This window comes from Heteronotia binoei, chromosome 21 (assembly GCF_032191835.1).
Source record: "Heteronotia binoei isolate CCM8104 ecotype False Entrance Well chromosome 21, APGP_CSIRO_Hbin_v1, whole genome shotgun sequence".
Lineage (NCBI taxonomy): Eukaryota > Metazoa > Chordata > Lepidosauria > Squamata > Gekkonidae > Heteronotia > Heteronotia binoei.
In genome coordinates, this window is record NC_083243.1 from 144,722,921 (window position 1) to 144,825,800 (window position 102,880).

General features: G+C 41.5%; 1 protein-coding gene and 1 non-coding gene across 8 annotated transcripts; both read left to right on the forward strand.

Moving 5' to 3' along the window:
* Positions 1-1,864: 1,864 nt before the first annotated feature.
* Positions 1,865-96,884, forward strand: SCUBE2 (signal peptide, CUB domain and EGF like domain containing 2). Of its 7 annotated transcripts, none has more exons than XM_060261754.1 (23): positions 1,865-2,065; positions 14,155-14,277; positions 16,467-16,592; positions 21,604-21,738; positions 31,600-31,725; positions 32,842-32,958; positions 37,096-37,185; positions 38,974-39,090; positions 40,604-40,726; positions 49,732-49,848; positions 52,975-53,097; positions 53,804-53,914; positions 55,922-56,008; positions 58,669-58,773; positions 61,448-61,603; positions 61,957-62,067; positions 69,205-69,375; positions 74,047-74,214; positions 74,713-74,874; positions 86,385-86,582; positions 89,423-89,575; positions 92,095-92,174; positions 96,594-96,884. In XM_060261754.1, exons 1-23 carry the CDS (start codon positions 1,942-1,944, stop codon positions 96,744-96,746), a joined length of 2,976 nt encoding a protein of 991 aa, XP_060117737.1. In that variant the 5' UTR covers positions 1,865-1,941; the 3' UTR covers positions 96,747-96,884. The 7 variants fall into 7 exon arrangements, with proteins under 7 accessions (XP_060117737.1, XP_060117740.1, XP_060117736.1 ...); XM_060261753.1 differs by having other exon boundaries at positions 1,866-2,065; positions 61,957-62,160; XM_060261757.1 differs by lacking the exon at positions 69,205-69,375.
* On the forward strand, positions 10,273-10,347 carry TRNAH-GUG (transfer RNA histidin (anticodon GUG)). Its single transcript has one exon. It is a non-coding gene; the product is annotated as a tRNA-His (tRNA).
* Positions 96,885-102,880: the final 5,996 nt, after the last annotated feature.

The window sequence follows — 102,880 nt, forward strand, 5'->3', positions numbered from 1 at the left end:
TGTAGATGATGGAATGCAATTCTTCACTGGGGGCTCTTCAAAGCAGAAAAGGAATCCCTCTGGGGTTCCTCGTCTACCAAAGTAAACCCCCTCAAAATTCTTCAAGCATGTCTTAGACAGTTCCCTTTCTGGAAAATGTAGGCAGCAGTCATTGGAATCGCCTTTTATGCCCAAAACAAAGGCTCCGGTCCGCTCCTCTTGGAAGAAGCGGGTCAGCTCTCCATTTTTCCAACCCCGTTTGATTTTCGAAGCCTTTTCCATTAAAATAATCTATTTTTGCCCAATGTTTTCCAAGTTGTCTTCACAAAAGTAAAGTAGAGAGGGAGAGCACTGCAATTAAGCGTCCGCGATTGCCTAGCGACGCTCTGCCCCCCCCCCCCCCCCCGAGGAAAGGCATTTAAAAGGAATGTGGCCTCTTTAAATGTGATGGCTAGAACTCCCTTCATAGTTCAGTTGTGCTTGTCACAACCTTGGCTTGGCTCCACCCCCAAAGTCCCCAGACATTTCTTGAGTCAGACCTGGCAAGCCTAGTTTCTACACTAACCTTCTAAACTAAGAAGCTGTGTCTGATATATACAGAATTTGTACTCAGTATTGTAGCCTGCCCATTAAGAGTGCATTTGGCAAATATAAGTGGGCTGGGGGGGGGGGATGGAAATAGATAACTTTTGATGGCATGTATTGAATTTGAAAATGCTTAAATTTGAGATGTATTCCTAACACATTTATGAGGAAGTGAGTCTCTATGAAGCAGGAAACAGTTTAGCCTGATTTTGCCAAAATCTGGATGCTAAGCAGGGTTCACCATTATTAGTACTTAGATAAGAGACCATACAAGGAAAATTAGGTTTGCTCTACTGAGCAAGGCAGAGGTAACAATTCTATAATTCCTGCCTGAAATGCCCAGTAAATGGAGTTGGTTGTGTACTCAGTAGCACATTATTCTTTAAGCCTCCCTAAACTCTGTAGGACTTATTTCTTTGTGAACACGTATATGATTAAATTGAAAATTAAATATAGTATCTGAATAACATTTAAAGAATATTTTATTTTCATTTATAATTGGCTGACCTCACTTGGATTTAAAGCAGATTACAACAAATACAACTGGAAAACTCCAGAATAAGATAGGACTATACCATCAACATGGCTTCTTGATATAAAAGCTGGAACAAGTGCAAAAACTGCCTTGGAAAGGGAACTCTCCTCAGTGGCTATTGTGGCAAATCTGCCCTGGAATAAAATCCATAACTTCCATTTTACTCCTTTGCCATTAGATTTGGTTAATATACTATTTAAATATGAATGTACTGCTTGTAAGAACATGCAATTTGAATTTAAAAAGATATGGCAACACCTTGGCGAGAAACTACTTCAAATAGGTGGGGGATGGGAGGGTGAAATCTATCGGAAATCACTAGGTTTCAGTGGAAAGGCGTCTTTCAATGTTGACTAACTTGGCCCTTTATAGAAGCAACGATAATTGACAGGAATCTTGTAGGAATCCATCTCTGGGATGCTTATGTATACGTTGTTGCATTTGTAACTTCCGCATATACAAGCAAACATATCAATGTCTTATGATCACCTACACTGGAATTTTCACTATGTGGTGTGGTCTTTTAGAGAACAGCAGGCCCTTTACCTATACTGCGTACCGGTCTTCCTATCCTTTCTTACAACGTATCACTACTCTAAGACAAGCGTCCAGCGACTGAAGCGCGGGAAACAGCGGCGACGCCCTCTAGGCGCGTGTGCACTCTCCGCACGTCGCCCGCTGGACACCCGCAGTCCGCACATGAGAGGAGGCCGCGGCTGGGGGCAGACTCAGCGCCCTGAGGCACCGCCCTCCGTAGACGCGCGCAGCGCCGGGCCGGGCTCCAGGGGGCGGCAGCTGCCTCAGCAGCCGCAGCCGCGGCAGGCGTCGAAGCCAGCCGATCGATGGGGTCCGGCCGCTGCTGTTCCGTGGCCGAGGCGCTCTTGCTGCTGCTGCTGCTGCCTCTGCTCCTGCTATTCGCGTTGTCCTCCCGGGGCCAGGTCCGCGCAGCCGGGCTTCTTTTCCCCGGTAAGTGTCTATGGGCAGGCGGCTGCACAACTGCTTGGGCATCGGTAGGAGGAGTGAGGTTGGCGGAAGGGTCGCCTGACTTTCTTTTTGAGTTCTAAGAACTGCGTGTGAAAGTAGCTGGATTCCTAGCTCTGAGCGCCAGCTGAAGTGTTTTTGGTGACGCTGGATAGCGCTGATGTGCTGAGGGAAGCAATGCATGGTTTATACTTAGCTGATGAACATGCTGCTTCTCTGAACTTTGCAAGACTCGCTTGTCTGAGAGACGAAATTCTGCTTGCTTTAGCAAACAAGGGTAGCGGGGAAAACCCAACTCATCTGTATTTGTGATTGTTGGGAAATGACCAGTATGAATGGCAAACCAGAAGAGTACTTCTGTTTGTTTTAGTTAGAAACAATATAAGCGCAGAAAGGCATTCGTTTGGAAGCAAGGTCCATCGATTTTAGCGGGTGTCTCTAGACCCCCACCCCAAAGTTGTGTCACGTTGGAGAGGTGAATTGTCTTTTTGTGGTGGTAGGAGCTTGATTCTAATAAAACATTATGTACTTTTTGATCCTATGCAGAGTTACTCCAGTCTAAGCCAAATGAAATAAACTGGTTTAGATATGAAAATGTTCAATCTGTGCGACTTTTTAAAAAATTCTTGAAAAGGATTCAGTCTCCGTTCTTTCTAATTAGAAAGATCAGCTAATTAGCACATTTAAAAGTTCTGAGTTGTGAAGTATTTAGAATGGAATGTGTAAGTGTGTTTCAAGCAAGGGGGCATAGTACACAAATGCACTTTGTTTCAGGTATAGAAGATATAGTTTTGAACTGAGGGAAACGATCCTGATTAAAATGTGGCAGCTGCTTAGCTTAATTTTTTGGAACATTTTAGCAGATGCAGTATATGGAGTAGGCAAAACAGTATTGCAGGGGTGGCCAACGGTAGCTCTCCAGATGTTTTTTGCCTACAACTCCCATCAGCCCCAGCCATTGGCCATGCTGGCTGGGGCTGATGGGAGTTGTAGGCAAAAAACATCTGGAGAGCTACCATTGGTCATCCCTGCAGTATTGGGTCTGATCTTTAAAAGTTTTTGAATGTGTTGGCACTAGTAAAAGTAGAATTTAAGCCAAAGTAATGACAATTTTAAACTGAAATAATGAAGAAACTCTGAAATTAACAGGTTCTTTTTACTTGAATATGAAACATGGTCTTCATACATGTTGCTGACAAGCAGTCTTAATCTTTGTATATGTAATAGGAGAGAGAGCAGCACTGACAGCAATTTGATAAAACTATTTTTATGTATTAATTGATTAGTTTGTGTCTCTCCTTGGCATTTGGAGATTACAAGTAATATTATCTCAGAGCATTCATGGCTCATCTCTTGCTTCCCATGTACTGTGTACGTAAAATGTATGCAGACTATCCTTTATCACTGGGACAGGTTGCAACAGGAATTTTGGTTTATCCCATCTCTGCCTCAGTTTGTAAAGTGTGAAAGGAGGTGCTTCTTTTGAGAGGGAGACAGAGCTAGCTTTTGGATAAGGCCCTAGAAGGGGAGCTCTCATGAGATTCTTTGGTGCTGGCAGGTGGACATGGACAGAAAAGATATTTAACAGATGAATTGTTGTTAAATTGTTGCTTTGTTTTTAACTGTATTTTATTGGCTTTATTGTATTTGACTGGTTTTACTTGGTTGTAATCCACCCTGAGCCCGTTTGGGAAAGGGCAGAATATAAATTTACCAAATAAAATACGTAATAAATAAATATATCTGGTTTATTATGTGTTTTAACTGCACTGATTTTATAGTGTTTAAACTTGTATATACTTGTAAACAGCTTTGAGTCTACATCTTGTTCGGGAGAAATCTATAAAATTTCACATAAATAAATGCAAAGCTTCCTGCTGGTCTCTTCATTTTATTATTTTATTTAAAACATATCTATCCCATCTTTCCACCCAACAGTTTCTTAAAGCTGCAAACCATTGAAAATATTAAGAACAACTTAAACACAAAACATACATGCAAGAAATAACATAAACAGGAAGGAGAATCAATAAGTGAAGGACAAATGAAACCAAGGCCTCACCCACTGACAGAAGATATTCCACCACCATTTCCCCCTTTGCCAATCAGATCAGATTTTTCTGCTTCTTTTAGGATCTCAGGAATCCTGTGTTAGTGACAGTCTTAGGGCGAATTTACTTGGCCAAACTGGCATGTTGAAAACATAGCTTTAGTTGAGGTCACTTTTCTATGTGTTCAGCTTGCAAGTCAGCATATGTACCTTTCAGTATACTGTTTCTACCAACTGAATATAATACTTAATGCTTTTGCCACAATAAATTCCTTAGTGCTGCACAACTCTGGGCCACAATGTACATTTGTAGCAAAGGCTGCCAAAATGGATTGATGATTTGGCTGAATTTTGAGCTGTGTATATAGTGCATCAATAACCTTTTTCCATATGAATCTCTGCACAGATCCTTTTAAATAATTTCCTCAGTGAGTTGTTATGAACTTACTGGCCCTTCAAACAGATTTAATTCTGCCCTTCCTTATCAGTTTCTTTTTGTTTCACATATTCCCCAACTATTTTAGAGAAATCTGAATAGGTTTATTCAGCTGATGCTGGCTTGATGTTTTGCTTTCCTTTGCAACTTGAGGGCAGCAAAATATGTTGTACCCATGCTGTGGTAGTTGTAATGACAGACTATAATATAATTGCAACTGCATAAGATAGCAGAAACATATGGAATGTCTGGGAGTCTACAGATTCTAAGATTCTAAGAAGGTGGGCTACAAAAGGGTCAGCATTCAACACAGCATCTGAAGTAGCCATTCAGTTTTTAGTTATCAGCTTGATATTCACCTAGAAAACTAGTTAGTAGTTTAGAGCCACACACGTGCACGTCTTCAAGTCCTGGACACAAGGTCAGCAGCATCATAGTTTTTAGTCAGTATATAAACTAAAAAATTGGAATATTCCTGACATATCTTTTTGCTAATCCAGTGACCCATCTGCGTTCTTTCCTTTTAGATTTTTTATTTTTCATTACTGAATTTAATTTCTACAACCTGTTCTTTGCAGAACTTCAGCTGTTCACTGGATTAATTCTACCTGCTAATTACTGCTAGAATTGAGCCAATCTAGCTGCCTTTTGTGGGTTAGTTTTTGCAGTTGTGCAGATTTCCATCTTAAGCTATGCTGAACATTTTGTTTGTACTAATTTGTATGTGTGGTCTGCTGATTAACTAGTGTGAAATTGGATAATAATTACATAATTCCATAATCATGCAGGTTTTAAGATGCACACTTAATGGTATGAGAAAGATAATGAATGTATGCTAGCATACCTATAAGATATTTATTTTAGTAAAATATTTTAATCCGTTTTTCCACCCAGAAAGTTCCTTTAAAGTTGATGTTGATAATAATGGCTAAAAATAGTACTGAAAAGAACAATTAGACAGGATCAGGCACACACATATGAACAACTGACTCAAAGGGAATTTAAAAAACAACAATTACCGAAGAGAAACAACAAAATATCAACAGAAATAAGTACTCAGAAAACATATCCTGAAATTGAGAAATTATTAGACATCATGCAAGGCAAACTAATAATGAAGAATTCTATTATCTAAAAGTGAGCAGAAAGTCCCCAAGGTTGATCTTATGATGGAGCATTTCACAACTTTAGCATCACCATATAGAAAGTATTGTTTTGTGCATTTCCTCTATACCTTTGCTTAGACAAGCGTGGAACACTGAGTAAGGCCTCACTTGAACATGTAAATCAGAGGTATTGAACTAATTTGTTACGAGAGCCGGATCGGACATAAATGTCACTTTGTTGGGCCAAGCCATGCATGCCATAAAATGTAACATGAGGTACTGAGATATAAACTTTATAAAGGTGATTTCAGATCCTGATTGCAATAGCAGGCTTCATTGGATTAGGTGTGATGTGCAGAGGGGTAGTAGGCGTGGGTCTCAACTCCATCTAGGAGTATTCAATTCGGGAGAATGCAAAGAATAAATGGACATAAATCTGACATTAGAAACCACAACTTTCAGTTGTGGACTCTTACAAAGGCATATCAAAGGCAGATTAGAAAGACAGACTGCTGAATTGCAAGTGATAATGAAGTTCAAAACAATGCATCATCCTGGATTGAACTGAGACCTAGTTTTCCTGTCTCATTACCAATGTGTGCTGTTATCATTTGGCATATGAAATCACTCCACTCTCCAAGATATAAGGACCAGTCCAGCTGTTCCTAATTCCTAATCGGGTTCTTTTTGAAAGAAAAAAAATCCAGATAGAAACAGAGAAATCCAACCTTTTTAAAAAAACCAACTTTTCAGAATAAGCCAAAATAATTTCCTCAATGTATGTTGTGCTTGTCAGAAGAATCCACCCTCCCTCAAAAAAAATGTGTACTTGCATGTTGGAGGTTATACCTGGATTAAAACATTGTTAGTCTTAAAGGCTGCCATGGGATTCCAACAACTTTGTTTTCTATCTCTCTCTTTCTTCCCCCTCCCTTCCTTCCCGAAAGGGGAGGAGCAGCCCCAGAGAACAAAGCAGCTGTGTGTATTATGTGGTTGGGAAAGGCTTGTCTTTGTACCTCTCCCACATGAAGCAGCCACAGAGCTCTGTGGTGGTGAGGAGTCAAGAGGCAGGAAGCAAAGAGCTGGGGGGAAAGCAAGCTACAGTGCGGGTGCAGCTGCTTGGAAAAGGAAACTGATGGGAAATATATGTTAAATTCAGAGGCTTGGAGTGGCAATAACTGGAGTTGAGGCTTAAGCCTATCAAAAGAAATAAAGTTTACTAGAAAACAGGATAGGGTACTTGGGATAAAAAAGAAAAACAATTTAGCATACCAGCTAGTCTAACTATGTCTGCCCTCTACATGGCTACATTATACAACCCTTTGTCTAACAGTTCTGCTTCTTCCCAAAGAGCATTTCGCCAGGGAGAAGAGCAATTCAGCTTGCATACAAGATCAAAGCATTTCACACCTAACATCCTTTCTGACTAATATTGTGTTTACATCTTTCCTGGGTAAAGAAGACTCCGGCTCACAATTGGGTTTAGGTTACAATACATCACTTCCTCTATCAGGTAAACAAACAGTTAACTCTATAATGGCTGAAATGTGCATAGCTTGTATTCCAACAGAAACAGAAGAAGGAAGTTGCTTGGGGGTTTGAGCCCCACATGCTTGATAGACCTGAACTAAAGCAAACTCATTCTTTAGGGATCCTAGTCCCAACCCTGTTTTAAGGCAGTGGTCTCCAACCTACCAGCACATTTGGTATTTTGGAAAGGGTTTGTTGACGTCAGCCCAAAATGGCTGTTATGGGAAGTGGAGCCAAATCCAAATACTTCCCTTCTTACACCTCCTGGGAAGAAGGAAAACCAGAAGGGGAATGGAATTAATACGCTGCCTAAAGAAGGTGCAGGTGCTTTCCAGTCCTCCAGTGGAAAACTCTTTCGTTTGAATAAGAGTGCGAAACCATTTGATTTCATTTATATAAGAGTAGTCATCAATAAGAAGTGCTGCCTTATGATGACCCCTGAAAAGCTTGGTGGACACAAAAGGAAGTACTGGCAGACACCATATTGGGGAACCCTGATTTCGCATTTTAAAGTTCAGTACCAACACTGAATAAACTTGCTGAGAAGCAAGTTGGGAATCAGTAAAGAAAATATATTAAAGTTATATGATCCAGTATTATTTATTTAGTTAGAAATTATATATGCTATTTTTTCAGAGACCTGCTTGAGTGAGGCAATACAATAAAATCATAATATACTGGCCTCCTTTAGTACTCTAGTATCTGCATTCTGTACCAATTAGTCAAATATGGATATAACCAAGGCATGCACCAGAGTGGTCATATCGACTTTCTCCCAGGAACGATGAAAGCTGATGCATCTACATAAGCTAAACAAAAACACCCCTGCCATAGTCACCAGGTAACATCTAGAACACTCCCAAACTGCTGATAGTTGTATGCTATTAACATACTAATACATTACACCCCAAATGTTCAAAAATTTCTCCCAGCTTTTTCATGTAGATATTAAGTAGAATGAGTGTTAAGACTGAATCCTACACAGTCCCATAAACCAAAGGCCAAGGGATCAAAAGCAAAATCCCAGCAGAATTTGGGGGGACCTTCCCTGAAGGAAAGGAGCCCCATAGCGCAGAGTGGTAAAGCTGCAGTACTGTGGTCTGAACTCTCTGCTCACGACCTGAGTTCGATTCCGGTGGAAGCTGGATTCAGGTAGCCGGCTCAAGGTTGACTCAGCCTTCCATCCTTCTGAGGTCGGTAAAATGAGTACCAAGCTTGTTGGGGAGAAAGTGTGGATGACTGGGGAAGGCAATGGCAAACCATCCCGTAAAAAAGTCTGCCGTGAAAACGTCGTGATGCGACGTCACCCCAGAGTCGAAAAACGACTGGTGCTTGCACAGGGGACCTTTCCTTTTCTTTTTTCCTTCCTTGAAGGAAGGAATGGCTTTATGTACCTTCTCCAAGAATGGTGTGTTGGTGACTGGTTGATGATCATTCAAACCAGTAAAGCCTTACAAAGATGTTTTCATTCAAGTTATTGAAATTTCAAGGAGTCTCTTTTTTCTTTTACCTTTCCCATCCATCTGATTAGTGGCCCTCTGGCTGCTTTAATTAGCAGGTGAGAGAGAGAGTAACTGTGCAAGAAGATATGAGTTTCACTCTGATGTCATGCATTCTCAGAGCTTGTTTCCAAGAACACAAATGACTACAGTATTGCTAAAGAACCAGGAACATGATGGAAATCGTATTGTGTGTGGGGGCAATCATTTTAATCAATAGCAATGTATTAGCAAATAACAAAAATATTGCTATTGTTTGCCTGAGTGCCTGACATTTGCTGAAGAATTTATCCTCTTTGACAAAGGGATTTTTGTAGTGAAAACAAACACTGTGACAATTTAGCACAGCATTAGTTACCACATGTTATTTCTGTCCTATACAGGCAGGGTTGTCACGTTTCTCCCTGCTATTTCCTGTAGCCTATATGACTTCTTCTCTTCCTAAACTGTAACTTTTCTATCCCTGTCTTGAAATTTCCACCTGAATCTCTTAAATGTGAGTGTGCTTCTGTATGTTATTTCTTGGAAGGTGACTCCTGGCTGCCTTATCCAGATGTGACACTTGCTTTTCATTTTAAAAAGCTAATTTTGGAACTCTTAAAAAAACACCCTTGAATAACCATCTGTTTAATGGAAAGTAGAAGTTTAATGTGTCTGTGGTTGTGATTCTGAAATTCTTGACCTGCCGTAAATGCTTATTTCTATAAAACCCTTTTTGTTAGTTTTTAAAAAGGTTACGTTTTATGAAAGTGATATCACAGTAATAAAGCCTTATTTTTTTCAGTAACTGGCTAACATACTGTAGTTTAAATTTCTAATCACCCTTAGCTTAAACATATCTGCATGTGTGTTCTCTTTTTCTATGCTGAACTGTGGCCCATTCTCATAACCATAACTTCCTCTAAGCTGTGGAGTCTTGTGAGCAAATATTCTGCTTTGTGAGCTACTGGCGTTAAAGTTGTGAGCAAGTGATTTGGCTACTGCATACATTAGTTTGCTCTGGGGCCATCCTTCCTGAGCTAAGACAGAAATTGTGAGACAAAAGCTAAAAAAAACTGTGAGCTAGCTCACACTAATTTAGCTTAGAGGGAACGCTGCTCATAACCATTTGGCCTATAGCAGTTGCTTGACAATCCTGCATATCTTGACTCCTTTGGAATGGCTAGTTCTGTACAGCTGCTGCCTTGTCTCGCATTAAACTTTTTATATGCCCTGCAAAAGGCTTTTAAACAATTTGGTGATACAAATAAAAGCTTTATCCTGTGCATATTGTTAACTCCATGTGACTAGTTAGCTACATGCAGGAAATTAGTATGCCTATGAATCTCAAGCAGCTGTCAGGAACACTAGTAGTGATCATGTAAATTGCCAGTAGTCTGCAATTCCATATGGAAAGATTACTGATTCATATAAAACAGCAATAGTCAATAAAAAAGCAGATAACGGTATATGCTGGCTTCATGCAAAGATCTAGCCAGTAATGTAACCACAGATATTCTTGCATACATAGACTTATATCTGGATGTAATATGTTGATGTTATCCATTCTTATGTGTATAGCTCCATGATGGGGAGGGATGGTGGCTCAGTGGTAGAGCATCTGCTTGTGAAGCAGAAGGTCCCAGGTTCAATCCCTGGCATCTCCAAAAAAGGGTCCAGGCAAATAGGCATGAAAAACCTCAGCTTGAGACCCTGGAGAGCCGCTGCCAGTCTGAGAAGACAATACTGATTTTGATGGACCAAGTATCTGATTCAGTATAAGGCAGCTTCATATGTTCAACTCCTTACCAACCCTTGAAAATGTGAAGGACTGAGATCTGCAGTTTCCCCTGGTTTTGAAGTGTCCATCTTGTTGTCCTCTATAACTATGAACAAGGTGCAGAAAATAAAGTGTTGATTAGAAAGCAGATAGTTCCTCAGTCTTAGAAAATTCTAGAAAGCTGGAGTTTTAACAGGAAAATTTATCTTTCCCCCAGCCATTTTTGAGAATACCATAATTCTGCTGGGAGTTTAGATGGTGAAGGGCTTTGTAGGAATCGCTCATTTTAGCCAGCACTGGAAAAATATCTAAGATTATTGAAGTGCCACCCATTGGTTACCCTAACCTGAATAACCCAGGCTAACCTGATCCAATCAGATTACAGAAGCTGGGTCAGCCCTGGCTAGTATTTGGATGGGAGACTTCCAAGGAATATGAAGGTTGTGATGTGGAAACATGCAATGCCAAGCCACCTATGATGTCTCTTGCCTTGAAAACCTTACAGGACCTCCATACATCAACTGTGACTTGATGGCAAAACAGACAAACAAAGAAAAATGCACTGGTTGCTATGATTATGGAAAGGATATGCTAGTTGTTGCTCACCTTTGTATGGCCACACTGATTCTTAATTTTTTTTCCTTCTAGATTTGTGAGGCAGGGTGGGCTTTACGCTTTTCTTTGAGACATGTTGCTTGGTTATTGTACAAATAGTGATGCTAATTCTCTAATTGGTTGTAATGACATAGAATCAGTCATGGGTACCAACGTGAATTTTTTACGCAACCAGTTCTCTGGACTTTTTCTAACACTCATTTCAATTACACCATATGTTTTTTTCTGTAGATAGCTAACATGTTTACCAACCATCTACTTTAGGGCTAGTGTATATCCTGCTGCTGCCTTAACACCTGCACCCGGGGTGCACCTCATATGGCTCATGGGCCACATGTGGTCTTCAGGAGCATGTCATGTGACCCAAAGCTCCTGATGATATCTATGCATACCCTTCCTGAGAGAACTAATCTGAAAGGCATTAATCCCCCCAAGGGGGGGACTTTTAGATGAGTCTGAGTATGCTTACCTTTGCAACTGCAGCATTTCAGCTAGCTGTACTTGGAGATCCATGTTCTGACTGGGGCTTACTGTAGGGCAGGGGGAAAGGATGCCACACCAACTGATTGGTACTGCTTTGGGGTGGCTCTGGGGATTCAGAGGCTGGGCACCACCAGTTTGAAACTCCCCTTGAAGAACAGGAGAGGTGCCGGAAGATTAGAGGTGGGCGAATGTTGTCCCCATCTTCAAGAAGGGGAAAAAGGAGGATCCAGGTAACTACCAACGCATCAGCTTGACGTCTATCTCTGGAAAAGGTTTAGAACAAATAATCAAACAGTCAGACCTGGAACATTTAGAAAGGATGGTTGTGATTACTAAGAGCCAGCATGGTTTTCTCAAGAACAAGTCGTGTCAGACTAACTTTTACCTCTTTTTTTGAGAAAGTTACTACCTTGCTGGATCAGGGGAATGCTGTAGACATCATTTATCTTGATTTCAGTAAGGCTTTTGATAAGGTTCCACATACTATCCTTGTTGACAAGTTGGTAAAATGTGGTTGGGATCCTGTTACCATTAGGTGAATCTGTAACTGGTTGACAGATCGCACCCAAAGAGTGCTTGTGAATGGTTCCTCATCCTCTTGGAGAGGAGTGATGTGGAGTGCCTCAAGGATCTGTCTTGGGATCTGTTTTGTTCAACATCTCGATAAATGATTTGGATAAAGGAATAGAGGGAATGCTTCTTAAATTTGCAGATGATACTAAATTGGGAGGGGTTGCAGATACAATAGAAGACAAAAACAGGATACAGGATGATCTTGACAGGCTGGAAAACTGGGCTAAATCCAATAAAATGAGTTTTAACAGGGATAAATGTAAAGTTCTGCATTTAGGTAGGAAATATCCAGTGCATGGTTATAGGATAGGGGGGATTTGTTTTAGCAGTAGCATGTACGAAAAGGTTCTAGGGGTCTTAGTGGACCATACGCTGAACATGAGTCAACAGTGTGATGTGGTGGCTAAAAAGGCAAATGCAATTTTGAGCTGTATCAACAGAAATATAGTGTCCAGATCATGTGAAGTGATGGTATTGCTTTATTCTGGTAGACCTCACCTGGAGTATTGTTTTCAGTTTTGGGCACCACATTTTAAGAAGGATATAGACAAGCTGGAATGGGTCCAGAGGAGGGCGACAAAGATGGTGAGGGGTCTGGAGACCAAGTCCTATGAAGAAAGGTTGAAGGAGTTGGGCATGTTTAGCCTGGAGAGGAGGGGGCTGAGTGGTGATATGATCACCATCTTCAAGTACTTGAAGGGTTGTCATCTAGAGGATGGTGTGGAATTGTTTTCTATGGCCCCAGAAGGTAAGACCAGAACCAGTGGGTTGAAATTAAATCAAAAGAGTTTCCGGCTCAACACTAGGAAGAACTTCCTGCCTGTTAGAGTGGTTCCTCAGTGGAACAGGCTTCCTTAGGATGTGGTGGGCTTTCCTTCCTTGGAGGTTTTTAAACAAAGGCTAGATGACTATCTGACAGCAATGAAGATCTTGTGAATTTAGGGGTAGGTATTTGTGAGTTTCCTGCATTGGTTAGGGGGTTGGACTAGATGACCCTGGAGGTACCTTCCAACTCTATGATTCTAACCTACTCCCAGCTGGCACATGGGTGTTTTTTTTTAAGAGTTCCTTCTCCAGTATGTCAGGCTCCTTGACAGGGAGTGGGGTCTTCTTGGCCCCTGTCACAGACAGAAGTGTTTCATAATACCTTTCAATCCCCGTGATCTTTATTTATCTGTTTATATCTAATTTTTCTCCCCAGTGAGGACTCAAAGTGCCTTACAACATTCTCCCTTAAAACATTTTATCCTCACAAAAATTCTGTGAGGTGGGTTAGGCTGAATGTGTGTGAATGGCTGAAAGTCAACCAGTGAGCTTCCGTGGTGGAGTGGAGATTTGGACGCACATCTCCTATATTCTAGCCCAACACTTCAACCACTGCACCATGAAGCCCATCCAGATTCTCTACCCTCTTTTTTTCTCTTTAAATTACCATTCTGATCAGACTATAGGTTCCATGCATAACCTCCCTGACAAAGGAGAAATCAACTTTTCAGTAATAAAGTAATATTCAGTTTATTAAAATGTAATCAGTAACTGAACTGTATTTTAACATGTGAGTCTATTAAAATGCTTCAATTGGTGAAACATCTAATTATTGATAAATGTATAGCTATTATGATCTGGTTTATGTGGTGAATTTCAAATAAACAAAACACTGTGGTAAGTTTATCTCAGTAATTTTTGCAAGACCTCCCTAAAGTAGGTCAGTAGTTTTATCCTCATGTTGTAGAAGCACTACTGTATTTTAATCTGATGACGTCATGGAGTGGGGCCCAGCCCAGAGCTCCAATTGAAGACCAGTCTGGCCCATTTAACTTTCTGTATGTAAATTGGCCCTTGGATTGGACAGAATGGTTTGCATCAATTAGTTCTATATTGGGTAAGTATACTAATTTAGTTAAGTAACCACCATCCCTTAATTTCATGTTCAAGTGATGTTTCTGAATGTCTGCTTTGATTGTTGTGGGCACAGAGTACTGTATGTAATCACCACTGCGCATGCCTCACCTGTTTTTTTCAGATGTGGATGAGTGTGCCCAAGGGCTTGATGACTGTCACCCAGATTCAATTTGTCAAAATACTCCAAAGCTATACAAGTGCACCTGTAAGCCAGGTTACAGTGGAGAAGGAAAGATATGTGAAGGTAACTGCACTGTGGCTTTGTGCATTATCCTGTGCTAGTTTACAGAATGCTCCCCAAAAGTATTTATAGTATTCACAGTTCAAAGAGGTATATAGATGGAGCACACACCTATGCAAAATTTCTCAGCACAATGGCAATCAGTATAACAGGCTAAGTGCATTTATCGTAGCACAGAAGGTAAGCACAAATATAGCGCTCATTGGCAACAGGTGGAATGTTTCTTGTAGACCTTTCTGGTTCTGTCATTTTAAAATGTTTATATTCTACATTCCAGTGAGCCAATATTTGCCAATGAGCTCTATATTTGTGCTTCCTTTCTGTAATATGGTAAGAGCACTTAGCCTTTTGTACTGATTGCTGTTGTGCTGCGAATTTTACTATTGTAATAACTAATCTTTTGCTGGGTCTTCTTTTGTTTTATCACTGTATTCTGATTATGAGTTGTATCGGACCACAACTCTTTGGATAAATTGTATCATCTCTTGAGAAATGAACACCCAAAACTGTGAATATCAAAATACTCCAAAGCTATACAAGTGCTATATACTCCAAAGCTATATATAGAGAGAGATACATATATAGAAAATGGAATAATTGAGACAGATTCATATTTGGCATCAGCAAAATTTATTGGGGGAGAACCCTCAATACAGTTCCTGATGTGGAAGATTTGAGCATGAACTTCTTCTAGAAGTCCTTATTGTTTACCGGACTCTAAAAAAATTCATATTTATATTCATATTATTATTTTTGGTATTACTGGCTTTATTCTACTTGCCCTTGGGGATTGTGTACATTTGTATAGTATTGTACAATAGATTACTTTGTTCATATTTGAGAGGGGGGAGTTTCTGTTTTTTTCCTGGTTGTCTTACCTCCCTGCCCTGTGTTTTGATAATAGTTTACAGGACATAGCAGAACAAGTACATACTGTAGCACCTTGGATAAAAATGCCCAAGCTGATCGATATGATTTTAGTTTTTTTTAACTAAAAACTATTTTATTTTTTGAAACTAAATGACAGCATTTGCTGTATTTGAAAACTTCATATTCAGTGAAATATGCTGCTAAAGCTCCAGTACTGTAGCTATGTTTGTGTGTGATTAAATCAATAGCTGGTTTTAAAATGATTCTCTCCCTACTCTTCATTTCATAGATATAAAAGTTTTTAATGTGTTTTTGCCAGATAGTTTAGAAGAGAAAGGGAGTGGGAAAGCCACTGGTAGGCATTTTCATTTTCAGTAGGCCTTGCAGAGACCTCCTGCGCAAAACTCATTGCTGAGAGGCAGTATTTGGCAATTAGTTAAGTGTGATTGCAATTTGCATAGATGTGCACATTCAAGTTGGCAAAGTAAAATTCCAGAGTAATGTGTTCATTTACTCTCCCAAATGTTCAGCTGAGCTATTCTCCATGTTTTTTAAAAATGGTTTGTTTCTCCAAACTTTGCTTTGTAGTTTTTGCCAGTGAAAATTCTTACAAACGAATCAGATGTGTTTGCTCCTTAGCATGCTCAGTTACGCAAGCCTTGTGAGAAGCGTCATTTTGAAAGTGGGGAGGGCAGGAGAAAGCAGACAGCTGCAGCCATTCTCTCCAAGTTATAATTTCAATTTAGTAAACTGTCTGAATTGAGGCTTAAATGATGTCTCTTAGCTTAATGAGGATGCCTTTTGGCAAATGATGGACTTCAGCTTAGACAAGTGATCTTGCTGTGCTGTGGATGCCACTGAGTTCAGTTTGTGTATATTAGAGAACTGAATTAGGCCCAGAACCTTTAGTTTATAACAATTTCTGTCATTTACATTACATGCTAAGCTGGTATCAAGAAGGATTTACACCCGATCTATAGATTTATTCATGAGTTTACTGAACATAGTACAAGTAGAAGAAAAGGAAGCAAGGCAAAAAGTAACTATGAATAGTTAACTCTTCATAGCATTGCACTGTTAAATCAACAGAGTGCTGTATGAATTACCTAATGCATTGGATACTGTTGTATAAGTATGATACTGTTGTATAAGTATATACAGTATACTATATGTAAGTAGTTTCTTAAATTTGATTTATTTGTAAGATATGGATGATTTAAGATACCAGTTACTGTTAGCATATATGTAGTATAATCATGTCATGGCCTGTCTTTTGCAAACAAGCAGGCATTCATGATATTGACTTTTGCTTTATTCCCTAGACATTGATGAATGTGATAATGACTTCAATGGAGGCTGCGTGCATGAATGTTTCAACATTCCAGGCAATTATCGCTGTATGTGTTATGATGGCTTCATGTTGGCTCAGGATGGCCATAATTGTCTAGGTAAGGATCGTGCTGCAGAATGTACCAGCACCAGCAATAAATGCTGATAGTATAAAGCACTTACATTATTCATCAGTGCTCTGACCTTCAGAGAAAAGGCAAAGTTAGTCTAATAATGGAATAGGTGGTTCTGTCATTTGGTGTTTTATGTTTGTCATCTGTCAGATGTGGGTTCTGATGTTTAAATTTGAATACCCAGGGCCACAGTGGTAGAAAAAAGCAAGTCCCGTCCCATGGCCTAAGCTGTATTCACAGTGTTCAGGAGGCTTTCCAAAAAGTTTGGAAAGTTATGGGTGAAATGTGTCACTTTTATAAAGCAGGCATACTGCTTTTTTGACAAGTTCTTACCTGAGATGGTGCCTAACATAAGAACATAAGAGAAGCCATGTTGGATCAGGCCAATGGCCCATCCAGTCCAAACTCTGTGTCACAAAGCGGCCAAAAAAAACCCCAGGTGCCATCAGGAGGTCCATCAGTGGGGCCAGGACACTAGAAGCCCTCCCACTGTTGCCCCCTCAAGCACCAAGAATACAGAGCATCACTGCCCCAGACAGAGAGTTCCATCTATACCCTGTGGCTAATAGCCACTGGTGGACCTCTGCTCCATATTTTTATCCAATCCCCTCTTGAAGTTGGCTATGCTTGCAGCCACCACCACCTCCTGTGGCAGTGAATTCCATGTGTTAATCACTATAGGTGAAGATGTTCTTCCTTTTATCTATTCTAATCTGACTGCTCAGCAATTTCATTGAGTGCCTACGAGTTTTTGCTGAGCAGTGAGGATAGAATAGATAAAAGGAAGAACATCTTCACCTATAGTGATGAACACATGGAATTCACTGCCACAGGAGGTGGTGGTGGCTGCAAGCATAGCCAACTTCAAGAGGGGATTGGATAAAAATATGGAGCAGAGGTCCACCAGTGGCTATTAGCCACAGGGTATAGATGGAACTCTCTGTCTGGGGCAGTGAGAAAGGGAGAAAAGTAGTTCTTTCTCTACCTTCTCAGTCCCATGCATAATCTTGTAAACCTCTATCACGTCACCCCTCAGTCAATGTTTCTCCAAGCTAAAGAGCCCCAAGCGTTTTAACTTTTCTTCATAGGGAAAGTGTTCCAACCCTTTAATCATTCTAGTTGCCCTTTTCTGCACTTTTTCCAATGCTATAATATCTTTTTTGAGGTGTGGTGACCAGAATTGCACAGTATTCCAAATGAGTCCGCACCATCGATTTATACAAGGGCATTATGATACTGGCTGATTTGTTTTCAGTTCATTTCCTAATAATTCCCAGTATAGTGTTGACCTTTTTATTGCATTGTACACTGTCTCAACACTTTCAGTGAGTTACCTACCATGACCCCAAGATCTCTTTTTCTTTGCATTGGGAGGGCTGCATTGAGTGCACTGGGAGGGCTGCAGGCACTCTGCCTCCCTACTTGGTATTCTACCAGTCATTCTGCCCATGTTCCACCCTGTTTAAGAAATGCTGAACTAGCACTATTTTCTGGATTGCTGTCTGTTATGGTCCTGAAAGCTCTGCCAGAAGGGAAATGGTGTTAACCCTGGTGGAAAGCATATTTGTTTGGGAAACAAGGATGTCTGGTGATCTGAATAATAGGTCAAGACTTGGGAGGTCCGTGTTCTCCCTGAGATTCTATTAATTTCATTGCTTCCTTTTTTCTCCTTGCTTTGCAAGGATATTTTGAAAGCAAATACAGTATAACATTGTGGCTGCTTGTAATGGCATGCTGCTTTGGAATTGATTGCATGCCAGACCCTAACGTTTGCCACAGCATCTGTGGCCAGCAACTTCCAGGTGGGAGGCAAGAAGGTGTGGCCAACCACTTGTGGAGTCCTGTATGTGGAAATCTCAAGAAACATCACTGAAGTTTCAGTGAGAATGGCTTAAAGCATGTGTTGAGAAGACTTAAAGCTTGTGATTTGGGGAAGACAAGTAGAACATGAATATTTGTTTTCTCTTATTCTTTGCTCACAGAACTTTGCATTGAATCGGCTTTATTATATTGAATTTAGATTTCTGCTAATTTCAACTTTCATGTTAAAATGAAGAGAAACCTTCTTGCACTCATCTTACTGATTTGTGGTTGAAAATGTGCAGATAATATGTGTAAAAGATCAGAGTGGAGCTGATAGGTTTCTCAGGGTGATTTGTTTCTCTTCTTGTTCTCCACATGGAATATTAATTTTTAGATTTAAAATATATATGTGCCTACTTTTCCCCTGAGCACCTCAAGACCCAATATGAAAATATGAAGTCCTATTGATAGGATTTCACAGATCACCAGAAAAGTGCTTGATACAGTAGAGTAGATGTAGCACATGTCCTTTTCATATATAAAGCCAAGTATAACCTGGGACAATCCCACAGTCTCTGTGGTAGCCAGAAACTCCTGAGTTTAGCCAGACAAAGCAGCCTCATCATGAATGTTGAAGTCTCCCAGAAGGTGGATGGTACACCAGGAGAAACTCTAATCTGCGGATTGCTATCCATCACAAGGAAGATTGAATCAAAACTAGCCATCAACTGCATGAGGTACCTGCAGAAGGAGAAAGATACAAAGTATATCCACTCCAGTCTGATGTAAAAATAGAAAGCGTTGCAAAAAATGAAGGGCTTGAAGTCAGGTTCGTAAAAAAATAAATAAAACAATTGAGAGGTTTCACAAATATATTTGTCATATAATGTGATGTCTTCCAACATACAAGACACTATGTATGGAAGACATCACATTATATGACAAATATATTTGTGGCAAAGTTTTGGAAGGATTTTAAGTCTCCTACTTAGGAGACTCGACTTTGGTTTTGTACTTTTATTGTATGAATAATATTCTTATTGTTTATATGTAGCTTTTTGTATGTTGGAAGTGGCACTGATTTTATGAAGAAATGTGGAGGATAAAGATTCTATGTAAATATAACTGATTTTTCCAGTGATGCTTAATGTTGCTTCTTGGAAGACATGTGGCCCATTTGGCTGAGATGGTGCTTCTGATGTATTTCTAGACAATATAAAAGGACAAAAATGGTAGGGACCTAACAGAAGCAGAAGAGATCGGGAAGAGGTGGCAAGAATACACAGAAGAATTATACAAGAAGGATCTCGATGTCCCGGACAACCATGACAGTGAAAACGATGATCTTGAGCCAGACATCCTGGAGTGTGAAGTCAAATGGGCTTTAGAAAGCATTACTAACAACAAAGCGAGCGGAGATTATGGTATCCCAGTTTAGCTATTCAAAGTCTTAAAAGATGATGCTGTTAAAGTGATGCACACATTATGTCAACAAATTTGGAAAACGCAACAGTGGCCACAGGATTGGAAAAGATCAGTTTATATTCCAATCCCAAAGAAGGGTAATTCCAAGGAATGTTCAAACTACCGCACCATTGCACTCATTTCACATGCCAGCAAGGTCATGTTAAAGATGCTACAAGCTAGGCTTCAGCAGTATGTCGATCGGGAACTACCAGAAGTTCAGGCTGGGTTTTGGAGAGGTAGAGGAACTAGAGATCAAATTGCCAACATTCACTGGATTATGGAGAAAGCACGTGAGTATCAGAAAAACGTCTATTTCTGCTTCATTGACTATGCTAAAGCCTTTGATTGTGTGGATCACAACAAACTGTGGCAAGTCCTTAAAGAGATGGGAGTACCAGACCACCTCACATGTCTCCTGAGAAACCTGTATAAGGGTCAAGAAGCAACTGTCAGAACGGGATATGAAACAACTGATGGGTTTAGAATAGGAAAAGGAGTTCGACAAGGATGTATATTGTCACCCTGCTTATTTAATTTATATACAGAGTACATCATGCAGAATGCTGACCTGAATGAAGCACAAGCCGGAATTAAGATAGCCAGGAAAAACATCAACAACCTCAGATATGCAAATGACACTACTCTAATGACAGAAAGTGAGGAGGATGTAAAGAACCTCTTGTTGAGGGTGAAAGAGGAGAGCACAAAAGTAGGCTTGAAACGCAACATCAAAAAAACTATCATGGCATCTGACCCCATCACACCTTGGGAAATAGAAGGGGAAGACATGGAAGTAGTGACAGACTTCACATTTCTGGGATCCAAGATCACTGCAGATGGTGACTGTAGCTATGAAATTAAAAGACATTTGCTCCTTGAGAGGACAGCTATGGTGAACCTGGGCAGTACAATAAAAAGTAGAGACATCACCCTGCCAACAAAAGTCCGTGTAGTCAAAGCGATGGTATTCCCAGTAGTGATGTATGGCTGTGAGAGCTGGAGCATAAAGAAGGCCGAGCGCAGAAGAATAGATGCTTTTGAGATGTGGTGCTGGAGAAGAATCTTGAGAGTCCCTTGGACTGCAAGAAGATTAAATCAGTCAGTCCTAAGGGAAATCAACCCACACTGTTCCCTGGAAGGCCAGATGCTGAAGCTGAAGCTCAAATACTTTGGCCACCAAATGAGAAGGGAGCACTCCCTGGAGAAGATCCTGATGCTAGGAAGAACAGAAGGCAAAAGAAGAAAGGGACAGCAAAAGATGAGATGGCTGGACAGCGTTACTGATGTAACTAACTTGAATTTGAGCAGACTTCGGAGGATGGTGGAAGATGGGAGGGCCTGACGTAACTTTGTCCATGGGGTCACAAAGAGTTGGACTCGACTGTGTGACTGAACAACAACAACAAATAAAAGGACTTAGCTGAGAGGAAATTGCTGATTTATTATCTCTGTTCTATTGATCCTGCTTTTCTTTGTATGCATTATCATGTCTTTGTAAATGTTCTTGATCATGGTCCTTCTCTTTTTTTCTTTTCTTTGCAGCTACAAGGATTTTAGCTGAAAATGTCTTGGCAGAACTGTTATTAGCTGCTGTGGATAAGCAGTATATTGACATGATAGATTCTGCAGTATTATCAAGATTAAACTTACTTCTTTTGTATTATTGATACAGGCTATTATGTGACCAAAAATAGCAGGTACAAACCTGCTTTCTCTTATTTTTCAGATACAGATGAATGCTTGTTAAACAATGGAGGCTGCCAGCATGTTTGTGTTAACACAGTGGGGAGCTATGAGTGTCGTTGCAATGATGGATTCTTCCTCAGTGATAACCAGCACACCTGCATTCATCGTTCGGAAGGTACAGCATAGCCTGTCTGCCTTTCACCTTAAGATTCCTGAATTGAGTGCTGTGCTATTTTCTTAGTAGTATATGCTTCTGTAAGTCACTGTCTTATTGAAATAAAGGAAGAACTTAATGTGGATATCCTGGTAAGTCATGTTTGATTTACATATTAGATATTCATGGATATGTTGAGATTCCAGAAATCCTTTGTCTGGTTTAAAGATGGCAGTGGGAGTTGTGTGGAGGGTTAACTCTCATTCTATATTTGTTTGGTGTCCATTTTTCCATCTTGATGCTTAAAAGGGTCACTAGTTATTACAAGGCTTCATTGACATGGGCAGGATTTGTGACAGAGGAGTACTCAGTATGTCTGTCTGTCTGTAATTAATTAACTGATTGATTGATTAATTTATATTTTAAACTGCCCTCCACCACCAAGGCAGGGCTCAGGGCTGTGTACAACAAATAAATGCATATAATCCATAATTAAAATAACTTTTAAACAATAAAAAGCACAGTGATTAACTTAAAAGATGGTGCTAAATTTCTATGGTGCCACTACCTCACAGGGAGGCAGGGAATGCCAGGAGGATGTAACTGTTGCTGTCCTCAATCAATTGCCTGGAGGAATATCTCTGCCTTTACAGGTCCTGTGGAATTGCATCAAGTCCTGTGGGATGCAGATGTTATTTGGCAGAGAGTTCCACTGAATTGGAGCCAGGGCAGAGAAAACCCTGGCTCTGGTTGAGGACTGCTGGACATCCCTCAAGCCAGGGACCACCAATAGATTCTGATCTACTGAGCGCAGCAGTCTTCTGGGGGGTATACCAGGAGACGCAGACCCAAAGATATGTGGGTCCCAGACCATTAAGGGCCTTAAAGGTCAGCATGAAGACCTTGAACCTTATCTGGTACTTGACCGGAAGCCAGTGCCACTCAAGCAGCACAGGATGGACATGTGCTGTACTCAGGGTTCCTGTAAGGACTCATGCTGCTACATTCTGAACCAGTTGGAATTTCTGGGTCAGCCTCAAGGGTAGGCCCTCATAGAGTAAGTTATGTGGAGGTGACCATTGCACGGATTATTGTGGCTAGATCAGGACAAGACAGGTAGGGGGCCAGTTGCCTGAACTGGTGCAGTTGGAAGAATACCAGTCTGGCAATATTTGTGATCTGGGCCTCAGTTGTTAAGGAGGCATCTGGGATCACACCCAAGCTCCTGATGGTTGGTGCCAGTCTTAAAGGTGCACCATCAAGAGCTGGAAGTTGGCACCCCAAACCTGAGTCTCCATGCCCCAGCCACGGAACTTTCATCTTAGAAGGATTCAGTCTCAGCAGGCTCTGTTTCAGCCATGTTACCACAGCCACATTTGCCAGGGTGGCCTCTGGCCAGCCACCCATCAACAGGTAACGAACGCTGGGTGTCATCAGTGTACTGGTGGCATCTCAGCCTGAAACTCCACACCAGTTGGGTGAGGGGGTGCATGTAGATGCTAAACAACATTGGGGAGAGGATTGCCTCCTGAGAAACCCCACATATTAAGTGGTACCTATATGACACCCTCAATCCCAGTACCACCCTCTGTCCTGACCATAGAGAAATGAGGTAAGCCATTTCAAGGTTACCCCATGAACTTGTATGTCGACAAGGCAGTGGGTCAGAAGGCCATGATTGACCATATTGAAAGCTATCATAAGATTTTAAAATTATATTGTTTAACTGTTTTTAAATATTGCTCCTAAATATTGTGTTTATGTATCTATTTATTGATTCTTGTAGCAGCCATGGCTTGAGAACTGGTGATACGATCCACCCTGAGCCCATTTGTGGCGAGGGTAGAATACAAGTCTAAATAAATAAATCTAACAGTAACAGCAGCACCAACCTGCCTCAATCCAGCTGTTTATGGAGCTTGTCTGTGAGGGCGACCAAAGCCATCTCCATCCCATGGTCAGGGCAGAAGCCAGACTGGAATGGATCCAGGGCTTATGTGTCATCCAGGATGCTCTGGAGCTGTTCTGCATCCACTCTCTCAGTTACTTTACCCAGAAATGCAAGATTCGAGACTTGGTGTTGTGGGCTTTTTAAAAAATCAGGGGACACTTGATTTAAAAAAAAAAACAACCTAAAAAAGGCAGGGCCAGCAGGCTGGGTCTTTCTGTTTCTCGCAACCAACCGGCTGCAAAAAGCAGGGAGACTGCGGCAGCTGCCCTCTCCCCTCCTCCTCCTGAGCAGGAGGGGAAAGAAAGGCAGGGCCAGCAGGCTGGGTCTCCATGCTTCTTGCAATCAGTAGGCTGCAAGGAGCATGGAGAACCACAGCCTCTCACTTTCTCTTCCTGCTCAACCGGGCAGGAGGGGAAAGAGAGACAGAACCAGCAGACCTGATCATTCTGCTTCTCACAGCCAACCAGCTGCAAAAAGCAGGGAGACTGCCACAGCCTCTCTCTCCCCTCCTGCTCCTGAGCACCCTCTCACTTTCCCCTCCTGTTTGATTGAGCAGGAGGGGAAAGAGAGACAGGACTGTTGCCTAGTTCTCTCAAAATTAATTTTCTCCCCTATTTCCCCTAATTATTTCTGGCTACATATTAGTTTCTTTCTTGGACACTGTATCTCCTGTCTTCAGTTAATTTTCCCCCAAGACTTCCCCTCCTGTCCCCCTTTTTTATTGAGGGTAAATTACCCTCAATTTTCCATTTCTTCATCAAGCTCTATATCCCTTTATGCAGTATCCTGATCTCATATATCAACAGCGGAGCTTCTGGTCTCCTGGTTCTACTTCCTGTTTTGTAAAAAAAAAAAAAAGTAAGAGAATAAAGAAAGAAGCTGAAATGGGGGGGGGGGGGTTCGAGATCAGGAGGTTGGCCAACCAGTGCCAGGATAAATTATCCTGCCTCCACATCACCCCTATTCCTTGTTTTGTGTTACCCAACACTGCAGAGGCTTGTGTGGCACTCAAATTTCCTATGTAAGGGTAGTCAGGGAGTAAAATTTGCAAACCCTTTTTCATACCTGTTCTGGTGCTTCATGTAACTGTGGTGCTTTGTTCATATCACCATTAGTTTAGTTAATTTTTACACATGATATTTATTTTTAGCCCTTTCCCTCATTTTTCTTTTCATTCAGCAGTCAAATGAATTAGGTGAACATTTTAGTTATGTAAAATATTGCAAACTCTGGTAATCATGCCCAGTATCTGCAAATTAAACATCATTGGGTATAAGGTTAAACTTTGTGGCACCCCTACAGGCATATTTCATAGGGAAAAATAACTGACCAAAGAACGATGCCCCCTGTTGCTAGCTCAGAAGGGTTTGATGATGGTCCTCAGACTATGTGCAGTCAAATAGAGAATCACAGCAGAGAGTGCCTGGAGAAAAACCTGAAGGTTTCTGTGATAGTCTGTCTTCAAAAACAAACATTGCAAATCAATTAGACCAATTATCGTATATTCATACACTCTCATACAACCAGCTATCTCAAACATACCCTGAAATATGAAACACAATGTAATAACCAATGTGAGGACCAAAATTCATAGATTAACAGTCCAAATTAATGTCCGTTCATCAGCAAACAGTCCTTCAATTCCATAAGGCTCCACAGTCCCATATGTCTTCTGAGGAACCCAAGGATAATTTCCAAAATTCGGTTCAGTTCTCACAACACAGCTCAACAAGACAGCAACAAGGTCGTACTTGATATTCCCTCATTTCACTTTTAGCTTTAACTAGCTTCAATAAGTCATTCAGAGCATGGCAAGATTTCCACTTAAACACACATCCAACTGACTACTTTACAAGTCTTCCCAAGCTGTGTTGTGAGAACCAAACCGGATTTTGGATATTATCCTTGGGTTCCTCAGAAGACATATGAGACTGTGGAGCCTTATGGAATTGAAGGATTGTTTGCAGATGAACGGACATTAATTTGGACTGTTAATCTATGAATTTTGGTCCTTTCATTGGTTATTATATTGTGTTCCATATTTCAGGGTATGTTTATGAGAGTTGGTGGTATGAGAGTGTATGAATATATGATAATTGGTCTAATTGATTTGCATTGTTTGATTTTGGAGGCAGGCTAACATGGAAACCTTCGGGTTTTTCTCCAGTCACTGGTTCTCAGACTATGGCAATATGGATCAGACATCTTACTCCTTGTGCTGTTGTGACAGCTAGCAAGGATTGGATATTGTGGGTCTGATCTCATTATACTGCAGCATAGCTGCAGCAGATGGCTAAGAAATGATGCCGCAGCCTGTGGCCCAACAGGAACTGGGTGACAGAAGAACTAACTAGGTCCAGATCTGGCCCTGTAAAGCTGCTGACTCTTACCTGGCTCACCAGTCTGAAAAGTCACTCAGGAGTTATAAGCCGTTTGCAGACCTCTCTGCTTTTGCAGCTATGTAACAATACACACAGTGTGAAATTGGATCATGGTTGTACATGGATTTGAAATGAAAACTTTCTCTGCCATGATAGGTTTTCCATTCACCTTGTATTAGCTCAACGGTTTAAACTACCATGGAAAAAATAGTGGACTGTGTGCTAAGAGTTCTAGTATTCGAATAACCCTGTGTAGAGTTGCCTTTTGTGGAGTAGAATGTAGTATTCAATTATCATTCCTGATCAACAACCTAGACAGGAAGAGGTCCATATCCACAACGGTGGGCCTCTCTGAATGGCAGCAGGGGCAGTGTTTGCCTATTTAATCCAGCTGTGCTTGGAATGGATTGATAACATCATCTGCATTCTACTTTGTGTAAAAACTATCCCTATCTTTGTTTGCTGTCTTTTCATAGCGTCTGTGGGGATGGGGAGGCTGAAGCCAGGCACTTCCTCTTGCAAAGGGAAGCATCTTAAAGTGATGAGAAATAAAAATAGACCTATGATGCATAGCTGCTGCCTGAAGAAGAGTGGTTGCTTTATCTGAAAGCATGCCCATTGCAATGAAGAATAGAAGCAGGTCGCTGCCAATTGCCCATCTGCATGGAGCTATCCAGACTGATCTAAGTATGAGTCTAAGAAAAAATACTTAAAGACTTGTGCTTAGTTTTAAGACTGAAGCAGCAGAAATGGGACCGGATGCCTAATTAAAGGCTGCAGTGAATGAAAGTTTAATGGAGACCCTGGAGCAATAACATGAAAGTGATTGTTAAAGTCAGGGAGTTTCCACTGAAGCTGTGGTTAGTCTGTGGGGGTTGATTGGGTTGAACACAGTGAAACATTTTATAAGCTTGCAGAAGTGGTTTGGATAAATATAGAATGAATCTGTGTTTGAATAAACCAGTTTTTTTTAAAAGAAAAGAAGCTAAGGTGCAATTCTCAGTTTATAGTACGTGAGCTTCAGTGTGTGTGTTGTTTTTAGAGTGGGGTGAGTTGGTAGAATATAATATAACTGGAAATTAAGAAACCTGAACTATTAGTTCTGTGTATTGGTGAATATCTCCCTCAAAGGATCTTCTTTTTATTTTAAAATATGGGAATTCAGTTTCAGTTAGTGATGTTGGGTTGGAGGTTCTGTTGTCTTGTTAAAATGATGGTTTAATTGGTGATCCTTTTCATGCATGTTTTGGCCTTATGGCTTGGCATGGAGGTGGAGAGCACAATGTCCAGGTAACTATGAATTATGTTTAAGAGATTTGCGTTGATGACATTTCTTGAAAAGTTAACAAGTTCTTGAGGTTACTCACAGCACAGCTGGCCATAGTTTTCCTGCCAGGTAGAGGGAAGGAGAAGAAAGTTGAAGATGGGGAAGGAGGCAGATAAATGTAGGCTGGCTGGTAGGTGGGAAGGAGAGAAAGAAGCAGGAAAGAAAGAAAGTATGGGGACTGCATGGGAAGGGAAGGAGATATTAGTGGGAGAGAGGAAAAAGAAGTGCCCTCTGCAAGTCCTTGCGGGCACTTGTCCTTTTCTTATTTTGGTACATTTTGTGCAAGGATACAAGGAACCTTCATTTAAATTTTTAATAACAGGACAAGGTCACAGTTCTTGAGGAAGGCAGCAGAAAGGGATGGAGCAAGCCGTTCACAAATGGCCATCCTATCTAGTATTGCCTAAATCTGGTACTTAGGGAAGGCGGATGTGAGGATGTGACTGAAGGATTATTCTTCTGCTTCATGTTGTTTAGTCCCTGTCCCTTTTCAAAACTATTTCCATCTGGATAGAAGGACAAAACAGACTAGTGAAGACTCCTCTCACTCGTTTTTCTAATGCTTTCTGTGTCAGATGGTATGTGTCAATGGCTAGGTTCAACCCAGAACAACCAGTTGGTGGCCACTATGTTAAAGAAGCATCAGGAACCAAGAATGCCAGCTTTAAAACAATATGTCAGTTTTTTGGGGGAGAACTAATTCTATTGGCATGTTTCTATTCTTGTCAAGATACTAAAAATTAGAACACTCTTTAATGGCCAAAGACACATGAGTCTGACATGTTGATCTTGCATAGGTTTCAAGCAGGAATGATTAAAGAACTGATTAGCAAAAGCAGGCATCACAGCCAACCTAACTGTTTAATGGAGGTTTTGTAAGAGACACTTATGCAGTCTGTGTTGTTTTGGACATGGCTTCCAGTAATACATTCTAGTTCATTTAATGGGACAAAATGTTGGTCTTCCAAAATAAAGATTGAAATTACTATGTTCAACCACTTAGTTGAAAACCTCTGTTGACACCATCATTTTCAGCTGAAATATTAAGAGCTATTGACAAGGGGGCATTTTTGCAAATGTTTATTTAATTTGTATATAGAACACATTGATAACTGTTTGTTGTGTTTTCTTGTGGGCTCTTGTTCAGGAGTGGAGGGAGTAATTTATTTTGAAAAAACTTCATTTAGAGGTCTAGAAATGATGAGATAGATACCATGTTGACTTATTCTCTTTTGTATTCCTAAGAATACAATTATCACACAAGACAGCTTTTATTGGCATATATAAGAATATAAAATAGAGGGATGGCCAGGTTACATATTAAAAGAGTACAAAATCCATACAGAATAAAATTAGGATTACAAGATAAAAACAAAGTAGCAACATAGTAAAACCTGATACATAGTACTGCTTATCAGGATGAGTAACCATAGCTCTATAAAAAACTTTGCTACTAATTCAGTTATTTTCAGATTAGAATTATCATGCAAAAAAAGTATTACACAATTATATAAAAATGGATTAGTGATATGTTTCCCAAATACACATATTTTCTTCAGTTTTATGTGTGTCAAGCAGTTGATGTTAATAATACTGGAACCGAGATTTTTGTAATTTGACTTATAAATAGAGATTTTAACAAATTTTGATAATTCTTTTTCTACACAAATCATATTTACTTGGACAGTTGATTTCACAGTTCAGCCAAAAAGGTTTTAATGAAGCAAAGGATGCTTTTGTTTTTTTAAATGTGGTCTGTTTGGGTCATCACTGTCACCCTTTTTAATGACTTTTAATAATGAATTTTTTTAATATGCAAACCAAGCAAGTCTCAATTCAGCAGCATTTGAAGGAGTTTGAGTTCAATTAACTTTACCAAAGTACCTGTTTGAATGATGTCTCTGTTGGTTTCAGAATGCACACAGTGAAGTTACACTGTTAACAGAAGCTAAGCTCTTAATTCTCTTAATACGTTTTAAACACCTCTTAGCTAACAGACAGATCACATGGCATGTTGAAGCTCTGAAATGCCACAGAACACCAGAGTTAATAAGGCTAATTTGTGATCCACTGTGATGCAAAGAGCCTGAGTGACAGCATAATAGTGATTGCCAGCTTTCATGTGGCGATCTTTAGGCTCTTTTGTATATTCTGGATGGTTCTCACTGTGGGAAAGGAATCAAGAAGCCAACAGAGCAGAATAATCAAAGCAGCAGAGCAGTTTACTTCTTTGTTGTTCAAAGCCTTTTTTTCTAGAAGAAAGCTACCAAAGCCAGAAACAGAGAAGACGGGCATGCCTGATTAAAATGTTACAGATCTTTCCAAAAGCATGCTGTCTATTTTCTTGGAGTAATGAATATTATAGTAGCACAACAGAGATGTGAAAAATCTAGGGGAACAGTTCTTCAAATAAATCTGTGAATTTGTTGGTAAATCGAACAGATTTCCATCCAGTTGTGTTTTACATTATGGATATTGTGGTCTGTAATATTTGTGAGTTAATGAATTGTGTATGTGCAGATTACTCAGACATTCCTCATTGGAGCAGAGGGTTTTCCAGAAATAATATGGATTTTGATAGATGTCCTGCTATTATATATCCATTAGCCATGGTGAAACATCCTTCCATTCAGGTCACAGAATCATAGATTTGGAAGGGATCTCCAGAGTCATCTAGTCCAACCCAGTGTACAATGCAAGAACTTCACAAATAGCTCCCCCCACAATCCCAGTGACCCCTGCTCCATGCCCAGAAGATGGCAATAAACCTACATGATACCTGACCAAGCTGACCTGGAGAAAAATTGCTTTCTGACTCCAAAGTAGGTATGTAAGAAAGGGCCACAGGAACTATGCACTGATGCAGCCTTCCTTGCACTCCTTCCCATGCTCTGCCTAAGTTCACAGACTTAGCATTGTGGTCAGATGGCCATCTAGCCTCTGTTTAAAAACCTCCAAGGAAGGAGAGCCCTCCACCTCCCCGCGAAGCCTGTTTCATTGAGGAACTGCTATGTCAGGAAGTTCTTCCTAATGTTTAGTCAAAAACACTTTTGATTTAAGTTCAACCTGTCTTGGTCTACCTTTCTGGGGCAACAGAAAACTACTCCACACCATCCTCTATATGACAGTCCTTCACATACTTGAAGACGGTTATTATCTCACCTCTCAGTCATCTCCTTGCCAGGCTAAACAAATCCAGCTCCTTCAGCCTTTCCTCATAATACTTGGTCTCCAGACCCCTCACCATCTTTGTTGTCCTCATCTGGTCATGTTCCATCTTGTCTATATCCTTCTTAAATTGTGTTGCCCAAAACTGAACACAATACTCTAGGTGAGGCTTAACCAGAGCAGAGTAAAGCAATACCATCACTTAATGTGATCTGGAAACTATACTTCTGTTAATACAACCCAATACAGATCTTCATCAAAGAACCTGGAAAGCATAGAATTTAACCAAAGTTTCATGTTCATGGAAGCATGGCAGTCATGTTTCCAGCATGTTCACTATTTATCTTGAGCGAACATCATAATGTTTGAAGGCAAGATTTGCAAATTTATGACAATGGCCAGAAATCTTCTCTGCTGCATGCTTACAGATCTTTAAAACGTCATAGCAATCATCATTTTGACACATTAATAGCAAATTAATAGCAATAATTTTACTCTGCAAATTAAAAACATTATATCAAGATTGCTTTTTGCTTGATATTTTTGTTTTAAAACTGAATAGTAACTAGAAATAGTCACATTTGGGGTTCCTTGTATGACCAAACAGTGGAGTAAGAAATGCAACTATATAAACATGTAATATAAAAAGCTGGTAAGATGGAGGTAATAGAAAGTTAGGCTTAATATAGGGTGTTCTGGGTTCAAACTCCTGGTCAGGTATGATCCTCACTTGGTGTCCTTGGGCTATTCACTATCTCTCAGCCCAGCTAACCTTGTAGTGCAGTTGTGAGAATGAAATAGGGTCACATCTCCATTTACATAATTTTTTATTTAAAAAAGGACTAGATACAAATGTTTTAAAAAAGTGAGAGTGAAAGAATAGCAGTTAAGGCTATGGTGTTACAGATTATGCTTTTGTTCCCTGTTGTACATATTTTGTTTAAATAGCATCAGTTAGGTCACACTTATCAGATATTTACTAAAATAAGAATGTAGTTTAAGCTATGTCATCTATACTGAAAGGCACTGATGCATCCTTTTTGTTGTTTCTACAGAAGGCATGAGCTGCATGAATAAAGATCATGGCTGTGCCCATATTTGCAAAGAAGCACCGAAAGGAGGAGTGGCCTGTGAATGCAGACCTGGATTTGAACTAGCCAGGAACCAGAGAGACTGCATTTGTATGCCACATTCTACACATACTTATGGTTTCTCAAAGAGAGCAAGTAGAATTCTGGCATTCTTGTAGCTGATTTGTTAATTCTGAGATTCCTGTTTTATTTGGGAGATTATCAAATGAAATTGGTGGGTTTTTAAAATGTCACTGTATAAACCCTCCACTTTTCATTTGGATTCCTATGCTTTACTAATTGCAATAAACTGGTTATCTCATTAATCACAATTCCTAGAGCAATGCTTCATTAAAACTGTTCTGCATGTTAATGTTCATCGTGTGAGAGCAGCCTGCTTGTTGACAGTTCCTAAGGGACCCTCATCCAGGCACTAACACATAAAGGGAAAGTAGAGTCTTGACCTTTTTTCCCTCTTTGCTTAGCGCTCTCCTTGGTGTCTAATTTTACTTGATCATTCTCCCTCTTAACTCTTAGGGAAACTCTGGGCTTGTGCTGGTGGTGAGTGTAAAGTGTAGTTCTCATTGCACTAACTGCAAAGGTTCCTCTGGCATTTTAAAGATGAACCAATTTAGGGTGCTCATAATGAAGTCTGATCTTGTCGATGAATGCTTATACCACCCTAATACTGTTTATCTTTAAGATGCTGCAACGGTATGTCTTCAACAGTGTGGATTTCTAACAGGATCCTAATCAGAGCCATCTCCTAAAAATGGATTTTTGATGCCAAAACTGCCTGTGTCAAGCTTTTAATTGAGGCATTGTGTTATAAGATGGTATCAAATCACAGTAAATTATTTGTCTTTACTATTTAAGATAAATGAAAGATTCTCAGAAATAGCAAGTTACTGTTTTACTTGCTTTTCATTGGGTCATTAAGAGCAATTTAAAAGTCATGAATAATATAATTAATTGCATTAAATTAATTAAATTGTTAGATCAGTTAAAAGCAATCAGAAAAGCACTTTAATCTGTTTACTGCTCCTGAGTATAATTAACTTCTAATTATGTAAATACATACTCTCCAGCGAAATACATGTTAAAATTCCTTATAAGCATGCCAAATGTATAGAAGGCAAATACATAGTATTACAGAAGATGGAGGCTTCCTGTTCTTTACAGACTTTGTACATATTTCTGAAGCTGAGTTGTATGTATTCATTTCAGTGACGTGCAACCACGGGAATGGCGGCTGTCAGCATACATGTGAGGATGCTGAGGATGGGCCTGTCTGTGGATGTCATCCAGAATACACTGTGCATTCCAATGGAAGAACTTGCCTTGGTCTGTGAGCACTTTAATGCTTTTCGGTTCCAGTTGCCATTTCTAATGTTGAGACTTGGCCATTGGTCATTTCTGCATGGATGATTAAAAAAAAACCTTGTGTAAAAATTGGTGGAGGAGGCTGAACTGCATTTTTCTAAGTACAAAGTATATCTCCTCATCTTTCCTGGTGACTTGGGAGACTTGATTTTGAAGGCAAAATAATTAATTCTGAGCTTAAATTCAGTATTTTCCATTTTGCTTAAGTTTAAAGTATTTGGGGATGGAGATGATGGATGGCTAGAAAATATTAACAAAATATTAATGTTACTTGTAATGCATATGGGAAACTTACTCTGGCTAGAATATACATTTGATTTTTTTTGGTGTGTGTTCCATTCCACATTAACAACACTTTCATGTGAGACAAAATGAGGTTGAGGGCTCAAAGATGCTTTTAGATCTCTTAATTATGTCTTAATTATGGAACAACTCTAAATAGAAACTATGGAATTATGGGGATGGAAGGCAACTTTTCCACCTACCATCATGGGTTCTTTTTGCCTTCCTTCTGTCTGGACAATGCGGACTGCCACACTTATCTTTATCCATTAAAACTTCTTTGGGGAGACTGAATGCATGAGTTTGTTAATATGCAAAGATAATTCTTAAGAATAGTATGGCTGCCATTCCCTTTAGCTGTACTGCTCTGGTAATATCAGAATGAGGGACATTTTCTGGAAAGGACCAACAACATAGCTACATCAACATCAGTTTCCCCTACAGCCACATTTTTGGTTCAAACCCCCACTTGAGGTGGAATCCTTCATGCCCCACATAGAAACAAAATATAATCTTTTATCTGTCAGTTTATGGTCTGCTACAAGGCAATAGTGGGAATGGAACTGGTGTTTTCTGAAATATATGTGTGTGTTCATGTGTGTAAGTGCTTTCAAGTCATGGCCAGCAAGGGGCTTTCAAGGCAAGTGATTAAGCAGAGTTGATTTGGGGAGGGACGGTAGCTCAGTGGTAGAGCATCTGCTTGGGAAGCAGAAGGTCCCAGGTTCAATCCCTGGCATCTCCAAAAAAGGGTCCAGGAAAATAGGTGTGAAAAACCTCAGCTTGAGACCCTGGAGAGCCGCTGCCAGTCTGAGAAGACAATACTGACTTTGATGGACCAAGGGTCTGATTCAGTATAAGGCAGCTTCATATGTTCATATGATTTACTATTGCTTTCCTCTGCATAGTCTTCCTTGGAGGTCTTCCATCCAAGTACCATCCCTGCTTAGTTTCTAAGATCTGACAGTATCCGACTATACCATGGTGCCTCCCCTTCTGTCTATATATGTGAGAGACCCTGAAGGTGTGAATATAGCAGCACTTGCAGATAGCATTGAAATCTGTGGTAGTCTGTCAGGGTATACAGTTAATTTTTATAAGTAAATCAAGGGCTCTACTTTATTTCTGGATTAACCAATCAAGATTTTATTTATATCCCGCCCTCCCCGCCGAGGCAGGCTCAGGGCAGCTAACAACATCAAATACAATAGGTTATACAATAAGTATTTAAAATCAGTATTTAGCTTTAAAACAGTCTAATTTAAAATTTAAAATTAACATTCTGGTGCTATTTCCAATAAGCATGATGGCAAAAATCACTTAGGCGAGTCCCTCTGTCATTTAATCGGCAAAGGCCATCCCAAAAAGGATGGTCTTGCAGGCCCTGCAGAACTGTTCAAGGTTCCGCAGGGCCTGCTGACCTCAGTGCTCTCTGGGGTTCATATGGGGAAAATGCAAACAGGATATGAGAATAAACTCAAGAGGTGTTAGATATTTAAAGGTTATGTCAGCATAGGGTAATAATGATTTAGTTAGGTACAATTTTAATTCTCAGATAACTCAAATTAAAGCAACATTAGACCCGTTGGCAGTCTTACAGTTATCTTTATTAGGTGCAGTAAATGCCATTAAGATGACAATTTCCCCCAAATTACACTTTTTAAAAAGGAAAGTATTAGTTAATATCCCAGAATGTTTGATTAGGATTGACAGAAATTGCTGAATGGTTTCATTTGGGAAGAAAAGAGGCAGGGTTAATCCAAAATGGAAGAAAGAAGGTTTTAGATGTTATAAGAATCTGATGAATGGTAATGGTATTATACCTTGTTAGCTGTAAAACTGAGAACCTGAAAATATTGGTATTCAGTTATCTTTGTTTCCTGGCTTTAAAAAAAAAAGGATAATATGGCATACAATCCAATGGCTAACAACCCAGAGTAGAGCAATTAGTGCGCAGATCAACTGTGTTTACAACAGCATCCTCACCTTTATGATGGCAGCAACAAACCTTGCCATTTGGAAAGAAATGAATTTATCCCACGTTGCCAGTAGTAGCACTGGAATCCTGATCTTCCTGCCAAATGAGATATAATGGTCCTCAGAAATTTTTGGTGTTCATCCTTAAATCTCAGGCACTGATCTGTTACATGGGACAAATCTTCAATGGACCTGTAGTCACAAAAGCAGACTCTTTCACCACATGAAATCCCATAGAAGGAACCTTCAAAAACTGCAAGGGGTAGAATAGTTTGGCAAGTTTTTCAGTTCTTACCATTCATTATGTCATTAAAGTGTGCATGAATAGTCAGGAGAGAAAGAAGTCACTGCTTTACTAAAAGTTTCACTGCACAGAAGGCAAGGCTGTTCAAGTATTCTTTTTATTATTTATTTATTATTTTCAATTTATAGCCTGCCCATTCCCAAATGGGCTATGGACGGGTAACAACAATCAATAATACAAGATTAAAATCAAATACATAAAATAAAACAATATACAATCTAAAAGCAATATAACAATCTAAAAACAAACTTGGATTTTACAATCTAAGACTAGCTACTAATAAAGCCAAGCCACAATTTAGCCTGCATCTCTCCATATGTCAAAGTTAAGAGACCTGTAGATATACAAAAGATCATTTTCAGCCAAAAGTTAATGGGTGCTGTATAAACCAAAGCTGTTATTGAAGGTAGAGATATAGCTGAAGATGCTGGGGGAGAAACAGCCAACAGCTGGCATGCAGGTTTATTTTGGGCTGCTTCTAAGGACTTGAGAATTCCAATGCCCCAAATTGCTGAGATAACTGTGATTATTATGCATTTTAATTTCTCCTGTGTGTGAACTGAGTTTAGAAAAATTGAATTTTGTATATAAAGAAGATGCTCTGTTCTCATTGAACACAGAATCACACAAAACTGTTTTACAGTGATAAATCAATGGAAAGCCAAGTAGACTTTCTGCAGATTAGTCATGAACTGAATAGTGAATGCTGGTTGTGCTGTGAACAAAAATGCAGATTTTTATCACACATGGTGGCATGGATATATGGATATAGGTTAGACATTTATTGGAAAATGGTCCAAAAGATAACATTTAGCATTTGGAATATTGAACTTCTGTTGAGTCCTCAGATCTTCCTCTTGAACTGTATAGATAGAGTACTACTCTCTTGTAGAGAAATAATCTTATATATATTGACAGTTGCAAGAGTGTTGTTTGCAAGGTGTTAGAAGACCCAACGGCTTCCGCAGAAGTGGGAATGTGATTACTGACAGTTTGGATTACTATGCAGATGTTTTCATGCTCTGCAACAGTCTCAGTGTATTGCATTTATCAACTCTAGTTGGTTTTCATTAATTGAATATTTGAAGTCTGAGCTATCTAAATTATTTATAGATGAAACAGTATATGGAGTTTGCATTCAGGGTATGACATATATCAATATTATTTTGTAACTGAATTGATAATAGATTGTAATAAAGGAATTGACATCCTCCGCAGTGCTATCATTAATAGTGCATGTCTTTTGTGTATGTGAAGCAGCCAGTTTGATCTCTGGGTGCTTCCAGTTGAGGGATCTATAGTAGCAAAGCTGAGAGAGTTCCTCTTTCTTACTATTGCAGTGTCCATTGCTAGTAAGTTCAGTACTTCTGCATTGTACAAGGACTTCCTTTGGTTTCTTTTAAACCTTCTCCAGCAAATTACAGTGTTTGTATTATGATTATGTCCTATACCACGGAAGAAAAACTCTCAAGTTTACTGATCAGTGGGAGGTGCTGGGCAACAATTCTTTTTCACATGGGACTCTTTTTTAATATTAGAGAGAGATGAGGCTTCAACTGAGATAGTGGAAAACAATGCCACAGCAGGAGCTGATGTAGACAAGCGGGTGAAGCGGCGACTGCTAATGGGTAAAGTCTTCAGATTTTTTTTTAGATAATGGTTTTCCTAACCTAGCTGTGTAAAAACATTTTTCTTGATGTTTTGTAGTTTGTAAAATTTGTGCTGTTGCAAACATTCATTCTGTTGATAAGTCAATAGGTGCTCCATTTGCTTTCATGCCATAAAGTTCTAAGTTCTGCATTTCTCAGAGGCACTTGCAAACAGTTCCTGTGTGAACCATTGTCATGTTGTCTCCTGTGCTGGCTGTCTCAAGCATACACATTCAGTCATGCATTTGCCCAGAGGCAGTGCTTTTCCCAGTCTTGAACTCGAAATGTGCTGCAACTGCATCTGTGGTCTGTCATCATCAGAGGTCTGTGAGTAATTTAAGATGTATCACAAGAGAAAATACTGTTTTTCTGTCTTGTGATCAGAGAGGATGTTGTTCAATGGAAAACTGGGATTCTGAATTACTTGAAAGTGCTTTAAATTACTGGCTTGGATGCCTCCCTCCTACTGCAGCCCCAAATGCCCCTAAATTGTTGTTGCTGTGAGTCCACTGTCCCCAGGAACAGCATTTGTGGATGGGGGAGGCTCTTAAGCTGCTATGGCAGACAGGGGAGAAAGGAATGTTGCATTGAATGAATAGAAATCCTTCTGTCCATAGAAGTGTTATTAGATACAACCTGCTATGCTGTTTTGAAACAAGATATGCAAATACAATTCTTGATTCCAAGACTTGTCTTGAAGAATTCTGTAGGGGTAGCTGTTAGTCTGTTGAATCAGAAACCAAAAGGAATTTTGTAGCACCTTTTAAAGCGAATAGATTTATGATGATGTAAGTTTTCATGGGGGATCCCCATGGTGCAGAATGGTAAGCTGCAGTACTGCAGTCCAAGCTCTGCTCACAACCTGAGTTTGAGCCTGGTGGAAGCTGGCTTCAGGTAGCCGGCTCACGGCTGACTCAGCCTTCCATCCTTCTGTGGTCAGTAAAACGAGTATCCAGTTTGCTGAGGAGAAAGTGTAGATGGCTGAGGAAGGCAATGGCAGACCACCCCATAAAAAGTCTGCCAAGAAACATCATGATCAGACGTCAACCCATGGGTCGGTAATGACTTGGTGCTTGCACAGAGGACTACCTTTACCTTAAAAAAAAGTTTTCATGGGCTAGTCCATTCATGCATCTGATTAAGTGGGCTCTAATCCATGGAAGTTTATGTGACAATAAATTAAGATGCTACAGATTCCTTTATGTCAAGACTTTTAGGTGCTTAGCATAAATAAATTGTGTTCTTTTTCTTATCTGCCTCCAAATACTTCAGATTGCTGGTGATAGTGTGGTTGAGAACATCCAAGCATTTGGCCTTAATATGGTCTACTGTCCTCATTTGATATCCCTAATGAATGAAGTCAAATATCCATATTTTTAAGAACAAAGGTGTCCACATCTTAATTATGCTGTAGGCAACTTAGAATTGAAGTAGTTAAGTTTGAATAAAAACAAGCACCACGTGCTGCTTTTAGAGCCAGTGTGCTGTAGTTGATAGAATGTGAGACTAGGATCTAGGAGACTCAGATTTGAATCCCTGCCCTGCCATGGACACTTGCTGGCCAGGTATATCTTCTCAGCCTAACTTATCTCACAAAGTTGTTTTGAAGATGAAATGGAGGAGTGGAGAAGGATGTAAGTGGCTTTGGGTCCCTACTGGGGACAAAGGCATAGTATAAATTAAGTAATAAATAAAATAATAAAAAATACTTTTAAATTCAGTTCTATTTTTTTCTTCTGCAAAAGCCAGCTTTTTTTCTTCCTTTAGAAACATGTGCTGTAAATAATGGTGGCTGTGATCGCACTTGTAAGGACACCTCAACAGGTGTTCACTGTAGCTGTCCTGTTGGATTTACTCTTCAGTTTGATGGGAAAACTTGCAAAGGTAGGTTTTAGGATTTTAGTAATGGGTGTAAAGAAACTGCTGTTTTTCTATCTGCAAGTGGTTGTTAACAGAGTATCCTAATGAAACCCCATATCATTTTAAAAATCTGGCACAGCGAACACCTATAATTTGCATATGGCCCCTCTAATCACCTCCACTCTTGGAATTTTGGAATGTGTGAGGTCTGCTTTTGCATTCAATTCTATCTCATGACTTTGCTGACCTGCAGATGGTATTGTGCTGATAGAACATTGGCGCTAAAGGGAGGCTGTCAACTAGACTGAAGCATGCTGATGCAATCTTACTTGTATAGGCATAATCCACCAGTAAGGAACTGTGTAAGAACTGCTTCGTGTGCTTTGAGAAAGATGAATTCTCATTTGTTCGGTGCTTGTTTCGTGGTGTGTCATGCAACATGAATGGGAGCCATATATCTAACATGCATGTGATGGAACTGGCCCAGTTTGACTTATAGACCGGGTTCTGTCAACCCCCTCCTGGGCTTGTGCCATTTCTTGGAGGCTGCTATTCCACTGTCTGCCTCTAGGAGGCACTGACACCACCTGCTCAATTTAGGGGTCCTGACTGTGAAGAACAGGACTCTCAATCTCCCTTTCCATTTCTGAGGCCCAGCCTCAAGGTCTTCTGCTCCCCAGCACCTGGTTACCACAGAAACCAGATTCCTTCTTTGGGGGGCACCTGGAGAATTGGCACCAGTTACCCTGGCTTCTGATGTGGTCCTTGCCCCAAGAAAGATGCGCAAGAGCCACTGCTGCCATTGAAAGGCAGCTGACTGAGCTCTAGACAAGGCAGGTGGAAGTGTTCACAGGAGCCTGCTCTCCTTTCTTTTCCCCCTCCTTGTGGGGTGGGCTGGGCTGTGGGAAGTTGGGATTCCCCCAAATACAGGGCCTGGGATAGCTGCCCCTGTTGTCCATTGGATAAGACTGCCAAAGATCAGAAGGGGCAGAACAATCCATCCACTTCTGTTACAGTAATGTGGCAGAATTACCTTTCCCCAGCAGAAGTGGAGAGGGATGAGGCAAGGCCAGAGCACTGATTCATTCAGAGAAATAGGCAAGCTTTGCTGTGAGTGGACACTTTAGGTTCAAGGAAGCCTTAATTATTTATCTAATTCATCTAACATAACACAGTGTTCCCAGGCATTCAGTCTAAGATGTGTTGGTTTAATTCAGGGATGAGCTGCTTTCATCATTTATCATCAACATTTCCCTCTAAAGTGCCTGTAGTTTACTAATGTGAAATTTACAAAACAAGAAAAAAATCCTTAGGATGTATATATAAATAGTTAAGAAATAATTAATTTGTATGAAGATAATGAATGACATTTGCAGGGAAGTTGCTTCACATGTCTGCTTTTAATGTTTTAAGAGTAATTTATGCCAAATACCACATTTACAATAGACCTCAGATGTATGGAATTCTTTTGTTTTGAGTTCTGTAAAGAACAAGAAATCAAGTACTGTATTCGATTTACTATCCATTTTTGTTACAGATATTGATGAATGTCAGACCAGCAATGGAGGATGTGATCACTTTTGTAGAAACACAGTTGGTAGTTTTGATTGCAGCTGCAAAAAAGGCTTCAAATTATTAACAGATGAAAAGTCTTGCCAAGGTATGTGCCAAAGGGATTTTCTATTTGTGTATGAGAGTTATTATTTGAACAATGACTTCCTAGTAAACTCTAGAATAATGTTCTGGAGTTGCTTTTATTCTCTTGGCTGGCTGTTAAGTGCTAAAACATTTAGCAAGGACATAGTTAAAACATAAAACACAATTTTTTGTCTGGGAATGATTCTGGGAGTTACTAGAGCTTGGTTGTTGTTTTCTGTCCTTCTGCTTCACTTAGCAGTGATTTAAATAAAATCTTCCACTTTTCACATCAAATCATGGTTTCTTATTATGTCTGAATTACCAACTGTGACTTGTTCCCTTCCCTACAAACCAGGAATGAGAGCGTTCAAGACTCAGAGTATTTTCTAGGTTCATTCATGCCAACTACAAACCATTGCTTGTTATGTCTGATATCATAGGGTCTGAATGATATAAAATGAAACCAGATGACATAATCACCATTTTTAATACACTAAGTAATTAAATTTTTTGTTTAGTCCTATTTTTATAGATCATTCCCATAGTATTCAGTATCCTGTTACCACTGCAGGGATGTAGACTTCTCAGTTTCCTGGAGGGGCTGTCACTCAGCAGGGGGACCAGGGAGGGCCTCTGCTGGCTGCCACCACTCTGGTAAAGGTCTGTATGGGAGAGCCCAGAGCACCCATCTACCTCTGTCTTCCTTATTAGCAAGTACCTTTTAACTGTGACCAAAAAAATGTGAGAACCCAGGCAGTTTAACAATAACAACAGGGTTATTATAAGTGCTCAAAAACAGTAAGTGGGTTGTAAAAATTTTTAGTGCAACGGTGAATATGGAAACAGTAAAGGTTGGTGCAAAGAAATAAAAACCCTGACACAACTCCCTAAACATTCCCTTTCTCTAATCCCTCTTTGGATGAGGGATTCCCTCCTGCTGCCTTCTCTCCAGACTGCAGCCTTTCCAGAGAGAACAACCATGTCTGTAGCTTGGCCTTTTAATGCTTTTCTGCCAGGTCCCACCACTTTGGGCAAGTTTTCCCTCCAAAACTGCTTTCACCCAATCAGAGGGATAGAAGGGATCCTGGGAAATGTAGGCCCACTAGCAACCCTTAGGTAGGCTTCTTCCTGCCCTCTAGGCTGCCCTAGGCCTAAGATTATGACGGGCACTGAAGTGAACCTAGTCCAGGTCCATAACAATTATTTATATTTCCAAAAACCATATGCCATCAACAACTAATCATGTGGTTAAAAATATAATTTTTTCACTTGTAGTCTGAATTTCAGTCAAAAAAAGAGGACTCAAGAGAAGAAAGACATTTTGAGCTCCTTCACTGAGACAATTAAAGTAAATACTTCATTTGTGTATGAAGGGAAATAATTATCTCTTTTTCTCACATTTACCCCATGAGGTAGATTAGGCTGAGAGTGTGTGATTGGCCCAAGGTCACATAGAGTGCTTCATGGCTAACTGGAGATTGGAACTCTGATCTCCCCAGTCTCAGACCAGTACTATAAGAAGTACATCACTCACATACTGGACACTGAGTATGACTCTCCAAGTGAATTTCAGCATACAGAGTAAATACTGACTCCTCAGATTCCATGGTCTGAAAATAGGGGAGCATTCGTTTGGGAAACCAGCTTTATATCCCCCCCCCCTACATCTACATATGAACATATGAAGCTGCCTTATACTGAATCAGACCCTCAGTCCATCAAAGTCAGTATTGTCTACTCAGACTGGCAGCGGCTCTTCAGGGTCTCAAGCTAAGGTTTTTCACACCTATTTGCCTGGACCCTTTTTAGTTGGAGATGCTGGGGATTGAACCTGGGACCTTCTGCTTACTAAGCAGATGCTCTACCACTGAACCACCCAACACACATAGTTAAAGACAAAAATATTCCCATGTCCTCCATTTATTTTTTTCTCTAAAGCAGGTTCCAGGATACCAAAATCAACTTGATGTCTACCATTTGGTCCACAGACTTCTGTTCAGCACCTCCAACACAAGTATTTGGGCAACAGTCTTTTGGAGCCCACCTACTTCCAAAAACAACACTCTTACTATAAATTGGAGATGGAACAGAAACATTTATTTATTTAAAGGTGGGCCTAGGTAGCAGAATAACCTTGTCATCTTTGGGGAACCAATTTTCCCCCTGTTATTGATTATGCTCCCTTTAATATGTGTTTTTAGACATGTGGGAACTCTTTAACTTGTGTTGAGGTCAGAACACACTCCCAGAACCCCAACCAATTATGGGAAATTAAGCTCATGATCAGAGATGGTGGTGGGGAAACCTCTTCCCACTTTCACAGCTTAGCTAGTTTGGAAAACTGACATTTTCCTGTGGTAGGGGGAGGGAGCAAAACATGTTTTTAGGAATCTTTAGCTGGATAGCATGCGGCTCAAATAGGCTGCCAGTAACCATGAAACAACCTTCCAAAGCGGTTTTTAAATTTTATTTTGGGAAATTTTTGTGTTTTGTGTGGATTGGTTTGTTTTGATCTGTGCTGGCCATTGGCCGTAATAATAATAATAAACAAACTGAATATAGGGGCCCAAGAATTGAAAAGGTACTCACTCATAAGACAGTGAAATGGTTGTGTTGTGTTTTCAGAAGGATGTGTATATGAAGAGTTAGGAGAGAAAGTGAAAGAGAATCAAGCTTCTGACTGAATGAGATTTTCTGCCAGGGAACAACCACAAGTTGAAAATCTCATTCATTGAAGGGCAGAGGAGAGTTTTTAAGATAAAAAGATCAGGAGTTTACCTGACTTCAGTCTGCTTATCTAGGTAAAGTACTTTGTTTATTTTGACAATCCACTACTTGAGAGTAAGAGTTTTAAGCAGAATTTCCAAAGGTCCTGAGGAAAAAATAAGAATGTAAGGCAACGGAGGGAAACTTGTGTGGGCAAGTAAATGGCCCAAAGTCTCCGAGAAGCAGAAGTGGAGCAGGTACCCTCTGTGCAAATTGAAAGGATGAGACTGCACCGTTTTGACTGGCAGAGCAGCAATAGTTAAAGGAGCCAGCACAAAATAATATTTTAAAAATAATTGTATGGTCAAGGATTCAGAGTGAGTCCAGGATGAAAATCTAATGGTTTCCTGGCTGATGGGGTGTAGAGCTTCCCATAAGTGTAACAAAAGGAGGTTGCATCCAATCATTGTGGACAAAAGGACTGAGGTAGAGGTTTTACTCATGCCTGAGGTTGGTTGGTAAAAGATATTCAGACAAGGTGAGTAAAAGTTATCATGCCCACCTGGCTGCTTGATAGTAATTAGACTTTGTAGTCAAGAAGACTTACAGTTGTATATGAAATTATCTTAAAAGACCAAAGTGGGTGCTTAGCTCTGCAAGCCCCCACACCCAAAATAGAAGCTTGACCTCACCTTCTCTGAAGCAAGACATTGCTAGCTCCTAAAATGGGTTTCTTTACAGACAATATTATCCACTGAAGGTCCCCTCCTCCACTTTACAAAAATAAAACCAGCCCAGTGCCTCCTGTGAACTTGCTAAATTGCTACAAAGACAAAAAGGACTAACAACTTGATAACCTGAGCTGCCTTGTGATGTTGCCTGGAGGGGCATCCCCCACCCTGTCACGTTCTCAGGGTGCAGGCAGGCAGGAGTCCAAAGCCAGTCCAAGGTCAAAATCCATGAAGTGAAGCAGGAGCCAAGTCCCCAATGCAGAATCACAAACCGGAATGAGAAGTCAGTGTGCAAAAGCCAGAAGGTCAGGGTGCCAAGGAAATCAAGCAGGTCAGGATCAGGAAGGAGCGTGGATGCAAGCCTGAGAATAGACTTGTTGCTTCCACAAGGTTACCAGGTCCCGGATGGGAGCTATATGAGAGTCTCAATCAGCCTGCTCCCTGGGTGGCAGTGACTCAGCTAGAACTCAGGGCTAAGAGATGTGAAGCATCGGCGTGCCTCATGTCTTCGCTCTGAAAGTTCTTTCTGGAGCCTGCTTTGAACTCTTGAGATGGGAGGAGGAGAGCTTGGAGGAGAGCTGGCAACTCTTCCAGGTCTGTTAACCCTTCCAGCTCCTCCTCATCAGGGCTCATAACATTATCCCCGCCCCCGCAGGACCCTCCCCCCCCCCCCCGACGGGCCAGGCCGGTCAAGGTAGGCCATGTGGAACTGCTGCACGAGGTCAGGGGCATGTAGGTTGTCTGCAGGTTCCCATGAATGGTCCTTGGGGCCATAGCCTTCCCAGTCCACGAGGTACTGGAGCCCCACACGGTGGATTCGGGAGACCAGGAGGTGGTGGACCTCGTATTCCTCCTTGTCATCGATCAGGACAGGAGGAGGTGGTGCTGGAGGTGGCGGTTGGATGGGATCCGGTGGTGTAGCAGGAACAAGGAGGGACCGGTGGAAGACCGGGTGGATGCGGAGGGTGGCTGGCAGCTGTAGCTGGAAAGCAACAGGGTTGATTTGGTCTGTGATCAGGTAAGGCCCCGTAAAGCGAGAATCCAGCTTGTGAGACCGGCCAGGCTGACGCAGGTAATGGGTGGAGAGCCAGATGTGGTCCCCGGGCTTCAGTGGGGGCCCCACCTGTCACTTTCAAGCAGCGGCTATCTTGTAGGCCTCTTTAGCTTGTTGGAGCTGCTCTTGGAGCAAGTCCTGGAGAGCCCGGAGTTCCTGCAGGTGCGCATCAGCAGCAGGGACTGCTGTGGGGGGCAGGACTGCGGGGAAGAAGCGAGGGTGGTACCCATAGGTGGCAGCAAATGGGGTCTGTTGTGTGGACGCATGTACAGCGTTGTTGTAGGCAAATTCGGCCAGGGGTAGCAAGGCGGCCCAGCCATCCTGCTGGTAGCTGATGTAACAACGCAGGTATTGTTCCAACGTGGCATTGGTTCTTTCGGTCTTCCCATCCATTTGGGGATGGTACGCTGAGGACAAATGCACCTGGGTGCCTAAGCTGGAGTGCAGGGCTTGCCAGAATCAGGAGGTGAACTGGTGGCCTCGGTCTGAGATCAAGAGTGCTAGGAGCCCGTGCAGGCGAAAGACGTGCTGGAGGTAGAGCTGACCTGTTTCAGGAGCCGTGGGCGGCTTGGGACATGGAACAAAGTGAGCCATCTTAGTGAAGAGGTCCACCATCACCAGGATGCAAGTGTGCCCCTTGCACCTGGGGAGCTCGGTGATAAAGTCCAGGGAGGCGGTGTCCCAGGGTCCTGCAGGTGTGGGTAGGGGATGCAAAAGCCCTGGGGGCTTGGCCGGTACATCCTTGGCCTGCTGGCAGACCTCACAGGAACCGACCTAGTGAAGCACGTCAGCACGGACGCGAGGCCACCAGAACTCCTGTGTGAGCAGGTGCAGGGTCTTGTGTTGGCTGAAGTGCCCTGCAGGAGGGGAGTCGTGGGTCAGGCGGAGCACGTTGGCCTGGAGGGCCCCAGAGGCACGTATAGGCGCCCACGGTGCAGGAGGAGACCTTGGGTAGAGAGGTTCCCGGCTGGACCGTTTTGCACTTCCAGGAGGTGATGCTGAGGTCTTGGGCCTGGCTGGCCTGGATGTCTGCAGCCAAGGTCGGGTGAGTTGTGGTGGTAGTGAAGACTGAGGTTGCAAGGATGAGCCCAGTTGGGGTCTCCTCCGTTAGAGGCACAGTGTACTCCGGTTTTTGGGAGAGGGCGTCTGCTTTCCGGTTCTGGTTCTGCGGAATGTAGGTAATCCAGAAGTCATACCGGGCAAAGAAGAGGGACCACTGCCTCTGACGCTGGGTGACGCGTCGAGCAGTCTGTAGATGCTCCAGGTTCCGGTGATCAGTCAGGACCCGGACGGGATGTCGGGCCCCTTCAAGGTTATGCCTCCAAATCTCGAAGGCAGTCTTGATGGCCAGGAGTTCCCGCTCCCAGATGGTGTAGTTGTGCTCTGCGGGCGTCAGCTGCCGCAAGTAGTATGCGCAGGGTTGTAGCAGCTGGGAGGGGTCCTCCCGCTGGGATAGCAGTGCGCCGAGGGCCACGCTGGAGGCATCGATCTCTACTGTGAACAGCAGCTGCGGGTCTGGGTAACGCAGGAGCGGCTTGGTGGTGAAGCAGGTTTCTGGGTGGTGAAGGCATGGTCTGCTTCTGGAGTCCAGTAAAATGGCTCTTTGGACTGGAGGAGGTGCGTCAGAGGCGTGGTTATGTTGGCAGGGATGAACTGGCGGTAATAATCGGAAAAGCCAAGGAACCGCTGTACGTCCTTGCAGTTCCATGGCGTCTACCAGGTCAGGACCGCCTTGACTTTGTTTGGATCCATCCGAGTCCCAAGGGGTGAGACGATGTGGCCAAGGAACTTGATGGCTGTTAAGTCGAAGGTACACTTCTCTAGCTTGGCATAAAGACCATGCTCGCGCAGGTGTTGCAGGACCTGGCGGACGTGCCCTGAGTGCTGGGAAGCTTGAACTCAGTGGAGTACTGGGAAACCGAGTCCCTACCCTGCTTCAGGGTCCGGATCTGGCGGTGGCTGCTTGCTGCGGGTTAGCAAAGGCTACCGCCATATGATCCAGAAAGTCCTGGTAGTCAGTCAGGGGCAATGGTGCTGGAAGCAAGGGGATAGCCCATTTAGCTGCCTGCCCTTTTAAGAGACTGACAATGAAGCATACCTTGGTCTTGTCATTGGGGAAGTTCCTGGCATGTAATTCTATATACAGTTTGCACTGTGCCAGGAATGCAGGAAACTCCTCCACCTTCTCAGTGAACTTATCTGGGGGAAGCACCGGGCACTTGGGTGGGGCAGTGACAATGGCTTGCTGCTGCTGTTGCAGGTGAGCCACCATTTGAGTGAGGTGCTGTACCTGAGTGAGCAAAGCTGCTTGCTGCCCAGAGCCTCTGCTTGCCTCCTCATCCATCTTGTGGAGTGAGTGTGGGTGGAAGCAATCTGTCACGTTCTCAGGGTGCAGGCAGGCAGGAGTCCAAAGCCAGTCCAAGGTCAGAATCCAGGAAGTCAAGCAGGAGCCAAGTCACCAATGCAGAATCACAAACCGGAATCAGAAGTTAATGGCCAAAAGCCAAAAGGTCAGGGTGCCAAGAAAATCAAGCAGGTCAGGATCAGGAAGGAGTGTGGATGCAAGCCAGAGAATAGAGTTGTTGCTTCCACAAGGTTACCAGGTCCCGGATGGGAGCTATATGAGAGTCTCAATCAGCCTGCTCCCTGGGTGGTAGTGACTCAGCTAGAACTCAGGGCTGAGAGAGCTGAAGCATCGGCGTGCCTCATGTCTTCGCTCTGAAAGTTCTTTCCGGAGCCTGCTTTGAACTCTTGAGATGGGAGGAGGAGAGCTTGGAGGAGATTGATCTTCAACAGCTGACACTGGTGCCTGGAGAGTGATTGATGGGCCAGCGGCTGTTTGTTCAGCTGAGGAACTGGCTGGCAACTCTTCCAGGTCTGTTAACCCTTCCAGCTCCTCCTCGTCAGGGCTCATGACACCCCCTGCTGCCCCACCCCCAAAGTTTATGCCTCTGGTTGCCAGGGATTTTTAGGTCCAGTTTATTTCTGTAGAATGCATTTAAGATGTGATTGGATTGTGTCCTAAAAGCAGGACAAAACTTAACATATGCCATCCTGCAGAGAGCATACAGTATGTATTCCATGGATACATCTTTAGTTACTCATCTTTATCCCTAAATTATTTTTGTCGGAAAATGGTGATCTTGCTCATGATTTAATTAAAACTTGTCCTTCTGTTCAAATTTGTTTTAAAGATGTTTGATATTTTTAAAAGAGATTAAAATGTTGATATAAACAAACCCAGTGCACACTGCAAAAAATGAAAACATTACATGTACAACTGGAAGAGGATAGTGGTCTGTGAACCCTTCCCCACTGTTCGTTTTTTCAGTCCTCACCATTCCACCATCTGTTTGTTGTCTGTGTACAAAGTAAACTCTATGGGATGGAAAAGGGTATGTGATTTCTAGCACAGTCTTGGCAGTAAATTATTAAATAATAATGATAGTAAATGGTAATGAATTGCAAGGACCAAATGTGATAGTGCATACAGCTACCTGTAATCTTTTAAACAGTGGCATTTAAACTTAAGAAGCCGCTTTTGAGAGCATGTAGGGTTAGAGAAGACAGAATGGTATAAGACAGGAGGGCCTGGCGTAACTTTGTCCATGGGGTTGCAATGAGTCAGACTCGACTGTGCAACTGAACAACAACAAAAGGGTTAGGGAAGCGGTGCTGATGTGGGTATGGAGAAGAGATGCTTGACTCCTTCTCTGTAAGCCAGCTCCTCTCTTGCTGTGTTCCCCCAAAGTGAATTTTTCCTCCATGGGGCTTTATATGTGGGCAAACATCTACTTAAACCACCATGAAAAAAACTGCTTGGGAGGCAATTTGGAGTGGAGATATAGAGGAGAAGATTAAGCGTCCCCTGCCCCAGCTGGCTGATGCTCCCTTAAAAATGGTTTGTCTGATTTATGTAGAGCAATCAGAGAAAAGTTACAAATAATGTGTGGTTTGTTCTTACAATGAATTCTATCCATTTCCCTTTCCCACAGAGTGATTGCATATGTTCTCTTCCTGACCCCTTCTCCTTCCCACTTGGATTATATGGCACATTTTAGTAGGCTAGAGTGAGTAGCTTCTAGAGAAGCACAAGTTATATTTTTGGAAAATATTTGTTGGCTGTGAACTAATTATCTTTTACATGCCTGATACGTTGAAAAGCATTCCATTTCTCCACCAGGAGTGGTATTTAAATCAATATTTGGCCGCTTTAGCATCACTCATTGAGTCCTATGCTAAAGGACTCTTTAGTTAGAGAATATCAAAGATAAAAGTGGAGCATTTCTTTATATTGTTTCTTGCTGACTTTGATTTGTTCTTTACTGTTGAAAAAGCATGAGAATTTGCTTTGAGAATACCAGCATAGTCCTTTGGCAAGCAATGTTGCTTCAAATGTCAGCTCCTTCCTTAAAGGTTACTACTTCAGCTCTTTTAAAAGACTGGCTTTACATTTGCTGCTTGTGCAATTTTCCTAATTCTTAAATGTCATTTTAGCAAAAGGTTCAATAATAACGTATCCCTTTAAAACTGCAGACATTGACGAATGTTCATTTGAAAGGACATGTGATCACATATGCATCAATCATCCAGGCACTTTTGAGTGTACATGCAACAAAGGATACACTCTTTATGGCCTCACACATTGTGGAGGTGAGTATATATAAACTTATTGTGTGACAGGCTTATGGAGGGTCACTTTACTTGCTCTGTGAATTTCAAGAAGAAATGTGGGTTTTGAAACTAATTGGTGCAAGGTTTTGCCTTTCTACTTGGGCAGTTTGGTGTAACATGACAGAAATTTGAAATAGAATTCTGCTGTATGTAAACTATACTTTTGCTTAAGCAACTTTCTGTTCTCACTTTGTTAGAAAGCAACTGTGACTGTTAGAACAAACAGTTGCATTCCACACTTGGGTATTAAGAGCTGGATTTTGCAGAATGTCAGCATGCAAAGCACCCATTGATTTTATCAGGTATTGTATACAGTGAATACTTCAAGGCCAGGCCCTTATCCAAAAAGGCTTCAGCAAACTGAATATGTTTGCCCTGTAATAGATTTTTCCAGCTGGAAAAAATAAAAACAGGTTTGCTAAAATGAGAGAAATTATTTTATTTGCATTCTGTACTAGTTTTTGCATTCTGTAATGCTCCTGTATGCTTTGTATCTGACTGGAGAATATTGAAACTGGCTGGAAGGATCTTTGAGTATGTTATGTACACAAAAGAATATAGTCTTTGATTTGGAGCTCTATGTTTGCTAGCCTGATGACTTCCTTGTTTAGTACAGTGGAGGAAACCAGACAATGGGAGCTCCAGTGTTCCCCAAATCTGCCCAGTCCTCATCAGTTTCTCCATTAATTTTAAGATTGGAATGAATCAACCCACTGAAAACTGGGAAAGCTCCCAGCCCTGATTTGATTCCCCCAGAGCTCTTAAAGTTAGATCCAGAATGGTGGTCTGTCCTTCTTGCTTCCCTTTTTACCATGTTTAATCAAATGGGCCTTATTCCTGATGCTTGGTGAAATGTAATTGTAGTCCCGATCTACAAGAAAGGTGACTGTACAATTCCTTCTAATTACAGGCCAATCAGCCTTCTTTCCATTATAAGCAAACTATACGGCAAGCATCTATTAACTAAATTAACTTCTTGGATGTCTCAGCAAAGATTCTTAGACCCTGAACAAATTTGGTTTAGTAAGGGTAAATCTACTGTAGATCATTGTATCACTCTAGCACATCTGGCTGACAAATATACTACCCCTAGGAATTCCAAACTTTATGCAGCTTTTTTGGACCTTAAAGGGGCATTCGACTCTGTAGATAGAGAGCGACTATGGATTAAACTCCATCAACTGGGCATTGATAAGAGACTTCTCAAACTAATCATAACTCTACATTCCTCCACCGCTTGCCAAAATCAAAACTTCAACTACTGGGGAACTGACACCTAAAATTCCCTTCAATAAAGGAGTTAAACAAGGATGCATACTTGCTCCTTTTTTATTCAATCTATTTCTCAATGATTTGGCTTCTGTACTAACAGAAGTAGACTGCCACCCCCCAAAATTGGGCTCTACGCGTGTACCCACCTTGCTATACGCGGATGACATAGTACTCCTTTCTCGTACGAGGGTTGGGCTTAGACAACTGTTGAATAGATGTCTCAGTTGTTTTCAAGAAAACAAACTGCATCTGAATTATGAAAAATCTTAAGATTCTGTTTTTTGCTAAGTCTTGTAAAATCCACAAATGGCTATTCGATAGGAAAGAAATAGAACAGGTCAGGAATTTTAAATACCTAGGTCTCCATTTTAGTTACAATATGTCCTGGTAATGTCACCGTAAATCTGCAGTTAACTTAGCAGCCATTACTGCATCAGCCATTTCCTGGTTTTTCTTTAATAGAGGCAACCAGTTTGTTCCAGCGGCTTTAAAAATCTATAAGGCCAAAGTAATCCCGCAGTTATTGTATGGTATTCCAACTTGGATTAGTGCCTTTGGGTCTGATATCGAAAGAGTTCAGTCCAAATTTGCTAGGAAAATTATGGGCCTACCATGCTGTGTCTCATATGCCACTCTTTGTCTAGAAACAGGCCTCAATATGTTAGAAACTAGAGCATGGCTTAGATCAATCAAATATTGGCTACGTGTGCACTATTCTGCCAACTGTGGGAGTTATTTATATCAAATGCTGTCTGAATCCTCCTCATCCAAATGGATTTCCTGCATACAGAGGAAAATAATCACCTTAGGTTTGTCTATGGATTCTCTTTACATGCTTCCTCTTACAAATGCATACTATGTAATTAAACGCAGAATTTTAGATAATGAATTACAAAAACTAATGAGTGCTGCGAACAAATCTTGCTCCCATCTGAATTTTGGAATTTCCTCAACTATTGGTCATCTGCCTTCTTATTTATCAACTCTCCATGCTTCAAAATTTCGTAGAGCATTTACCCTTGCTAGGTGCAATACAATCCCATCAGCAGTTCCCTATGGTAGATATAAAAAAATCCCACTTTCATTAAGGCTATGTATATGTAATTTAAAACAAATTGACTCATTGTCCTATATTCTTTATTGTCCCCTATATGATACTATACACCTTAGGTTTCTAGATCGAATTCTGTTCAATATGACAGGCTGCTCAGACGTTGTAAAGGTTTGCCGTCTTCTGAATGATTTGTCATCTGAAATAACTGAAAGGGTTGCTTTATTCTTGAGTCTGGTCATCAAGGATCAATTGTCCAATGTATAGCTGCATATGACTGTTTTATTATTTCTGTAACTGTTTATTTGTTTGTTTATAATCTGATATATTCCAATAAAGGCTTTTGATTGATTGATTGAATATTCCTTTGTGAAATCCTATAAGTTCAAGGTGATTTCATATTATCATACTATTAGTTTTGAAAGAAAGGTAAAATTCTGAAGAATCTGTGTCACTGTGTAGGCACTGATATCTCTGTGCTGCTTAGTCTGGAATAAAGCTTATTACTGAATAAACGTGGCTAAGTTTCAGATCAGTGTGTGTGTCTGGGACCAGGATTCCAAGCTCCAGTATTAAAACATGCTTACATGGGCCCACGTTCTGTTGAACACTGTCAGACTTTCTCTAAATAAATACATTGTTGATTGTGGCATCAGTGCACTTTCAAAAAGCTTTCCTAAAGTAATTTATCAAGTAATTTGTTATGCCTGTACAGTTCTGTGCCAGAATGGTACCATTTTTTTTCCCTGAAAAAGACTTCTCCCCACGTTTCTTTTCTTTAGATATTAATGAGTGTAGTATCAACAATGGAGGCTGCCAGCATACCTGCATAAACACTTTGGGGGATTATGAATGCCACTGTAATTCAGGATACAAGTTACATTGGAACAAAAAGGACTGCGTTGGTAAGAGTTGGAATGAAAAAAAGGTTTTGTAGATTTGGTTTGCTCAAAGACTGGTCTCCAGAGGATTTAGACAATATTGATCCATGAACTAAGTTGCATGGATCAGCATTTCTCTTATGGCTGGAGAAAGAAAACAGGTTTTAAGAAAGTAAAACATGATTTCAGAGTGGTTGTGTTTTTGTCGTGGATGGGTATGCCTTTTTTGTTCCACTATCACCTTGTGTTAACCAGGTTTGAAATGGCACAGAAACCTGTTTACCAGAGGCAAGAGTGGGATGTGTGTAAACACAACAAACAGCAATCCCTTTTTCAAATGTCATTTAGTTATCTGAAATATTTTTGTATGTTTTCATTATATATTACTGCTTTGATTCTAATTGGCCATACAGAATACTGATCAAATGAGGGTTTTTCTCTCCCCCCCCCCCCAAAAAAAAACCCATACCAAAAACAGGAGATACTTTCGGGGTCTTCCATGCTTTCTTTTCTATGCTTTTAGTCTAAGCTAGTCATTCTTTTTTTTTTTTTTGTGATTGCCTGGATTTTATATAAAAAGGGAATGGTATGCAATGCGTTGTTTATCCAAATTATTACTAGTGTTGATGATTGCAGATAGATGTTGATTATGCAAAGTGTGTAGCTCCATGTTTGCATTTCAGAATCATACCTGCCATTCTCCTGTGAGTATCTGTGTTTTGCCCTGTAGAAAGGTTCTTGCCTGACGTCATTTCACCCCAAATATCTCTGCGTTGCAGTAAGACCGGTGGAAGTGATAGGTGCTTTTTAATCTGCCCCTCAGATGTCTACTTTATTTCAGGTAAGTCCTACAGAACTTATTATTCAGCCTAAAAGAATACAAGAACAGCAACTCCAATCAAAGCCTGGAAATATCAGTCATTAAATAAGTATTTACATTCATAAATTTATATACATTCAGATGTGGTCGTCTTCCATTCCAGGAATTTACAAGTTGTTTTGTAGTGTTCCGTTAAATGTAGCCCTGCCATATACAGCCTGAAGAATTGAAGGCACAATATGTTTATAGTGCTCTTTTCCTAGTGCAATAAGCTGGGTTCATTTACTAATTGGAGTAATATTTGCATAGTTTAGAAAGGACAGAGTCAATGACATCCTCAAACCAGTCCTTACTTAAAATAGTATTACCTAGAATATATTGCTATCTAAATTCCAAAGTCTCCTTTTTAGAGAAGATTGGTGAATGCGTAGTTTGCTCTACAGCTCTCTGTCTCTCTCTCACTATCTCTGAGGGAGAAGGAGGGGGGAGAGAGAGAGGGAGGGAGAATTTCTGCTCATGGTTCTGGCAGATGAATCCTAGAGAAAAGCACCACACTGGCTTCCCACCCCTACCCCACACCAGCACTTTTGCTAGATTTCATCATAACATAGCTATTAGAAGGCCACTGAGCCATAATGTACAAAAAATGAGGTTTCATCAATATATTGATGATGTAACTGTCCTCTTTTTTTTTTTAATGATTATTGTTGGGAAAATACACAGATTTCAGGCACCTGTATCTGTTTTCCTTCAAGAACCAATTACAGTTTAGAGGAAGTGTTGTAAGCCATGGAAGAGATATGGGATGAAAGGATTAAACACCTCGTGGCACAGAGTGGTAAAGCAGCAGTACTGCAGTACTGTGGTCTGAACTCTCTGCTCACAACCTGAGTTCAATTCTGGCGGAAGCTGGATTCAGGTAGCCGGCCCAAGGTTGACTCAGCTTTCCATCCTTCTGAGGTCAGTAAAATGAGTACCCAGCTTGCTGGGGGGAAAGTGTAAAAGACTGGGAAGGCAATGGCAAACCACCCGGTAAAAAGTCTGCCATAAAAACGTTGTGAAAGCAACATCATCCCAGAGTCGGAAATGACTGGTGCTTGCACAAGTGACCTTTCCTTTCCTCTTTTTTTTAAGTCTCTTTTTTAAAAAATAAACTTTAAAAAATGATATACAAGTGCAGTCAAATATTCACAAAATACTTAACCCTTTAAATCCCTCCTCCCCCAGACAAAAACCTATAATAACACTTCTGTACCATTATCCTAGGATAAGATACAAGACAATATGATCAAAATAAAAAGCTGCTTGATAAACTCCCTACACAAAGAATACACACTGACAGAGTTCAAAAGAGTTCCAGCTTATAGAATGCACAGGGTGAACTAACTTCCCAAAAAGTGAAGGGGAAAGCGGGAAAACAAACAAACAAAACCATATACACAATAAAGCCAAAATGCAATAGTAAAGAAGTGTCACTTGTTTATTTATTTATTTTTTACATTTATAGCCCGCCCTTTCCCATGAAGGGCTCAGGGTGGATTCCAACAAGCTAAAACATTAAAACTAACAATAAAACATCAAAATAGCTAAAACAATTAAACCAATACATTAAGTCAATAATTTAAGACGGCATTTAACACTGCTTTTAGAAAAATATCAAAATATTATAAAATTTGTTTTTTTGCAAAATGTCAAGGTCAGAGAGGTATGTGACAATAGGAAAACATAGCTTCACAAAGGCTTCCTGGAATTTGGGTGTGTGTGCTGGAGAACTGTAAGAGGATATTTTTCCAAGTACCCTCTTCCCTATCAGTCTTTTCCTTATCTTAAAGGCTGCAAAATAGCATTAAAAAACTGTGAAAGACTTGACATGGGGTCTTTTGGCCTCCACACTGATTGTGTCTAGTCAGTCTTATTTTTGTACGAAGAGACTATTCAGAAACTTGGATGAGTTTTCAGGAGTATTTTTCTCCAGTGTTCTAGCATGTATTTCTGTTTTATTGTATAGCTTTATGATCTGTCTCTTAGGCCTGGAAGATTCCTACAGTATAAAATGTGGCAGACCTTCTTCATTTAAGAAAAAAACCCATAATACAAATGATTCAGCAGCCTTAGGTAATTATCCAATTAACATGTTATGCAATTGGGATGGGGTAGGTTTTTTTTTAAGAGATCTGTTACCCAGTTAAAGAATTTTTTGTTGATGGAGGTCTAACTGATAAAGCAGCATATAAATAGAACAATCCTGGAAAGGGATGGGGGAGGAAGCATTTCACTTTTAGAGGATGCTTGCATGTAACCCAGTTTGCACCATCTTAAAAGAGGAATTCCTTCTTATATGAGAGAAAAGGAGGAATGCCTCTTCTGGGAGAGAGCCTCTGCAGTTTTAGAAGTATGTTTAGTGTTACCTTTTTTAAAAATCTGCTTCCCGGTTAATTGTATATGTGTGTGTTCAAAAGCCTTTAATCAGGATGACTAAAAATTGCATGCCTAGTGTTTTTGTTTTTGAAAACCTCTTCTGTAAGGAGGTTTGTATAGAATCCCAGAGAGGGGCCCCCCCCCCCCAGTTCACTGGCAAAGTACATGTTTTTTGTTGGAAGATGCCTAGCTCAGTCTTTAGCATCACCTGTTAAATATCTCAAGACATCATGCTGAGAAGAATCTCTGATGGTAGGTTGCATCCTGGAAATGCAGTGCCAGTCTAGACAGCTAATTGCTCTGTCTCAGGTAACTCCTTCTGCAAGTGCATTTTCCCACCTTTGCTTCCTCCCCTCTCCCCAAACTTCTCTGTCTCTTGTTCTTTCTCCCTCCCACCACTTGTTCTCTTTCTCTCTCCTTCATGCCTGTCACTTTTTCTCTCTTTCTGCCCCCACACCATTACTCCCTCTTCCTACCCCCCCCTTTGCTCTCAGCAGCCCACCTATTGCCTCCCCCCACCCACAACAGCAGTAATGGCAGTGGTTCTCAAGGAATCACAATAGATTACAGATCAGTTCCCCTTAGGGTTGCCTGGAGATTTGGGGGTTGAGCCTTGGGAGGGTGGGGCTTGGGGAGAGAAGCAACTTCAATGTGGTTTAATGCCATAGGCTATACCCTCCAAAGCAGCCATTTTCTCCAGGGGAATGATCTCTATCATCTGGAGAGTAGCTGTAATTCTGGGTGATTTCTAGCCTTCACCTGAAGATTGGCAATGTCTGTTCCCCTGGAGGAAATGGCTTTGGAGGATAGAGTCTAAGGTATTATACCTGTCTGAGGTCCCTCCCTTCCTCAAACCTCACCTTCTCCTGGTTCCACCCCTCAAGTCCCAGGAATTTCCCAACCTGGACCTGGCAACCCTATCTCCTTCCCACCCAACAGCCTCTATCTGCCCTTCTGTCTTCAGCTTTCCATTGCCTCCCTTGCTGCAGCCTCTACCTAGGAAAACTGCAGTCTCCACAGTGGGGGCCAAAGTAGCTTACATTATTCTCTCCTCCTTTTTATCTGCACAACAATCCTGTGAGGTAAATTAGGCTGAAAGTATGTAACTGGTCCAGAATCACTCAAAATCAGCAGGATTGGGTTCTGAACCTAAATGTCAGTAGACCCTACTCTGAAGCTCTTACTGTTACAACACACTGGCTTTATAGGATGACTGTTGCTGAACAGTAGCAAGCAACCAGGCCTAGGTGAGTCATGCAAGTAAGGTAGTACCAAATCACCCAAAAGATGCTGCTAGGGCTGGAGTTGCCAGCCTCCAGGTGGGTCCTGGAGATCCCCCAGAAATACAGCTTGACTCCAGACAACAGTGTTCTGTCTCCCTGGAGAAAATGGCTGCTTTGAAGGGTGAACTCAGCATCAGTATACTATGCTGAAGCCTCTCCCTTCCCCATATCCTGCACTCCTCAGACTTCACCCCAAAATCTGCAGGATTTGGACTTGTCAACCTTAGTCAGGCCTGGGTGCAATGAATCTACCCTCAAAGGCCAAAATAGGCATGGAAAGGGCCCTGCCCCCTTCTCTGCCTTTTTACTCACAAAAACTAGCATGGAATACTTTGATTGCCTAGCAACATCCATGGAGGGAATCTGTTTTTTGAAGCTATAGGCACTCCTTTTATCCTTTTTGTATTTTTAAAACTTCCCAGTGTATTTTTTTTAAGATTTTACATTTTCCTGCAAACTTTGAAGAAGAAGATATTGGATTTATATCCCGCCCTCCACTCCGAAGAGTCTCAGAGCGGCTCACAATCTCCTTTACCTTCCTCCCCCACAACAAACACCCTGTGAGGTGGGTGGGGCTGAGAGGGCTCTCACAGCAGCTGCCCTTTCAAGGACAACTTCTGCCAGAGCTATGGCTGACCCACGGCCATTCCAGCAGGTGCAAGTGGAGGAGTGGGGAATCAAACCCGGTTCTCCCAGATAAGAGTCCACACACTTAACCACTACACCAAACTGGCTCTCTACACCAAACTTTGGACCCTTTTTAGGTTGAATAAAGTTCTGTCTTGGCCATTCATCGTTCCATTGCAGGATTTAAGTATCCAAAATTTGGCTGACTTTGCTATTAGAATATAAGATAGTACATTTGCGTGTAAATGTATGACAGTTTCTGCTGTAGAGCTTAGCTATCCCACAGTTTCTAAACAGAGAACTCATTTCATATCAGTGAATTATATGAACCAATGTAGATTCTGTCCTGTTGTGCATGCTCTTGCTCTGGTGTTAACAATACATAGTCACTTTGAAAGTTAGTCTTTTTGCATTTGAAAATAACAATTTTACTGTTTCTTTTCAAAGATCTTTCCATCATCAGGACGAGTTTAACCTTTAAGCTTAATGAAGGAAAATGTAACTTGAGAAAGAGTAAGATGTTTCGAGATACTCTGCATCATGTAATACAAGGTACGGATTACTGTGTGTGATGCAAGCACTGTAGATCATAAAGCCTGTACCCAGGGCTTTTACAGTGTGATCTGATGCTTATGCTTACAGTGTGATCTGATGATCCACAGAGACATATTTTGGTGCAACGAATAGTTGTTTTCATGCCACTCTTCCACCTTACAGTGCTACTGTAGGACTGGATTGAGCCCCTCCCTACAGCGCCGCTACAGACTATTCCACCCCACTTCTCCCTAATTACCCCTGTACTAAGGAGTCAGTACCCTTCCTGGAACAGGTGATTCAGAAATCAGGGAGGCAGGGAGGAAAGCAATAGCATTCATAATTCAATTGCAGAAGGTTCCAGTCAAAAGGGGTCCTGGGATATTGGACTACATGGAAGTATTTTGTTTTTATTTGTGTATAGTTCATTTATATCCCACCTTTCTGCCTAATAGGGACCCAAAGCAGCTGACATCATTCTCCTCTCCTCCATTTTATCCTAACAACAACCCTGTGATGTTGGTTTGGCTAAGACAGAGTGACTGGCCCAAGGTCATCCAGTGAGCTTCCAAACTGGAATTAATCATGTCATCTGTTAACCTGGAGAATCAAACCTAGAACTCCCAGACACTAGTCTGGCACTCTTAACCACTATACTACTCTAGCTCTCTAATCTAAGTAATATAAGAGCATTTCACTTATGATGATTGGGTAGAGGCAGCAATCTGTAAAGATTAAAATCAAAATCCAGCCATTGATGTACAGTTTAGCAGAAGTAGGTTCAGGATTGGACTGATAGCAATTAGATAAATGGGTCTTCATGTCTCTCTTCATGCTGTGATTTCCACGTGGTTTTCACAAGGGATTTATAGCTATATACCAGTTGTAGCTTTCCCATGGCTCCTGCACCCCTGTTTCCCCAACCCGAATAATCAGTGTGTGTGTTATTGGATATTTACCGTATGTAGAGGTTTGTTCTTCACCTAAGGCATCTTTACACATTACAGAGTACACAAATTGGATCTGCATCCTGTGTCAGAGATTATTTGCAGGTTTTCCTCCATTTCTGTACATATGCCCTGATTCAGACCATGACTGTGGTGCGTGTAGAGAAGGGATTTCAGCCCTCTTGCTGCTGCCCTTCCCCCTTTCCCCTCACTTGAAATAGTCTGGTCAGGAAAAGTGCATGCTGGTGGGAGGTTGAAGCTCGTTTCCTACACATGCCAGAGTCACAATCTGAACTGAGCACTACAAATGTGAGAATTGAGGAGAACCTGCAACTCTGTCCCTATCATGTAGAATGCAATTGACAATTTTCTGTTGTGGGAAACCTTGCATCATGCCTAAACGTGGATTCTTGGTATAAGTGATTATTTCCACAACCTTTGAGTCTAGATTTTCGGTAATCTCAGATTAGAATCCTGTTTCGTGGTCAGGAACTGAAACAATACAGTGATATGCTTTAACCTACTCGCATGTGGTCTGATAGGCTACTTTGATTTGATCCTTCTGCAGCTGAAGCTCCAGTGCTATTGATATTTTCACTGTGCCTCCCTGACTACTGAGATGGAGTAGGTTGTACAGTAACACAGTAGGAAAGAGGCCTGGACAGTTTGGTTGAATCCTTACAGTTTGGTTGAAGAGCTGCATGGAAACAGAATTATTCAGGTTAATGCTAGAAGAAAAGAGAGGTATGATGGGAGCACACGAGCACAAGCTGCTTTCGTCTGGTCACAAACAAACCAGTGTGTGTTATGATGTCTGAATGAATCCTCAGGCTCTCAGTGGTTGGTAGGTGGGGTAAGCTTGCATTGTCTCTGCAGAGGGGAAAAGTTCTTTTATCCTGAAGGAAGATCCATAGGCAAACACACCTCATAGAAAGAACTAGGGCATTCACACTATAAGTCAAGTAGAGGCCAATTCCATGCAAGTTGAACTTAAGCAATTGATTGCTCCATATCTTCAGAACCATGGTTCTGATTATCCATCAAGAGTTGGAAATGATGGCTAATTATGCAAAAAAGAAATAAACATTGTAGATTGCTCCCTTTAAGGAGCCAAGTAAGACATGCACAATCCATTTACTGTAACCAAGTTGTGTGTTAAGTCTGTCCTTGCTAGCCTGCCTGTTCATGTGATGGTTTACAGCTCAGACCATGCTTTTAAATACTTCCAGATTTGTTTGCCAGTGAGTGACATGATGTATGATAAACTGCCAGCTGAGTGTGTGGTAATGCAAATTCACAACTTTTTGGTCACAAGTCTAAGTCCATCTGGATAGACTCAACCCATATTCTCAATGTAAATCAAATGCATGGAAGAAGTTAAGTATTTAATCCATGGAGATCCATGGTGGGTAATCTGACAGCTCAGAGATTCCAAGTTTCCTTTGTCATAGAATGCTTAAAGGTACAGAGAAATAACTTTTAGCAAGGTTTTGATCTCACCACCAATTTTGGCCTAATATGTTTGGCTGAGATTCTTCCATGGAGCAGTTGTGTACCAATTACAATTGGAACTAGGCCCATGTACCAAACTGTGCCATCTAATGTAGTTGCTTATAGTTTGTTAGCATCTTGAATTAATCATGTCACCTATTAACCATTTCCCTAGTAACATTTACTGAGCTATAGCAAACACCCAAATAGCATAGATGGCCAAGCTGTTGCTTCCTTTAATTTTGTTCATACAGAGAAACATAATTCAGTAATGGAGACCTTCTACTATGTAAAGCTAACATGCGTTTCTGGCAAGAGAGTTCTTGGAGACCTCAGCAGATTGAAGGCAGCTAGAGAAATGTTTATATCTGCGGACTTTGAACTTGAAACAAACCAAAAGGAGGTGACAGGTTGGTTGTAAAAGAACCTACAATACAATACAACTGAAATATTTTGTTTTGCAAAGATCTGTGTTGCAGTTTGAACCATGATTTCTCTCTTTCACTTTCATCTTTTAAGCAAAAAAGTATCTCCTGTTTTGAACCTTTAATATCCCTTTCTCTGAAGAACAGAAAGTTATTTTGATGCAAAGCTTATTCTTTTATATGACTGTTTTTGTGGGCTGTCTTGAGAACTTTAACACAGTAATATTATTGCCATATTTAATACTGTGTTTCTCAGTTATTGCATGGACTACTTTTTTGAACCCTGTATTGCATTCAATGCTTTCTTCTCCTGATTATCACCATCTTTACCTTTCTAGAGACATGTAATTTGAATTGTGTACGTAAAAGGACTGAGAAGAGGCTGCGTAAAGCAATTAGAACTTTGCGAAAAGTCATCAACAAAGAGCAGTTGCATATTCGCCTGGCTGGTATGGATCATGATGTGGCCAGAAAACCTCCCAGAGTATTGGATGTTCAAGAACTGTGTAGCCTAGGTCAAAGGCATGTGGATAACAGATGTGGTAAGCACAGTATTGATCTGATGCATTGATTTGATGCACATGTCACCTGTATCTGACCTGACATCTGACTTGCATCAAATTAATCAGAAACATCAGACTACTGGTGTGACCATAGCAGTATCACATTGATTTGAAGAATATCCAGTTTTCCTGGTTCACTGCACCACATAAATACATAAGAGAAAGCTTGCAAATTTAATCTCGAAACAGCAGGCTTAGTCTGATGTGTCCTCAGTATTGTCCTCCTTGGAGACTGCAGCGGATAGAAGACAGATAAAGAAATGTTTGTATCTGTGTACTTGCATGGTTTCAGAAACTGAGGCCATGGTTCTTAGTCTTTTCCTTATTTTTGCACAGTTGTTCAGACTATTATTATCTATCAGTTCCATAATTCTACTTAGTGTAAAAAACACTTTACAGTAGCCCTGTTGCTTCAAAATAACCCAGTACCTGCAGGTGTACAGTGTGGTTCTAGCAAAAAAGTTTCAATAACTCGTGATCAGCATTGGGTCACATTTTGCTAGCAGACATTTACTCTGTGGGTGTAATCAGACAAGCGGTTAAATTCACCATAGCCACCCCTCTTCCCTGGATTAAATGGGCTTAATCACACAAGCACATCTGGCTCCTATGCCCCACTTGTCCTTACCTACAAAATCTCTCAGATGGATTAAATAGCCACTGTGAGAAATCAGGTAGCTTCCCCAGGGAAGCACTTCCATGGCAGGTTTCTGGCCATCTGAGTGCCCCATCATGCCATGGAAACACATGAATGGTGTGACCACTCATTTCAAGGAGCGCGTGTCCACACCTGCACACGCCCAGTGGGACCTTAAAAAAACCCATTCCCCATGGGTCCGTGTTTGTAGCACATTAACAATGTGAACGGCCAAGCATGGGCCTGTTCTGCCTTGATGCCAGCTTATCGGCCTTCTGATCAACAGAAGGTGGCACAAAATCAAGTGCCGTTTAAAAAGGTGAGATCCTGCTGCAGCAACCTGCCTGTCTGACCCCACCCTGTGTGCCTCCTGATGAAGACCATAATATGATAAGTAAAGGTATGGATCTTTTATCATTCCTGGTTGAACATACATTCTTCCTGGCATTTACCAAATGTTTATTTGCAAGCATGTCTCCCATTCACACTTTTTAGTTTCTCAGGGCACCAAGCCCTAAGGAAGGGAAGAAGATTGTAAGCTGCTTTGAGACTCCTTAAGGTAGAGAAAAGTGAGGTATAAAAATAAACTCTTCTTCATATCTGCAATGTGACAGCATGAATTGGTCCTCCAATATAATTACACTGTTAGTATATAAAGCAACTTTTCAGCAAGCAAAAATGCGGACTTGACCCTTAGGTTCTGAAATGAAAGCAGGGGAATTTTAAAAATGAAACATACATGCAGCTCTTTGCTAGAACTACTGGTCATGCAGCTGTTCTATATGTATTACAACTGTGGTGTTTTGGGGTTTTTTGGGAGGGGGGTATTGCTCTTTACTTAGAAAAGATTTTGAAAGACATGCCAGGGTGGAATTTTTCCCCAAACCATAGATAAATAGCTATCTATTCTGCCAACCCACAGTTCCAGGGATAATGGACTTAAGACTTAATGCACATCTATTCTTCATATGACCACAGTCTGTGAACCAGTTAAAAACAAAACAAAAAGATCTTAAAAACAATACAGAGAACTGCTTAGAAATAAGTTTCCATCATTTCATGGCTCTTTTAATGAAGTCAGGGCATGGTTTTTAAGGGAATGGTTAGTTGTGGATCACGACCTCTTTTATGAGGTTCACCTTCTTAGACACTGAGACACTATAGTGTTTGTCCATAGCATCAAAAACTCAAAGGCTTAAAGTGATGAATAGAAGGAAAGAGGTTTTAACTGTCTTTATAACTACTAATCCTGGCTCCTTGTGAGTGCCTCTTTCACTCTCTCTTTCTTTTGCATCAGAATAGCTTTTGCTTTTTTCCCCCCAAACAGCTGCGTGAGAGTTTAGAATAGGATTTTAATGGTCGTTGAAGACAAACAAAGACGGTGGTTACAGGAATGAAGTCTGCAGAAGGCAATTGGTTCTTTAGCTCATTTGAAAGGAAAACAAGCAGGTTGCAAAGAAAGAAAGAACAAGTGAAGAAAGGTTGCTGAGTCCTTGATGTTGTAGTGTCATTATTTTCAAGTCTTTGGTCTGTGTTTGAAAGCAGACACATCTTGTGTACTGTAAGACACCTAGCAGTTTGTGTGATGTAACTAATTCACTTCTTAGCTTCATTCAAGTCAATATTTTTACAGAAAAAATTGACCCCCTGATACTTTTATTTAGGATTTCTGCTTAAAGAAAAATTATGGCTTGCTTATTGTATGAAGTAGTATGCTAAAGCACACTTGTGCAGTCATTGGTTTTAGGGGCACTGGGCACATCCATAAGAGGACAATTGCTGCAAACAAACATTGATCTTAAAGATTGCTCTAAATAGATCTGAGTCATTTGTAGTGTGTCACATTTAATAAGCAGTGAATAAAGCACTCATTTTAAAAGAGGGTGCAGGGAAATGTGTCATATTCTTGAAAAGATCTGTGAATATCTGACTGGGGATCAGTAATCTGGAAGGATAGTGCTCTTAAAACGTCATCAGGAATACGTAGCCTTTATTTAGGGGTAGGAGGCATAAGATTTCAGTATCTTTTCCAATTCAGTCATATATGAACCATGGTTTGTTCAAATAAATGTTTTATTTTTACCATCTTGGGATAAACTTTTACTTCTTCAAAATAATAAATAGTTGTTACTACTATGTGATCTCTGTATACCATGCTGATGGACTTTGCACCTGCACAAAGTTATGATTTGGAAGTGTCTAGAGATAGCTATTAGGTGTGAAACTTCCATGTCAGAAATGCAGTCACAGACTGCATATGCCTAAGAGAGTTTTCTGCTGATAGGCCACTTCCAGGGACAGTTCAGGCTCACTCCACCAGAGTGGCATGTCCATCCACCTTCAACAGAGGGATTCCTCTCCCTGAGCCCTGCCAAGGAGCCATCAGCATCTGGCCTTCTGCCTTTATGAGGCACTGCATCCTAAATGTTGGAGCCAGAGCAGATGCATTGTTTAGCTGACCTGTCCTTCTTTCCCTGAAGTACACATACCCACTTCCAGGTAGGTCAGCTTACTAGCGTATACCCATCAGTGTGATGCACAAACAAAAAAAGTAATAAAAGCAGGCTTTTAATAATAATAGAACTTTTTTGCGCAGCCTAAGTATACTTGTCTGACACCTGGCCAGTTACTCCTCAATAACTGGTTTCTTCTGTCATTTCATTATAGTAACTGGCTGCTACCAGAGCACTTTAACCTTTTCAGAATATCCCAGAAGTGTCCTGGTAGTGAGGCATGCCTGAGGCGTTGTTATTGTAGACTGCTTCCATGTGATTTTTAACACTTCCTCTGAATTGCTATGGCAGGCTACGAAAAATGCCCCATACTGCTCCCCGGGAGTGCCAACAGTCATTGCACCCTTTTTTTTGCTGGCCAGCACACAATCTCCACAATTTTTTTTTTTTTGGAACGTTGGGTTACGAGTGCTATAGCACTGTAACAAAGCATCAAAACAGTGCAACAACACCACCGTTGGGATGCCTGGGCTCCACTGAGATGCCTGAGATCGCTGCTGTTGACACGGTAACAAGTACCTCATTGGATAAACAGTTCAAGTGGGAGATCAGGGTACCAGGCATTGGTCTGTCAGCTGTTGCTAACCCTTCCATGCCCTCATGTGAGTCAAGGGAAATGATGGGTTTCTAGGTGAGTCTGAAGCATACATATATGGGGGGGGGGGGCTGTTGCCACCTGGAGAGAAGTTGCTCATAGGACAGCAAGTTTAGGTGGGAGATCAGACCATCAGTGATTGGTGAGCCCATCGGGAGGGTGGGATATAAATATAATAAAATAAAAAATGTTACTAACCCAGCCTGATGTGCACCCATCTGTGACCAGAAGGTATTGGCTGGAAAATGACTTGTGCCAAGCTGGAGCAGGTATAAATGTCGGGGGGGGGGGGGGAGCCACAGATTTCTGTGGGTTGTTGGTGAGTGGTTTGTCTGGCTCAATAGGTTGGTGAGTGGTTTGTCAGGAATTGCAAGGAGGATGAATGGGTCAAGGGGTGTAGCTTGGAAGGAGCATGAGATTCTGGACCTCCTAGCATTATGGGGAGTTGATAGAATCCAAGAAGCTCTGCAGGCATCCCTAGGAATCATGGAAGGGCTAGCAACAGTTGGCAGACCATTGTCTGGTGCCCTGATCTCCCACTTGAACTGTGTATCCAATGAGGTACTTGTTACCAGGGCTCATTCTGTATCAGGAGCTCCTTTGCATATTAGGCCACACACCCTTGATGTAGCCAATCCTCCAAGAGCTTACAGGGCTCTTCTTACAGGGCCTACTGTAAGCTCTTGGAAGATTGGTTACATCAGGGGTGTGTGGCCTAATATGCAAAGGAGCTCCTGCTACAAAATGAGCCCTGCTTGTTACCAACAGCACTATCTCAGGCATCTCAATGAGGTCCAGACATCTCAATGGCGGTGCTGTTGCACTGTTTTGATGCTTCGTTACAGCACTATAGTACTCTTAGCCGAATGTTTTAAAAAATTGTAGAGATTGCATGCTGGCTGGCAAAGAAAGGGTGTGGAAACCGCCAGCGCTCCCAGAAGTGAGAGAAAAGCAGAACTGTGTGAAATGGCTTGCTTCAGAGTTGGAACCCTACTGGAAAGAAAATCACTTGTCTGAAACTCCCATCCCTGTACCGGATTGCTCCCTGGCGACACAATAATGATTTCCTTCCCATTCTGAATAGTAAGTGCAAAAAGGGCTGTAATCTGTGCATTTCCTCAAGGCTTTTTAAAGTGTAGGAAAAGTCCAACAGGAACTTATTTGCATATTGGGCCAAACCCCTGACACCAAGTCAGCTGGACCTGCATTCCTGTGCTCCTGCTCAAAAAAAGCCTTGCATGTCTTTAACGTCTTTTGTCATAGTTTTTACATTTTGGAAAGCACAACTCCTCCCCTTTTAGGTATGGTCTGAAGCAGCATATCTGAGGAAAGGAGATTTTCATGTTTCCCTAAAAGCTAGTTCTAGAATTTTCCAAATCTTAGCTCTGCATAGACACAAAGCCATTCAGTGTGATTGCTCAGATAAACCCTTGAATAACAGCAGTCACAGGTAAGCAGCCTGTTTTTATGGATTCACTAGTAAAAATGGAACAATCTAGCTAAATCTAGTTTATCCATTTTTTAAACAAAGATGTTGAAGCACCCTCTAGTTCAGCTCATGTCCTCCTCACTGATTAGGAGAAGGGAGTAGATTGGCAAATGATTTGGATGTGTCCAAACATCCATGGGGTCGCAAAGAGTCGGACTTGACTGTGCGACTGAACAACAAAAGACAAATCTGCTTCCATTTCATATAGTTACACTACTGCCTCTTGTATGTTGTCAGTCTGACCAAACTACTTGCTATGGTTACAATTTTTTAAGATTGTTTTTAAAAATTGTAATTGATGCTATTATACTGTTCCTGTCATTGGGCAAAATTCCTGGTGGCATAATGTTATAGCATTAATTGGTTTAAATGGGGAAAAATCATGAAATTATGTTTCTGCCAACATCAGTTAACAGAGTAGTATTATTAGGCCATTTATTACATTTTTACAACTACAGTTCTGCTCTCATCTGCCATAGCCTCTCTTTTTAAAAAGAACTTAGTTAAAAGGAATGTTACATTTGAGTTGGGACTTCACATTCAAGTGTTACTGTGCACTTCTATTTTTTTTATTCTGATAGTGAATCTGCTTCACCATTTGTTTGCTGTTGCCAGTGGAAATATGCCTCCATAATTTTTCTGTTTGAACTTGTTAGTACTATTATACCAGGAATACTGCCTAAAAGGTATAACTGGCAATTTCAAAAATAAAAAAGCTCAACTGCAAGAACCAAAGCTGCAGTGAATTAGCTCTGTAGAATAAGCATCCACTTAGCAGAATGAAAGCAGTTCAACACCAGCTTCAACAAAGAACAACCAGGCAAACAAGTCAGGAGGAATCTGAAACATTTTGCTTGGATGCTATTCAGCAAATGTAATTGATGTGCTGATGGGATAATTTTATTGGAACAATTTCTCCCTTTCCATGTTCTGTGATACTGTGTTTTCCCCCTCTACTTTATTACAGTACTTTTTACTATGGTATATCTGAGTGTGTGAATACTCAGGAGTGTAATTGGTTACCATCAGCTTCTTTCACTGAATTATCAAGTGGTAGAATTGAACACAGGAAAAAGTATTGTAGTGAGTCAACATGTTGGTCCTCCAAGTCCAGTCCTCTGTATCTGGACTATCTCTGTGCTGTCTCCTACTCACCTCTTTATTGTTTGTATGCCAGATTTCTCCAATTCAGGGTGGCTAAAATAATGCCCTACTGTCCTGTCCTGCTACCAGAGAGCTTTTAACTGGAGGTGTCAGGAATCAGGATCTTATAGATATAAAGCATGCATTATCACTGAGGTTTGTTATACTACAAACTGAGATGGGAGAAAGATCATCTAGTTCAAGCCTTCTATAGATCAGATCAGCTTTTAAAAAATCCCAGCCACAGTGCTCCAGAAACAGAAAGCTGGTGAACAGGGTCAAGTGTCTTTCACTGAAGCTGAATTTCTCCCATGGTAATAATTTCATTTGCAGAAAAAGCAAAAGGTGCCCAGGGTTAGTAACCTGTCTTTCCCAATGCATTCTGACATGGACCATGAGCAAAATTTCTCTTGGGGCTCAGTTCTATGAATTTTGGTATCCTCTCAAGTTGTGGAACGCTTATATGGTGAGACTGTACAGAACTGTGCTCCACAACATATGTATGAACAGGCATAGAAGTGGTACTTTTATGAGTTAATAATCTTTTATTGTAGTGCAAGCAAGCTCACATGGGTACAAGTCTTCAAGCTGCATGATTTTCAGCCATTGGTTTAGTGTGACTGACTGCTATGTCTTCTGTTGTTAGCTAGCTGCAGTGTTGGAACATATTATGATGGGGAGCAAGAAGGTTGCATTTTATGTCCTAATGGAACTTACCAAGACCATGAAGGTCAAATAACTTGTGAACCTTGCCCAATTCCTCAGAACCCAGGGAGCCAAAAACCAGCTGGAGCTCGCACTATATATGAATGTGGAGGTAAGGATTTGACCACCCTCCAGAGCCACAGAAATGGTGTTGCCTCTCCTTCCTTCATACACTTTGAAAGGACCCAGGAGCTTAGTCTTTGGAAACCTCATCCTTGCTTGAAAACAGTTGGATAATTTTTTAAAAATGGAATGGTGGTATTTAGCCATTTCCTTAATTACTGCTCCATCATACTTACATCAATCTGTATTGTGTCTACACTGCATGTGTAAGCAGGTTAGGAGTAGATGGTAATGTGCATTCCTCTTTAGTACAGGTATTTATATTCCCATTGTTTTCGGCAATGAAACATGGAGATCAGTGCTATTTCAGATTATCAACAGAATAAGGAGACAAAGTTCTCAGCTAGTATAATTGTGATTTTTGTCATGTGGCTTTCTTTTGTCTTTTTTTAATTCACTGATAGATTTGTGAACTGAAGATAGAGCTTAAACAACAAAGAAACTTTCATAGACATAACACATCCTTCTCCAACCATCTGAGACAACTGACATTGGGCATATATTTTCATTGCAGTGCAGACTAGATACGGGCATGAACCAAACCACGGATAGCGATGCATGCATGAATCAGGCCAATCTGAGGTTCGTTCTGAACCAGTCCAGACCTTGATTCTTCGTTTGGTTCATTTTTGCATTTCATTTTCCCAGACAACCTGGCTCTAATTCAATCAATTCAAAGCAATGTTGGGGGTGGACTTCTGGGAGCCCTAGAAACACCAATAGCAGCTTGACTGGCTGTATGCCAATCACAGAGCTCCCATTCTGCAGCACAAAGTTGTGATAGCTGAAGCTGAACTTTCCTGGGGACACCTGCTTTGGGGGGCTATTACTTGGACATTCCAAATCTAATCTTCATCAAACTTGGAGGGTGGGTTGAGGAGAGCCTGCTGAAGACTCCTAGTGAGTTTTACATCTCCTGAACCAAACAAACCAACAAAACACAAACCAGGTCAAAAATCAAATGAATCATGAAACAAAATGAACCACCATTTTCCCCAGTTTATGCACATCCCTAGTGCAGACACATTTGTATTATTCATTCATGAGGAGGTATATACCATGTACAAATAGACCAGTGTAATTCATCTCAAGACAAATGGGAGTGCAAGTTTAAAAAATAAGACACTCTGGAGTAGAGACAGACGGCTTTTCTGTAACCTTTCAGAATTATGCGAAAGGATGGGTTTGGTAGTATTAAACTCTGTAGTTACCACATTGCAAACTTTTAATCAACTACTGCATTATCTCTAATCATATGACTTTACCTTGTGATGGATGCTATAGAAATGCTTGTAAAGCTTCTAATTCAGATATACCATGTGGCTCAGTGTCATGGATCTTGACTACCAGAATACAGGTGGAGATTGCATGGCAGAAAGAAAGAACTTAAATATCATTATGAGCTCATGATGTTCTTTTTGTCATTTAGGATACAATGTAAAAAAATCTGGATTATTAATAATACAGCTAATGATCTGTGAGTTTTAAAATTCCCTCACTAAAAATCTGGGGCATATGGTCAGCTTGTCTACCGGATTGGGTTTTTTATGCTAAGAACATGCTCCTAGATGAGGAAATATAGGGAAGGTAGCAAGATTGGGTCAGATCAGACTGGCAGAATAGCTTATATTTGTATATATTTTGCCGGAGTTCCTGTTTCTTTTTCAAAGTCTCCAAGCATATCCCTCCTGTAAAGTTCTATAGGGGTTTGAAAAGTTGGCCTTGATGTTTGTGTGGATAGACAAGCATCCTAGGGATAACAAAGGATATGCTGATAGACCTTTGAAAGAGTATAGATTGTTTGCTTGCTATCAGTCTATATTATGCTTTACAGCTGTGCTTCTGTAGGTTTCTCAAGATACATTTCAATGAAGAGAGCCAGAACAATTTCATTTAAACATAACTTTTGATAATATTTTGACGTAAAGAAGGAGTATGTTGGAACATGCATACATGGGGAAATTAGCAGTTTATAAACTACCAGAGTATCTTCATCAATGCAAGCGAACACAGAATGCCCATGTTCTAATTATATTCAAATTATCTTGTGGGAAAACATCATACTGAATTTAGGAGGCCGAAGAGTAGAATTTCAGAAATTTGTGAAACTTGTTTGTCTGGTTCTAAAGATGAATTGGGGGAAATGGAATGTATCGAAAATGTGTGGCAATTTGTTTGGAAAACTGAGTCACCTTTTTCTGCATTTTTGACTATGATCACAACTAGATCAGGTATATGAGGTTTGTGATCAGATCTTCCAGCGTCTTTCATTTGAAAGTCATAGGATAGTAAGAATTTTAGTTCAGGGCTGTGGTGTGTAGGCTGGGTTTTGTTCAGCATTTCTGTCTCACATTGCTTCCCTAGTAGAAATCCTCTACCCCAGGGGTGGCCAAGGGTAGCTCTCCAGATGTTTTTTGCCTACAACTCCCATCAGCCCCAGCCAGTATGGCCAATGACTGGGGCAGATGGGAGTTGTAGGCAAAAAACATCTGGAGAGCTACCCTTGGCCACCCCTGCTCTACCCTACTGATACACACCTGGCAGGGGGAGGTAATCTCTTCTGTTCTGGTGCTCTGTTTCCAGTCTTAAATGTTTAAAATTTTAACCTGCTTTCTGATGGATTCTGAGAAATCTAGTCAATGATCTGTTGTGTCGCATTTAAGTTGTATTGTACAGTTGACTATAAGGTCATCTCTGGTTGGAGGTTTATTCAATATATGTGGGAGCAGAGCAAAATTATCTATTAGTTTGTGGTGGGAAGAGAATATATGTGGTGTGATTGGTCACAGTGGAGAATGTACTGGTTAGAGATTTTCTAAATTATTTATGCTATGGTAGTAGGCTGTGGTTCCCTTGAAGTCTTGTTTTTAGAGAATATGTAGAGAATAGACAGGAAGGAAGTTCTTATTTCGTATGTACTTGGGGCTGGTAAAATATGCATATACATACAGCCAGGAGCTTTCCAAAGGTGCCAAACACCAAAAACTGGTTAATAGCCTTGTGGATAAAATTATAAACCTGTTCACATCTATAGATCATTCATGTTAAATAGAAACTATCATTCCAATTTTGTCATTCTGACATGCTAATGTCATGTATCAGTACTAAAAGAAAGCCTTGTAACCATAATGCCTCTTCTTCATGCCTCTTCTGCTGTGACCTGTAGACCAGTGTTTTAAATGTTTTTTTCTTCCTTCCCTTGCTGCAGTGAGCCCATACAGCACCATAGCAGTGCTTTATTCATAAGCTCAGGAAGCAGTCGCTATTAAATTCAGTTCATTAGCTGTAAACAAAATTCCTTATCCCTGATCATGACCAGTTAATGCTCTGTTTGCTGCTAACTTAAATAACCTGAAATGAAGCCAAGGCCAATTTAACCCCCCTAACAAAAACAACCATTCAGTGGACTGATTTATTGAAGCTATAAACCAAAACTAACAGTTTTAACAGCTCTTTAAAAGGGCAGAACTTCACAGCATAGCTAAACAGCTGCAGAAGTAATCCTGTGTGTAGCAGAAACCGTTTAATCATTTGGCCTGTCATTGCAATCAGTTTGCTGCAAATTTGGGAGACAGATTACTTGGAGATTTACATAAAGAATCTTCCGGAGACAGATATATATATATATATATATATATATATATATATATATATATATATATATATATATATATATATATATATATATATATATATATATATATATATATATATATATATATATATATATATATATATATATAATCAGTTCCAGTAGTTTAGCTCTGTTTGTGCAGCATATACACACCAAAGCGGTTCAGGAGGAGCCAGGGAGATGATATTGAAGTACTAGAAGTTAATTATTCTTATATTGTCAGTCATTTAAGTCTAGGACTGAATCTCTCCATTTGTTTTAAAATCCACAGTGCACAGTTTCTGCTCTTGGAATGTTATGCTGTAATGATGATAAGGAGGGCAATCAAGCAAGCACTGATTTCATGCATCTGCTGTTCATTCAGTAGGATATGAGTGGGATTACCACATAATATCTGCTGGAGTTAATGGAGAATGAACAGTAATAATGCTTGACAGATGGCATAATGGCACATTAGCTCAAATAATCAGTCCAGGCCACTGCGCCCAAATATGGAAGAACGCCACAGGGCATAAGAGAGCCCAGCCTGCTTCCCACCTGGGCACTCTCCATGCAAGACTCTTATGAAGAACGGGAGGCCCCTGTGAGAGCCCTCCCTTCTCTCTTCAGTCAGCTTCTTGTCTGCATGGAGGGTCCAGGTAGGTGGGGATAGGGAGGGCATGCCTTTCACAGCCTTGTATGGTGCCTGATTGTGTGTACTATAGGGAGAGGGTAATTGAACGAGGCTCTTTGTACCATAGGTAAATCCTTCCAGTAGACTAGATTCGTGTCTTAGCACTTTTACTTGACCTGCCTGAATCATTCAGATGCTTGTTCTAATTGCCAACTCCCACCAGTCTGGGATGCAACATATTAAAAATGCAGAACTTTATTTTATGCAGGATATTAATGAAGATTATGTCAGCCACTCATTTTTCTTCTTTTGAAGTAATTTTTGATGACACAACTTTTCTATCAACTGATATCCCAATACGTTATAGTATAGTCATAAAGTTGATGTCTGTTATGTCTATGTTTTCCCTGTAGGACAGTGCTCACCTGGTGAGTATTCTTCTGATGGATTTAAGCCCTGTCTTCTGTGTCCTCCTGGAGCATACCAGCCAGAGCCAGGACGGACATCTTGCTTTACCTGTGGAGGAGGTCTAATGACAAAACATACCAGTGCAACAGTGTTTCAGGACTGTGAAACAAAAGGTAAAAAATTATGTATGTTGATTCAGTGGGAGTGCACCAGAAACTATTCAGTTGTGTTTGGTTCAGTCGTAACTCTTAATAACAAATCTCACATCAGTATTAAGGTTGGGGATCCAGGCTCCCTGTGCTGTTCCATATCACCAGACTGATAAATACACACCTCCCAGTTTTACCACTTTCATATTGTTTGAAAGGTTCTTCAATGTGATGCATTTCCAAAGTTTGTATAGAAATGGTGGTAATCACATGAAATAAGAAATAAATTTCTGTTGCTCAGGATTCATGAATCAATGAGATTCTAAGGGTACAAAAGGCAAAGGTGATCATACACACATTCATCATACATGGTGGTGTGCTTTCTAAGTAGGTGTGATTTATATATGAATGTGTAATTCATAAGTGATGAAATGGCCTTCAAATGAAACATTACATTAAATCATGTCATATGTACTATATGTATAACACTATGTTACCATGCCACTTGCTTATTTTCTACAGTGCAGTGCTCACCTGGTCACTTCTACAACACTACAACTCACCGATGCATCCGCTGCCCAGTTGGAACATACCAGCCTGAGTTTGGACAAAATTACTGTATTGCGTGCCCTGGGAATACCACCACTGATTATGATGGTTCAACAAATGTAACACAGTGCAAAGGTAAATTCATCAAAATCACACTGAAATTAAAGGGCCTCTGTAAATTATCTGTCAGAACAATGAAAACTGTGAAAAGCCAGTACAGTATTGTGACTTGGGGAGGCCCCATGTTCAAATCTTAACTTGACCTCCAAGTTTAGTTGAGCCAGCCACTATCTCCAGCCTGAACTACCTCACGGGATTGTTGTAAAAGGGAATGTGTGTGCCACATACACTGTCTCGAGCTCCTTGCAGGAAGTGGGATTAAAATGTAATAATATATTTTATGTGTTGCAGTATTTGGAGGTCAGTGTAGCTAGGTTTGCTTGAACATAGCCAAAAGGTATCTTAAAACCTCATTAATGCTGTTCTATGTCTCTTACCTTGTGCTTCTCTGGTAGTAACTGTATAAAGGAAATTTTGTCGGCTTGCTTGGGGGGAACATCAGCAACCCATTTGGGGGAGCAGTAGTAACATGGGGATTAACCACATTACTAGCCCCTTACAACTACACAACTTCCTGTAAATAGGAAGATTGATGATGGGAATAAGACTATATTGAGATCACAATCACTTGGAAGCCGCTCTGTGTGAATCAGAAATCTCTCCAGTACACATTTCAGGCAATGTCCAAGTAAAATTACAATAGGCTGCAATAATATGAGGTTTGGTGTTCAGTTACTGACCTTTGTTCCTTAGTAGTCCAAAGCACCTGGCTTTGCTCAAGGGAATCACCTTTGATCTCCTTCTTGGCTTCTCTACAGTCCCACACATGGCCAAACCTGATATTAGAGAATGAAGAGCTGTCTTCAGCCATTTTGATATGCTTTCTTCTCAGGCCTTGGGGAATAGGCATGCTCTGTGAATGCCCAGACCTAAGTAGGCGGTGCATCCTGCTCAATTCCTTTCCAACCGCTGCCCAAGCCAGATTTCCATTTGTCTCTTCATAGATCCTTCGTCTCCTCATCATTATTACTTTCCCATTATTCTTGTCTTCATTGTTTCTCCTCCATCAAAAAAAGAAGTCCCTTCGTTAGTCATTTCATATGTGGTTTTTGTGAGTTTTCACGCTTTCCCCCTTCATCTCCCCCTTTCTCCTTTGGAAGTCTCAGGAGTTGAGAGATGAGAGGAACAGACATCTTCAAAAAGTGTCATTCCTGTGGGGCTAATTCCCCTTGTCTTGGTGGACACCAGCTCTGCCTTTTCTGCCTCAGAGAGTGACACCAGGTGGAATCTTGCCCACATTGTGCAAAATTCACTAAGCAAGCCCATTGTAATTGTGCTCTTAAACTCCACAGCTATCTCTTTAACTTGGAGAGCAAGTTTGGTGTAGTGGTTAAGTGTGCGGACTCTTATCTGGGAGAACCGGGTTTGATTCCCCACTCCTCCACTTGCACCTGCTAGCATGGCCTTGGGTCAGCCATAGCTCTGGCAGAGGTTGTCCTTGAAAGGGCAGCTGCTGTGAGAGCCCTCTCCAGCCCCACCCACCTCACAGGGTGTCTGTTGTGGGGGAGGAAGGTAAAGGAGATTGTGAGCCGCTCTGAGACTCTTCGGAGTGGAGGGCGGGATATAAATCCAATATCATCATCATCTTCTTCTTCTTTAAATTGGCCTTGGCACCACTTGATAGTATGGTGGCTGTCAGTATCTTGGCCTGTGCTCTCTACATTGTTGGGAGCTTGAAAGGACGTATTGGTACTGACTGGGTTGTATCGATGCCCTCGGTACTGAAGAAGACCGACAAATCATCTAAATGCTCCTCCAACTCTTTCATTGTGGCCATAGCCACAAGAAACCTAAGTCAACTCAAGTGCCGTTGACCACTTAGATTGTGCCTCTGGTCATTTCAGGCATTTCGGCTTCAGTGCCAAGAATTCAGTCCATTGGTTTGGGCCCTTCCACTCCTTCATTGTCAACTCAAGAACCACAATCTCCATTCTTAGCAGCACCGACTCCACCACCAACAGACCCTCTTCCACCAGGACCAAGATGTCATCCTTATACCCCTTGGTCTTCATCAGTGCATTCCACACCTCTGATGTGCCCTGATACTGACAGCCAGCATACTGTCAAGCATTACTGGGCCAAATTACACTGATCACGCCACGATGATTCTGACTTTCGCCTTTCACATTGTCAATCCCAATTCTGGAGCTTGACCTGTTCTACTGCTGAATGCTATGACTGTCATTACAGATCCCCTTGCTATTGAAGCAGTTGGGCTCAAGTTCCAGAACACCTCCTCATTACTATGCCCAGACCTGAGGTCATTTCAAATATTATTGCACTTGGGGACTGTTCAGTTTCAAGACACTCTCATCACCTCTCTTATTCCTGTGGATCCAAAGACAGGCATGTATAGAATTACAGCTATCTGTCATCTGAGCTCCACTCTTCCTGACACCATACTTCGACTGACCCTGTGTGCAACCATTCTCGATCCTGTGCTGACCCGCCCACATATGGACTCGACATTGATGCCACCTTCAACACTAACCACAACCTAGCCACCTCAGTTCACTCCTCAGGCTCTGGTCCTTATGTACAAAATAGACATATCTCCAGAGCCTTCTGAGATCACTTCGGACAACTCCTGTTCCAAGTCAAAGGACCTGCTCCATACCTCTCTGGAATCAGAGGTGACCCTGCAGGGATCTTTTATCTCCATCAGATGGTTCCAAGGCATACTTGGAACTCATCCATCAAATGGTTGCAGCTTTATAGATTCAGATGACCTTTGAAACACCGAAAGTGATGGATATTGTGCATAAATTAGTCCAGTCTGATGTTCCCCCTGGTGCAGTCCTCCCAATTTTACTGATGCCCCTGGAAGGTCTCGAGACATGGGAGAAACCAGCCTCAACCCCACCTATGTCAAAACTGTTTGAGGCATTATATAAAGTTCAGCAAGCTGATGCCACATTCCTCTTCTCTCACCCAGCCCCCAAATCCGTTATCATACTCTTCCAAACAGTCTTGTCAGTTGGCCCCACTGGACTGTGAAGGGAAGAAACTTGACACCCTTGCCAGGAAGGTGCATATATTGACATTTTTGACAGCTAAAATCTACAACTACCTTTCCTACCTATTTGCCTATTCCTTCTACCTAACTAATCAATTTACACCACTAATTGCAAAACTCCAAGCACCAGACCAGTAACAGGCCACCACCAGTGTCTCTGAAATCTCCAGGATCGCAAAACAACAAAGTAATAGCCTCAAACATGCTGTCAAACATCTTCCAAGGTGTTTGCTAAGCCATAACGCTATGCCAGCATACCTGGCTATGCTCTACCTCATTGCTCTCACAGACGAAAATGACCCAACAGACCCTCTTCCACCAGGACCAAGATGTCATCCTTATACCCCTTGGTCTTCATCAGTGCATTCCACACCTCTGATGTGCCCTGATACTGACAGCCAGCATACTGTCAAGCGTTACTGGGCCAAATTACACTGATCACGCCACGATGATTCTGACTTTCGCCTTTCACATTGTCAATCCCAATTCTGGAGCTTGACCTGTTCTACTGCTGAATGCTATGACTGTCATTACAGATCCCCTTGCTATTGAAGCAGTTGGGCTCGAGTTCCAGAACACCTCCTCATTACTATGCCCAGACCTGAGGTCATTTCAAATATTATTGCACTTGGGGACTGTTCAGTTTCAAGACACTCTCATCACCTCTCTTATTCCTGTGGATCCAAAGACAGGCATGTATAGAATTACAGCTATCTGTCATCTGAGCTCCACTCTTCCTGACACCATACTTCGACTGACCCTGTGTGCAACCATTCTCGATCCTGTGCTGACCCGCCCACATATGGACTCGACATTGATGCCACCTTCAACACTAACCACAACCTAGCCACCTCAGTTCACTCCTCAGGCTCTGGTCCTTATGTACAAAATAGACATATCTCCAGAGCCTTCTGAGATCACTTCGGACAACTCCTGTTCCAAGTCAAAGGACCTGCTCCATACCTCTCTGGAATCAGAGGTGACCCTGCAGGGATCTTTTATCTCCATCAGATGGTTCCAAGGCATACTTGGAACTCATCCATCAAATGGTTGCAGCTTTATAGATTCAGATGACCTTTGAAACACCGAAAGTGATGGATATTGTGCATAAATTAGTCCAGTCTGATGTTCCCCCTGGTGCAGTCCTCCCAATTTTACTGATGCCCCTGGAAGGTCTCGAGACATGGGAGAAACCAGCCTCAACCCCACCTATGTCAAAGCTGTTTGAGGCATTATATAAAGTTCAGCAAGCTGATGCCACATTCCTCTTCTCTCACCCAGCCCCCAAATCCGTTATCATACTCTTCCAAACAGTCTTGTCAGTTGGCCCCACTGGACTGTGAAGGGAAGAAACTTGACACCCTTGCCAGGAAGGTGCATATATTGACATTTTTGACAGCTAAAATCTACAACTACCTTTCCTACCTATTTGCCTATTCCTTCTACCTAACTAATCAATTTACACCACTAATTGCAAAACTCCAAGCACCAGACCAGTAACAGGCCACCACCAGTGTCTCTGAAATCTCCAGGATCGCAAAACAACAAAGTAATAGCCTCAAACATGCTGTCAAACATCTTCCAAGGTGTTTGCTAAGCCATAACGCTATGCCAGCATACCTGGCTATGCTCTACCTCATTGCTCTCACAGACGAAAATGAAGGTGGAAGATCTCCCCTTCTATGGGGAAGGCCTCTTTCTATCCTCAATTGATGATACTCTCAATTCAACACCCAGAAATATATGAAACCCAAGCAATGGAGACCGTCTTTGCACTGCCCTCAGCATCACTCAGATTCTTGGGAAAGGAAACCTCTGCCACCAGAGCAGCCCAATCTTTCCAAGACCAAACAACAGTCTGAAAAACATCCCCCAGAGTCTGCTAAGTAGTCTCTTTGACTGTCTTCTCCTCAGGGAGATTTCCCTACCATCTCTGTTCACCCCACCCATAGGCATGAGGCTTGAGGGAGAGAGCCAGTTTGGTGTAGTGGTTAAGTGTGCAGACTCTTATCTGGGAGAACCGGGTTTGATTCCCCACTACTCCACTTGCACCTGCTGGAATGGCCTAGGGTCAGCCATAGCTCTGGCAGAGGTTGTCCTTGAAAGGGCAGCTGCTGTGAGAGTCCTCTCAGCCCCACCCACCTCACAGGGTGTCTGTTGTGGGGGAGGAAGATAAAGGAGATTGTGAGCCACTTTGAGACTCTGAGTGGAGGGCAGGATATAAATCCAATATCATCATCATAATCATCTTCGTCGTCGTTTTCCTTTCTATCCCATGTGGAATACCATCACCAAGGACTCCTATGTCCTTACCATCATTTGGGTGGGGTACACCATCGAGTGCATTTCACTTCCCCCAACACCTCACTTCGTGCCAGCTTTCCAGTCCACCGTCCTCATGGAAGAGGTTCAAATTCTACTGAGCAAAGGAGCCATCAAAGAAGTCCCTCCAGGTCATCACCAAGGCTTCTACTCCTGCTACTTCATAGTTCCCAAATGCTATGATGGGAAGTGCCCAATAATGGATCTACAGGACCTGAATCAGTATGTTGTCACACAATTCCACATGATCACACTCCAAGCAATTCTCACCAGATGCATACTTTCATATAAAAATCCGACCACAACATCGTTGGTTCCTGCGCTTCACAGTAGGAAATCTCCACTTCCAATATTGGGTCCTTTCTTTCAGTCTGTTCACAGCCTCACATGTGTTCACAAAGATCATGGCAGTGTTAGCTGCTGCTCTGTGTCTTTGAGGGGTTATTATTTATCTGTACACAGACAACAAGCCACTGGTCTCCCCATCTGTATGTCTGGAAGCTGACCTTGTTCTTACTCTTTGTATCCTTGCAAACCTGGGCCTCCATGTAAACCTCATAAAGTCCTCCCTGAAAGCAACTGAAGTTATTCAATTCATCAGTGCACAGATCCACACAATCCATCAGCAGGCGTATCTCCCACAGGACAGACTCTCTACCATCCAACAATTGGCTTGTCATTTTCAGACCCAGCTGAACCAGTTTGCGAGGTCTGTCATGCATTTGTTGGGTCTCATGGCTTCTACAACTGCTGCGCCCACTTCAACTTTGGTTTCTCTGGAACTTTTCAATCCACCGACAACTTTTGACAACACCATTGCTTGTTCCTGCATCCATCCTAACCACTCTCTGATGGTGGTCTCAAGCAGACAACCTTTCACAGGTATACCTTTTCAGCTACCACAACCAGAGCTTGTCATCTTGATATATATCTTGTGGTGGGGGTGGGAGGCCACTGCAATGGTCTTTCATTGGTCCAAGCATCACCTCCATCTCCACATCAGCTGCCTTGAGCTCCTAGCAGTCCACTTAGCACTTTGGTCCTTCCTGCCAGCTGTATGGTCTCATATAATTCAGGTAGCTAACAGTGTAGCCAGACAAGGTGGCATGGACTTCTTGACCCTCTGCAGACTTGTTCAAAACTTGTGGCACTGGTGCATAGCCCAGAACATTACCCTCTCAGTGGTCCACATTCCAGGTGTTCAGAATGTACAAGCTAATCTACTCAGCAGGCAGTCACTGAACAAACACGAATGGTCTATCAACCCACGATATCTCATCCAATATTCAGGACATTCAGCCTCCTAGACATGGATGTATCCAAACTTGGAAAACATGAACTGCAATACATTCTTCAGCAGAGGACAGGCAGCCCAAGGCTCGCAAAGAGACGCCTTTCTTCACAATTGTACAGGATCCCTATTTTACAGCTTCCTGTCCCTGCCACTCATCCCATTGGTTCTGTGAAAGATCATCAGTGACAGGATCCACTGCATCCTCCTTACACCTTGGTGACTGAGACAGCCCTGCAGTCATCTCCTGCAACTGTCATGCAGTAACTTTATTAATCTACCAAATATAGAAGATTTGCATTTTCATCAACAAGGATTGGCCCTCCATCACAACCCAACCTTCTTTCATTTGACAGCTTGGCAGTCCTGTCTTTAGTCTTCACACAGAGAATCCTGTTGAATGTGAGAAAGCTGGCTACCTGCTGGACCTATGTGGCCAAATGGAAGCAATTTTTTTCCTACACTACTGACAAAAACCTGGATCCTCAGTCTGCTCCCTTAGCTGATGTGCTGTCATGCTTGGTTTGCCTCCAAGAATCAGGCCTAGGTTTTTCATCTTTCAAGGTACACTTGGCCACCATCTCCACATTCCACAATCCAATCGAAGGAAAACCCCTTTTTCCCTCATGATGTCTCAAGAACATTTTTTAAAGGCATGCTGTGACTCCACCCACCCATTAAGCTTATGGTGCCGGAATGGAGTCTCTCCTCGGTACTCACACATTTAATGAGGAAGTCTTTTTAGCCCATGGCAGCAGCCACATCACCCCTTCTTTCATGGAAGACAGCCTTCCTGGTGGCCATTATGTCTGCTAAGCAATTGAGTGATATCTGTGCATTTCGTGCTGAAGTGCCTTACATCACCTTCCTCAAAGACAGTGGTCCTGTGACTTGATCCTGCTTTTCTGCCTAAGGTGGTGTCTTCTTTCCACATGTCTCAACCCACCATGTTGCCGACTTTCTTCCCTACACCATCTGATGACAGTCAGCAGGCCTTGCATTCTCTAGATGTCCACAGAACACACTCCTCTTACCTTTCTTGGATGCATTCCTCTCATAAGGATGCACACCTTTTCATGGCCTGTGGAAAGCCTAAACAAGACTCAAGGTTTCTTCTGAAAGACTAGCTAAATATCTGCAGTTTCCCTTTGCTATGAACTGGCACATCAACCTTTGCCTACTCTCCTGTGGGCTCACTCAACCAGAGCTGTTTCAACCTCTGCAGCATTCCTAGGTGTTGCATTGCTTGACAACATCTGTAATGTGGTGACCTGGTCCTAAATTACAGGTAAGCAATCTGGGTTTTGTTTCAAGGAAAGCCTATAGTGCAGCATGTTTTGAGTGAAGCTGAAAAGAGGAGAAGCTTTGCAAAAGATCAGGGGTCCCCAGTGCAGTTCCTGTGGATGCTGTGGTACCTGCTGACACCTTTCCTGCATCCACCAAGTGTTTTTAGAAAGTGGGTGGGGCTGAGTGGGCCTTTTTTTCCAGCAAGGCTTCTGACTGGCTGCATAGATTTTTAAAAATGTTGCTTTGGTAGAAGCTGCCTCCACAGCACAAGGATCTTTACCAAGTGACTGAAAATGTTTTAGTCCAGTGGCACCTTTAAGACTAACAGAAGTTTATTCAAGGTATAAACTTTCATGTGCAGGCACACTTTCTTGAATAAATTTTTGTTGGTCTTAAAGATGCCACTGGACTCAAAATTTGTTTGAGTGATTGAAAGAAAGCTGCAATAGCCATTTTGTGCCTGGTTTTACTTCCTGTGGCTACACCCACCATGCTGTGTTAGAATTCCAAAAAAAGATTGTGCACCCCTGTAATAGATGCTCTTTGTTATAGAGTGACGGGTGGGGGGGGGGAGTTTCTGTAAATTTTTACCCGAAACAATGTTTTGTAACAAAATAAGTCAGAGGTATCACTATGGGCAAGCTGTATATTTGTATGGCAATCATGTGTCAGGACCTCGAGTCAAGGAATAACACAGTCCAATAATTCAGCAGTTTTTTCCATAAGCATCATAAGGCAGTACAGCATCTTTGCTAAGACTCATGTCCTAGCCCAGGGACTCTCCTTTTAACCCCCCGCCCCAACTGTCACAATTCAATTGCAAGTGCGGCAAAGCAAAAAGGGTTTTGGCGGGACCCCCTCCCACCCTCCTTTGGAGTCCACCCCTAGTTTAGCGTCCAGGTTTCTAATCTACACTTCCCCCCGGCGTCTGACCATATGTGTCTCCGATAATACTCTCCCGGAGACCCCTGGCACCCCACTCCTTTTTCCTGACCATAACAGAGGTGGGAACTAATTTTGATCCCTCTGCTTTCGGTTCTTCTGCTGGTTTAGTCAGTTCTTCCTTAGCATTGTCCTTTTCTTCTCCCAACATTTTCGGGGATGGATAGGCAGCTAAGGTAGTAGGTGAGTCTTAGCAATATGTCAGGACCTCGAGTCAAGGAATAACACAATCCAGTAATTCAGCAGTTTATTCCATAAGCATCATATGGCAGTACAGCATCTTTGCTAAGAATGACGTCTTAGCCCAGGGACTCTTCTTTTAACCCCTCGCCCCAACCGTTACAATTCAATTGCAAGTGCGGCAAAGCAAAAAGCGGGAGCCAGGGTTTTGGTGGGACCCCCTCCCACCCTCTTTTGGAGTCCACCTCTAGTTTAGCGTCCAGGTGTCTAATCTACGCTTCCCCCCGGCGTCTGACCTTGAAGTTGGTGGAAAGAGCTTACTTAATACGTTCCCAAGATAAGCACACAGCAAGGATGAGCAACGCGAGATGCACTCAGCAAATTGGGTATGGTACAAAACATGACAAGAGGAATACAGAGGAGATGACTCTTGACATCATGAATTAACGGGAGAACATGGCAGGCCTTGTTAGGGGAGCAGAGGATTCTTCGGCCAGCTCTCTGACAAAGGGAAAAGGGTTAAATAGCACATAGCTTTTTTTCTGCTCACTGTCGCATCTTAAAGGTACCTAGACATATTCCTGGGATATCCTGCCTGTTCAGGACACCTCAGACTCTTACCTGATTCCTGTTACCTCCCCAACTTTTTTGTGAGACACTATAACCATATGAAGAGCATTCTCAATCACTTGGCAACAGAGACAGTGTTTGTCTGGAATCTCCAGTAATGGGTGGGAGTGTACACGTGTGTTGAACTGACAAGGTGTCTAACTTCTGCAATGTTTTATAATTGACCAATTTCAATAAGACTGTTTTTCTCCTACTCAAAAATACTGTGAAGCTTAATCCAGCATGTGTTGGTGGCTTCAGTTACTGTGAAGAAAAACACTCACAAGCCCCTTCTTTTCCTTCTGGTTGGCTCCTGGGAGGTTGGAAGACCCCCCCCCCCACTGCAGTGATCCAAAGTCTCAGCTCCCCTTGCTACCTGAGGGTGCCAGAAACTAACTGGGCAACCCTTCTGCTACCAATGATGCTGAAAGAATCTCCTGCTAAACAGAGACTCACGTCTAGCACTCTGTACCTGCCTTGCCATTAGAGGCTTCACCTATTGCCACACCAAGCTACCATGAGTGAACTGTCACACTCCAGGAATTTCAAGCTACTATGCTTCAGGGATGGCAAGCTTACTTGCTGCTCCTCCCTGTTAATAGAACTTCAGATAGCAAGACTGAATAGGCATAGTGTTTTTCCACAGAGCATTCAAAATGTTAGAACATTTAATAAATTCATAAAAAGAATACACATGTTCTGTTTAAGCATTCAAGCTGATCAAGGCCATAAAGAAAACGGGAAAATGCAGTCTCTTTTCCATACACTCAGAACTTATCCTAAGCAACATTTATTTAGGACAGGACATCTTTAACTGCAAGATGCCATAGCTTAAAGTTCATGTTTACCTTAGTTCTCAAGATTTGAGCCACTTGGTGGGAAGGGCGGGATATAAATTACAAATAATTAAATAAATAAAATAAGATTTGGACTTCTCTGTCTCTCTATTGTCTCTTGCTGCATGGACAAGATGGAGTTCTGAGTTAAAAGCTTAGTTCTTCATGGCTTGTGCCTGTGCCTCCTTAGTCAGAAGCTTGAAGCTACAAGTTCTTCTTCCTTGTGTCCTGAGTTCAAATAACCTCTGTCTTTCTCCCTTCTATTTTGGGATGACACAGGGCGTTTTCGCACAGGGCTTACCCTGGAACGACGTCCCTCTTCACCATGCAGCGTCTGCGCGGATTTCGCACCAACTGCTCCGCGGAACCAGGAAGAGCTGCAAGTGCTGCGGCTTTTGCGTCGCAAATGTAAACCGCCAAAAACCAGTTTACATTTGCGACGCAAAAGCCGCGGCTCTTCGTGGCTCTGCGGAGCAGTTGGTGCGAAATCCGTGCAGACGCTGCGCGGTGAAGAGGGACGTCGCTCCGGGGTAAGCCCTGTGTGAAAACGCCCAGTGTGTCCCTTCCTGTCCCAAAAGAAGAGTTTTTGATCTGTCGCTGTAACCATCCCATCTTCAGGAGTCTAGGTGACTTGCCCCTTTTGAGACAAACAGGGTATGGGGTGGTGAAACATTGTCCTGCTTTGGCTAAAGTCATTAACATCTGAATGCCATTTTCTTGGAGCTTAATGGCTCTTTCTTTCAACCTCCTCTTTTCTGCCAGCTTTTAGTTTACAGTTGAGCTCCTGCTCATGGACAGAGTATAGTCATAGTAACTGAAATATTGGGGTGAGTTCTAGGGTGGAGGGCATTTCTACACAGTTACTATTAATGTCAACAGGAAAAACTGTACTTTGCATAGATACTTTTTCTTTCTTTATGAGCTATGTGAAGTGACTACCTATTAATATGATTTTAGGAAGCTGGGATTTGGTACTCGTGATGTGACTTGGATATTTCTTTTCCTGTTTTCTCTTGCTATGGGTGATATATTTCTTTTTCAGATAGGCACTGTGGTGGTGAGCTTGGGGAATTTACTGGATACATTGAATCCCCAAACTATCCTGGAAATTACCCTGCAAATACTGAGTGTACCTGGATGATAAATCCACCTCCAAAACGGCGTATCCTGATTGTGGTTCCAGAAATATTTTTGCCAATAGAAGATGAATGTGGGGACTATCTTGTGATGAGAAAAAGCTGTAAGTTAATGTAAACCTTGTACAGAATGAAGGAAACTGTATGTTCTGCCTGAGTCAAAGCCAGTTGTTTGAAATCTAGCCCTAAAAAGTAGCAGACTTCATGTGACTACAGATTTGGCAGTGGTTTCAGTTATCATGGATAAAAGATTATACTGTATTTCAGAGTAAAATGGGGGGGGGGGCACAATGATTCAGGGTGAGACAAAGAAATTCTCCTTTTCTTTATTTACTCCCCTCCTAACCACCACCTCTCATGATGTGTTGGTTTGCCAATTACCCGCTACAGCTACAGGTCATACGCTGTCCTGGTTGTTGATGCCATAAGACCTCTTCTATCTTAGCCCTTGTGGATCCAAGGGTGCAGTGTCTTCAGAGCAGCAACTTTTGAGTGCTCTGGTTTTATGGGTCTGGGCCGTCTTCCAGCCAGCCAGCTTCTTGCTACCACTGTTACGCCAGCTTAAGAGATACCAGGGTATAGACTATAGTAGCAACAGCTTTCTTGTACTTTTTTCCTTCTGCCTAGAAGGACAGAATGCATACATAAAAGAGGCTTACTAAGGTGTTGAGGGGCAGCTCCCTCATCTGACATCCCCAGCTTTCTTTGACAGAATCCAGGTCTGTAACTAGCAAACTGGATGTTAGCCATAGCTGGCACAGTACTGTTGTGAGGCTAATGTACATGAACTAGCTGTGACTGCACAATTTTTGGTTGTTACCTCTTTCTGTGGTGCAGACATTTTCCCTTATGCAGGTGTTGTTGGCAGAGTAATTATCACAGCAAAGGTGCACAACCTGATTAAAGTGTAGATAAAGCTCTATTCAGGAGCTAACATACTTGATGGTAAAGAGGAGAGACAGAGGGCGTTTTCGCACTGACCTTAATCGGCAGCGACGTCCCTCTTCACCGCGCAGGATCTGCGCGGATTTCGCACCAATTGCTGTGGAGCACCCGGAAGAGCCGCAAAGTCCCGCGGCTTTTGAGGCGCAAATGGAAGCCGGGTTTTGGTGGTTTCCATTTGCGCCGCAAAAGCTGCGGGACTTTGCGGTTCTTCCGGGTGCTCCTCAGCAATTGGTGCGAAATCCGCGCAGATCCTGCGCGGTGAAGAGGGACGTCGCTGCCGATTAAGGTCAGTGCGAAAACGCCCAGAGATAATGTCCTGACTACATCACTAGGTGACAGAGAGAAAGAGACTAAGTATGATTTTTCAGTGAAGAAGCTGGATATTACCCTAAGGGTAGCAATCTGGAGACAGACAAGGAATGCCTTTCTCCCACTGAGAGAAGGTGCTGACCTCAGTATCTATCTAATGGACTTGTTGCTGCCCCCTACAGGGTCTTCTTTTCTTCTTTTTGCTCCAGACATTGCCTGTTCCAACAGCTGTGGAGGTTTTTTGCCTATTTGGAATAAGAATTGCTAATTGATTGGACTATTAATGGTATATGTTTAGGCTGAAAAGCTGGAATCTCCCAGCTTTGTTCTGCTGAGTCATGCCCATCCCTCAGTTTTGCCAGTCACCATTAATGGCACCAAAAGTTTAATATTTTTGTGTGTGTACAGAATGGGACAATACTGTCTGTGTTGCAATCAGAATTCCACTTGGGCTGTGCACTGAGGTTAGACTGTTCAATTGAGTAAAGGGATGTGTGCATGAGCATGGATTCTTTACAGTCTTATGACCATCTTGTTCAGTGAGCTGGCTTTTTATTAGCTCAGTTTGTTGCATAGGTGGCTGAGCTGTGTTTTGTGCAGAACTTGCATTTCCAAAGATACCTTATGCAAAAACGTATTTCCTTTTTTGTTTCTTGGGCTTTTAAAAGTGAAATGTTATGTTTAAAACCAATAACACATTTTCAATTTTCACATACAGATAAAACAACAACGCTTTGTCAGTAATGTGTGAGAAATGTTATACTTTTTTGGGGGTGTCAGCAAAATATTTTGTCGATAACAGGTCATAGACAAAATTGGGTAGTTGCTCATGGATCCAGTGCTGTCATTTTTTTTTAACTGTCAGGTCACAGCTGACCCCATAGTGTTTTCAAGGCAAGAAATATTCAGAGGTGGTTTACCATTGCCTGCCTTTGTGTAGCGATCTTGAACTCCCTTGGTGGTCTCTTATCCATATACTAACCAGGGTCAACCCTACTGAGCTTCTGAGATCCAATATTGAACTTCTGATATTGAACTAGCCTGGGCTATCCAGTTCAGGGCTGGTCCAACATTATTCCTTGAGTCCTCATGACAGTCTTTCTCCTGTGGCACCATGGGACTGTTCTTAGGAAGGGGAAAAGAACACTAGTAGTTGCTTAGAAACCACTTAGATCATCCTATAATGCTCTTAAACAGTCTGATGCGAAGGAAACATGTTGATGATTGTCATCAAGAGAGTCACCTTTTGCCTCTCCTCAGCAAGCCTCAGGCAGAGTAAAAGTGCAGTAGTGAGGTATTCCAAGAAAACAGAGCGCTTCTTCAAGACAAAAAGTATCATATGGTTGTAGGACTTGTGGGGTGGGAGAGGGGAGAAAATAAGGAGACGAAGATTTGGTTTTTATAGTCTGCTCTTCACTACCTAAAGGAGTCTCAGAGCAACTTACAATCACCTTCCCTTCCTCTTCCCACAACACACCTTGTGAGGTAGGTGGGACTGAGAGAACTCTAACTGTGACTGGACCAAGGTCACCCAGCTGGCTACATGTGGAGGAGTGGCATGCTCCAGATTAGAATCCACTGCTCTTAACCACTTGTACCATTCTGGCTGGAGGAAGGATATTGTTGTTCAGTAGGAAGAAGTAAGCTAATAGAAGTCTGATACCTGCATGTTGTACATTTTGTTTGAAAGCTTCCTCAAATTCTGTGACCACATATGAAACCTGTCAAACCTACGAACGCCCAATAGCTTTCACGTCCAGGTCTAAAAGGCTGTGGATCCAGTTCAAATCAAATGAAGGAAATAGTGCTAAAGGATTCCAGGTCCCTTATGTAACATATGATGGTAAGTAGCTATTAAGATTTGATCAAACTGAAGTGTAAACATTTCAGTACTTTATTTTCTTTGTTTTAACTTCCAGTTTGCCTGATCCCAAGGATTCAGGGGCAGATATTTATATAGATTGGGTGAATATTTTCTCCACCAGTTTCCTGGGTGCAAGGGATATCACATGTTGGAAAAATTCATCGTTTGTTGGTGTCATGTCTGGGTAGCTAGTATTCTTGACTGACCTCTATGTCTTCAGTCTCTCAGAGACAACATGAACTGCGTGTGAAGCAGAGGGGGGGCCTGTGAATGGTAATCTCAGCCTTTTCGCCTATAAAATCAGATTTGTGGGCTTCCAGTTTAGGTCGGAACTATGGTGTGAGTGGGTGGTTTAAGCCTTGCTCTCTGTACTGCTTTCCAAACCAGAAATATATCCAGTAAGACAAACAGAAAGGATTTTTTTTTAGGGGGGGGGGGAGGTTGAGAGATGTTTGATTTGCATAATGCCTTCAGAAATTGAATCAGATTTTGCATTGTATGTTGTCAAGGCATATTTCTACACAAAATGGCACTGATAGGCATTTTAGAATATCTCAAGGTTGGGAGTACTTTGACATGCTCATAGCCTGTCCCCCCCTCACCACCACTTTTTGCAGTGGTTGAAATTTTGTGTTTTATGATTTAAACAAACCTGTTATGGTTTGTTGCACTATCCTGGAAGAGGCTACCTCTTGTGATGTCTATTTCACATTTACTGCTTTGAATCTGAGTTTAGGACTACTCAGTGTTTTGGGCAAAACTAATTTCTTGCAAGAAAATTGGCAGCTTCTCTCTCATGTGATCTCTTTAGCAGTGATCCCAGGCTAAACAGCAGCTATTCTGGGGCAGTGTTCCCTCTAATTTTTTCCCCTTACTGAGTTCACATCCTTAGAATATAACTGCTGTGGTCTTAAAATGGCAATGGGACAGTGCAAGACCCTAGTGGCTCCACATTTCTGTGTTAACAAGTGACTTAGAGCTCTGGAGCAACAACCAGCAGAAAATGTCTGGTCAGGGCATGATGAACTCCAAATGCTTGAAGGCTTCATTACTTCATCTTTGGATTTGCTGCATAAATAGCAATTTTCTGATCTTTTTAATAAAGGCAGGATTTGGTCCAAATGCTTGCGACTTTGCTTAATTTAATTCCCATAAAGAAAACACATCATTCGAAACAAGATCATACATTTGGTACAAAAATAACAGGCTGTTAAACAATGGCTTCCTTATTATACATGTCAAGAAGGAAAAGTAAGAACATTTGATGAAGAGATATTTTTAACACCACGTGGAGTTCTCTAGCAAAAAATTTCTTTGAAGTACACCACAGACAGTTTATAGAATCATCTAAGACTGCTTATGATTTCTGCCTTGGAGAGATTAACAGTAAACAGCTCAGTATGCAGAATTTTCTCTCTTCTTAGTAATTTATGAAGTTGCTTTCATCAGAGCCTTTTGAAATGTGTTAATGTTGTTAATCTGAGAACCAAGCAATAGTCTTGATTATACATGAGTAAACATTCACTTAAACTAAGAAGATGAAGATATTGGATTTATATCCCGCCCTCCACTCCAAAGAGTCTCAGAGCAGCTCACAATCTCCTTTACCTTCCTCCCCCACAACAGACACCCTGTGAGGTGGGTGGGGCTGAGAGGGCTTTCACAGCAGCTGCGCTTTCAAGGACAGCCTCTGCCAGAGCTATGGCTGACCCTAGGCCATGCTAGCAGGTGCAAGTGGAGGAGTGGGGAATCAAACCCGGTTCTCCCAGATAAGAGTCTGCACACTTAACCACTACACCAAACTGGGATAGATTGGTCATTTATAAGCTAACATGCCAAGGGATTTCAATAGAATTGATGGGGAGAGTAAATGGTGATGAACTAAGACATCAGATTGAAATTCATTTGAATCTGGATTATGTGTGGCCTAATATGCAAAGGAGTTCCTGCTACAAAAAAAGTCCTGGATACACTGGTATTCCATACTGAGAGAGAACATGCAGTTGTGACCTTAATCTCATTGAATCAATGGACCACATAATTTTAAGCTGCCTTGAATTTTAAAAACTCACACAGGAGCTGATTTTCCCCCTAATTAGTAAGGATTCTGCTTCTCCAACTGCTGTGACTTCTAGGATACTGAGCAATGAAAATGGATGAATTACATATAGGGTTGCTAGATTTTTGGCTGCCATTGTGAAAATACAGAAACATTCTAAAGCAACTACATAAGCATTATGTGGGTAGATTTCCCACATAATGTGGGTAGATTTCCCACATTATGTGGGTAGATTTCCATTAATTGCTTAAACATAAACTCTCAGCAGCTGTTTGAGACTACTGGGTCAAATGAACAGTTGTAGAAAAGAAAGAATGAATATATCCATGTAAATCCCTTCTGTGAAGTCCAAAGATGTATCCTATTGATATAACTAAAGGAGATATCTGTGGTTCTGTCACTGAATCAGCAAAGCTGATTGATTATGTGTCTCCGACAGAGGATTATCAGGAACTAATAGAAGACATCGTCCGGGATGGTAGACTGTATGCATCAGAAAATCATCAAGAGATCCTTAAGGTACATTTCCTGTATTACTTTTCTGTTGAAAGAATGACTAAGTATTTAAATTTGCTACAGACTCTGAAAATAAACAGTTCATGGGTTTCCCCATCACTTGTTGGGTTGAACAACTTTAATTGAGAGGAAGAGAACAAACATGTGAAAGGTGAGCGAGCCAAGGCAGAACCAACCCCCTCCCCGTACACATTGCCATTGCTTCTGCAGTCTTTATTGTTATTATTATTAGATTATTTATAGTCTGGCTTTCTCACGGAAACTGGCAGATTACATAGTGTAAACCAAGCATGGTCAACAGGATGGAACATCCAAGAAGCAATAGAATAGGGTCTGGACTACAGAAATCTGAAATAATGCTGAAATAAAGCATTAGCTTTTAAACATGTTATTCTAAGTGGTGTAGAAATGGCCAAGTCTGGAGCACAATTAGTGTTAGGTAGCAATACTGTAGTGTCTGTATCCCTTTACCAATTCAACTTTTTGATCATTTCATTACAGCACAGTTCTAATTACACTTGTGCAAAAAAGCCCTTTTGAATAATTCCATTTTGCTTAGTCAGTGGAAAGCCCAGGAGAGTGGAGCCTTCCTAAACTCATCAGGGAAGCCATTCTGAAAGGTGGGGGCTGCAACAGAGAATGCCTAGGTTCAGGTAGTGTTGATTTTGCCCATTTGCAATGCAGAGGATAGGGAGAGAGGTGATCCTACAGGTAAGAGGAAACAAGGCCACAAATGGCTTTGTATGTGATAGTACTTTGAATTGAGCCCAGTAACTAATAGGCAGACAGTGGAGTGACTGCAGAATGAGAGTGGTGAGCAGGGTTTTTGTTGAGCAGGAATACAGTTATGGCTGGCTTGGTGTCAAGGGGTGTGGCCTATATGCAAATGAGTTCATGCTGTGCTTTTTCTACCAAAAAAAGCCCCGGTGATGAGCATGTTCCATCTAGCTTCCAATAACCTAGCTGCAGTGTTTTGAACTAACTGGAATCTCTGGATTTACTTTGAGGGGATACCTATGTGGAGTGCATTGCAAGTAGTCTATGTATCACTATGGCAAGTATTCAGGAGACCAGATTGACTGATTAGTAAGGGGGCCATCTTTCAGGCTAGGCTGAGTTGAAAGAAAGCATTTTTTTGCATCTGCATAAAGCTGCTTCTCCAGCAGTGATGTTGCATCCAATATAACCCCAGGGTTTTTAACTGAGTCAGCAAATATTAGCTGAACCTCACTGAAAGTAGAATGCACAAGGTCCTTCAAGACCTCCACCTTCCCTATCAGTTTCACTTTCATCTTGTCTGGTCCAGTTTTAATTTATTTGCATTCAGCCATTCAAGCACAGCAGTCAGGTAGCAGCTCAGGACCTCTACTGCATCACCAGGGGATTTTGATAGAAAGATGTAAAGCTGGGTGTCATTGACATATAGAATCATAGAGTTGGAAGGGACCTCCAAGGTCATCTAGTCCAACCGCCTGCACAATGCAGGAAACTCACAAATACCTCCCCCTAAATTCACAAGATCTTCATTGCTGTCAGATGGCCATCTAGCCTCTGTTTAAAAGCCTCCAAGGAAGGAGAGCCCACCACCTCCCGAGGAAGCCTGTTCCACTGAGGAACTGCTCTAACGGTCAGAAAGTTCTTCCTAATGTTGAGCCAGAAACTCTTTTGATTTAAATCATCCCATTGGTTCTGGTCCTACCTTCCGAGGCCACAGAAAACAATTTCACACCATCCTCTAATTGACAGCCCTTCAAGTACTTGATGGTGATCATATCACCTCTCAGCCGCCTCCTCTCCAGGCTAAACATGCCCAGCTCCTTCAACCTTTCTTCATAGGACTTGGTCTCCAGATCCCTCACCATGTTCGTTGCCCTCCTCTACACCTGTTCCCGCTTGTCTATATCCTTAAACTGTGGTGCCCAAAACTGAACACAATACTCCAGGTGTGGTCTTACCAGAGCAGAGTAAAACGATATCATCACTTCACGTGATCTGGACACTACTGTTGATACAGCCCAAAATTGCATTTGGCTTTTTAGCCACCGCATCACACTGTTGACTCATGTTCAGCGTATGGTCCACTAAGACCCTTAGATCTTTTCACACATACTACTGCTAAGACAAGTCCCCCCATCCTATAACCATGCTTTGGATTTTCCCTACCTAAATGCAGAACTTTACATTTATCCCTGTTAAAATTCATTTTATTGATTTTAGCCCAGTTTTCCAGCCTGTCAAGGTCATCCTGTATCCTGCTGTATTTGCAACCCCTCTCAATTTAGTATCGTTGGCAAATTTAATAAGCATTCCGTATATTCCTTCATCCAAATCATTTATAAAGATGTTGAACAAAACAGGTCCCAGGACAGATCCTTGAGGCACTCCACTTGTCACTCCTCTCCAAGAGGATGAGGAACCATTCACAAGCACTCTTTTGGTGTGATCTATCAACCAGTTACAGATCCACCTAATGGTAGCAGGATCCAAACCACATTTTACCAACTTGTCAACAAGGACAGTATGTGGAACTTTATCAAAAGCCTTACTGAAATCAAGATAAACGATGTCTACAGCATTCCCCTGATCCAGCAAGGTAGTCAGGTTAGTCTGACATGACTTGTTCTTGAAAAACCCATGCTGGCCCTTAGTAATCACAGCCATCCTTCCTAAATGTTCCAGGAGTGACTGATGATTTGTTCTAAAACTTTTCCAGGTATAGACATCAAGCTGACGGTTCGATAGTTACCCAGATCCTCCTTTTTCCCCTTCTTGAAGATGGGGACAACATTCGCCCGCCTCCAATCTTCTGGCACCTCTCCTGTTCTCCAAGAATTCTCAAAAATAATAGCCAGAGGCTCAGAAATTACATCCGCAAGCTCTTTTAGAACCCTTGGATGCAGTTCATCTGGACCTGAGGGCTTAGTTTCATTTAAAGAAACTAGGTTTTTATGTACTACCCGTATGCTGATCATAGGTTGGAACTTCATACCCTCATCATATGTTCTGTTTTTGCCATGTTGAGCACTGTTTCCCTCAGAAGAGAAGACTGAGGAAAAGTAGGAATTTAGCAGTTCTGCCCTCTGTTCATTACCTGTTACAATTTCACTTTCCTGCCCTCGCAATGGGCCTCCCATGTCCTTGCTCTTTTTCTTACTCTGCACATAAGAAAAGAACGCTTTTTTGTTGTTTTTAGTATCTTTGGCCAACCTAAGCTCATACTGAGCTTCAGCTTTCCTAACTTTTTCTCTACAAGCACTGGTGATTTGTTTATATTCATCCTTGGCTATAAGGCCCTCTTTCCAATTCCTAAAGGAATCTTTTTTATTTCTCAAGTCTTTAGAGAGCTGTTTATGGAGCCAACTTGGCTTCTTTAGGCTTGTTCCATTTTTCTTCTCATAGGAATTGTCTGTGATTGCACTTTCAGTATTTTGCTTTTAAGAAACTCCCACCCCTCTTGAACCCCCTTCTTCCTAAGTATTTCTGACCATGGGATTTTACTCAGCATAATTCTATGTTTATCAAAGTTTGCCTTTCTGAAGTCCAACCTATAAGTCTGACTAAGTATAGCTTTTCCCTTCCCTAAGACTGTAAATTCCAAAATCACATGGTCACTACTGCCCATGACATCTGGTTCCAAACCTATGAGTGATTTCTCTTAAACACTTTACTTGAGGTTGAATAACATGGGAGATAAGATTGCACCTAAGGAACACCACAAGATAATTCCAAACTGAAGATAGATGGTCTCCAACAGCAATTTATTACTTTTTACAATTAAGGAAACTTAGACAGATTCTCACCATAATTCTCCAATTCTGGCATATTTATTGCCTTTGCTGTTTCCCCCCACCAATTGAACCCAGATAATAAGCAGACCAAACCTGCCATTCTTTTAATCTGTTAAAAACATTTCCACTATTTTGCATGCGCACTGCTTACTGCCTGTTTGTAGCACTGTTCACTGTATTCAATTTCATTGTCTGATGCAGTTTGCATGCATGCAAAAGCTTATAAACCCTGAATAAAATTTTGTTGGTCTTAAAGGTGCCATTGGATTCTCACTCTGTTCTTTGAGCCTGATTTATGAAAAATGATTTAAACAATTCCCAAGGTATATTTCTGCTTTGGAAATGAAAACTATGGTAAAACATTACTAGTTGCCTAACAGTCACATATTCCATCCCATGGAATCACAGCAACAATAATAGCGATGGTGCATCGATATCAGTGTGTAATTTAGCCTGATTCTTGAAGTTGCTTTGGTAGCCCTCTATATTTACAAAGAAATGGTAACACAAAACAAGAGTTGTGATTTACTTTGTAACTTTCCCTATACCTCTCTGTTTAATAGGAGCTATAATGTAATGTCTTTTTGGAACTCTTTCTTTAATGCGTCAATAAAAGCCTGCTTTGTTCTTTCAGGATAAGAAACTGATAAAGGCATTGTTTGATGTTTTGGCACATCCACAGAATTACTTCAAGTACACAGCACAAGAGTCCAGGGAGATGTTTCCAAGATCTTTTATTCGGCTTCTGCGTTCTAAAGTCTCCAGGTTTTTGAGACCTTACAAATAATGGACTCCATATTTTGAAAACTTTCCAACTGTACAGCAGGAAATTGTGATTTCCTGTATTATAGGGAAGTCTTCAAGAAGCTGATAGTCAACTGTATACAGTGTGTACATTTTTTAAATTAAAAATATAATTATTTCATTTCCAGGTGTTTTCTTTCAGTCATCACATGATCTGCTGCTTGAGCATATGTTAGACAAGGCTGGACACTTTTTGTCTCTAATAAAATTGTGCTAGATGCAACTGCATAGACTTGTTGTGTTGCTTCACCAGCAACATTAATACTATCAAACTGATTACAGTTGAAAGGATAAGCTAGACTCATAACATAAAACTCTTCAGCCCTGAAAGGACAGACTTAGAATTCTGTGTTATGAGGTTTTCTTTGGACTGGTTCACACACATCACCATGCTTTGCTTAAATAGTCATGGGAACATGAAGACTCCTGAGTAAATTTAGCAGCCATGGGATAAGAGGACAGGTTTTCTTATGGATTAAAAACTGATTAAATGATAGGAAGCAAAGAGTAGGAATGTAGGAATAAATTGACAGTTCTCACAATGGAAAGAAGCAAGCAGTGGATCCCATAAGGATCAGTATTGGGGCTGGTACTATTTAATTTATTTATAAATGATCTGGAACTAGGGGTGTAGTGGCCAAGGTTGCAGGCTGCTCATACAATACCTGAGCTGCGCTTGTATGGCTGTACTTATATGTGCAGCCTCTGAGACTGCCATGCTGGTAATAGTTCAAAATAGTAACACCTTCATTTTGGATGTCCCATTGGCTGTGTATACACATTTCAACTGAAGGCACCCATTCAAATAAACTGTTTCCCAAGTTTCATAAGATAGATAAAACCTATGAATTTATGGATGTAAATACAGGGAGGTTATCTGAAAGTTGGATTTCATCTTGGAATTTCTGGAAATTGGTTCACTGGTTAAAATGTTGACTTTGTGGTAATTTGTTTTCATCAAGTTTAGGATATTAAATTACATGAATACAATTCTATTATTATTGATCTGACTTCATCAGGGAATCAATAATTAAATATAACTTTAGTTTCACAGGCGACTGTATTTCTTAAATGATTGTCTCTGTTACTAATATTACACTGTTTGTAAGATGTGGTTCAAAAGTTTCTAGATGAATAATTCTGAAGAATTTAATTTTGAATGTTTCATAACTTTTCCAAAAGAAAATGCTGTGACATTTTAACTTGTGCTGTAAATATATGTGTAAAATCCACAGCATTGCAGTAAAAGATAAAAAATATGACCAGTATGAAAATAAATTGAAACTTGTGAATAGGGCAAGGATCTTTTGGTTATGGTGATGGGCCTGTTGTGTTTTTGCAGTAACTTCTGTAAACTGCTAGTTCAAATCTTGGCCGGTATACATAACAATACCATCAGAGATCAGCCTTGCAGATTTTGGAAGCTGCCTTAAAACAGTGCATTTCATTGCATTCCATTGCAAGTCTTTACTGATATCTCAAGAGAACTATGGTCAAGCAAGTTTTGAATTGGCCTTCTAAAAAGATGTGGGGGAATTCTGACATTAAACTTTATTGGGATTTGTCATACCTTGTAGTAAGAAAAGACCTTCTGTATAATCCTATATATGAAGGGGGGGGGAAGTGTGGTTGTTCCTCAGTGGTGATTGTTCTTCAGTGGTGAGGGACTCTTATTCCACATGTGCTCGTACACACTGTTGTTGCTTCAAATTAGTTACTGGTACTTCATGTCAATGAAAATTGGTCCAAGCCCTGAATTTTGTGCCTTTTCTGCAGAAATAAGCCAGAAATAAGTCGTCATAATCTCACTCTACCATGATGTCAGAGATATAATTTCTTTAAGAATATTCCCTCCAAGTATATTGTCCAGCCAGCCATGCCTTCTCTTCCCACAGACAGCTGCATCCTTGAGGACTTGACCACCCTTTGAATCTGGAGTGTCATGATTTGGCCCTTTGTAACCTTTGGGGGTAAAATATAGCAGAGATGAGAGTTATGCAGCTTGAGCAGGTAGCAGCTATGCAACTTAAGGTGGTCTTGAAGAAGATGGTTTATCTAGATGCATTTTCTACTGGGTAATGGATCAGAGTTGTCCACTGAGATGGTGACAAACAGTATGGCGTGTCTGCCAAAGTCTCAAGGCAGCAGGAGGAAGGTCTCGGGCCTAACTTGCCTGGGAAATTACAGATGTTTGTATACAAATGCTAGAAGCGTTCAAAGTAAAATTGGTGAGTTGGAATGTTTAGTGTTGGGAGAAAGCATAGACATTGTGGGAATTTCAGAAACTTGGTGGAATGAGGAGAATCAGTGGGACACGGTGATTCCTGGATATGCTATATCGGAAGGATAGGGAGGGAAGGGTTGGAGGTGGGGTGGCTCTGTATGTTAGAGAGGATATACAATCCAGTAAGACTGAGGTCAGAGAATTAGATTCCCTTTTAGAAATGCTTTAGGTTGAAATAGAGGGCCCAAAAGGAAATTTAACTATGGGAGTTTATCGCCCACCAAATCAAAAGAGAGAGGACAATTATAATATGATGGAAGGCTTAAAGATAGTGGCTAAACGTAAAAACTGTGTCGTAATAGGTGATTTTAACTACCTGCAGATTGATTGGGTCAATATGTGTTCTGGTCGAGAGAAAGAGATTGAGTTTCTTGATGCTCTCAATGACTGTGCTATGGAGCAGATGGTCTCAGAACCTACCAGGGGTGGGGCAATCCTGGATTTGGTCCTAAGTAATGCCCAAGACTTAGTGAGAGATGTAAAAGTGATTGCGCCGCTTGGGAGCAGTGACCATAATGTTATTGATTTCACCGTTTGTATAAATAGGGAGTTGCCCAAAAAGACCGCCACAACCACATTTAACTTTAAAAGGGGTAAATTCTCTGAGATGAGGAGGCATGTGAGGAGGAAACTGAAAGGAAAGATAAATACGGTCAAAACCCTTGGGGAAGCTTGGAGACTATTTAAAACTATACTCCTAGAAGCTCAGATAAAATACATACCACAAGTTAGGAAAGGCACAAACAGGCATAAGAAAAGGCCTGCATGGTTAACAAACAAAGTAACGGAAGCTGTAAATGGTAAGAAGGACTCCTTTAAGCGGTGGAAAACCAGTCCAAGTGAGATTAGTAAAAGGGAACACAGGCTGTGGCAAATCAAATGCAAGATTGTGATCAGGCAGACAAAAAGGGACTATGAGGAGCATATTGCAAAAAACATAAAGACCAACAATAAAACTTTCTTCAAATATATTAGAAGTAGGAAACCAGCCAGGGAGGCAGTGGGGCCCTTGGATGACCATGGGGTAAAAGGATTACTGAAGGAGGATAGGGAAATGGCTGAGAAGCTGAATGCATTTTTTGCCCCCATCTTCACTGTGGAAGATGAGAACTTTTTGCCCACCCCAGAACCACTAATTTTGGAAGGGGTGTTGAAAGACCTGAGTCAGATTGATGTGACAAAAGAGGAGGTCCTACAACTGATAGACAAAAACTAATAAGTCACCGGGTCCGGCTGGCATATATCCGAGAGTTCTGAAAGAACTCAAAGTTGAACTTGTGGATCTTTTGACAAAAATCTGTAATCTTTCATTGAAATCTGCCTCCGTTTCTGAGGACTGGAAGGTAGCAAATGTCACCCCCATCTTTAAAAAGGGTTCCAGAGGAGATCCGGGAAATTACAGGCCAGTCAGTCTGACTTCAATAACGGGAAAGTTGGTAGAAACCATTATCAAGGACAGCATGAGTAGGCACATTGATGAACACGGGTTATTGAGGAAGACTCAGCATGGGTTCTGTAAGGGAAGATGTTGCCTCACTAACCTGTTACATTTCTTTGAGGGGATGAACAAACATGTGGACAAAGGAAACCCGATAGATGTTGTTTACCTTGACTTCCAGAAAGCTTTTGATAAAGTTCCTCATCAAAGGCTCCTTAGAAAGCTTGAGAGTCATGGAGTAAAAGGACAGGTCCTCTTGTGGATCAAAAACTGGCTAAGTAATAGGAAGCAGAGAGTGAGTATAAATGGGCAGTCTTCGCAATGGAGGACGGTAAGCAGTGGGGTGCCGCAGGGCTCGGTACTGGGTCCCATGCTCTTTAACTTGTTCATAAATGATTTAGAGTTGGGAGTGAGCAGTGAAGTGGCCAAGTTTGCGGATGACGCTAAATTGTTCAGGGTGGTGAGAACCAGAGAGGATTGTGAGGCACTCCAAAGGGATCTGTTGAGGCTGGGTGAGTGGGCGTCAACGTGGCAGATGCAGTTCAGTGTGGCCAAGTGCAAAGTAATGCACATTGGGGCCAAGAATCCCAACTACAAATACAAGTTGATGGCGTATGAACTGGCAGAGACTGACCAAGAGAAAGATCTTGGGGTCATGGTAGATAACTCACTGAAAATGTCAAGACAGTGTGCGATTGCAATAAAAAAGGCCAACGCCATGCTGGGAATTATTAGGAAGGGAATTGAAAACAAATCAGCCAGTATCATAATGCCCCTATATAAATCGATGGTGCGGTCTCATTTGGAGTACTGTGTGCAGTTCTGGTCGCCGCACCTCAAAAAGGATATTATAGCATTGGAGAAAGTCCAGAAAAGAGCAACTAGAATGATTAAAGGGCTGAAACACTTTCCCTATGAAGAAAGGTTGAAACGCTTGGGACTCTTTAGCTTGGAGAAACGTCGACTGCGGGGTGACATGATAGAGGTTTACAATATAATGCATGGGATGGAGAAAGTAGAGAAAGAGGTACTTTTCTCCCTTTCTCACAATACAAAAACTCGTGGGCATTCCATGAAATTGCTGAGCAGACAGGTTAAAACAGATAAAAGGAAGTACTTCTTCACCCAAAGGGTGATTAACATGTGGAATTCACTGCCACAGGAGGTGGTGGCGGCCACAAGCATGGCCACCTTCAAGAGGGGTTTAGATAAAAATATGGAGCAGAGGTCCATCAGTGGCTATTAGCCACAGTGTGTGTGTGTGTGTGTATGTGTGTGTATATATATATATATATATATATATATATATATATATATATATATATATATATATATATATATATATATATATATATATAAAAATTGGCCACTGTGTGACACAGAGTGTTGGACTGGATGGGCCATTGGCCTGATCCAACATGGCTTCTCTTATGTTCTTATGACTGTGGGGTGACATGATAAGAGGTTTACAAGATTATATATGGGATGGAGAAAGTACAGGAAGAAGTACTTTTCTCCCTTTCTCACAATACAAGAACTTGTGGGCATTCAATGAAATTGCTGAGCAGTCAAGTTAAAACGGAAAAAAAGAAGTACTTCTTCACCCAAAGGGTGATTAACACATGGAATTCACTGTCACATGAGGTGGCGGCAGCTACAAGCATAGCCAGCTTTAAGAGGGGATTGGATAAAAATATGGAGCAGAGGTCCATCAGTGGCTACTAGCTACAGTGTGTATATCTTTTTTTGGCCACTGTGTGACACAGGGTGTTGGACTGGATGGGCCATTGGCCTGATCCATCATGGCTTCTCTTATGTTCTTATGTTTATTGCAATCAGTATTCAGGCCTGACTTTGGGAGAGAAATGGCCTTGGCTGCACTGATTGACTTACCCTTTTTTTTATACATAAACACAAACACAATTGTGTTATGCAACCCCTTTTTCATTTCTCTACCCACTTTTCACCTTTACTTCATTTTCAAATATATAAAATGAAGTAAAGCTGTAAAGAGGATACTGAAATGAAAAAGGGGTTGCACAACACAATTATATATATAAAGTTATATATCAAAGAATATATGAAACAAAAAAATATTTCTCCCCAACACACATAAGAACCTAAGAGAAGCCATGCTGGATCATGCCAATGGCTCATCCAGTCCAACACTCTGTGTCACACAGTGGCCAAAAAACCCAGGTGCCATCAGGAGGTCCATCAGTGGGGCCAGGACACTAGAAATCCTCACACTGTTGCCCCTCCCAAGCATCAAGAATACAGAGCATCACTTGCCCCAGACAGAGAGTTCCAACAATACGCTGTACCTAATAGCCACTAATGGACCTCTGCTCCATATGTTTATCCAATCCCCTCTTGAAACTGGCTATGCCTGTAG

Bases quoted from the DNA above. Each gene is read 5' to 3' on its own strand.
- SCUBE2 (XM_060261753.1), top strand. From the start codon at position 1,942: ATGGGGTCCGGCCGCTGCTGTTCCGTGGCCGAGGCGCTCTTGCTGCTG. The intron at 37,186-38,973 runs GTAAAGTCTTCA...TTCTTCCTTTAG, and splicing joins GAAGCGGCGACTGCTAATGG to AAACATGTGCTGTAAATAAT. The intron at 86,583-89,422 runs GTAAGTTAATGT...TTTGTTTGAAAG, and splicing joins TCTTGTGATGAGAAAAAGCT to CTTCCTCAAATTCTGTGACC.